This window comes from Numenius arquata, chromosome 1, assembly GCF_964106895.1.
Source record: "Numenius arquata chromosome 1, bNumArq3.hap1.1, whole genome shotgun sequence".
Taxonomy (NCBI): Eukaryota; Metazoa; Chordata; class Aves; order Charadriiformes; family Scolopacidae; genus Numenius; species Numenius arquata.
In genome coordinates this window covers 67,382,755-67,526,933 of record NC_133576.1, presented here as the reverse complement: position 1 = coordinate 67,526,933, position 144,179 = coordinate 67,382,755, and the positions used below count along the sequence as shown (strand labels likewise).

General features: G+C 41.1%; 5 protein-coding genes across 10 annotated transcripts in view; 3 read left to right on the top strand and 2 right to left on the bottom strand.

Annotated features, from left to right (window-relative positions):
• Positions 1 to 3,525: 3,525 nt before the first annotated feature.
• On the top strand, positions 3,526 to 17,781 carry NIPA1 (NIPA magnesium transporter 1). Its single transcript, XM_074155740.1, has 5 exons — positions 3,526 to 3,772; positions 6,927 to 6,974; positions 10,823 to 10,913; positions 12,183 to 12,343; positions 13,661 to 17,781. Exons 1-5 carry the CDS (start codon positions 3,613 to 3,615, stop codon positions 14,170 to 14,172), a joined length of 972 nt encoding a protein of 323 aa, XP_074011841.1. The 5' UTR covers positions 3,526 to 3,612; the 3' UTR covers positions 14,173 to 17,781.
• Positions 17,782 to 23,149: 5,368 nt separating this feature from the next.
• Positions 23,150 to 38,208, top strand: NIPA2 (NIPA magnesium transporter 2). 3 transcript variants are annotated; one of them, XM_074144681.1, is made up of 8 exons: positions 23,150 to 23,417; positions 26,100 to 26,156; positions 32,225 to 32,285; positions 32,644 to 32,866; positions 34,585 to 34,641; positions 35,430 to 35,520; positions 36,154 to 36,314; positions 37,206 to 38,208. In XM_074144681.1, the coding sequence occupies exons 4-8, from the start codon at positions 32,728 to 32,730 to the stop codon at positions 37,841 to 37,843; spliced, it is 1,086 nt and encodes a 361-aa protein (XP_074000782.1). In that variant the 5' UTR covers positions 23,150 to 23,417; positions 26,100 to 26,156; positions 32,225 to 32,285; positions 32,644 to 32,727; the 3' UTR covers positions 37,844 to 38,208. The 3 variants fall into 3 exon arrangements, with proteins under 3 accessions (XP_074000782.1, XP_074000791.1, XP_074000796.1); XM_074144690.1 differs by lacking the exon at positions 32,225 to 32,285; XM_074144695.1 differs by lacking the exons at positions 23,150 to 23,417; positions 26,100 to 26,156; positions 32,225 to 32,285; positions 34,585 to 34,641 and having other exon boundaries at positions 32,728 to 32,866; positions 37,206 to 38,195.
• A 2,431-nt stretch (positions 38,209 to 40,639) lies between these two features.
• Positions 40,640 to 127,300, bottom strand: CYFIP1 (cytoplasmic FMR1 interacting protein 1). Of its 4 annotated transcripts, XM_074159553.1 has the most exons (31): positions 127,096 to 127,300; positions 103,969 to 104,092; positions 103,721 to 103,810; positions 102,232 to 102,309; positions 101,315 to 101,416; positions 99,887 to 100,068; positions 98,457 to 98,553; positions 98,189 to 98,317; positions 96,785 to 96,889; positions 96,519 to 96,610; positions 95,159 to 95,276; positions 94,377 to 94,499; positions 91,164 to 91,289; positions 90,703 to 90,869; positions 89,173 to 89,320; positions 87,147 to 87,300; positions 85,744 to 85,900; positions 85,087 to 85,183; positions 84,664 to 84,740; positions 84,464 to 84,572; positions 83,767 to 83,886; positions 80,857 to 81,056; positions 72,232 to 72,319; positions 59,229 to 59,372; positions 57,573 to 57,663; positions 49,143 to 49,273; positions 46,513 to 46,585; positions 45,237 to 45,331; positions 43,661 to 43,899; positions 42,594 to 42,741; positions 40,640 to 41,756 (listed from the first exon to the last, which is right to left on the bottom strand). In XM_074159553.1, exons 2-31 carry the CDS (start codon positions 104,083 to 104,085, stop codon positions 41,592 to 41,594), a joined length of 3,762 nt encoding a protein of 1,253 aa, XP_074015654.1. In that variant the 5' UTR covers positions 104,086 to 104,092; positions 127,096 to 127,300; the 3' UTR covers positions 40,640 to 41,591. The 4 variants fall into 4 exon arrangements, with proteins under 4 accessions (XP_074015654.1, XP_074015680.1, XP_074015663.1 ...); XM_074159579.1 differs by lacking the exons at positions 101,315 to 101,416; positions 127,096 to 127,300 and having other exon boundaries at positions 103,969 to 104,085; XM_074159562.1 differs by lacking the exons at positions 102,232 to 102,309; positions 127,096 to 127,300 and having other exon boundaries at positions 103,969 to 104,085.
• LOC141471787 (fibronectin type III domain-containing protein 9-like) lies at positions 65,758 to 66,417 on the top strand. Its single transcript, XM_074158482.1, has one exon. It carries the CDS (start codon positions 65,758 to 65,760, stop codon positions 66,415 to 66,417), a length of 660 nt encoding a protein of 219 aa, XP_074014583.1.
• An 8,220-nt stretch (positions 127,301 to 135,520) lies between the features above and the next one.
• TUBGCP5 (tubulin gamma complex component 5) overlaps positions 135,521 to 144,179 on the bottom strand; it is a 23,524-nt gene continuing 14,865 nt past the window's right edge. The window contains exons 15-23 of the mRNA XM_074168899.1: positions 143,641 to 143,829; positions 142,516 to 142,698; positions 142,146 to 142,230; positions 141,923 to 142,043; positions 140,744 to 140,922; positions 139,836 to 139,961; positions 139,163 to 139,251; positions 137,532 to 137,632; positions 135,521 to 136,554 (exon numbers count right to left, since the gene is read on the bottom strand). Of these exons, the coding sequence (XP_074025000.1) occupies positions 136,508 to 136,554; positions 137,532 to 137,632; positions 139,163 to 139,251; positions 139,836 to 139,961; positions 140,744 to 140,922; positions 141,923 to 142,043; positions 142,146 to 142,230; positions 142,516 to 142,698; positions 143,641 to 143,829 (1,120 nt within the window). The 3' untranslated portion in view covers positions 135,521 to 136,507. The remainder of the gene's footprint in view (positions 136,555 to 137,531; positions 137,633 to 139,162; positions 139,252 to 139,835; positions 139,962 to 140,743; positions 140,923 to 141,922; positions 142,044 to 142,145; positions 142,231 to 142,515; positions 142,699 to 143,640; positions 143,830 to 144,179) is intronic.

The following is a 144,179-nucleotide window of genomic DNA, read 5'->3' as shown; positions in this document are numbered from 1 at the left end:
CTATGCAATTTGCGTGTTCATGAGACATCACACCGCTGTGACATCAGTAACACTGCAGTATTGCAACGTAAAAGCCAAAATAACCCAAAGCATGTTGTTTTACAGTACTACAAACATCATGACACAACTTTGGCAGAAGGTATGACGCTATCACAATGAAACAGTCTCAGAAGACTAGATGGACCTTAGCAGTTTTTATGCTGGATATATGTAGTGGTTTAAGGAAGGTCATCTAATTTCCATTCAAGTAATGATAACAGCTGTTATCTTTAAGGTACCTTTATGTTTTGGTCCAAAATGTTTGTAAACTAGGTAATGCAGATTTTTGTGCATCGAGTGATCTTTTAAGACATTAGTGAAGTCAGGCTCTGCTTTTTAAGGTATTTGCAAATTTAATATTTATCAGCACTATGCTTATTATTTTAGTCTATGATTAATCCTTAAGAACACTACAACTATTATATGGCAAGTGTAATAGTAACTAACGGAATAAGGCGTATTAAGTGTATTTAGAATTACCTATCCAAATATGTACTTTAGAAAGCCATATGTAAGTTTTACAATTAGGAGATTAAAATGACATGGCAAGAGAGAAAGAAACTGTTTTCCTGAGATCTCTGGTACCTGTTTTTTTTGTCATGGTTCAACCACACCAGAGAGAGATTTTGAGTATAAAAATTGGTCAGGTTTGAGCTTTGTTTAGAAACTTGCCTGATAATTAGATGCAAAGGCTGTTAAATATATATCATTTTTCCACTGTGCCAGCATAAATTATTTCCTGTAATAAATTTCACTGTACATGTTACTAGGCTGTATATAGATTAGAAATGGGTATTTATAATTAGCCTGTATTTGTCTTCACCTCTATCTTTGTTTCCAAGGGTTGCTATGGATAACAGTTCTTCCACCTCCTGTGTTCTCATTTTGCAGGTCTTGTGAGTCTCACAAGGATGAATCCTCTATTCCATAGCATTAAATATTTATACAATGACCTGATGAAGCAACCTAGGTGAAAATAGGGGCAATACTGCAGTAAGTATTACCTCTTCTTGTTGTTAAACCTAAACAAAAGCAAATTGCAGCCTTCCTGTGCCTTCCTAGGACATTTGCCTCAAGCAGTGTAGGCAAACTGAGAAATATGCTAACAGGAGAAACATTTTCACAGAATCACAGAATCACAGAATGATAGAGGTTGGAAGGGACCTCTGGAGATCATCTAGTCCAACCTCCTTGCCAGAGCAGGTCCACCTAGAGCAGGTTGCACAGGAATGCATCCAGGCGCATTTTGTATGTCTCCAGAGATGGAGACTCCACCACCTCCCTGGGCAGCCTGTTCCAGTGCTCTGCCACCCTCAAAGTAAAGAAGTTCCTCCTCCTGTTTAGATGGAACTTCCTGTGTTCAACTTTGTGCCTGTTACTTCTTGTCCTGTCACTGGGCACCACTGAAAAAAGACCGGCCCCATCCTCTTGACACCCACCCTTTGAGTATTTATAGGCATTGATCAGATCCCCCCTCAGTCTTCTCTTCTCCAGACTAAAAAGACCCAAGTCCCTCAGCCTTTCCTCATAAGAGAGATGTTCTAGGCCCCTAATCATCTTTGTAGCCCTTTGTTATACCCTCTCCAGCAGTTGCCTGTCCTCCTTGAACTGGGAAGCCCAGAACTGGACACAGTACTCCAGATGGGGCCTCACCAGAGCAGAGTAGAGGGGGAGGATAACCTCTCTCGACCTGCTGGCCACACTCTTCCTGATGCACCCCAGGATGCCATTGGCCTTCTTGGCCACAAGGGCACTTTGCTGGCTCATGGTCATTCTGTTGTCCACCAGGACTCCCCCGTCTTTTTCCACAGAGCTGCTCCTCTCCAGCAGGTCAGCCCCCAACCTGTACTGGTGCATGGGGTTATTCCTCTACAGGTGCAGCACCCTACACTTGTCCTCCTTGAATTTCATCAGGTTGCTCTTTGCCCAAGAAGTTTGCCTCTGCTCTAAACTCATATCTCCTGGGAATGCTAAAAATTATGCTAAGTAGTATGCCAAATATTTACGAATGACAAAAAACATCCACTTCCATTTACACCAAACAAAGATACCATATCCCATTTCCTTCAATGGATATTGCCACACTAATCCATTTATGGATTGATTTATTTCAACACGTAGCTGGGAATGGTAAGAACTGCAATGAAATACGTGCTACAGAATATTTCTGCCTAGCAAGGAAGATTGCTTCCAGCTCAGCACTTCATGCTTTGAGAGATTAAGTTCTCTCTCAAAGACACCCATGGTTGCCCGGGGTATCGCTACCAGAGGTATTGCTACCTTCTCTGTCCTCACAGAATCTGGAAGTTGCTGAACGATAGCTGAGAGGGGCTGGAAGACTCAGGATTTTGAGCAGATGACCTTGCCCTGGGCCATTAGGAGAGAGTGAACTTTTTCCTGGAAATAAATGCAGATTCTGGGATTTACTGCTGGATGAAGCTGGATTATGAACCCCACAGTTTTCAGGCAATCTGCATGACCTCTGGCAGTGGCCGAGCTTTCCCAGTCTGTAGGCACACGCTCACTTGCTGATTCTCCAACTTTGCCCAGCACATGGACCCAGCAAGTGACAGGGTGGATCGAGCTGCAGCTCCAGGTCACAGGTGGGGCTTCAACAGTGGCCTTGGAGCCACCACCTGGCCTTCAGCTCACTTCTGCCCTGCCACTGCAACACACCGTGCTCTTGGCCAGACCTGGGAGCAGACGCAAATTTTAAAAACCCCAAGGGAAAGTGAGAGTGCTGGAAAGCAGCGCTGCTCCTACACCAGAAACCCTGGCCAGGCTCCCTCTGACCTCCTGCAAAACACGTCCTTCTGCACATTCTTCTTGCATCCCTCCGTCCTGCTGCATCCCTTTGTTCTCCCACATCCCCCTGTCCTACTGCATCCCTCTGCAGATCCTACCACAGCCCCCTGTCCTCCTGCATCCCTCTGCACATCCTCATGCATCCCTCTGTCCTCCCACATCCTTTTGGACACCCTTCCGCATCCCCCTGTCCTTCCGCATCCCCGTCGTCCTGCATCCCTCTGCCCATCTTCCCACATCCCCTTGTCCTCCCGCATCCCCCCTGCCCGTCCTCCCGCACTCCCCTGCCCACGGACGCTCGCAGCTCCCTCCAGCGGGGCCCGCAGCTTCCGCTCCGTGTTTCCCCACGCCGGGGACCCCCTTGCCCGCGCCCCAAAACGCCGCCAGCCGCGGCAGTGGGGCCGGCACGGCAGCTTGCTGCCGCCTCGACCCCTCTCCGCCCCCCTCTCCCTCCCTCCCCCCCCCCCCCCCCCGGCAGCAGAAAAGTAGTGACGTCAGAGTGGCGGTTAGGGTAGCGTGGAGAGGGGGGAAGGAGAGAAATGCCATTCTTATGACGTCATCCTGCTGCCATCCCCGCGCGGGACGGGCGCCAAGGAGCCGCGGCTGCCGCCGCCGCTGCCCGCCCCGGAGCCGCCCCCGGCGGGGCGGGTCGCGTCGCGCAGCGCGGCGCAGCGCGGCGCAGGGCGGGTCCCGGGGCCAGAAGCCGCTGCCGGGTGCGCCGGGCCCGGGCAGCAGCCGCCGTGGTGCCAGCAGCTGTCGGCGGGGGCGATGCGGATGGCGGTGGGTGCGGCAGCGGGCGAGGGGGCAGCGCAGAGCCCCGGCCCCGCCGCCGTGTCGCTGGGCTTGAGCGTGGCCGTGGTCTCCAGCCTGGTGAACGGCTCCACCTTCGTCCTGCAGAAGAAGGGGATCGTGCGGGCCCGCGGGCGAGGTAGGGGCCACCGGCGCTGCGGTGGTGGCGGCGGCGGGCGGGAGCGCTTCGCCCCCCCGATCCCGGGCCTTCCCTTGTCCCCTCCGGTAACACCTTCACGGTCACCGGAACATCGCTCCCGGCACCGTGCGGGACGGGTCCCGCCGCCCCGGGGGCAGCCCGGCCTCCCCCGGGACCACACCGCCCCTCGCGGACCCCGCGCTGCGGCAGCGGCCGGCCCGGGGATGGGGGGAGGTATGGGGTGCCGTGGGGAGGACTGGCACCCCCGGGTCTTGGCAGACCCTCTCAGACCTGGGGCAGGGGACACCTTCTAGGCGGCTGGACGGGGGGGAGGCGGCCTTAGTTTGTCACCTGAAGCGTGTTTGACATCGGAGGTCGATGACTGGAGCGCGGCGTGAGGGAGGTGATAAATTAGCGAAGAGGGCAGGTGGGGAGCAATGGGGCTATGCTGAGCGTAATCATCAGCAACAGCTTCCCCAGCTATGGCCTGCACGCTGGTCTGCTGTCACACTGTAATACAGCATTGGGGACTCGTGTGCATCCATACATCGGTTTTCTCTTGCGGTATTTTCATGTACTTGTGGGACTTTTCTACCCGTTCCTTTGGACCAGAGAGTTTCTTGCCTTGGGCAGCATCGGCGCATCTTATCGCTTGTTTATTCTAGCTCTTCCACAGACGGACACGACAAGTTACATCAGTCACGTGGCAGTTTCCTTCTGTAGAGAAGAAAGGCACACCAGGAACATGAAATCATTTCATCCTTTTATTTTTCCTGTTGAAATCCCATACCTCTTTTGTTTTCTGAGATGAGCGTATTCAGGAACTGACTGTGCTGTCTAGACAGTTTAGCTGAAACAAAGCTGTAAATTCACGGAGTATGAAGATTTTCTGTGTTTTATTCTGAAATTGGAGCTCCCCAAAGCATGCAGCCTCTGAACAGCATTTGGTAGTTGCATCTTGATGCTTTGAATATAGGAAAATGTGGTATTTTAATATCATGCTTTTATGTGAGGGGAAAGTTGTAAATGTGGGTTGCATGAGTCCTTTTAATTGTATTTCTGTGGTCAATAGCCGTTTGTTTTGCAGATGATGGTGTCTGTGTGTGTAAGCATGTGTCCATAGGTTCTGGGAACTCTTACTTATAGGAAACCCTGTTGAGTGACCAGGACATGCTAGGTGTTTTCTCTATATCAGTGTGTGTATGTAAATACAGGTATACATATAGATGTATTTGAGATGATTAGTGTTAGAGCAGCAGTGCCGTTCCACTGCCTGCTGCATCTAGCATGTTCAGGGTGGATGCAGTGGAGCAGACCAAGCTTGCAACGGTGTTACTACCAGCCAGCAGCCTGATCCAACAAGTTTATTTTGCCTTTTCTGCAATGACCTTACGGTTAAGGGCCTCAGACAAACCACTGTTTTGTAAGCATCGTCTCCCTTTCCTTCCAAGATGGCTGTAATCCATTTTTATTGTCCACAGAGACATCACATTTGCATCATAAATACATTTTTTTAAATTTTTTCTTTTGTAAGGGAAACAATGAGAAAACACGAGAGAAAGGAATGACTTCCCATCCCGAGGCAGTTGGAGAAGTTTCCATTTTGCAGTATAGCTGGGTCCAATTACTCCTGAAGAGCTTTCAGTGGAGCACTAGGTTAAAGAGGTGCTGGGTGTGTGCTTGCCTTCTCAGCGCTGGCAGCTCTAAAACATCCTGTTTTGAAGATATTACTGATGTTTATGTATCTTGCCGGGCGATTCGTAGTATTTCCTATTGCCGTGCTCAGTGTGGAGACACCCAGGTAGATACCTGGGGTTTCTCTCGATGTAACGTTGGGAAGCAGTGTGGTTCTGCCTTGAATCTAGCAGTGGGAGCTGCAAGCCAGAGATCGTCAGTGTCAGATGATGTCTTTTTTCCATTGGCTTCAGTAGGTGTTGTATAATTAACAAGGAGGCTCTTCAAGTCTTTTCTGTCTTCTCTTTTGAATCAATAATATAGTATTGATGCAATTAGTAATCCTTGCTTAGTTAGAAACAGCAGCGGGTGACAAATATTTTGCAAAGTTATCTGACTTGAGTCAATATTTTCTATAATTTGTGCCCCCAACAGTGTTTATATTTTATATGCAATAACAAAAGCCTAAGAAAACGATTACACCCACTCTAAAGCTGGCCATTTTCATTAGTCATTTTCCATCTCATTTCAACTATATAGTGTGATTTCCAAGCGCTTAATATTTTATATGCCTCCAGAGTTATAGATTACTGTTTTTCTTTCACTTGGGATTTCAGAGTAGGTACGATATTGCCTATTGCTCCAGCAGGTCTTCAGAGAGCATCTTCCCAAATAAAGGCAGAGCTGAATTGCTAGAAGGAGGAGCAGAACGTAAGAGCAGAACGTGATACCAAGGTCATGCTCGGTGGAGGCCAGGCTTTAGTTTAGTAAGCAGTCATTGGCCTTGATGTACAGAAGCAGAGCGGATAAAATGTGGTGCACAGGCTCCCCCAGTGCATCACAAGGCAAAAGCCTATAATCTCACAATGAAAATTATAATCCTTGAGTTCAGGAGACACTAAAGGACAATCCAGAGTTTTTACTCCTCTCTTTGAAACATGGCAGTATTTCAGGAATTCAGAGGCTTTGGTCATAGCACTTTTCAATGCTCAAAGGCAGGAGGATCGGTCAACACTATGGTACTGCCAAAACTGCATGCCAAAAGAATTTCTCTGCTACAGTTTCTCCGATACAATTTCATTGAGGCTTTATTATCAAACTAATTCATCCAAATTATGTCCAAATTACGTTTTGTTTCCGTTCTCCTAATAGTGGTTCCAATGTGTATGTTTCAATGCCACCCTCAGAAGCATTTGGTGACATTTTGGATGCTCTTCTAAGTAATACACTGCTAGCATCCCATAGGTGCTTCACTGGAAAGCGGAACTTCTGACAAATATGTTGTCTTAAGGTCCAACTTGGACACTTAGGCCAAATCTGAGCACCTTCTCTCTTGTTTTCCTCCTACTCAGTTGCCTTGAAGAACAGGGTTAAGATGAAGGTCCTCAATAGCTGAGACTGTTGAAATTGTTCTATTTCATAGTTCCAATATTGCAATTTCATATTTTTCTAATACATCTTCCTGTACTTCCTCTTTCAGGTACTTCGTACTTAACAGATATAGTATGGTGGTCTGGCACTATTGCAAGTAAGTATCTTAAAAGGTTTGATTTATTTTTTTTTGAAGGGAGAAGTTGCGGTTAGATGGTGAAATGAGACATCACGAAATCTGGGTTCTCATCTTGAATTTCACACTGAACTCATCACGAACTCCCCATCCCTCAGAAGTATCCCACCTTTAGTAAATTCTCTGTGTCTGATGGTGTTTGAGAAGGCGAAGACCTGGGACAATCCCAAGTCAGACATCTTCCCAAACTGGTTGGTACTTGCAGCCCTTGGCAGCCACATGCTGCTCTGACTCTGGGTTCCTGAAGGGTTTGTGTCTCTGGATTGTGCTGGTCCGCTCAGTTTTTAATAAAAGTCAAAGCTGCTGAATAAGAAATTGTCGCTCTGCACAAAAGGGCTCATTGAGCACATGTTATTTTTTAGATCAGAAAGCACTTAGCCAGCCTCAATTAAATAAAAAAGAAATCCTTTTTGATTTCCAGTTTGACAGATACAGTTTCAGTTTTACTTTTATCTACAAGATTAATGTGAAGCCTTGTGTGGTGCTGATAGGAGATCAGTGTAATTTCACTCTTGGTATCTTTGTAAACTCTGCTAAGTTCGCTCTCTGATGTGAATCCAGAGCATGGGGAGCAGTTAGCTTTCTCCTCTTGCAGTTCAGCCCTAGTTCTACCCACGAGTTTAAAATCACACCCCACTCTTAGACTCTAATCCAGCCTTTTGTGAATTATTTGGAAATGTTCTGGTGCTGTTTCTGAGAACTATACGAGTCCAGTTGTGCCCCTTGTTTCACAGCAGCAAGGTAAGTCTCTGTTGTCTTCAAGCTGTGCAAAATGAATGGAAACTGATAGATCTGTTGGTGGACAAAGTTCACAGCAAGTGTAGAAGCCAACAGAGCTTCAGAGGAAAGTCCTCAGATAATTTAACCTGAGTTTAAGTAGTTCTTTGTCAGCTCCCTCCTCTGCCAGGATCACTATTGCCTAAGTAGCAATAAATCTGTGCATCTGTGTTTATCGCACACGAGGCTACCGTCTTGAATCTCCAAGCAGAAGGAGTTAAAATGAGAGAGGTTTTATTACAGGAGTTTATCTTGGTGAATCAGAGAAAACGATTTCATGCTTAAAAGAGCTAACTGAATTGAATGAAGGCAAAATAGCTGAAGGGAATGGTATCAGTTGGCTTTTGTCCAGTAGCTCGGTGCAGGTATTTCAAAACAAAGCTTCAGTAGGTTTACAAAGGCACCAAGGGAAGAATTGCTAAAGCATATTATGGATTCAGAATTGCAACAGAGTCAGAAAGAGCAATAGTGAGGGCCAGGTAGGCACCTATGGGATGCAGAAAAAGGGGACGTTTGGGGAATAAGCAGTATCCCCAGTTATCTGGGCGAAATGATAACAGCTGACATCATTTTCTCAAGCAGGGGATTTGGAGTTTGGATGGCTAACAAAACCCACATAAACTCTATCAACTTGTTTCCACAATATTTGTTCCGATGGTGAACAGGGATTTCTGTGTTGGCATGCTGACTCAGCATAGTGGTGCCTAACCATTGGGGGGCCATGGGATCCACTGGAGGACCGAAGACTTCCAAGCAAGGGCCACAGATTCTGCTAAGGGATTTCTTACACAGTAGTCAAAAGAGGGATTGCAGCATATGCACAAGTATTTCAATGAGCATTAAACTAATTAATTGCCTAATTAATTAGTTCCAGTGCAGGTTTTGATAGCAGCATGGATGTGGCTGGTTTTTACAGCGGATACATCTATGTTAGTGTTTTATTGCAGATGGGGAATGCACTTGTGAAGTGAATCTCCTGTTTGTGTCCACAGATTGGGCTTTATTTCATGTTGTGGAGCAGTGTTGGAGCTCCTGGACTGGACTTTAAGATGAAACTAGGCTGGAAGATGCACTCTAGGAACGTGCCTAATGCACACCAGCTGCAAATGGACTTCCAGTCCGTGGGAGCAGGCTGAAGGTAGTCTGAAATAAAACCCCTGACATGCATAGAGCAGACATCTTTTGCTGTGTGGATCTACTCCTGGTCCTCTTTCTAATACAGACATGTCAGTGTGCATCAGATATTGTGTTGCAGTAGCTTTGTGGATATTGGTACTCCTTTAGCAAGTTTAGAGCTTGGTGTGCCTTCAAGAGCTGAAGGCTCTTGACTTACTGAAGCCATGTCTTGGCTTACAGCAGTGATATATCTGGAGAGGAATTTCTATCCAGAGGGGACCCGATAGTTTGGCAGCAAAGGTCTTCAACATCAGATAGATGGTAGTTATGGAGATTATTTTTTAATTGGTCTTAATTAGTCCTGGTTTGTTGTTAGTGGTAGTAAGAGACTGCTACTATTACTCCATGGTGATACTGAAAAGTACTTACTCTGGTAAGTTCGGTTGCCTTACGATATGTGCAGTTTGACTAAAGCTTCAGAGACCTAATTTACAGATCAGTGTTGATGCCATCTGCTAGGGCTCCTCCAACAGAAAGGCACCTGACCTCCAAAAAAAGCAACCTTTTGTCAGAGTCACTTGGAAATGTGTGTAATCAGCAGAAACATGGCATGCCAGCTGTGCCCCATCCTCTGTGCAAGATCTGTCCCAGTGCTTTCGGATGCCTTGAAGACAATGCCAAAGTTGCCACATACATCTGCTGGAAAGCAAGCCCGAGGTGGATCGCTGAGTTACTCGGTTCCCAGGGGCAGGGAGACCATCACTGACTCTTGGGCTCTAGAAATGCTGCTCATTAAGTTCTCTGGCTCATTCCTGCACGTAGAGAAAGCCTCAGTGAATTGAATGAGTATATTTTTGCCACGCTCCGCAGTTTCTGTAAGTTTGTTTGTCTCTTTCGTGTTTCCTGTAGGTTACACAGGTCTTCAGCTCTACTGATAATGTGAGCTAATTTGGTAAATTAATTAATGTTTGCACAGTCCTTTGCAGATGTAAAGAATTGGATGATGGTAATGATATTTGATAGTCAGAGGCAACGCCAGCCTGAGCATAAAGACAGCGTGGATTCTTGAAACGTTTTTAAATGCTGATAATAGCTCTTAAAATCAACTGGAAATTTGAGCTGTATGTAATTTGTTCAATCTCAAGGTTCTTGCCAGTTGCCACAGACCCTGTAACTATGCAAGCATCATGCTGACCTATTATAAACTTGCCAGCACTTGCAAAACCATCCAACCTTTCTTTTTTAACTGAAAACTTGAACGCATGAATTGTTTATCGCAGCTGTGATGTGCAATAGTGTGGCACATCTTGGAATTTGCTTTTCTTGGGGAAAGAAAAAAAACAAGATTGTGAGGCTGTTATTGTGATTTGTCAGGGATCTGTTCTTTTTATAGCAGTCAGGAATTACTTTTGATGTTATATAGGGTTGTGAAAATCTGATGTGCTCTACTATATATTGAAGAGCCTTTATGCATGTGCTTAGTATTTCATTATTAGATTTCTTTCCTCAGTACTGTCCTTATTCCCCCCCCAAAGTAACACTGCTGTTACGAACTATAACCAAGTACATTTGTATTAGATGTATGCACATTTTAAAGCCAAAGCAATGGGATATATATACTTTTAGCCCTCCCCATATGAATATTTAAGTGTAATCCACGAGTGTTTCTAATTCATAGTCTTATTTATATTCAACTAAGAGAAGTTGTAAATGAGATTATTTACTGTGCATTCTTGAATCTTCTTGTGTGGCAAATATAAATCCTATATTAAAAAATAATTTAAAAGTACAAAATTAACAGAGCTAAGCAAATCTGTAACATCTGTTTTCCAGTCTTTCCCAAACAGTATTGGGTAAGTTTGCATTACTTCTTTTTACAAAGGCATTTAATAGCTTATTTCTGGTTCTCTTGACAGTGGCTCTGGGTCAAATAGGGAATTTCTTGGCCTACACTGCAGTCCCAACTGTGCTAGTGACGCCCTTGGGAGCTCTCGGCGTTCCATTTGGGTAAGAGTTTGCTTTTCTTGTTCTTATCTGAATGTTGTTACTACTTCATAAAATGCCACATAGACTTAGTGGTCACTGAAGGTCCACTGAGAAGATGTCAGGCTTATGGGTGTTAATGATGTGTTACAGTATCACCTATTCCTGGTTTCACCAGCAAAGTTGGGGGGGGGCGGGGAGAAGGGAGGGGGGCCAATGGCGAAAAAAGGGTTCCTGAGTATCTTCTGCTTTAACTGTCACTATGGTCTGGAACAGATAAACATATGTCTTTTTTTTTTTTTTTTTTTTCCCTTTTCTTTCCTTTCCCCTTCACTGTGATTATTCCAGACTCTTCTGTCTATTCTCTTATTCACAGTTCCCTTACTATGTAGATCTTTCCTATTGTCTCACATTCTTTCTCTCCCCTGCTATCAGCCCACACGTGTTTTTTGATGCTGATTTTCATGTAATTGGATTTGGCCCCATTTCTGGAAGCGAGGGAGTCCCTTGCATATGTATGCCCACAGCTTCTTGAATGCTATGTTCACATGAGGAGGGGGGGGGAACAAAAAGGCAGTGAGTGTTCCTAGAAGAAGTTTAATATGTGACTGAACATTTTGTGAATAGTTAAAACTACGATTGTGAAACTGCTGCAGCGAAAAAGTACAATTATTTAAAAACAAAGCTGTGTGTTGCCTCAAGATTTTTTTGTTGCCTGCTGTTGTCTGCTGAATTGTGTATCTGACTGCACTGGTCATCTGCTTCAGAGTGAAAATTGCTTCGTTTGGGCTTCTGGTCTGTCTTTAGTTTTATACACAATGAAGCACACCTATTATTTTATCCTAGGCCACATAATTTTGTGTGTTTTGGTCTGAGCTGAGCCCTGTGATCTTTGTAACCAAAGGCCGCTTATATCATATGACTGCACGGTACCTATAAAATGGGGCTTCGTGACAGTTCCCCAAATTGTTAACAGGAGACACCTACCTCAGGTGCCTGTTTAGAGGGTTTGGGGATTTTTTTGGAGGTGATGATGTGGTGGTGGTTTTGGAGGTGTTGTCGTCGGGGTTTTTGTTGTTTGTTTTGGGCTTTTTTTTCCTGAGTTGAAACATCAAGGATTGAGTAAGACTGAGACTGGATGAATCTTTCCTAAGATTAGTCAGAAATGCGTTTTGAGGATCCACCAACATTTGCTACTATTCCTTTAAGAGGGAAATTCATGTGGCACATCACTGCTGGAGCATTATTAACAGGATGTAGTCAAACTTTTAATTTTCTTCCTCTTTGTGAAAGGTCCATTCTAGCTTCTTACTTACTGAAAGAAAAACTGAACATTCTTGGCAAGCTGGGCTGTTTGCTGAGTTGCGCTGGGTCTGTTGTTCTCATCATCCATTCCCCGAAGTCCGAGAGTGTAACGACTCAGGCTGAGCTTGAAGAGAAGCTTACAAATCCAGGTACTTTGTTCTTTTATTAACTCATAATGATTTTGTGGGATTGATCAAGAACATGCAGGAGGAAGAGGCTTACCACTTCCATCAGGTAGGAAAATTGACTTCTGAGGAAACCGTGACGTGACAGAAGCAAACCAGTACAGCTTTTGTGTGGTAAAACTGTGCCTTGCTGTACTGGAACTTGTCAGATTTGTTGATACATGTGCACAAAAAGGAAAATGTGGATACTTTTGAAAGCATTATCCTGCACAGCAAACTCAGAATGATGGCTGTTTGAACTTGTAATTTGCTAAAAAGTATATCTTGCCACTTAAGAGATGAAAGGTATGAGCCTAGGATCTCAACTTAAATTGTTTTATGCCAAACAGAAAAATGCTGATTGTCTTTTGTTACTTTCTATTAAAATTTTATTAAATATTTTATTTATTAAAATGTTATTTGGGTTTTTTTTAATTAAAAGTTTATATTTGATACCAGTTATGTTCTAAGCAGATTTCTTTGCACAATAAAAGTGTGTAGAAATACACTGTTGAGACGTATGCTGAAATGCCTGTTCTTTTGCACAGAGAATGTCCTGGAGGACACATATTAGTGGTAATAAATGCCAGAGTCACTTCTGTTTTTCTTGCATAAGAGCTAAACTGCCAACTATTGTTATTTCCTTTAATTGCTTTAAGTGAGAGAAACTCAAACCTAATAACATCAGCTATCCAAAAAATTTGCAGACAAAGAACAAAAAACAAATACCCCGGTTTAAATTTACCATTTCAGTCTGACTAAAATGAATTGGAAATATATTTCTTTAAAACTGTAAAGCATGAAATGTCTTTCACCACTCTAATCTGTGTATCGATGCTGTAATGTAAATGATACAGCCTCCCAGTTCTTCCAGCTCTCCCTACTCACCTTAATGGGATCTAACTTCATGTTGAAGCTCTTTGCTGGATCCACACACGTGCTTTATTGAGCTGGTTATGAATGAGGTGTTATCTCTGCTGTCTGTCATAGTGGGCTTTAAGGAGTATAATCCTGATGGAAGAGAGAATGAGGAAAAAAAAAAGCCATCTTAAATCCAGTTCAAATGTGCAACAGTGTGTATCTTACTACATGATGATTTGTTTTACACAAAGAACATGACAACATAATCAGTTGCAGGAGCCCCCATCATCTCTAAAAGCTTAGTGATTTGGATCTATATTCAATAGCAAATCTTTATCATGGTGTGTACATGAAGTTCACTGGTATGACATGATTTGTCTGCTAAGATCTTTAGAAGACCAGGAGTTCTCACCTTGCTATTGTTTTCTTTTTGTTTTCCAGTTTTCGTGGGTTATCTCTGCGTAGTGCTGCTAATGCTTCTCCTGCTTATCTTCTGGATAGCGCCAGCTCATGGACCTACTAATATCATGGTTTACATCAGTATTTGCTCTCTGCTGGGCAGTTTCACTGTTCCCAGCACAAAAGGCATTGGGCTGGCTGCTCAAGATATCTTTCACAATAACCCCTCGAGTCAAAGGGCTCTGTACCTCTGTCTGGTACTTCTGGCAGTATTAGGATGTAGCATTATCATTCAGTTCAGATACATCAATAAGGCACTGGAATGTTTCGACTCCTCTGTGTTTGGTGCCATCTACTATGTTGTGTTTACCACCCTAGTCCTGCTGGCTTCAGCCATCCTTTTCAGGGAATGGAGTAATGTAGGAGTGGTAGATTTCTTGGGAATGGCTTGTGGATTCACCACAGTATCTATTGGAATTGTTCTTATACAAGTCTTCAAGGAATTCAACTTCAATATTGGGGATTTAAATAAACCTAACATGAAAACAGATTAAAGTATTTTTTGAGGGGAAACTGGATGGCTCAGGGAGGGATGCAGAGCCTTTCATTTCTGGGTCACTGATTCAAATATGATTCAGGTTGGTAATCACCTTCTGACGATTTGGTGGCCTATGTGAAATGAATTGGAGGCCTCCATCCAGTTTCAAAGGAACAGTTGTCCATGTACCCCAGTCAACACAATAAATGACCTTAATTGGAACCACTGATTGAGTGAGCATAGAGACCGATGTATTTCCTTACTGTAAAAGGTAATCCATCAGAAAAGGTGGAGGGATATTCTGACAGACCTGTGTGTGAAAGCTTGTTTTGTGGCTTCTGAGGTACTGTTTCTGTGGGCAGAGAACATCAGTTTCTAATGCACTCAATCTGACACCTTTCATGAGTGATGTATACCTTAAAATATGGGGGGGGAAAAAGTGAGTGGAACAATTTGTTAATCTTTATATAGCAACGTGTTCACCGTCAAGGCTGTGAATTCTGAGACAAATGTTGGTTGACGCACAGACTGCAGATTTGTCCTTTTTAGTGACTGTCTCGGCAACTTGGTCTGCCATGCGGTGAAGACACTGGGCAGTTTTAAATTGAATTCTTTATACAGAGCAGTGGACCCTTAAAAATCTTTCACTAATTACTTATCAGCTGATGGTAGTGTCCAGATATGCATTTCTCTTTGTAACTTACATGCATTAAGACATACCGCATTCATCTGAGAGTTTTTATTTGGGAGCAGACAGAAAGACTGAAGGATGTGGAAATGATGCACAGACTCATTGCCTATATGGTGGCTTATTTGTAAGCAGCTCAGAACTATTTCAGTGCCTTTGTAATCCAAAAATACTGCATAAATGTGAATGTATCTGTTTCAGATGGCCTGTACCGGCTTAATATTTCAATTTCACTGTCTATAATATTGGACTGTATTCAAATTCTAAACAGGCAAAGCATCCAGGAGCCACGTGTTTTTGGAAGAATTTACAAACCTTAACTGAAACTCTTAGATGCCTTGACAGCTTCTGAAAAACCCATAGTCCTAGTGGGAAGAGGTAGTCTTCGATAGTTCTGTTTAAAGCAGTCCAGCATACCTTTATTCTAGTTAAGTGACTAAATACAGGATACCATTTTGTGAAGTAGCTAATAAGCAGAGACCACGAAAAAAGACATTTAAGAGGGAGAAGAGCACGAGATTTCTCATAGCTAAAAAAGAGATGGTCTGATGCTCTTGTAACATGGGAAAATGAGGTTCAAGACTGAAAAAGCACAGGCGTTCAGAGCGCCAAGTTTCAGATAACCAACAGGGGTATACATTCAGATCCAGTAATTTACAGACCTATGCGAACAGTTCAGCAATAATATTTTGACAAGTAGTACAAATAGCTTAAGCTAAGATTGAAACGATTCTGAACTGTTCAGTTTAAACCATTTAGAAAATGTCCAAGAAAGAAATAGTTGATTTTCATATTGTACTTATATTTGGTAGTTAAAACATCACGAGTCAAAAACTTGTAAGGAAAGCTTGAAAATTAATGAATGTTGGTTTCCATTTAAGTACAAAAATGGAAGGGTACAGTGGGACTCAACATCTCTAGTTCAGAGTGTCTCTTGAAACAAATGCAAATACCCAATGTGATTACGAGACAGCATTTGAAAAAGTTCCTGATGCTTTATCAAGAAATCATGAATGTAGCTTAGGGGCTGGCTGACAGGAATGCGGATGTTGATTAACACGGAGTAATACTGTCCAGTCTCGTGACGTATTTTGTTGATCTGAATTAATGTTACCTTAAAACTCAGCCTCCATTTGCATTTAAAAGGAATGTTATAAGCCCTTCTGATAGCAGCAATAATAATGAACAGTGAATCCTAAAGATTTAGTATTCTGAAGGGACTATTCTGAGGGAGTAGGAGCCCCACTATGTTATTTGGAAGTTTTATAACCCTAAACTCGGAGGGGGGGAGAGGGGAATGACTCTTTAGTTGGCAGAAATGCAGGTTGTTATAGGCCAGCACAGAAACTGCTTATCTTGGTGAAATAAAATAGCGCTAGCAGAGAAAAGGCCATCTTCGTGGATTTTCAAATATTGTGTATGGTTTCTAGAAAGTTTGAGAATTGTAGATGAGGGGAATTGGACTACGAAAGCTGGTTGAGTCTAACCTCTGTCCATTGCTGATTGAAAGATGGTATCTTGGGTGTCAGCAAACATTAATTCCCTTTTTCTGATTGAAACTGGAATTGCATGTAGGTTATGAGACCTGTAGTGGCCTACTTTTTAAAACAATGTTAGCTGTTTTCTGAAGCAGTCAAGTTGTCTTTTCAAAATTCAAATTCAGAGTTTGTGAGTTGCATGTTGGTTTTGTACTAGCTTTTAATCTCTGAAGACTTCTGTGGAAATCTTGAGGTTAAAATGGAAATGACTGGGGTCTCATCTTAGTCGTCCTTCAGCCATATTTGTTTGTCTTGTTTTGTTTTAAAATTCATTCATATTTATTTAGAAAGTGCCTATCCTAGTACATTAGGTGCATATGCAAATTATTAGGAAACATTAGATCCAGAATAATTTGACTGCCCTGTCTAAACTTCACCATTTCCTGCACCACACACAAGTTGACTTGATAAGCACTCACTATGCAGAGTAAGAATAAAGTAGCAGCTGTGTTCTGTGGTCTTCTTACCATCCTCACAGCTGGTAAATGTCTGCATAGATCTCGTCTCCCCAGCTGCTCCTCATCTGTGATGAGCTTTCTAGAGATGCCTAGTTAACCTTGTTGTTTAAAACAGAGGTAACAGAGATGTCAAAAGCCAGCACATAAGGTGAAAGAAATTCTTGTGGCCTTGCACATCATTTATATCTGCAGCCTTTTACATCAGGAATGCTAAATAATGGAAACCTTTATTTTTGCTACTTTGTTCAGTATGCAGCAGTGTTCTTTTAGAGTTCTGCTGTACCTGGATCTGTTTCAGTTCTAACTTTAGAAATGTATTAACATTTTACAGTTGTCACTGTTATGGTTCTTCCCCCCTCCATCCTGCGCCTTCCTCACTCTAGGTGTCCTACCTTTTTCAGTCCCGTTGCTTTTCCAATTTAAAAGGAGGCACTGTTGAAGTTGAATTTTAGCCATTCCCTCTTTTTTTTTTTTTTTTTTTTAACCCACCCCTTTGACAAGTAAGCACTTTGAATAAGACAGATATCTGAATTCCATCATCTCAGGGAGCAAATGTGCATAGTTGTCTCCTGAGCTTTGGTGTCCCTCAAGGGTCTGCCCATCTCATGTTCTATTTGCATTATGTCTATCGATAGCTACAAGCCAGAATACTTCAGTTTTGATTCCAAAGTAGAATTGGGAGAGGCTACGCATACAAAAAGTGGACTCATTACAGTGGTGGGATGCATTTGAATGAAATTCAAATCCATCTGAATGGTGTTCACACTTCTAGTATATTTGTCAAACACATTTACTTGGTACTCACTTGAAGATAGCTTTTTGATCATTATCCCTTCAGTGTATGGAGGATTTACATGTGTCAGTCACGATCTTTATTAGGTGTCAAACACAAAAATCCCTCAAATATTCAGTAGGAGAATAGAAACCTTTTTGATACAACCAAAAAAAAATATTTGTTACACCTTAAATAATTATGTAAAAAAAAAATATCTAAGCAAGTGATCTGCTGTATTGAGTTTCCAGGACTCTGTATGTGTAAATAGAGCCTATTTATTAGTGAGCTGCAACTAACATTAATAAAAACCTGTCATATCACAGTTTCACAAGTGAGGCTTCCTATTAATAATCTCAGTTTATATTGAATTTATGTATTTTTCTGAAGTAACTAGCACTGAAAAATGAACACACTGGATTTTATTTGTTGAAATACTAGAATCTGAGGTTTAGCTTTCCTTTTTATTTAAAAATAGAGGATTTGTATTTGAAGAAAGATTTGGGGTTGTTAAATACGGGGTGCTTAAAATAGGCCGTTGTTTGCATGTTCTACCCCTATCACCTTCTTGTTTCATAAATATAAACCATCAAGGATTCTACAGATCTTCATCAGTTGTCTTGAGATAGTGTAACTGCTGAAGTTTTGCTGTTAAATCAAATGTTATCAAATGTTTATCTATTACCTGTTATCTTTTCTTTATGGAGATTAGTTTTTGTAATAATTCTTTGGTGCTACTGAATATGGGTTTAAGTGATGCAGAAGTTTAATGTGCACCATGTTAGGCACCAGCGATGTCAACAGTTATTATTACTAGTGCCCAAGTGTTTCAGACAGCAGTGTTGAAATATTATGGATTAAGAAATCTTTTTTTAAAATCTGCAAATATTTTTTATTGTTTTTTTGTTGTGTTCCACCCTCCTCTCCCGCCCTCCCCCAACAGTTGCTCTACAGAGTGGAAAATATTACACTAAAGGGATATTTTTAAGTTAGATCCTTTTTCAACTGTGGAACTTTTATTTTACTGACTACTTTTTCTTTTTTTTTTTTTCCTGGAATGTAAAAATTAGTTCTAATGGCATATGGGGAAAAGGTGGATGGCAACAAATATAACAGTGTCAGGTTTGGTTGCTTCAATGCTATTGCAATATAGTTACTACAGATTACATAAAAATGGTTTATTTTATTAGCTTCCAAATAATGTATATATAGATTTGTTAATGGCTTACAAGTCAAGCTTACTCTCTTTGCTTTTTAAGAAATAGTTATAGGCATGTTGTATTTGCCTTGTGTAAATTATAAAAGGCTATTTATTAAGTTTTCTGATAACTAATCTATTTATTAACCTGTATTGTTTTAAAATAAATGATTTATTTCTAGCTCAATGCTTGTTTTGTGACTCCTCTTTATCACATCGGGGGGGAAAAAGTCAGTTTCCCACACATCTAGCTGCTGTACAGCCTAATCTCAATTTCTAAGCTCAAACTATTTCCATTACCCTTTAATAAAATAGCAGCCTTGCTTGTACAGGGAGTAGTAGATTCATTTGTGTGTACAGATCAGTTGCCACACAAAGGGCTCGTGGTATTGAGGTGTCTACCAGCAAGCTGTAGTTTTAATGTCTTCATTGTGCTGAAGTTGGCTCACGGGTAAAACGACCGCTTCTCTGGCAGAAATGTTTGTTGGGGCCTGAGCCGCTTTAAACTCTGGTTTTAAGGGTCACCATGTGCTCTGTTCATGCGCTGCTGTACGTTGGCTGCTTGCTAGGGCTTTTATTTCAAGATACGCTATTCCACAGTTGGGTGTGCATCGAGTGGCAACAGCTGTAAGGAAATCTGTGTCACCAGTCTAATTTACAAGAGCTTCCTGCAGAATCACTTGGAAAATCTCAGTGGCTGCCCATCTAATGCTTCATCTGAAATTCCTAGCTCCTCCTATCAGGTACCGGCAAATACATGACTTTCGGGCATGTTCTGGGGTTTGGGAGTTTCTTTGGGTTTGTTTTGCAGTGGTTTTTTTAAATTGTATTTATGATTAAGAACTCTTTCAGTCTTTGTGCTTCTGTTTTAGAGGATGCATCAGTAGTACTACTGGTCAAAATTTAAAGTTAATTTTTGAAGAAGGAAGTCAGCTTCTCTGCAATATAAAATGTTGCATGCAGTGGGAAAGATTGGCATGGATTTTTTACAGGGTACATCACTGCAATTTTATTTTTAAAGCTGTTGATGATATTAATGCAACACACAAGATAGACCAGAAAACTAGACAGGCTTTCCTTTCTACGTGCAGCATCTCTCATCTTTAAGTAAATAGGATAACGAGTATGTATTTTCAGAATATGTTTTTAGCAGGAAAATTCAACTCTCTTTTCTTCTTGTGCGTCTCTGGCAGCATTGTGGTAAAGGCGAGTATGCCATTTATGCCACCATTATTGTTGAAAGTCTGGGATATAACCAATCCTGAGCATATGTATCTCACCCACACAGTTCATATGGGAAGAATGTTGAAGACCAAAATCTGATAGTGAAAAAAAAAATTCCATTGATTTTTTTCTGATGTTTATTTTAAGACCTGAAGTCTTAAGCAGAGTCCCTTAAGTCCCTTGTAAGGGACAGTGTAACTGTTGTATGAGTATACTTGTAGACATGGCTGCTTTGTTCTGCTCAGCTGTCTGCATTGAATCATAGAATCATCTAGGTTGGAAAGGACCTTTCAGCTCATCGAGTCCAACCATTAACCTAACACTGCCAAAACGACCATTAAACCAAATGCAACAGGGATGTGGCCACCACAGACCTTGTTACAGCTGCCTGATTCCCTGATCAGTTTTCTGCCAGGTACAGACCTCGCTGGATTCATCACCCTGGTGGGATGCTTTAAAACTAAGCTGGCACCATTCCACCCAGGGACCGTTCACCAGAGAACGGCTCTGGGCAGCTGGTGTGTGGTGGCTTTCATCACAACCCCTTCACTGCCTGTACACGGTTGGAAATCTCTGCACGAGGGTCTATTGGTATGCAACACAAGCTAGACTACCTGCTAGCCCAGTAATGTTTCCTGGGGCTGTGTGGATGGCATTTTTTGGTCTTTGTCCTTTATAAACCTTATGAGATGTTTATACACGTAGTAGATACTGTGCCCTGAAAAATTGCATCCATAGCCTTGCGAAAGTACCTACACTAGCTGACCTCTCTTGTGAAATTCTTTGAGCACTAAGATGGCTTGTGCTGCTGAGTTACCCTACAAGAATGTGTTAGGTTAGGCAGGTTACCACCGTTCTGATATTTGGAGTTTTTTCCAAATACTCTGCAAACATGCCTGAAATACCACGCCATTGTAAATTACAGACAGATGCTTTGAGTATTGTCTGTTACTGAGCATAATTCCTGGCTTTAAAGTAAAGATTTAATCACAGAATCATAGAATGGTTTGGGTTGGAAGGGACCTTAAAGTCATTGAGTTCCAAACCCCTGCCATGGGCAGGAACACCTCCCACCAGACAAGGTTGCTCAGGGCCCCATCCAACCTGGCCTTGACCACTTCCAGGGACGGGGCCTCAACAACCTCTCTGGACAACCTGTTCCAGTGTCTCACCACGTTCAAAGTAAAGAATTTCTTCCTAATATCTAACCTAGTTCTACCCTCTTCCAGTTTGAAGCCATTACCCCTCATCCTATCGCTAGGACTTGTAAAAAGTCCCTCTCCAGCTTTCCTGTAGGCCCCCTTCAGAAGGTCTCCCCAGAGCCTCCTCTTTTCCAGGCTGAACAACCGCAGCTCTCTCAGCCTTAGGAGAGGACAAATCTCTTTGTCTTCTTGTTAAGAACAAATCCTTAATGATTGTTGCTGAATTGAGAGCACTTTAAAAAAATCTGTATTTTGTGTGAACAGATGACGGTATGTTGAATGGAACTAGCAGTTGCAGAAACATGAAGAAGAGGACTAACAGATAATCACTGAAGTTCTACAAAGAGTCTGTAATGCTTAAAAGAGTCAATATTTTCAGGTGTTTGTTCTCTTCAGTATTATTTTAGGTTGGTTGACATGTGGTTTTGAAGGGAGGAGAGTAGAGTGGAAGGAGAAGACTAAGTGCTCCTTTTCTTCAGACGTTGTCACTGTTTAATTCAGGAATATATACATCTATGTTTCCAAAATTCAGCATGAACACAAGCTCATTAATTTCTTTAGCTCCTTTAAACTGTCTTGGATATTGGTACTTACATGCTCCCATTTATACTGCGCTGTTTTAGGTGGTACAGTTGTTAATTTTTTTTTTGATACATTTTAAGGAATTGTTTTCATCAGCTGTTGAACTTTTTCAAAGACTTCACCATTTTGGTATCTGTGTAATTACACAGGTAATAACTGCATATTGATTAGTGTTATATATATATATACACACACTCCTATATATATATAAAACTCATACGTCATAAGTGCAAAGTTATGTCATGAATACTAGACTAGTTTTAAATTGGGGAATGGAACGTTGCCTTAGGGAATAAAATAGACCTAAAATTTACCCACTTGATTTGAGTGGCCTGGAAATGGTAGGGATTATGTGGCAGAGCGGGGGAGCAGTTGGTTCAGTTGATGAGAAAAAACCCAACAGGTAATGTGTTGAGGAATAGCTTTGTTATGGATATCCCGGGAGGGAAAGCCAGTTCTTGTTTCCAAGCTTAATGAAAATGAAGCAGCTGCTTGTGCAGACTGTGATAGAGTCAACACAAATCCTGAGGAAGGAAGGACAAAGAAGTAGGAGCTGTTGTCATTAAGGGACGTGACAAAACAGTCCTGTCCTATTTGAAAAGGCAGAGTCGTATCTTTGGTGTGGAGCTATCACATGTATTTTGGCAGAGTTGGTTATTTAGGCCTAATGTTACAAGGCAACTTTGTAAAGCTTCTTTCAATAGTTCTGAGGAAAACTGAAGAGTCTGAAGCTTCTTATGATTGTTTCAAAGAGTCTTCACTATAAGTGGAGAAGAAATATTTGTCTAACCATACATATTAATTATACTGCCTAGGGGAAGGAAGGTCGCAAAAGATGCAGTCAGAGCACAGGCCCTTAATTAAATAAACAAACCATGCCATTTACCCAACCCTGTAAAATGTGTCTCTCCCTTATTGCATCTGGTTTGCAAGTTTAAATCTTTCTTTTCTCTAAGAGTGTAAAAACTGGGTGAGTTTTGCCGGGTGTACCTGGGGTACGCCGCGGGAGCGAGGGAGGCCGGCTGCCGGGAAGCAGGTCGCCGTGTGGCGCCGCCCGCCCTCCGGGGCAGCGCACCGTGAAGGCTGAAGCCGACGCCGAGGTAAGACGGAGCCGTTTCCACGATGAGCGTTCACCTCTTCCCCGGAGCCCTGCGCCGCTGCCGCCCGGAGGCTCCAACTGTGACTGCCGCGGCCTGAACGGGCCGCTGGGGGGCGCCGTGAGGAGACGGTTGCCGACCGTTAACGGCGGCGGAGAGGGAGGGGCACGTCATCCGAGGTGGGTGGGTCGCCCGCCCCCGCCTCGCTCTAGGTCGGGCCGCGCCCCTTCCGGTGGGCGCTGCCGGAACCAGTGGGGAGGGGGCGGTCGGGCCCGGGACGCAGTCTGCTCTCTCGCCGCCGTTGTTCGTCGCGTCCCGCTGCCGGTCCCCGGTCCCACGTCCCCTTTCTTCCCTTCCCCCCTCATGGCGGTGGAGCGCGCGGGCACCGGTCCCTCCCACCGCCCGCTCCGGCCTCCCCCTCCCCCCTCTCCTCCTCTTTGTCCGCGCGCGGCGGCGGCGGCAGGGCCCCTCCCGGCGGGGATGTGAGGGGCGCTGAGCGCAGGTAACTGGGAAGGGGAGGGGGCTCGAGCGGTGGCTGGCTGAGGGGCGGGGGCGGTGGCGGGCCCAGCCGGCCCTTCGGAAGGCGGGGTGAGGAGGGGAGGCGGCGGCTGGGGGCGATCGGGCCGTTGAGGGGGGATGAAGGCAGTGCCTACGGCAACCTGGCCGGAGCGAGGGCCCGGCCGCCGGGAGGAGACCTCGGGGCCGGCCCCGCCGCTTGCGGACCCTGGCTGTTCCCGGCTGGCGTCTGCCTGCTGATGCCGCCTCGGGAGAGCCGGTGCCGGCGTGCCTCCTTTCCTCCTTCCCCGCCTCGTCTCCTTCTCCCTGAGCCGCTCAAGGTGCGGGGCGTTGGGGTGCCGCGGGTGAGGAGCGAGCAGGCCGGGGCGAGCCGTGCCGCCTCCGGGCGGGTGGCGGGGGTTGCGTGGCTGTCAAGGCTCATGGTTGCAGGAGGCCACGGAGAGCTTGGCCGTGTTGGTTTCTCCGTAGTGGTGAAGCTTGCTGTGCCTTGGGCTCAGAAGGCCAAGATAAAAAATGAAAACCTGGATGTCTGTTAGGCGCTCTAGCTGGGCAGAACTGGAGGTTACAGCGTGAGAGTTCTGCCAGAGCTGTTGTGCTTCTTCACGGAACGAGTGTGGTGTTAATCGGGGAGCTAAACCAGTTTGTCTTCCGTTTGGCTCGGGATTGAGTTTAGCTGAGGTTGAGGGTAGTGCAGCTTAGTTCCAGATCAACTTCAGGAGAACTTCGGAATCCTGGCAGGGCTTTAGTTTGAGGTGGAAAAAAAAATGTTAGCTTTGCGTTGTAGTTCAGAATGATGACTTGTGTTCGTTCTTATACTGTGAGTATACAGGCTGAGTCTCGCTAATAATAATGTCCCTGATTATTATTTCCCTGTTTTGTTTTTTTTTTTTTTTTCTTTTTCAACCAGTCAGCTTTCTTCATCTCCTGCAATATCTTTAATGTTATTTTAACGAAAACGTAATAAACATAAGTCATCATGGTTCTTCGTGTTTTTGATGTGCCTCATTGTACACAGGGGTTTTTTTTTTCCCCTCAAAGTTAACAAAGTAGTTGATGGGAAATTATTGCGTAACTTTTAATCACTATGATTATATTTGGAATTCAGCGTCACACCAGTCATGCTTATGTTAAAGTTACTAATTCTCAGGATAAAATCTTGGCAAATGGAAAGCAGGTTGTAACAGATTATCAGTCAAGTCAAAGGAAAAACTGACTAATGTCTAGATTCGACTTTAACTTACTGGGTTATCTTAAATTTGAAACCGGCCATCTTAAATAATAAAGGTAGAACTTCAGTCAACCTGTGCTGGTGACTCATCCCACTGAGAGGGGAGGTAGCAACGTACTGGTACAGCACGGATGAAGCAAGTCATGTCATCCGCTCTTATCTTGAGTCTATTTTGATAGACTTCTAGGAAACACAGTCAATACAGTATTAGCTACAAAGCTGTAGTTTGCATTTAGTTAATGAATGATGCTGTTTTAGTGAAGTTGCTTTTTAGTTTTATGTGAAAATGCTTTAATTGAAGAGCATTTTTTTTATAGAAGAGAATAACTAATGAATACAAAGAAAAAGATGTACAAAAATGTTAAGTGTGGCATTTTTCTTGTTTTCTCCCAGTTTCTTAAAATGGAATGCTTGTTGCTTTTACTTTATTAATAGAAATCTGCTCTAAAGGATAAATTTAAAACTTTTTAAATAGGCAACTTTAGAACTGTTAACTTATGTTTTGCTTTCTGATTAATTGTGCTAGTGCCTCTAGCATATTATATATACATATATATAACGTCTTTATAAACAGGTTTTTTTTAACTTGCCTGTGTAATATGTAAATAATTATGTGTGTAAGTTTGCACACTCATTTAACTTTGACAGAGCTGAAAAACTATATCTGTATTGGGGCAGACTTACAGTGCAAAACTGAAGGCAGTCTTTCCTAAATAATGTATACAGAATCTTTGGGTACTGTATGTATGCATCTTGGTGTTTTGAAGATGGACATGACTAAGTTTTGCCCCAGCAGCTCTTTTATCTTAATGCTGTGTTGCATCTGTCCCTTCAGTGTTCTCTCTATACTTGTGTTTAAAAGGTATGTTCATGACTGGACAGAACAGAACTGAGGAAGACTTGGATTAAAGAGTTAGCTATATTTTGGGAATTTTAATGATCTTACTGATAATATTTCTGTGTTGATACTTCCCACCACCTAGAGTTCTGTATATAAACATCCTCTGAAAACTCACCATACCGAAGCCTATAATTAAAACTTTATATTAGTTTGTGTAATAAATTGCATTAGCACTTAAGTTACAGAACAAAACTGAAAGGACTAGGATAGTATTTCAGTTAAACTTTAGCATGTTACATTCTAAAAAATAGCTTAGATTGCAGGCTAATTTTTTTTATTAGTAAAGTGAAAAACAAAGGGCTAAAATAACCATAACGCTTCAGGTGAGACGTACCTAAGGAAAATCAAGTTTAAAACTACACTACTTCGTTATTCAAGTTTTTTTAAAATACAGTTCCGGTCCCTTTTTAAAGTACAGACGAGACATTGTACAGTCTTTTGTCATGCATGAAAATGAACTTAATTTGAAATGATGGACATAATTGTTTTAGCTGAAATCTTAAAATGCCAATTAATCTTATTTTTAACTTATATTTTAGAAACCTAATATTGAAATACTTAAGAAGTGAATGCCTCTGGATTTCGGAACAAAATTGGTATGTATAACGAGCTTTCAAAAGTCTCATCTCCAAACATTTGCATGTTTGTTGCTAGGGTGTGTTTCTGTTCCCTCTGGTTTTATGCCTGTGGAGAGGAAGAAAGGAACACATGTCAATGTGACATGCAATAGTCAATATGTATTTGTTAAAAGCAACTTGCTGATTCAGCCTCCTTTTCTTCCATTAAAAGTTTTATGGCTAGGAGAGCATTAAGTAAATGCTCTATTTGAATGTTAGAAACAAAACTTCTCATGAAGCAGCTGTAAATAAGAAGAATTGAAAATAAAATACCACAGAATAGTTCAAAAGATACTGAATGGCTGTACCTGGAGTAACTATTACTAATGTCTTTAACAGTAACTTTACTAATGTCTAAACAGATCTTTGTTTAAAAATCCTTCCGTGTGAGTCATGTCAGAATCTTGTGCTGTTTAATATTAAAGTGAGCTGGCTGAAAGGACAAACAAATAATTAATGACACTGAGCAGGGAAGGGTTGGTAGTGTGTAAATTCAGCTGAATATTTTCAGGAAACATCTGAAAAAAAGAGATTTTTTTTTTTTTTTTTTTTTGTAGGAGGAAATGAAAGTTATTACACCTAGGCAGGAATAATTTGCTATACAAATACACTTTAGAGAACCGTAGTTCTGTGTATATATAGAAAAGAATTTGGAGGTTATACTAATAAAGAAGTTGAGTCAACAGTAGATGGCTGCTCAGGGAGGACTAAGAGACTAAGAAAACCACCCGTTTTGGGTTGTATGAAAAGAAGTATAGTCTTCCACTGTGTTGCAGAAGTAATAATAACTCAGCTAAAATACTGTGTTGCACTTTGGGAGTTGCACTTTTAAAAAAACCTGCGGGCTATTGGGAAAGGACCCAGAGGGTGGCACAGCAGGAGGTGCCAAGCATCTAACTTGCAGAGTGACAAGCGTAACAGGCTTTGGTAGTCAAAGTGAAGATCTAGGTGAAGATCATTAGGTAATGAGAGTTCCTAACAGCATCAAAGCAAGGCTGTTGTGAAATTTCCTTCCTAAGTATTTCCTGAGAGATGCTTGGCTGAATTACCTGTAATGAAGAGCAGCAGTGAATGATGCTCTACATGGTGAAGGTTGAAGTAAATGACCCTTGAAGGTCCTTTTTAGCTTAGTGACATCATCCTGGTCACAGTTAAGAACATTGGTTTTTAGACAAGAAAATTGTGAATTCTAGCATTTAAATATTTTAGCATATATTTAGATTACTTCTCTTGAGGGCTGGTGGCCAAGTAGGCAAAATTGGAACAATCCCCCATGTTTACTTTTACCAACTATAATTATTGCTTCTATACAATGTACAACTTGTGGAAGTGATACTAATTTTCTTTGCCTGATAACTTCCCCATGCTTATCTGCTTCTAAATGTAAAATATTATTTCATCTCATGACACCACTTTTAGTGTTTCTGAATATTTAGCTAGTTTATTTCTTACAATAAATATATAACATCTTTTAAGCACTTTGTGTGTGCAGTTTTGGGGAGAAAAGGACTTTTGAGCAAAGAGACAGAGAAGAATTTCCTTGTGTTTTAGACCAGAGAGTGTGTATCTTCTCAGAGTTTGTGATACTTCTGGGTTACATTTTAAAAATAAGCAAACAAACTTTGTGGCTAATCTGGACTTGCTTATGTCCTGCAGTTTTTTCAGAAAGCTTTTCTTCCATCTCTCCCTATTTGATAACCTTCAAGCTCAGTAGACGTTCACTGCATTGTCTGTCATTGTACTGATGCGCGCTGAGAGTTATGATTCATGATATTAGATGATTCCCAGGCAGTTCATAAATGAGTAGTTCCTTGAGGCATTGTAAATGTTGTTGCCTCTGTGGATCGCTAAGTCTTATCTCCTCATTACAACTCTGAAATCAGAGCAGCAAACTAGTATTCCTCCAGGAACCTGCTAGTCTTGGATAGATTAAATACTCTCTATATTACAATCAGCTCTGAACTTGGTTAAAGAGCCTTTGCAGAACTACACCAAACACAGCTAAAACCACTGCCAGCTTTGTTTAACTTGTACATTTTCTGGCTTCTCTCCTGTTTATAACTTAGTAGTGGCTAAGGCTGGAATGGGACATGGGCATGTCCCAAAGCTGAAATGAGAGAGGAGTATTTATTCCAGAAACTACTCATTTCATGGCATTTTCTTGTCTTATTTCCAAAGATGATAATTTTTCTTAGTGATCTTTACAAGGATGCATTAGTTCCTCTTCTTTTACTAAGTCTTAGGGTTAGAATTAAACTACTGATTTCCTGAAGTATAAAACTTACTGTGCTTGCTATGGCATTGACTTTGCAATTAGATGTGCCAGTTCTACCCATGCGAATTACCTCTGCGCTGCATGCAAAGTGAACCAAATGTCCTCCAAGAGAAGTTGGGTTCACCATGACTGTGCTGCAGAAATGGTCAGCAGATGTAAAAATCTGTATAAACCTTACACGGAAGTATGGCAGTCCAGCCCGAGCAGAAATGGAACTGGCTATGTCTGTGTGGACAAATAAACTTAGACAGAAGACCTAGCAGTAATTTCTGTGAAGAAGTGGTTAAGATTTGAGTTGTTTACAATCTTAACAAAGTGGGTGACAGGGAATCAAGAACTCTTTAATGTATTTGGGACTTGAGGGAGAGTAGAACTACTAGTTTTGAAGTGTAGCATCCTTAAGTCTAAATTCAGAAAATTACCTGTTAGGTTGCAAGTTTTTCTCATTTTTCTGCAATCACATTCTTTCTCTATTCCAAAGCAAAGCATCCAGTGCTTCTCCTTTGCCTCTGAAATGCAGTGGGGAGAAGATGTCAGGATGGGACTAAGTGATGCTCTTTACCTCTGTCAGAAACGTGTTGATGTAGATGAAGCTATGCAAGCCAGGGAGAGAAAGAAAAAAAAAAAAGTGGGTCTGCTAGTATGGTGAGTTCTATTTTAGTAAAATGCTACACTAGTAAAAATACTCCCATTAATAATATAACTAGAGTAGCAACTGTTGAAAACACTGGTAGAGGAGAAAACCTCAGCAAAAGAAGTCCCCCTCCCCCAGGTGATGCTATACCAGTATCACATTTTACACCAGCTGGAGCTAGAAGAATACTCTTAGCTTTATTACCTGAACAGTGTTACTTAGGACCGCTAGAAAAGATGGTAGAGAGAATAGCCAGAGAAGTCTCTTGATGACTTTTCTTTGCATTAAAAAAATGCATTTATCCTTCAGGGGACTGAAAGTCTTGCTTTGAATTCAAAACCTGAGAAATATTTGATGCAATTAGTGAGGTGGCTTGTTCTGGTCTGACTCCCTCACTAAAGATTTGTCTTTTTTGGTTTTGTTTGATAGGTGATTTTGTATCATGCAAGAATCTACTTAGGTTTATTTTTAAAAGTTACTAGAAAATGTAAGCAGACCCTTGCAGTTCATTGACTTATTTTTTTTCCTACAAAATAAGATGTTAAAAATTACTATGCAAGGATTAAGGGAGGAGGATTTGAGAATCTTGACCTGTGGATCTTGCAGCACTTTGAATAGTGCCATGTTGAGTGCTTATTAGATGGGACTGTTTTTCTATGCTTTTTCACAGCCTAACTGGGTGCAAGGTAAAAGGATCCGTGTTCACTTTTAACATTAACCTACCTGTAGTTCTCTGCTACATTTTTCCTAGCAAATTAATCATAGTTGGAAACAAGAATGTACAGGGAAAGGTAGTATTGGAAGAAAACAGATTTTGAAGAAAAAAGTGCAGGAATTGAAACTGTATAGTGTCATGGCAGACCAGGATATGATTTTATCTAGTCCTGAGCTCCCAGTGGATGTGTCTGTCTCTGCTGGAGCCTGGGCAAGAAGGTGCTTGATATTACAGTGTCTTCGCACTAGCATTGTACTCCTGCTTGGGGAACCTGTTGCTATATCTCAGCGTTCAGATTCTAATAAGCACTAAAGTAGGAATATTTTATTCCCTCCTTTTCTTTGCCCCCTTTTCCTTTTAGATCAGAAGCTCGTTAATGCAACTTACGTCATATACCTTGCTTCTGAGTATCTGGAAAATAATTGCTTAGGGAACTAAATTGTTTTATCTATAGATGTTTTCTTCCTTTAGAACAGTTCTCTATACTGTCATAATTATCAGTTGTGTTGAAATCAAAGCCTAAAAATAGTTTCCATTTCCCTTCATACTATAGAGAGGTTAATCACCTCGAAAGTACTTTGAGCTTTTTTTTCTTCAGTTTAGAAGTTATTTACAGAGATACCTTAAATTCAAAATCTTGTGTGTTAGATGGAATCCAGGATTTCCTCATTGCAGCGTGTAACAGGAGAAAAGATGCACTGAAACAAATTTTCTTGTTAAGTTGGAGGCTGAATATGTAAAATCTTGATTTCTAGCCTAAAACTTGCTATCTTCTGCTAAGCTGTTGTTGAAAGTTTTACCTAATTAAACTTGGAGTCTTAGCAGGGTAGGTGAAAGATTGTAGACTGTAAACTCTCAATAGTTACTGTAGCTGAGCTGAAAAGATGCTTCATACAGGTACGGGAAATTCTTTGTAAAATATATCGACAAGCAGATGCCTTATTTCTAGTTCCAGATTTCCTGTTCATTAGAGGATAAGTGCATGTGTGTACATCACAGAATCACGGAATATTTTTGGTTGGATGGGACCTTTGAGATCATCGAGTCCAACCAACAAAAACCAAACCAAAACAAAACAAAAAACAACCACCAAAACCAAAAAAAAAACCCCAAAAAATCCCAGAACACCAAACACCAAAACCAAAACAAACACCCACAACCACACCACACCCCACCCCACCCACAAACAGACATAAACCAACAATCTCGGGCACTAGAGCATGCCCTGAAGTGCCATGTCTACACGTTTCTTAAATACCTCCAGGGATGGCAACTCCACCACCTCCCTGGGCAGGCTGTTCCAGTGCCTGACCACTCTCTCAGTAAAGTAATTCTTCCTAATATCTAATCTAAACCTCCCCTGCCGCAACTTCAGACCATTTCCTCTGGTCCTGTCATTATTCCCTTGGGAGAAGAGTCCAACACCCACCTCTCTACAACCTCCTTTTAGGTAGCTGTAGAGGGCAATGAGGTCCCCCCTCAGCCTCCTCTTCTCCAAACTAAACATGCCCAGTTCCCTCAGCCTCTCCTCATATGACTTGTTCTCTAGACCCCTCACCAGCTTGGTGTCTCTCCTCTGGACACGCTCCAGCAGCTCAATGTCCTTCCTGTAGTGAGAGGCCCAGAACTGAACACAGTACTCGAGGTGAGGCCTCACCAGGGCTGAGTACAGAGGCACCATCACTTCCCTACTCTTGCTGGCCACGCTATTCCTGATACAGGCCAGGATGCTGTTGGCCTTCTTGGCCCCCTGGGCACACTGCTGGCTCATGTTAAGCCGGCTGTCCACCAACACCCCCAGGTCCTTTTCTGCCGGACAGCTTTCCAGCCACTCTTCCCCAAGCCTGTAGCGTTGCCTGGGGTTGTTGTGACCGAAATGCAGGAGCCGGCACTTGGCCTTATTAAACCTCATCCCATTGGCCTTGGCCCATTGATCCAAGCTGTCCGGGTCCCTCTGTAGAGCCTGCCGACCCTCAAGGAGATCAACACTCCCACCTAGCTTGGTGTCATCTGCAAACTTACTGAGGGTGCACTCAATCCCCTTATCCAGATCATCAAGAGAGATATTAAACAAGACTGGCCCCAAAACTGAGCCCTGAGGGACACCACTTGTGACCGGCCACCAACTGGATTTCACCCCATTAATTACAACTCTCTGGGCACAGCCATCCAGCCAGTTTTTTTACCCAGTGAAGAGTACACTTGTCTACGCCATGATTCGCCAGCTTCTCCAGGAGAACGCTGTGGGGGATGGTGTCAAAGGCCTTACCAAAGTCCAGGTAGACAACGTCCACAGCCTTCCGTGCATCGAGAAGGCGGGTCACATGGTCATAGAAGTACATGGTACATCTCAAGCTTGTTTGTCTTAGGGAAATTACTATATGATTAAACACCCATTCTGATCTTCCCTTTCATTTTTCTAGTGAATTTATGTGGAAGAAATGCGTTGGCTGTTCTCAAACTCTCTTACAAACTGATTTCAATGTAAGTAATTGTTTGATCAGCGTCGCCAGTTACATGGTGTGCCAGACATAGATCTGTGTACTTAATGAAAAGAAAAATAAATCACACATCTTTAAGTTTTTCCTTAACTTTTTTCAAAGAACTTTGATTTGTTTTGGTTTTTATATGCCAGGTCAGAGGTCCTTCTTTCTGTGTGTTCAGACTTATTAGTCACTCAGCCACGGTTCAAGCTTACACATGCTTCGAAGATTGCCTTTTTTGATTGTTTAAACACTCATAGCAGACCATTCACCGGAGAACCAGTCCCATAAGCTGTTGAGATTTTCCTCTACAGTATGTATTTCTAGCAGTTTAATTCTGATGTGTTTATTTTGCTCAGGTTTCAGTGTTGCATCATCTTGTGTTGAGTAACAGAAGTTCTACTGTTCGTTGATCAATGTGACAGTCTTTAGTAGTGTACGAGATGAGCCAAACTCGTGGGAAATATGACTTCTGTATTGGTCTGGTGTTGGCTATGAGTTCCAGCATTTTCATCGGAGGAAGTTTCATCCTGAAAAAGAAAGGCCTTCTCCGCTTAGCTAGGAAAGGCTCCATGAGAGCAGGTAAATACATGTTTAAGAAATTTGCTGACATTGAAGTTTTGCTGTTCAAGGGAATATTAATAAACTTATGATCTTGTTTAAATTTTTTGTTTGTTACAAGCATATGAAATCTAAAACATAGAGCTGATGTGTTTGTTTTTTTTTTTTCTCTGGTGTCAGATGCACCTAACTCTGTTATACACACTATTTAATTTGCATGTAATGCCCTCTAGGGACACTTGTTGAAGGATTCCTTCGCAAGTCAGTTAAGTCTGAATTGTACTTAGAAATTGAAGTTGGAACAAGCATTCTTAACTAAATCTGTGCTCCTGAATGAGTGAATTTAGGAGAATGTTAACTGCGTTTGAGCATCAGGAGATTCTTTTAGAAAACTAAGAATCGCACATAATAATTGCATGTAACAAGTAGTGTCCCTCAAGGGTTCATGCTGGAACCAATACTGTTTAGTGCCTTCATCAATGATATAGACAGTGGCATCGAGTACACCCTCTGCAAGTCTGCAGACAACACCAAGCTGAGTGGTGTGGTCGTCGTCCCTGAGGGACAGGTTGCCATCCAGAGGGACCTGGACAGGCTTGTGGAGTGGACCCGTATGAACCTCGTGAGGTTCAACAAGGCCAAGTTGCAAGGTCCTACACCTAGGCTGGGGCAACCCCCAGTATCAGTACAGGCTGGGGGATGGAGGGATTGAGAGCAGCCCTGCTGAGAAGGACTTGGGGGTACTGGTGGATGAAAAACTGGACATGAGCTGGCAATGTGCGCTTGCAGCCCAGCAGGCCAACAGCATCCTGGGCTGCATCAGAAGCAGCGTGGCCAGCGAGTCAGAGGAGGTGACTCTGCCCCTCTACTCCGTTCTCATGAGATCCCACCTGGAGTACTGTGTCCAGCTCTTGGGCTCCCAAGATAAGAAGGACATGGACCTGTTGGAACGAGTCTGGAGGAGGGCCATGCAAATGATCAGAGGACTGGAGCATCTCTCCTGTGAGGACAGGCTAAGAGAGCTGGAGTTTTTCAGCCTGGAGAAGAGGAGGCTCTGGGGAGACCTTACTGTAGCCTTTCAAAATGTAAAGGGGGCTTAAAAGAAAGATGGAGAGAGACTTTTTACCAGGGTCTGTAGTGACGGGACAAGGGGCAATGGTTTTAAATGGAAAAAGGATAGATTTAGATAGGATGGTTGCAGCGTTCTCAGATGACTCAGAAGGGTGAATCTGAGTATTTTTATTCGGTACCTGTCACCTCTGCTTCTAAAAGATGGTTGATCTTGAGATAATCATGAGTAATTTGTGCTCCCTGTTTTGGAACGGGAAAGTGACTACATTTCACACATTTGTACACATAATCAACCACGTAAGCCACACACGATTTCCACAAAGTGGCATTCTTATAAGCGGTACATAACTTGCCTTTTCATGTCTTTACAATGAGTTGAAAGAATTGTTTTTCAGGGTAATGCAGATACGGTCATCAGTGCCATTTCTAATACAAAAGAAATAAAATAACTCATTTTTAAAGTAGGCTGTAGAAGGCATAAGCACATCAGAAATTTGAAGATTTTATTTCAACCCCTCTAACTATAAAGCCGAAGTATGAAAAGGTTGCCCATATTTTAAGTGCATGGGCTGCAAAAATGATTTTATTTTATGGCAATGTTATCGGTGACGGGGCTTCCTGTTTGTCAATGTATGTTTTTAATGGAGCAGCAAACATTTCAATTTTAGGTCAAGGTGGTCATGCATACCTTAAGGAATGGCTGTGGTGGGCAGGACTTCTTTCAAGTAAGTGTAAAAAATATATTTAAGTTAGTATAAAATGCAATCTGCGTTATATAATTTCAGTAAATAACGATGCCACAGATGGCAGTAGTGGTTACAAAAAAGGAGTGAGATGGGGATTCTACAATGTATGGAAATGCTGTCTGGTGATTTGATGTGGGTGCAGCTCTAACGATTTTAATGTCACTTCTCTCGCACCAGAAGTTCTTTCATTAATTTAACTGCCCTCTTGTGGGCAGTGGACCTAGGCAGATGTTGGTCTTCCTGTATCTCTTCGCTAGCGTATGCATTCTGGTTTTTGTCTTAGCAGAGAAGTGTTTAGATATACAGGATTCTTTAGAGAGAAGCGTATTTTGGGATAGTATGTATTTTCTGAACTTCTTTTTTTTTTAATTGCTTAAACTCTCCACTTACTGGCTGTGTTCAGGTAACTATGGCTGAATGTATGCATTGCCCTGTATCCTGCGATTGTGGATTTCTCCATGCAGAAGTTCATGACTCGAGCTGGCAGGCTGGGGAGCTGCAATATAGACACCAAAATAAAACACCTTCTAATTTGGCTGAATTAATTTTAATACCTGTTGTAGTCCCCCAGCCTGTTTTTAAAATATAATAGCAGGGGAGGGGGTGTGGGGTGCTCTGCTAGTACTGTTAGCTGAATGCTATAATTAGAATTTTCCATTGTTCCCTTACTGCATGTTTGTGTCTGCAAGAACACTTGCACTGATTCACAAGTCTGTTGCATAAGACAGCCTAACTCCTTTGTTTTAATTATTATCATTACTCTGCAGTGGGAGCTGGTGAAGTAGCTAACTTTGCTGCCTATGCTTTTGCACCAGCTACGTTAGTGACTCCTTTAGGAGCTCTCAGTGTTCTTGTAAGGTAAGAAACACTAACAAACAGCAGTGTGGTTTCGGAGAGAGAAGTAAAATACTTATTTAGAAATGTGTCACTGAATTATGCTGTGATAAATGCGGTTTGTTCTTAACTATACGTAAAGTCTGCTTATAAACATCAGGAGTAACTTTCAAGTTTCTCCAAATGCGAAGTGACTGTGCTTCAGAAGGGTTGTGGGAACGCATCTACACCTCAATCTGTGAAAAGTTGTCACCTTCTGCATTTCAAAAAAATGTTGTATACCACAGAGTATATTTTAATTCCTAATTAGAGTTAAGATTTTTGTCTTTTAAAAAATATTTTTACAAGTGCTTAGGCACAGAGTTTTTGGGGAGGCAGCATAAAAAGGGGTTCTGAGTAAAGATGCCAAATATTACAGATAGTTCTGTCCATAGCAAGTATCTTGAGATAGAAAATCAACTATGTAGCTATTTTAAGTAAATGCTCAATTAGTAGATTTACCACAACTTACTTACGGACATTAATAGTGTTCCTGCTCACCAAAAGCTGCACACTGTGTATGCTAGCGACCTGCATAGAACCTGTAAGTTGATAAGCAAATTAATGAGATAGTAATTACTAATTCCGTTTTTGCTGGTGCATTTTTTTTCTTCCTAGTGCCATTCTGTCATCCTTCTTTTTAAATGAAAAACTTAATCTACATGGAAAAATAGGGTGTTTGCTAAGTATACTGGGATCAACTGTGATGGTAATTCACGCTCCACAAGAGGAGGAAGTGGAAACTTTGAATGAAATGTCCCACAAACTAGGTGATCCAGGTAAGAAAAAAGCTGACTTGATATGTAGGCAGCCCATCATTTCTTTATTGCAGTTTCATTACTGCTGCTTTCAGGTTCCAGGCAGATCATCCGTGTCTGCTTTGTGTTGGCAAAATGAAGTAGATATTTGAATTCTGTGACATAATTCCATAGGGAGCTTTGCGTGATACCAGTGAACTTGTCTGGCCTTGAGCAAAGTCTCTTGATGTGAACCACTGAGATGACAGTTTAAACTAAACGTGGTTGGATAAACACAGCTTCTATGAATTTTAATGGAAGCGTGTCAGTCTCTAAGCCCATCTTTGAGCTATCCTTAAAATGAAATAGTAGGTGCTGTGGTGGGTGTCTGCTGAGAAGTGCAATCTTGGAGATTAGCTCCTATGCTTGTGTGGAAGATGAGGCACTCAGGAGTACACATCTGCAAAATACCATATATGCAAAGACAATTCCCACTTTAAACACAAGGAAATAGCCAGTACAGAGATTAAAAAGCTGATCTTAAGGAATTACCTGATTATTGGAAATCTGCCGCTGAATGTAGCAGTCTCCCAAAACATATCTCCCTAGAAAGCATTCAAACACAAATCAGCATCCAGTGGCATCTACACCTCAGTGAGTCTGTGCGTGAGGCAATCTGGCAATCTAATCCTGTAGTCATCTTGCCGGTAGAATGGCAAAGGTAATACAACATGCCTGAGTCTCACACTTTGTTTTAGCAAGCTCACTCTAAAATCGTTTTAACTTTGATGTTGGAGGAGTAACGAGAGACATCCTGAACTCTTCTGTTTAAGCTCAGCATTGTTGATGTGCGTTTTCTTGGTACCTCTAAGATTCATTTGCTAGTGTACATAAATAACAAGTTGTTTTGGTTTTTTTTCCCCCCAACCACAGGTTTTGTGGTCTTCGCAACTCTTGTTGTCATTGTGTCTTTAATTCTAATATTTGTGGTGGGACCTCGCCACGGACAGACCAACATTCTCGTGTACATAACAATTTGCTCTGTCATTGGAGCATTATCGGTCTCCTGCGTAAAAGGTTTGGGCATTGCTATAAAGGAACTTTTTGCAGGAAAACCAGTGCTGAAACATCCCTTGTCTTGGATTCTGCTGCTAAGCCTTATTGTCTGTGTGAGCACGCAGATCAACTATTTAAACAGGGCTCTGGATATATTCAACACGTCGATAGTGACTCCAATATACTATGTAATCTTCACAACATCCGTTTTAACTTGTTCTGCCATCCTTTTCAAGGAGTGGCAGCACATGGCGGCCGATGACATTATCGGCACCTTCAGTGGCTTCCTGACGATTATTGTGGGGATCTTTTTGTTGCATGCCTTCAAAGATGTGAATTTCACCCTCGCGAATCTGCCCCTCTCTTTGCGGAAGGATGACAGAGCAGCAAACGGGGCTTTGCTGAGCACCTACGACTGCTTTAATCACGATGAAGAAAGCACTGCCTGTCTCGGTGAAATGCAATCCACTGAGAGTCTCTCAGCCAGGAGGAATGGAAGTCTGTCAGCCTTCTGAAAATATTTACGTGTTACTTAAGAAAAGAAGATTCTGTAACTCTGGAAATTTTTTTTTTTTTTTCTGCTGTGAAACGTCTGAGCTTGTCTGGAAACTCATGTACTTTTTAACAGTATGTGTAGACAATCGTTAATTTTTATGTTCGATTAAGTTTGGATAAAGAACACTTGAAGGGGTTTTTATTTGCCTTATTTTTACTTTAAAAAATACTAAAATGACCTCAGACCACAGTTGGTTTTTTTGTTGCTTAAGTTATGTGTAAATACTTTCATTTCATTCTTCTGTTTTAAGATGTATTGCACTAATGACAATTTTATCAAAAATAAATCGCTTTATTTCTGCATTGGTGGTAAAAAGATTGCAGCAAACCTGGATCCTTTGTGCTTGTTGTGCCCTGCCCTGGCTGAACACCAAGTGACTGCTAACGTACTAAAAGAGGAGCTGCAGTAAGTGCTCTTGCCCAGTCTGTAAAAGAAGAAAGGGAAAGCTACAGCCAAGCACGACTAATCCTTTTAAAATACTGTTTAACTATAGCTGTATGTTAAACTTGCAGGATTTAAATCAAAAAAAACCATCCCAACCTTACCAAATGACAGTAACTGGTTGGCAGCAACAAGGCAGGAGGCTCCTGCTCTGCTTGGGTAGGTGAGGCCAGAGCTCCTGCTGTGCCAGTTCATGCAGGAGGAAGGATTTGAGTCATTAACAGCAGCCAAAAAAAGCTACTCCCTCTTCTGTGAGAGAGACCAGGTTCTGTGTTTGCTGCACCGCCCTGCCCTGGCTCTGTAGAGCTGTTTGGTCTTGTGATGTTACAGCCCCAACACACAGAATTGCAGTTTTGTTTGCAGGAACGTGGTTACTGGCTGCGACACTAAGCTTTTAAAAAAGGGCCAAAAAATTAGAACATAATGTTGTTGCTTAAAAAAGGGGTGAGGGAGGTAGGTGGTAATTTAAGTTCACAAAGACAAAACATACAATTTAGTGATACAGTTTTTATAAGAACATTTCTACCATAGAATTGAGAATTTCTACCATTTAGGATTTCTACCATGGAAATTATTTGGGACAGAAACAACTAGTTACTGCTGTTAGTTGTCATTTTTAGCGCTTGCTGTTTAAGAGTACAATTTAAGAGTAGTACTAGGACAAAACAGTTCCCTCCTGTGAAATTAACTCCCCTGCCTCCCTTTGGTACCTGCCACAAGTGCAGGAGGGGCCACGGTGTCAAGCAAGAAACAGCTTCTGCAAATTCCAGTTGAAGAATGGGGTTTGAACTTCTACCTGATTTTAAGGAACATCACCTCAGTAGCTCAGTCACGGAAATACGTCCCTCTCACGCTTACGCAACAAAGAGGACAGTCACAGGGAGCAGCAGGGAAGAAGTCAAGCGATTGATGAGTCACCGAACTCCCGGTTGTCACTGCTGGTACCAAAGCACCAGCCGAGCCGAAGAGCAGGTTGCAATTTCACACAGTGGAGCCTGTTACTTTATGTTGTAATAGGTACTTTGACCTCCAGACACAATGTTTTTTGATGACAAATAATTAAAAATGAAAAAGTTAGGCTTTTTGTGCACCTGGCTGCATTTTTCCTTAGAAGTAGGAGAAGCGGTAACACCAGGTGAAGAGGTTTTAGCTCCCATCAAGTCTAATAACCCTGATGAAAACATAGTAACCTACCTTTCAAAAACGTGCAGCAAACATCTCATGGGCCTAATGCCTGAATTGTCTTAAAACTCATACTAAAGGGAAAAAAGTGGTCATAAAATACGTAGTAATTCTAGTAGTTTAAAGGTGTTAAGACTCTGCTTGCTGCGGTCAGTTGACTTGTAAGAATTGGAACTTAACTTCACTCACACCATGATTAGTTATTTTTATATGGCTCTTAAACAAAAAAATCAGTCTTTATTAATTAGCCATTTCTGCACCACAGTGCCAAGGCAAAGCCTCAGGTGTGTGAGACGTATCCCTAAACCAATGATTATCTCAACAAATTAAGAAAGTTGTTCATTTCCTTAATTGAGGCCTGCAGCACAGGCAATAACACTCGGTTGACTAAAAATCTTCTTTGCACAGTGCTGCGAAGGACAAAAAAAAAGAAACGTTTCTTAAAGAAAACTGTCTGTTCAGCATCGTGTAAAAGAAATCCTGGAGCGAGGTGGGGTGGCAAAGCACAAGCGTTTCCTGCTCCTGTCTCCCACAGGGGGCAGCCTCACCTGCGCTCTCACCACAACAGGCAGCTCTGGAGCACGGACATCCTGGGAAAACCCGTGGTGGTGGGAATTTGCTCATAGATTGGCCGGCAAATCTCTCTCCTCTGTTTTGCTGAGGAATTTCGCAGGTAATTTTTTTTCTTTCCTCAAAACCCAGTTCCCTGCCACCCCAGCACCTACACATTCCTCATCTGCAGATCTCCTCTGTCAGACGCTCGCTTCTCCCCTTTGCTGGATTCGATTCCGTTGCTGTGAAACATCTGAAAAGAGCGGAGCAAGAGAAAAGCTGGGCTGTAACCTCAGACTGGCAAGAAGGAAGGGAGAAAAACGGGTTCCCGAAGGGATGCGTTCTCGGTGTCTCACGGTGGGTTAGAAACATTAACCAAGTAACACCTCCAGAAATCCATATCCTGGGTAGAACCTGTAATTATCCATCTGGGTCTCTTCCAGCCGTCTTAACTCAGGTTTGTTTTGGGTTGATCCTAACAGCCAACCGAAAATCTCCGTTAGGATTCTGCAGTAAAGCAAGGAGGAGTTACTACTTTAGGCTGAACAGGCTGCTTTATAATTCAACTTTGACAGCTGCAAAGTTTTACAAACAATTTTACTGATGCCGTGTTTGCATAATACAGTTAGTGTAATTCAACAAAGAACTTTCCGTAAGTAAATCATGATTAACATCATTAGAGCTCGTTTACTGGGATAGATTACACCTGATCACCGTAGTCAAGATTCTTGTAAACAAGAATTCCTTTATCGCTTGTAAACATGTATTTTTGGTACACGGGTATCGCCAACCAAAATAGAAATTGTGTTAGAAGCTCTCATTAGGAAAAAGTAAACAGTCCCCTTTCTAATCAAACTACTGCCTTTTAAAAAGATTGGAATACTGTCAGACACCTCCATGTAAATAGCTTTGAAATAATCACCTTAATTAGCCTTCATTTCCATAATTACTGATCTCAGAGAATAGTTTTTGCAAAGAGGGAAAACAATCAACTGCCTAGAAAAATTATTCACGAAGCACCAGCAGAGTTTGTTGTTTGTTTTTTGTTGTTTTTTTTTAATAAAGGCTAATTAAGCAATTAATGCTCTAATACAAACAATTAGGAATTGATTTCTAGAATTTTGTTTCTACAGAACCCAGTTTCCTCTCCTCCACAGCTATTATTTCCATAGCTTTGGGGGGGGGGGGGGGGGGGGGAAATTACGCCAGTCCAGTCTAAAACGGCCACCTCCGTACAGGAATGCAAAGAGATTTCCAAAAAATCTTTTACAGTTGCAGGTTTTTAATCAAAGTGTATAAAATTTTAGTCTAGAAAAATAAGTATAGATTGTATACAGTTACTGTGCTTGGAGACTGGAGAGGACAGCGCACCACGGGAATGGCACAGGCACACTGGAAAATGCAGACGAGAGAACTCCTTAAAACTCTTGGTGTGGTTTGCGTTTGGGTTGGTGGTTTGTGGGGTTTTTTTTTTCCTTTCTCATACTTTTTAGCCTAAATAGGTGCAAAAAGTATCGTTAGGGTGGGAAGCCTTAGTTGCTGGCGAGGGACTGATGAATAGGCGGCTGGAAGCAGCGCACGTGTTCCACGGGTGTGCTCTCGCCGTCGCCGGACTTCAAATACTTGTCCAAAATGGCAATTATTTCATCATTCAGAATCTGGAACTTGCGAATTCTCTCAACCATTTTCTTCAAAGGCTGCAAACATTAAAAAAAAACAAAAAAAAAAACCGTGGGAATGAGCTTTGGAAATAAAAAGCTTTAGACACTAAAGCAGTAAATGCTGTTACCTCACCTCTCCCAGCAACGTTAGGAATGTTTCCCTTACACGGCTAATCTGGTGAAAATCCAAGGTGCGTTTTTGGGTTTTGACAGTCCTGCTTTTTGTACGAACAAGGGCAACTGACAGCAGCCTTGTCATAGCCTGACTGCACGTATAAGAGATGGAGAGGGGATCTCAGCAGTGCTTATCAATATCTGAAGGGCAGGTGTCAAAAGGATGGGGTCAGGCTCTTCTCAGTGGTGCCCAGCGAGAGGACCAGCGAGGGGCAACGGGCACAAACTGGAACACGGGAAATTCCATCTCACCATGAGGAAAAACTTCTTTACTTTAAGGGTGACAGAGCACTGGAACAGGCTGCCCAGAGGGGTGGTGGAGTCTCATTCTGTGGAGACATTCAAAACCTGCCTGGACACGTTCTGTGCAACCTGCTCTAGGTGGACCTGCTTTGGCAGGGGCGTTGGACTAGATAATCTCTGAAGGTCCTTTCCAACCCCATAACATGCTGTGATTCTGTGAAAGCGTTAAGAAAATCCCAAATATTCAGGAAATCAGAATTCTCACAGACCAGTCTTCGAACTCCAGTACTAATGCCTTCCTTAATCTTCTGTTCCTAAAAACCCTTGTGCCTTCATTTCCAGCATTTTAGCCTAAAAAGCAATTGCTACATCTACACCGCATCCCAGTACAAACAGCTCTGATTTTCTCTTGTCTTTATTACTGCAGTGAAGGCAGAACAGATGTTTTCAACTCACCACATTCTTTATAACCTCGTCTTTGCCATCATGCTTTTGGACTTTCAAGAGGTGGTAGCAGAAATCCAAGACATCAAAGCGCCGCTGCTGTCCCAGAAGCACGATGATCATGCAGCCAGCCCAGTGCAAGCCGTCTCCAAAGCACTGCCTGAAACGGGGAACACACCACATCAAAGCACGTTTCACCTCAATCTTCAGAAAAGTAACCACAATAAATTCTTGGGAATCAGCCCTTATACTAAACTACATATATATCTCACTCTAGAGTATTTTAGACATTAAGCTAGAAAATACTGCAAAATCCCTAGTAAATTAAGTTCTCTTTCCAGAGATGCAAATGGATGCTTAACAAAAAAACAGAAGCCAAAGTAGAGTTCCTCCAAAAAGACAGAGTTCCTCCAAAAATATTTACGCCCCGTCAGACCCCAGCAGGATTACATGTCATTTTCAAAGGAAACGACTCTTTCAAAGCAACCAAGGTGGGAATTCAGCCCCGCTCTGCTCCTTTGGGCTGCAGGCATGAAAGGAGACAAAGCCTATGCTGTTGCCTCCACAACCGCTCAGTGAAAAGCACGTCACAGCTCAACGTTTTATCAAAATAAGGATATTATCAAAACTAACACAACCAAGGACAACAGTTCCTGGTTAACTCACGTTAATCATGTTAACTTCCACGTGCTCATTCTTGCTCTTAATTCAGAGAAGAAAATACTTGTTGGAAATACACGCACCTACGTTCAGTTATTTTCTTTAAGTTCAGTGCCCATAGGGGTCTGACTGCTATTGAAAGAGGCGTGCCAGGGCCTGCTTGTCATGGGGTCATTCGTTACACGCTGGCAATACTTAAAATAGAGGGTTATTTTTGTTAAAGAGACAATAATATCTGTGTTCGTGGACGATGAGCCCCTCCCAGCGACAGCAGCGCTTTCCCTTGTTTTCGCTCTAAGCTCTTGCAGAGGGGGAAACAAACGCCCCCATTCTAGCCCCCACCCCGGCCCCACCAGTGACAGGGAGGACAAGCGATGTCCTGTTGCCAGCAGGTGGAAGCGGGAGCTGGCAGTACGTACTCCACAGTGAACTCGTGCGTTCCCACGGGGATGCAGTAGACGAACTGCATGGCGCTCCAGAGGCGATGGAATTCCACACACTCGTCCACATGCATCACCCCGTTGCTGGGCAGGGGCCCACGCCAGATGGGATCGTCCAGGAAGGAGCGGATCCTCGTCAGGATAACCTCAAACATGGAGAGGCCACAGCAGAGGCGCTCTTTGGTCAGCAAGTCCCCTTCCCTTGCGATTGCTATTTGCTAAGGTGGGGAGAAAGAAAGTGCAAAATCCTGGTAAAAGCCACTTGACTACAAGACTTTATTTTAAAAATAAATAAATAAATAAAACAACACATTTTTCAGTTTCACTTGGTTTATTCCAGGAGAAGTATCTCCTGACTTTAGGTGAGGTCAGAAGCCACTAACCTGGGGTTTAGTTCAGTGGAAAAAACAGAAAAAATCCTAAAAGCCTTTTCAAGCAGACAGGCTTGAAAGTAAGTAATACTAACTGTGGGAACGATACTCCTGGACTAGTCCCAGGAAAGTTTAAAGAATTCTTTGCCTGAATGGAGGCAGAAAGGAAAACCAAAGAGTTCAGCGCTCAGCTGTCAGTACAGGCTGCAGCTCCTGCCTGTGCTCTCCTGCATATCATGGAATCATAGAATGGTTTGGGTTGGAAGGGACCTTGAAGATCATCGAGTTCTAACCCCCTGCCATGGGCAGGGACACCTCCCACTAGAGTAGGTTGCTCAAAGCCCCATCCAGCCTGGTCTTGAACACTTCCAGAGATGGGGCGTCCACAACTGCCCTGGGCCCTCAGCTGCGGCTGCTAGAGGTTGGAAAGCTTCACGGACAGCACAAACAGGCTCAGACAAAACCCAGAGGTGGCAATGCCCATTAGGGCTTGTCCCAGCTTGTGCCATCACATGGAGAGCGCTCTCCTACAGGGCAACAGCACCTGCTGAGCTGCAGCACGTACGATGGTAAAAGCAGCCTGAAGTCTGCCCCAGAGCACCGAGCTCTTTGTTTCTACTATTCATGTCTGGATCACTTGTAAACTGCTAAGGTTAGCGGGGAATTAACGTACCCCTCACACTGAGAGGAAGAAGAACAGAACTGAAGCTGCAAAGGCAGTTCAAGAATGTTCTCTTTGGTCACTGTGTTTCCAGGAAAGCTCAACTCGGCTCATTTTCCAAGAGGTTTTCTAGTCATTTGGCTGAGAGCAATAATTTGTGGTTGTTTTTTTTTAAAAATCATATATATGCATGCACAAGAAAACTGATTGCTTTTGGCGGAATTTGCACTAGGACCTCCCAGGCTGGCCTTTATAATACTGAGAGGGTATCACACAGCAACATATGTGCAAATTAGCACTTTCCCCAAAACGTGTCCATTCCACCCCACTCTCAAATGTTTTAAACCGAGCTTTAACAGCTTTACCAAATCCATGGATCTGAAAAAGAAAATAAGTCCTGTTGTGTGAACAAGGTGGATGCGGAGGTTGAAGTTCTGGCACAGCTGTCAGCACGTGTGAAAAGACAGGCTTCTAGTGCTCAGAAATTTCTTTAATTGCCTCTGATACAAGTGAGAGCAATTACCTGGGGTGTTCCCAGTCTTTCAATGAGAGGAACCAAATGTAGCGGAGCGTATTTTGATTCTAATCTCTTCATTTTAGCATCGAGTCTTTCACCCTCTGAAAGAAGAAAAAAAAAAAAAAAAAAGAGAGCACTGATTCATTGAACTGGTAGCTGCTTTAATTTTATAAATTGAAATTAAGCAAGAAAATTCTTATTTTTACACAATCTTTATTTGGTGCAGTAGAAAACCGGGTAAGTCATTTTCATGGGTCTAAATAGTTAATCTTCAATGTGCTTTCAGAAAAATATGTATTTGTATTTTAAAATGTTGCATTGTACATGCAAACAAAAAGAAACCAAGGATTTGTAGTAGAATACATTTAACTAACTAAATTGAATACCAAACATAAGGCTCTATTATGCTGCTGCTGCTGCTGTATTTGACTCCCACTCAAACTAAGCCAAATAAATTGTCCTTATCATACATAAAATGCTTGATTCTAGAAGGTGGGGTAAAATGAGGGTGAAATTCTGTGTATAACAAGCCTTAAAAAAGCAGTTGGCAGCCTGTCGTCACTGGCAAGTAGGAAATGTTTTCCGACAAATGGGTAAATACTGTTTACAATGGTCTGGTTAGTTTTAGGCAGAGATGCGAGTAGCTACGGTGAGCCTGGAAATATTCTCAAAGATTTTTAGCTGACAGGATTTCTCTGAGCAGAACAAATCAGCTGCTCTGGCAGCGAGAAATGGAAAGGAAAAGAGGCAGAGGAGCAATACAGAAAGAAGCATGAGGGGAAAAAGAAAAGCTCATTTTCTGATGATGAAGGATGAGGAAAGCAGTTACCAGGGGAAGCAATCCTGCAAACATTCCCCACTGAATGCCCAGTTTAGTAAAAAGGCATGTGGAAAGTCTACTGGGACCAGGGACCATTTGTATTTACTTACTCTGCTGACAGACTTCCTCTACCCTGTACCATCAAGCCTACCCCATTTAATCAACAATCATATAAGCTGAACAGCACCTTCGGAAAAGCCTCGCACCACATCCAGGCAGAGGGGCAATACTGCCCTGGGTATCCGTCCCACTTCTCCCTGGCACGGTATTCCTCCTCTTCCTCTTGTAATTTGCACTGAGCCTCACCAAGAAGGCAGGCAAACAGTCCTGAATCTGTTACCTCTGTCCCATAATTAACAGCAGTGTTGTGAAGGACGAGTGGGAATGGTCACCAAAACCACAGCAGCAGGCAAGACAAGTGGAAAGCATTACCCAAGGAAGGTGTTTTCACTTAGCCGATACCTTTGACGTGAACTCTGGGCAGGATATTTTGGAACGGCGCCGCATGCAACAGGTCACACACCTCCTCCAGGGACTGGAAGGAAAAGGAAATGAGAAGCATTTAGGACCAAAGAATCCCCAAACCACTCCAGATCCCCAAAATGAGCTTCCAAAAGCACGCCGTCGTAGAAACACCAGAGGGCAGCCAGTCTCTGTTGCTGGAGCCACTCCAAGCCCTTGCTCTCCTCATGGGATCGCCCCCAAAGACGATTTAATCTTACCAGGTTCTCTTAGCTTCCCAAATAAACCCCAGCAGCTCTCCTCCCACCCTCAGCTGGCAGTTTGTAAAGGACAGGGTATTTATTAAAAAGACTAATGCAGAATGAGTAATTTTCGTGTGAAAGCGGCAGACGGCTCCTGCGCAGACAAACAGAGGGGTGAAGAAGATGACTCACTGCTTGGTTATTTTTACCAAAGCTATTCTATTCCCACAATCCGTTACCGTGGTGGGAGCATCTTCCCGCCGGGTGGGCTGAGACATACGACAGCAGCAGTGAACCACCTCTTGGGAAGTATTTTACATCTTTAAGGACAAGAGGAGGAGACATGTCTCTTGGTTCTTGGCCGCCGTATGTGCAAAGAAAACACAGAGATGACCAGAAGCAGATGCATGACTTTTCTATGCCCCGCTCCTCATTTTTGGAGCAGAGGCCCTGCTTGTTTGTAATCCCTCAGCGCAAGTATTAGAGGAGATGTTCCCCAGTCATACCCTCAGCAAGGCCAAGGCACTGGGGCTTGTTGTGCCCTTCCTAGGTCTAATTCCTTGATGGCAATACCACAAAAATGCATGTGGTAGGCAGTCAAGATTAACAAGACCCACTGACTAGTAGAGACACACTACAGACATATATTTTGCACTGGGGTAAAGTCTAGTTAAGTTATGATGACGAACACAATAGAAAAATACTGAAGCACCTGACAGGACACTGGAGCATCATCGAGGGCAAAAACAAGAGGAGAGGCAGTGAGCAGGGGACTATTATTAGAAAGTCACCAAAGCGGCTTCCCAAAGAAGGTACCTCCAGCACTGGTGTCATTTTGGTACACTCTCAACCAATCCTCCCAGGAAGCAGTGAGGACACTTCACCTGCCTGGCTTTTCACCAGGTACCCTGTTAGCCTGAATCCAAAGTAATCAGGTTTTGTTTCAGCTGTTCCATTACTGAATTACAGGTTCGCTGCTTGTCACCTGCCCTTCCAATTACTCTCCACCACTAGGGAGGGATCCTCTAACACGATGAACAGGATTCTGAGGAACAGCATGTCTTCATTACCTTATCTAACATCAACAGCTTTAATACACCCTAGAGAAGGATTCTTACGTGAGGATTTATTTTTGTGCAGCAGCAGGCCCCCAGCCAGCTTCCTGAGGAAATAGTGTAGTGAGTACAAGGGGTTATGTTTTTAAAACGAAAGAAGGGAGATTTAAATTAGATATCAGGAAGAAATTCTTTACTGTGAGGGTCGTGAGACACTGGAAAAGGTTGTCCAGAGAAGTTGTGGATGCCCCATCCCTGGAAGTGTTCAAGGCCAGGCTGGATGGGGCTTTGAGCAACCTGGTCTAGTGGGAGGTGTCCCTGCCCATGGCAGGGGGGTTGGAACTCGATGATCTTTAAGGTCCCTTCCAACCCAGACCATTCTATGATTCTATGAAAGGACGTAGCTGTTTCGCAGTCAGCAAAGATCTTTACATGAGGGGCAGCCAGCCTCAGTGGCAGTGTGTGCTCGCACAGTGTGGGCAGGGTGCCCCGTACACACAGGCAGGGGAGAGAGTCCCCACCCAAGTCACGAAGGGGCAACCCAGATAAAGAAAGGGAAGACTGCACACTTGTTGCTTTTCTGGTCCATAAGCAGTGCCCACCTTCCCCTCTGTAAGCACCCAAAAGCATGAAGACAAAGAAATTACACGTCTGGCTGTTTTGTTTGAACAGCAAGTAGTAATAACGTGGAAGAAGAGTGGGAAAAGAAAACGAGGTAAGGATAAAGAGGAATTGTACCACTGTGCCCTCAAGCAGCAGGCAGCTTTGCATGCTGTAAGGTACAGGCTAGGCATATAGGAAGCAGCCGAAAGACTGCATGTTTCACAGCTTCATTCAAGCTAAGACAGATTAATTAGTGTCTGGCAGAGCGGGCGCCACTGTCAGCCATCCAAGCAGCAAGAAGGATGTCCAAAAAGTCCACGTTAACTTTGCAATGTCTCAGACGACACCAGGAATGACAAGCAGGAAAGGAAAATAAGAGTACCAGACGCCCAACTCATTGACATCAAGAGAGCAGCCACCCTGTGACTGACTGCACAAATAATGTATTTGATCATAATTTATGATCAAGGTCGTAATATTTGATCCTCAGGGACTGCACACAAGGCAATGTCTCTCAGCCAGGAAAGTCAGGCATCCCCGCTATCTTGCAGATATACAAGCCCCTGCATGACTGTAAGAGATCAGAGCAGGAAACTGTTTCTACCCATCTGCCCATCAGCGACAGCAAACTTGCAGATTTCAACCTTGTCATTTGTGACGTCAGTAACAAAAATTAGAGAGCACATTTTGAGAGACAGATGGATTTTAAACTAGCACAGCAGGCACCTACCAGACTCTGTTCAATGAGGAGGCAAAACAGGACGGCATTTCCCACTTCCCGCAAATTCTGGAAGCAGACAGTCTTCAGTTCTGCGTATTCAACGATGTCCTTCAACTGATGGTGAAAAAACTCCAAGATCCCTGAAATCCAAAGAGAACAAAAAAAATTAAATCTCGGGAGCCAGAATGAAATCTAGCGATGATCACACAGGCACACCTGCTACCTTGGGAAAGCAGACACAAGACTCTGGTCATGTGGATAAGAGTCATACAGATCAGAACTCATTTTTATTTCTGCCTCAAAAGCACACCGATTTTCTAACCAGTTTGCCTATTCAAAGGTTGCACTGAACGTGCACTGTATCAGAGAACAACTAACCGAGGGTGCAGGTTTAGAGTTCTCTCTCCATGTATCAGCACACAAGATTTATCATCTCCGGACGTGCAGTCCAGAGGAAACTGAAAGGAGCAGTGTTTAAGTACATTAAAAATCAGAGGTTATGAAGTGTTAAGCCATTGAGCGTGCTGACCTTTTTTACTGGATAAATCATGCACAATGTTTCGCCTGGCTTCTCGCTGCTGGAAAAGGGAGCCAGTGTAAGAGGTAAGAAAAAAATTTCCAGGAGCAGGAAGATAGACTAGGGCTCTCGTCTGCTATCAGTCCTGTTCCAGCCTCTGTCCCCCAACCTGCTACACCACCCCCAACATGTTCAATTCGCAGCTGATATTTTCCAGGATGACAGAGCCAGCAAGGAGCAGAGCGCTAAACATACAGAGAATGGGTGCTGTCAGGCTATGACTCTGACAGTGCCACAGACAGCCAGAGGTTATCTGTCACCTCACAAAACAATTAAACACAGAAATCACAAGTCACACTCTGCTGGCAAGGGTACATCAGACAAGTGCAGTCAGAACACTGTTTCTGTCAAAGTTTTGCCAAAAACTGTTAAAAAACAGCTAAAATTATGACTTTCAAACCACGTAATTTACATAAACATATGTCTTTCCCACCAAACCTCTCCCAAACAACGGTGATGCATAACATGCTGGTGGATTTCCAGCTCCTTCCCCCCCAGCTCCAGAAAGGTTGTGTAGTCCCTTGGTTAGAGACAAGCCCAGGAAACCCAGGGCTCAGGAGCTTCTGCGGGGACCCTAGCTGGTCAGCACCGTGGAGTTTAAAGTGATGTGAAGGATGAGAGAGGAAGGGTAGAGAATTGTAGTAGGTCAGACAGCTCTCTAGTTTTTTTACAAGTTAATTTTTATTAGCATTTTTTTCATCTGTCTGCACAAGCCTGGCCCTTTTAAAAAGCCACCAAAAACCTTGACTGATGACAGAAGAAAATACACTGTGAAAAGCTTTCAAATTGCATGCTGCATACAGCAATTAATTTCCATTACACTGAATTAAGTCAGACAGTTAAACCTCCACCCAATCACATCTAAATCCATTAAAAGGAGACAAGGAAAGAGAGCACAGATGCCACCCACCACCTTCCCATGTGCTCCTTGGGCGCAGCTGACCAACACTTTCCATGCAGGAGATTAGACTTCAGTATTTACCCAGCAAGAGGGGAGCACGCAAACATAAAATACAGCCCGGAGCGTATCTATGCCAAGGAAATCCCTCAAATTTAGCAGAGGAACTTGAAAACGTAGAGTGAAGGAAGGGCTTTACAACTAACCCACACACTTCTACAGAAAGCCTCATGTCATTAAAATTAGTAACATGAAACATCAACAAAGTGCATGGCGAGGGGATGCAGGGCCGGCTCTGCCACATCTCAAAGAACTGTTTGTCAATAGAAAATTTGCAGTAAATGACTGTTCCCACACACGTTCAGTGGAGATAAATTTCAGACCTAGCTTGAGTAGTTTAGTGACTCAATAGAAAAGCAGCACTGAAAAACTAATGGAGACAGGTCAGATGTAATGAGTGCCTGCAGAGGTTGATTTATACAAAGGAAAATGCATTCAAATCCAGCTAAAAAGCAAAGAAGTCATGCCAGCACATCACCAACTTTCCCCTTCCCATAACACAGGGACAACGTAATGAAAAAGCTCTGCAAAAGACTGTCCGTGTCCGTTCAATGCTGTGGTATAAAGGCCAGTTGCGATTCCCAGGTGGTTGAGCAGCACCGAGCACTTGCCTTTGCTGCTTAAACACACCTGCCCACCATGGCAATGAGATGCTGCAGGGCTGAATATTGGGATGCCTATTTTAAAGATGGGGTTGAAAAGGAACATTGGTATGGCAGAAAAATTTTCACAAAAAATTTTTGATGCTAGGAAAAAAAAAATGCAGAATGAGGGAACGGAAGAAAGCTTTACCACATGTCTACGGCGTTTTTTAGTTACACACCCTAGTATTTCCTTTGTGGTTTTCTCTGTCAATGGAAGGGATTCCGCATCTAGCAAGAAAGGTCTTCTAAGGATCAACTGCCAGAAGCCAAGTCAAATAGTTTCCTCATATCAGGACTGGATTCTGGAAGCAAAAGTCCATGGCGTTATCCTGGACTTAGGTCTGTGCCATAGAGGAAATCAAACTAGAATATCTACCAATGTTTTTGGTCTTAGTACCCATGGCATGCACAGCGATTGATGGTGAACCACCAAAAGGGCTGGAAGATGCCCTGATACACAGTGAGTAACCATAGACTTCACATAGTTACCATGGTGAGAAAGCACTATCTGAGCAAGTAGGATACTGGCTCCAAGGATAGACACGGGCATGTTCTTCCCTTTATCTTGTATGGTGAGTTGAGAGCAATTTGGTGAGAAATAGAAGCTGAGCAGAGCAGCAATGACGATTCTGCTACGACAACATGGAAACGACCATTGGACATGAAGGAGATGAAAAGGAGGGAGGCCTGTCACACTCTCTCAATCCCCTGCCCAGCCTGCGGATTTTGTGGGGAATTTCAGAAAAGAGATTGATCAGGAAAAACAATGAGAAAATTTTACCAATGTTATACGGGCCCCTCTGAAGTGAAATCCTGAGAATAACCCAAGTTGCCTACAGCAAATATAAAAAAATTGCATACTGTTTTTTACACTCACTCCAGGTGATGGAGTTCCTATCAAAGTCCTTAATAATGATCCTTCTTTCTTCACCAAAAGCCCTAGTCTACATACACAGATATATAAATACACACACCCATACATATGCATTCATGAATGAACTGTGTCATTATTTTGAAGATCTGACACCCAGTATTTAGCATGCAGTTGTTCCAAATGCTGCTATCAATGGTGCACTGCTTCCCCTTAGAGGGCCTGATTGATGAAGGGCAACGAAGCTGGTGAGGGGTCTAGAGCACAAGTCCTATGAGGAGCGGCTGAGAGAACTGGAGCTGTTTAGCCTGGAGAAAAGGAGGCTGAGGGGAGACCTTACCGCTCTCTGCAACTACCTGAAAGGAGGTTGTAGAGAGGTGGGGATCGGTCTCTTCTCCCAAGTAACAGGTGACAGGATGAGAGGAAACAGCCTCAAGTTGTGCCAGGGAAGGTTTAGATTGGATATTAGGAAAAATTTCTTCACTGAAAGGGTTATCAAGCATTGGAACAGGCTGCCCAGGGAAGTGGTTGAATCACCATCCCTGGAGGTATTTAAAAGACGTGTAAATGTAGCACTTAGGGACATGGTTTAGTAGTAACCTGGCAGTGCTAGGTTAGCGGTTGGACTTAATGATCTTAAAGGTCTCCTCCAACCATTAACAATTCTATGACTCTATGATTTACTAGCGAAACAGACAAAAGTTTACAGAGCTACACAGGCTATTTTTGATAGAAAAGAACTGACACTGAAAGCACGATCTGCTTCCCAGTGGAGTCCTGTGGCAGAAATACATCTTCATGTTTTCATTAATGTTTGAGGCATTAATGCAAAGGCATTCCCAATTACATCTCCGTATGCTGGACAGTACACAGAACTGTATTTTTATGAAAGACTATGCATGCATACTGAAGCCCTGGAAAAAGAATAAATGTCTTAGGAAAGTTAATTTCACTTAACCGTATGCAAGCTTCCTCTTTCTCCTGATTTCACTTGTAGGTGCAATTTCTAAGTTACTGAATTAGTATATATATGTAGCATTTTGCAAGGCAAATGAGTCAAGGTTTTTTGCTCCTTCTCTCTAAGAAACCAAGTTTAATTAAATCCCTCTATTATTGCAGATGGGATGACATTAGGTGTCATAATAATTGATTTTATAATCCTAGTTTCTGATTTACACAGATCTCAACAGAAGCAAAGGCTGTTGATACAAAATAGATCCAGTAAAGTATAGAAGATTACTTAGTAAAGGATTAGGTTCCATCTCTGCTTCCAAAATCCTATCTCAACAGACTCAAACAGCAGATGCCAAGTTTCAGCTGTGCAGTCTGTACACTAATTAATTTAGGAAGTCGGAACAAATCAACACATGCAACGCAAAGCTGCTTGCGCTTCTTCACTTTGGTTACCTTTTCTATAAAATGATCTCAATTCACACCTACAGACTCAAATCAAACATGTTCCAGAGCTTGTAACAATTTTAGCACCTAAAAGATTAGGACAAAAATTGGCTATTAATTCCAAAACTGAATTGCTGACTAACGACAGAGTAGGTCTTGAATATAATTCTTGGTCTAGTTGTGCTATTTTCTGCAGAGTACTGATTTGACTATTGTCAAGTAAAATCTAAAATCTAATCTGCAAGAGCAAAACAATTCCCAAGAAGCTGGGTGCTATAGTGACCTTTAGTTTATATTCACTTTCAAACAGACCTTCAAATGCTAGTTACAAATACTTCTTTGGCTCACAAAAGAAATCATTAACTCTGCGTATCAGCAGTCATGTCACTCCTTTCAACCGAAATGTTCGTAAGGCATAAGCATATACATGTGTCTGGGAATTATGATCATGGAGCCTGTGCACTGTGTTTATTTTTCTATAAATCAATATCCTATTGTTCTGCATATCTCATCAGTCCTTACTGTCCTTTCACAATCGTCTAGGTCATTGGGGTTGTCCCCAAATTTTTTCAAATACTCTGTGATTCCCTCCCAAATCTTTCTCCAATGGACAGGTTCCAGAAAAACCTATGAATAGGTTACTTTCATAATATTCTTCCCTACCAAGACTCAAGCCATCACATTCCCACCAAGAAATTAACTTATTCTCCTACTCATCCAAATTTGATCAAAAACCTGGGATAATGGGAAGCATTTTGAGCCCTTCTACTGTGCCCCAGGCGATGCTTCCCCAGTAGCCACTACTGCCCTCCACCATGCCTCCCGGCCCAGGCCAGCTCTAGTTTCTATTAGACCATGACCCGAAATATTCCAGAAAATGGAGGGGTGGAAGACTGTTTTTTGTCAGGTTGCTGTGCTGAAGCAGCTCAGCGGGTGTTGCCAGTAGCACAATCATCCCAGGGGGAGACAAGAACACAGCAGCCGTCAGCGTGGGGTGCTGGGAGGCTCCCCCAAACTGCCGTGTGAACACATGGGATTTCAAGAGATCATGGCCTGGTGTTATGGGTATTTTGCCCTGCACCACCTTTGAGTGTTTTGGTTCTTTGATTTTTTATTTTTTTTTAAAGAAGAAATGTGGAAATGTTATTCTCAGGAAAAAAATACACAATTAGGCTACCTTCTAACCAAGTTTATATCTTGCTAAGCCCTTGGAATATTTAAAAAAAACATTCTTTTGGAGGGGTCATATACCAGTTACAAAAATCTAAGCCTCGTCTCACAGCAGAGCTGACAAATTACTTTCCTCATCATGTCCAGTGACATTTGAGAGTGGCAGGACATGAAATACTCATTTTTCAAAAGCAGGAATGCCATATTCAAATACTAGAAAAATGAGAGAAGATAATGTTGCCTCCAAGAAGAAATTTCAAGTTTAAACTCTTATAGGCCAATATTCCTTTAAGAGCTTCAGTGACTTTAAAAGGTCCCTTTAAAAATCCTTATGCTTAATGTATTTTTAGACAAATATTTTTATGACTACAAGATGAGCAAGTTCCCCACTGCTTTAGACTGTTCCTATGGAAACAAACCCATTGGCGAACAGGAGTCCTGAACAACTCTGATGACACTGTCTGTACCCTGCTCCTCTTAGCAGGAATAAATCACTGGTTAGAAATCCACAAGTCTAGAGGGCTGATTAGCTAGGGCTCAAGTAATTGCAATCAACAGAGCCCAGAGAAAGCTCTCCAAATGAAAAGTTTGAAGTACACGAAATAGCTAGAGACTTACTTACTGAGCATACTTAAATCGCTTTGCACATGGAGAATGGACTCAGGAGATTAATTCTGAATTGGTAAATGCATGTTACATCAAGACAGGTGAGAGTCTACATATTTAATCTGTAGATCAGAATCCCAGTTTTGGTCTGTATGTGTAGGCAGTGCCAGTTATAAAGAAATGATTAAATGATTTGTTATGGAAGAACAAAAGCAGCCTACAGACATGCTCCGTAACGCTCATGCTTACTACTACAACCACTAACTTCTGCAGAAAGCCTTCAGAGGCAGAGGAGGGAACAGACAACAGTTGGTGAGCATTAGCTTGCATTTTCTGTGGCGAACCAATTAAACAAGGTGTGGCAAAGACTGCTCAGAGGAGAATTTAGCATAGAAAGGAGAAGACAGGGATTCAAATGAAGCACAGTGTGAGCATGCCCTTCTACAATCTGGAAGCTCCTCTCAAGATGCCAGATGAGGGCTACAATCTACAACATGTCCCCATCAGAGAGAACATTTTCCTTTATCAGTCAGAGCTCCTCCAAGGGTAGACAGCTCCTTGATGGAGAGGCATCAGAGAGCACAATGTGATTCTTTAGTGATGTGAGAGTGGGGATGGAAGTGCCCTGAACTTTCACAGGCATTTTCTGCCTAGTGTCTTCAAAAGGAAAGAGAGAGGCAGCGTGACTGTGCTGCCATTTCTTGGAAGAGACTCTCCGGGAAGTTATTGTGTCCACTGCTAGAAATAGTTCAGAACAGGAAAAATACATGTGTCAAGACAAAACCTGTCAGGAACAGGGGCAGTGAAGGAGCATAGAAGCAGGCTGGTTTTTGAGATCCAGTCCAAATCTAGTTGCTATGATCTCCCACGGTAACACCAAGAGTTACTCTGATCTCTCAGTACAGTAGGCATCTAAACATATGGGATTTCTTTTGCAAGAGTAAATATAAGGTCAAAGCGGTTTGTGATCTCTACAAAACAGGAAAGTAATGAAGGATTTTAAAATATTTTTATCAATCTTGTGAAGGCTACCATCGCACAAGTAATGTTTTGCCTTTCCTATGGGATAGATTGCTTTTAACCTCAAGAGAAAGTTTCTGCTTGAGTCCCTGGGCACCTCCTGCCAAATACTTACTCCTTACAGGTGAGGGTTTCTGGCAAGAGACTATGAGCTTCCTAATGTCACCTGCAGCATCGCAGACCCTGGTGATGCATAATCTATATTTGAGAATACCTACTGCTTGTGCGGTCAGACCTTAATGAGTAGCTAAAAACCTCAGATAGATTATTTTTATACTGCTAACCACCATGATTCATCCATTTCTACGCTCCAGGGAGAAAAACAGGAAGGAAACACTTAGTAAGTCCTCGATTTCATTTAACATTGGTAATGAGCGTCAAGCAAGCTGTGGGAAGCAGAAAAAAAACCAACCTCATTCCAGTTGGAGTGGCATTTAATAAACCTAAGCGACTCTGGAAAAATAAAGATATACTCAGGAGGTGGGTGGCACATGGAAGGATTAATTTGTGTTAATTAGGAGTTGCGGTGGAGGAATATTTTGAAGGGGAGGGGGGCAGTTTCAGAATTTCAGTGAACAATGTGATAAATACTAATTAGCCAATTATTTCTCCATAGTGGCAAGCAGCTTTCAAAGTCATTTCTTCTTCTGCAACTGTCACACCTCCTGTTAAGTGGCTAAAATGCGCCCCACACAAGCTCCAGCCATAACTATTTTGGCAGCACCAGTTTGCCTCTCAGCAGTAGCAATCCTTTTATCTTACATTTGATAAGGGCAAAGGAAGAAGGGATAGAGGCTTTTCCAGAGAATCAGGGTTATCTAAATTAGACATTAAACAGAACAAGTGTGAGAGTCTAACTTGCAGAGGGAAAAGCTCAAAACGCTTATGAGAAAGACTAGAAACAGAAACTACCACGAATGTCCCAGCTCAAGATTAATTATGTCATAAGGCTGCCTATATACAGACTGTCATCCTTTTATTTGCCCTAAACATAAAAGTCTTAAAACTTTATTAAGTACTTTCAGAAAGCCCAGCATTCAATGATTCCTGTTATTAAAAAACAAAAACAAAAAACAACTAAGTGCTAATTATTAGGAGGGAAAAGAGAGGTAGGGAAAGAGAGAGGTACGCATGGAAGACAGTGGTTAGTATCATCTTATTAGGGCTACTATGATAACACCAAACATGAACTAACCTGGAGAACCATACTCATGTCTTGGTAACCTACAGATCTTAGGCATCACTTCCATTAGGGTCTTGACATACTGAAGAATTGTCCCTTGTAACTAAGAGAAAACAGATGGGTGTAAACATGTCAGTGTTACTGAACTAAGAAACTTTACAACAAATGGCATGCAAACTACACATGAATTGAACAAGCTCTAAAAATCTTGCATTTAATTCTGTCAGTCATCATCTTCAAAAAGGCAACTTTCTCAAATGAGTACAGTTGCACTTTCCTTCATATGGCATTAGCCACCTTTTGCTACAGGAAGAGTGGCACAACAGCTGAGGCCAGGAAGGTAAAAAAGATGAAATCATGTTCTTCTCTTGCCGACTTTCTCTATTGTCTAACCAACTTACAGATTTTTGGTAAAAACATCACATTTGAATGCTTTCAAAAGCAACAACAGAAAAATCCTTAGCATTAGGTATGTCTGTAAGAGCTCAGACTGGCTACTCCACACACACCAGTTAAGACACAGTCCCAGCCTATAGTCCATACCAGTTAAGACACAGTCCATACTAGCCTGCAGTCAGTCTGCCTTCCTTCCGCTAGACACCTATGTCATACCTGTCTCCCTACATCTGAGCATCTGCATCAGGCATCAGCAGGTTACCTCCCTCCAGGCTTTTTAACCCCCTTAATAAATGCCCAAGTGTTCAATGAGACCTTCAATGAATTGAGATAATTTACCACTTAAATAAATAATAAAATCGCCCCCTCCAAAAAAACCCCACAAACCAACACTTGCCCCCAAAGCATGAAAATTATCTGTGTTTTCCCTGAAGATTAGACGACAACACATCTTCAAGCGGGCTCCAGCCTTTTTAGAACTTCAAAAATGTACCTAGAACATTGTGGGAATTACTGTAAACAAACTGCTGAATGCGTCAAGTGTCTGAAGTGAGATTATGAATACTACAGCTATCCCCCTGTACAGTTGGATTATTTTGGCAGCATGCTCCTTACAGGCAACAGGGACCGGGAGGAAAAGACCATTTCTTTAAACTTTACTGCAATGCATTATGCCTGCATACATAGATAGTAACAATAAACAAACAGGCAGCCCCTCAACCTCCTCCTAGTTACAGAAAAGGCCCTTCCCAGGCTATATGGATAACTTCTTCAACATCTGGTCTGAGCACTCTTCTAAATAGGCTTGATGCTATCCATTGCTAGATCAAGCACAGAGATTAAGCCTTCCTTGTTATTAAGGCATCATCTGTCAATGATGTTATTAATGAAAGCCCTGAAGTTAGGCAAGGCAGAAAGCACACTCCAGCTGCCCTCAAAAAAATATTGAGAAAGTGAATTTACAGTACAATCTTTAACTTGAAATCAACTAATCTGAAACATTCATACTTTTCCAGAGTTTACCCAGTGCCTAACAGCATAGGTCTCCACAAATTAAATTCATGCAGAATCCAAGGTTTTCAAACCACTGCTCAGGCTACCAAGGCACATCTTCTACTCTTCACAGGACACTGCGTACTCTCAAACACAGCTTACGTTGAACTTCAAAGGAAGTAACATTTTAATTAGTTTTATCTGAGGTCTTACTTTCACTTTTTCTTGAGACATTTTCTATCAGAAGAATAGCAGAAAAATGAAAGACAATTGGCATACCAGGCTCTTGACAACTTTCAGCAACTCCTCCATCACAACAGCAATACCCTGATAGCCAAGTAGTCTACAGATGACTTTAAAGTGAGGGGGACCAACAAAATTCCTGTAGTTGCTGTAGATGCTGGAATATGCCAGATTCAATGCCTAAAATGAGATAAAAGATATGATTAATGACAATTTCAGCTGACTGCACCTTTATAATAATCTCATTTAAAAGCATTTTAAAGCATATTAAAAATAAAATAACAACTTTGTATATCTCTCTCCCCAGGAAATTAAAATACAAATCTTCCCCTTTTTTGAGGCAGGAATTCCAACCAAAATCTCTGTATGAGCAAGAAAAACTTGTAAACACTTTTGTTTTCACCAGACATCTTCCGCTTACCATTTATAAAGCCATGAACATTTCCAGTTCCGTATTTTTCTATTTACACAGGTATAAAGGGATAAGAATAGTCAACGCCAATGTTCAGATCCCTGAATTTAAAGCACAGGTTCTATTCCTATAATGTCCATTTATATACAAAACATCCTGAAAGAAGTTACTTCAATTTTCAGTTCATAATAGGTGTTTTAAGACTACAAAAAAACTACAAATAGCCAGCCTTCTGCAGTTACTGCTCTCTGCAACTAATTAACGAGGATCTCTCTTTTTCAAACCCATTAGCTGTACGCAAGATCAAAGCAAATCAAAGCCTGAGATGTAACCTCATGGAAATTCTTCCAGAGTTGTATAAATAGGATCAGGTGCTTTGCCATATTAACGACCATTTCTTCCGAACACAACGGTACAGACTGATGCTGTGTAGGGATTTAGGAACTATTTGCCTAAGCTAAGGATCAAAGAGGGATTAGCTAACTTAACATCCTGCATTCCTGTATGTTCTCCTGATATCCTGAAATTTAATTTTAAGAGGGAACCCTTGCAAACCTTTCTTGCAGAAGGTTCTGTTGTGTTTCTTTTTCTGCAGTTTTCATTCTCTCTAATACACACGTGAGAGCCATACTGTTGAAATACATACACATGAAATACTGTTAGACTTTCAGTGTCACACACATCAGCTGTAACAGAAAATTTTCCTTCACCAGTATCCAGGAAGAACATTGAGCTTCCCTCCAGTGCAGACCCTGCCCCAATTATCCATGGAAATCAATACCAGATACATGGTGTTGCACAAAGAAACTACTAGGAATTCAAGTTATGAAACTGTATTAAGCTCTTGGAAGATTTTAGCCTCATAAAAGAAAAGGATTTACAAATCATCTTTAGGAGAGATCAGGATAGGAGATACACATCCACTTTCCAACATGTTTTGAACTGTGGTCTTAGAAATCTAAAAATTTGATTCTAGACTGATATATAGCAAATGCAAATTTGGAAACAGGTTAGCACTTCTTGGCCACCTTTTGCAGATGCCTTAGGTGTAGTTCACAAACCTTCACGGGTGAAAAATTGTTGAACTATGAAAGAAATACATGAAAGCACAGGCTCAGAAGAGACCATCTAGGTCATAACAAGAGAAAACTAGAGATCCAAACCCAATTTTCCAAACCAGGCAACTCCTGACCTAAGTGAGAAACTTTGCATATGCTATTAAAGCACACACACAGAAAATTACATAAATTTTATCATGCTTCAACAACCACAGAAAGTTATAACTGGCAATTTATTTCTGCAATGTGAAAATTCAAGAAGTTGCCAGTACTGAAATTTACTTGAAAGTTCAGTTATATTTCTTACGTGCCTGAGCTGCGTGAAGAAACTATCCAGCAAGACAGACTGACCTGCAGAAGGTGGGGTTTTGGGGACAGGGGTGTTTTTCTTATCTTGGAGGATTTTGGTGAACAAGAAGCTGACCACGAGCCACCAGCCTGTCCTTGGAGCAAAGGTGACCAACAGCTAGTGGGGCTGCATCAACACAGCACAGCCAGCAGCTTGAGGGAGGTGATCTGTCCCCTCTGCTCAGCACTGGTGAGACACACCTGGAGTACTGGGGTCCAGTAATGGGCTCCACGGTACAGGAGAGACATGGAAAGATGTATGGGAGAGTCCAGCAGCGGGCCTCAAAGATGATTAAGGGACTGGAGCGTCTTTCCTATGAGGAAAGGCTGAGAGAGCTGGGACTCTTCATTCAGCCTGGAGAAGAGAAGGTTCAGGGGGATCACATCCATGTGTGTAAGTAACTGATAGAGGGAGTAAAGATGATGGAGCCAACTCTGCTCAGCAGCACCCAGTGACAGGACAAGGGGCAATGGGCAGAAACAGGAAATCCCATTTAAACATCAGAAAAATCTTCACCACTGTGAGGGTGGTCAAATGGAGAGGCTGTGGAGTCTCTGTCCTCAGAGAGTTTCAAGACCCAACCGGACCCGACCCTGAGAAACCTGCTGCAAGTCACCCTGCTCTGGAGCATTCCCTGGCCTCAGCCGTCCATCTGTCTGGGAAGTTCTGTTCTAAGGACCGTGGGCTTGTGTTGATTTTGTGGAGGAGTGATGGTTCCAAATTCTCAGCCATCTTTTCTGTGAACACAAACTAACATAGACACTTGGCTAATTATTAGACTCCTAATAGGCAGCACAGCTCTGCTATTAGGTTGGAACTGGCTACAGGGCTAAACTCCAAACACACTCCACCGCGCGGACAGCCTGAAGCTGCACCCCTCCAGTACGTGTGCGTAGCTCTCTGCTTACAGAAAGGGGGTCCGGGGCATGGACAGGGGAAAGAACTGGTAAAACCTTATGAAAACATGTGCAGAGAAATGTCCCTATACACGAAACATATATACAGTTATCCCTAGAAGGTGAGATTTCATCTTTCACTTTTGGTGTTTTCAGTCACGTATGTCTCAACGATAAATGTGTCCAAACTATCTATTTCAGCAATAGTGCAAGGAGAATCTTACTTCAGCAGGTTAAAGCATTTTACTGCTGTGAGGTTAATGGGAGGGAACTCCTCTTCACAAAGCAGAAATTTATCATCGAAAAGCAAGCCCTAAAAACATGAGGATAAAAACCTCACCAGTACATAACAATAAGAAGTCAGCCAATCTAAAAATACATTTTTCTTTAATGTAACCCTCATGGGGAAGTACCTAAAGTGGTCCACCTGTAAATGCTGGATTAGGGGAGCTTTATAAACTGTGACAAGGGATTTAGAAAACACCATCACACGCCACCGCCGCTTCCCCCCCATGATGCACAAAAGCATAAAAATCCTTCAGGAAGAAGCCACTAACAAAGTCAGGGAGGGGGGGAGGAAGGGAAGGAAAGAGAGAGGGAGTTGGTTTGTTTTTTTTTTTTACACTATGCTTGCTCCCTCCCCTACTTAAATAAAAAAAAGGGGAGAGAGAGAGAGTTGCTAGTTGCTGATGTCATCAAAGTGCTAACATTAATCACTCACAGCATCACTGGTACAGCCACCAGAGCATATAACAGGGATGTTCAGGCAGTACACTGTCCAAAGGGAGGCAAGCAAGAGAAGGGGGAAAAAGACATTATTTTTTCTCCTGTATGTTCTTTGAAGAGCAAGGCAATAGCACCTTTAGACGAGATGTACTCTTGCATTAATTTAAGTGGAAGAGACAAAGAAACCATGCCACCAGCAGCATCGGAGTTAAAAACCGAAAGCACCGAGCCATGAGAATTCAGTCCAGGGAATCTGAGGGAAAGAAAAAGCAAACTGGCAAGGAGAGATCAGGTAGCAAATAACTCATGTGAAAAAGGATGCAGAAAATTTAGTGTTTATGTCATTTTCGCAGCAGCATCGCCATATGAACATTCTGTTCTGAAATTTCCATCAGGAAGTGACGGTAAGTACTGACTTTATGATCTATGAAACATCAAATGGGTTTTCCAAACATTTACATGTCAGTAATTATGTCTTCTAATAACTGATGTTTTGTAACAACAGAAATGTATTATTGTTATTCAATTAAAATCTGAACATTCTACTTACAAAATGCTTTGAGGATGAAACTATTGTTTCTAGACTGTTAGGAAGTGCTCTATAAAAAATAAATTATAATTTTAAGTAATTAGGATGTACTAGCTAAAGAGAAGACAACTGAGGAAGTAAAATCTCTGATTTTACTAATGTGCCCAATTTAGTATCTGCAGAAGTTGGTTAGATGCCAAAATGTGTCTGTCTAATAAGTTTATTTCACAGCAAACTCGATTCCTTTATACTGTTGCTGTATCAAAAAGGGTGCACTTAACACACAATCAGAATGGCAGCATCTACCCAGATCAGTCAAATCTAAGGTTTTACAGTGTAACGAAAATAAACATTTTTTTCTTCCCACTTCCCAGTAAATATAACCCAAAAGCCTTGAGCAACAATTTTCACACATAAACAGACATAGAATTCTTACTATTAATGTAATGTAACTACCAAAATCACACTAAAAATAATATATATTTTGCCAGCCTCCTATCTAGTGGGAAGTACAATAAAAGTATTACAGAATAATTTCAGAATATGTTATGAGCAAATCTTCTAAGCTTTCTTCATCAGGAGAATTTTCAATAGTCAATTTTTATTTAGCCAGGAGACTTAACATATAAAACCTGATCATAAAAAAAGTTATAATGAAGTCATAAACAATGAAATACAATGTTACTGTCATGTGCATTTATGTTCATTAAAAAATTAAGAAGTGGGAAAAACTTTCACAGGAGTGCCAATAGAAACTGACTACTAAACTGGTGAGGGAGGTTCTTTTTCAAAAGTTACCCTCACAACGGTAAAAGCAAAAATACCTGCCAAACAAAATAAAACGTACACTGTCTGTTATTAAGGCTTGTTTTGTTATAAAATAATTATTTTAATTAAAAGTCTACCAAGACAGAAGCCAACTTCTTGTCCTGAAAGGAAGAGATTATTTAGCAGAAGCATTTAGAAAAATGCAGAAAATAGATGTTTTCTTTATGCTATTTACATAATATGTAAACATAAACTTAGAATCTCAAAATATTGGCAGGTTTTCTAATCTTATTATGAGAAGGAGTATCAGTTCAGGGCAGACAGACTATGGAATTACATACAATCAGCGCAGAAAAGAATATTAGTCATTTTTTTACAAAAACACTATCTATCCAAAGGGTATGCGATAGTGAAAGCTGTATTTCACCAACAAAGCCCATCTCGAGAAAGCATCTCCAAGAGGCTGGCTATCATCAAGGCTATATATATTGTGTACAATCATCACGGCCGCTGCTCTAGCAGTGGCTACAGGTGTAGCTAACTCACCAGTAAAAAAATGGACTGTATCTAACAAGTAAGAAACTAATGTAAAATGATATTGGAGACAAAATAATACCTGGTGATGTTTCCACATACTGTTTTGTTTTTCAATTGACTGTGATAGGCAAAAATCAAGACTTGTGGATGGCCAGAGGAATTTATCCCTCAAGATCCACTCCTGCCACCCCTCACTTGCCATTTAACATATGAAAATTCACTGCTCACAAAAGCAAACTTTGAGATTATGGAAGTAAATAATGAAAAATAAATAAATAAAATAAAATGCAAGATACTCAGACTAGAGAGAAAAGCAAATGCTGCATTTCTTTCCCTTAAAAAACAAAAAAATAAATCCAAACCCCATTTACAAACAAACTCATTAGGCAAGTACTTTGTGTGACAGATTATTAGTTGGATAGTCAGCCTGTCAGTCTTTAGTTTAATGCCAAAGCAGACAGCAGTTCAATTCAGTTTAGATTTCAATGACGGTTTTTTATGGGAGTTTGACTCATAACATAAAATTATGTTAAATATTAGGGTTTTTTTTTCCTATTAGAAAAGTTTGTCCTATTAAAAAGAATACTCCAGCATTGCTCCAAAGAACAGAGGCATTTATTAATGCATCTGTTTAAACTTCTGATCATTTAAACTCCTGTGGAGCGGTACATATTTTAGAAGTACAAAGCATATTCACCACTCCTCTTTATGATCTTGAAGAGGTTTTGTTTCCCCTAATGTTAGCTAACCACAAATTCCTTAAGACAAAAATATCCAGTGACCTTATTCTAGGGGCTGTCCCAAACATGTAGGTAGTGTTTATACTGAAGCTGACATAAAGGCTAATTTTGAACATGATGCTGAGGGCCAGCATCCCCTCATTCCCTGCTGCAAGTGCACAGTCATCTGAAAAAAAACCTATGAATGGAAGTGGTTCCTCAATCGCAAATTCTGCAAAATACACCATCTTATGGAGACAAGATCCAACTGATCACCTGGACAGGCAGCAGCTCCGGTTGAATTTCTATAAGCATATATCTAGCCTTTCACTTGGGGAAAAAAGTACACAGTTTAAAACACTCCAAACTTTATGAACTGCCAACTCTGACTTTGACGGAGCAGTACAAACAATAAAAGCATAGTTTCCTAATAAAAATCCTTTCCTAAATTACAGAGCACTACGATTAAGATCCACACGACATCTCCAGTGCTGCAACTTCTCAGTTACCTCCCCTTTCCACAGTGAGATCAGCATCGAGAGAGAAAAAAACCTACCTAAGCAACATCCCGATGGGAATAACCGTTCAAAACATCACCGGAAGCACGGCAATGGTAATTTGGCCCAAAATGGCCAGTTGTGTCGACAGCTTTTACAGCGTCATGTACCACCCTAACTGGAACAGCATGCTATCCAGCTACTCCAGAAAGAGCTTTCAGAAGGAAGAGAGGGTGCCCACCACTCAATCCTCCTTTGTTGTTGAAAACCTGGCTCCGCTGACAACGTACATCGTGTGCGTGACCTGCCAGTCTGCCAACCCCTCCAGTGACCAGTGCAGAGTCTTCAACACGCTGGAACAAGACCCGGCATCTGCGAGCAACACCAAGAAAGACCTCGCCCTGGGCATCTGGCTCACCAGCAGCGTCCTGCTCCTCATCATCGCCGCCATCCTCCTCTATGGCTGCCTGCACCTCCTGTGCCGTAGAAGACGTGAGCGTTTGCAAGGGCAAAACGGGACCTCCGAACAAGACCATGGGATGGCGTGGACCAAAAGCGTGGCATGCACCTCGGAAGAGCTCGGCAGGCAGAGCCAACTGATGCAGGACACCGAGGAAAAGCATCCAGGTGGCATCCAGCTGGCCACAATCATAGAGAATCCCTCAGTGTGCAAGGAGCCTGTCATGACAAAAGTCAGGAACGAGTGCCAACGACAGGACAGTGCTCTGCTATAAATTAGAAACCTTTTGTCAAGGAGGACTTTTTTACTACATACGACATCCCAACTGCTCCAACTGCATTGCGTGCACTGTCGGAGCTCACCACAGCACTCCCAGCTGTACCTCCAGTGTCACGTCCCTTCCAACAGCCCGTACACAGCCAGAGGTACTCAGAGGCAAAGGTTCGCATTCCCAAGTGAGAATTTCAACCACACTCCATTATTTAAATATGAAGCATGTAGCAAATAATCCAGTTACATTTAGAGGGGATTTTTTTTGGTTACTTCTCTCTAGCCTAATACAGCAAACAAATATAAAAATGCATAAAAAATTACCAAGACATTTTTTTTTTTTTACTAGCATAAATCAAAACTGAGTAGAAGTTTTCAGAGGTAAGCCAGACTGCTACACTACAGGCAACTGGAACACACCCCCCAAGTGCAGTGGTTTGCCAGTGTGAGTTTTGCCCCCAAAATCCCAATCGCTTCTCAAACGACACACTACAAACTCCTACACTCAGACTACACACTTCACTAACCACGGTACTCACCAAAGCTCCCATCGAAATGAGTCTCAGTACTTAGCTAAACTCACCAGGATTTTTCCTTTCACCCAACTTTGAAATTCCCTCTCGGTCTAAAAACACATGCAAGACAGCAACTCTGTAAGGATGTTTATAATAAAACTAAGGAAATATCCTGGGTTATCATATTTTGCACTCTCCTCGACCCACCACAAGCCACCTTCTGCTTCCACCACAAGCCACTGGGCGAGTGGTTCCCTGTAGAGGAAACAGAAATTCAGAGAAGCAACTGCTGGCCCTTCCTTCTCTCTTTCCCTTTCAGTTTTAATAATAAAACTCATTCACCAGCTGCAAATTTCTATCCAACTGCAGAGCACGTTTTGTGTAATGAAGGGGGCAAAGAAGTAAAAACATGTCAAAACACATTTTATTTTTGTAATGATCGAATCTGCCGATCACCTCACTCTGCCTTGAGCTTCATGGCAAAGTGCCAAGAAAGGCCCTTTGGACAGAAATCTGTTCGCCCTCACAACACGACATGTCTCATCTGGCTTCCTTGTATAAGTCACCCTGTTTTAAATCTCTTAAGTGCATTTGTGTTCCATAAAAACACAATAAATGTTAGTATCGCTGTATGGTATGGTATGTCTGAAAAAACAAAGATACACTGTGACTACAGGTATTTTAAACTGCTATTGATAGGAATGCATGTGTAAAGTGAGCTCTTGCTGACACAGCTTGGTTGTACCAGTAAAGGCTGGAGAATTGCTGGCTGGGCAGCTGCTATCCCTTTCCACCGTACCCTGGAAGCCAAGGGGGTTTACAATTCTGGCAAGAGAGCCCCTGCCGAATATTTCACAGCAGGCTGTGGGTCTTTTCAGCTACTATATTTTGACAACATTTCCCACAACGTGTGAAAGACGTCAACTCATATTGCTGGGAAGACAGGAATTGGCATAAGTTTGATGCGTCGTCTTTACTTTTTTCCTGCTAGGATAGGTACGACACACAGAAACACGTGCTGAGCGGGGGCGAGTATTACTTTTAGAAGACACTTCAAAAGGCGTCTTTATTGTGTTAAGTTAGGAATAACGTGTCCTCCACCCCCTATACAGCACTTCCTCCAGCTGGCACAGGTTTTTCTTTGTCTTACACACCAGTCCAAAATAAACTGTGAAGATGACAACAGATTACTGCTGTTTCAAATGAAGGTGTTTCATGAAACAGACACTGGAAAACTCGCTTCAGAGCATGGTGCCAACACTACAGGTTTACTGCCAAAAAAAGGGTGGCTAGGTAGTGGGGACAGAAAAAAAGTGCTTTAAAATGATCTTGTAATCAAACCAACAGCAACACTTCCCTGACTAGGATTTCATCAAAGAGAGAAAAGATTATTTTAATGTTAAAGGGATCGAGCCAAGAGACTTATATTCTTATCTCTGCCAACATCTTGAGCCTTTGAATACCTGTTCACTTCTCTGCATCTCTGTTTCCTTACGTGGGTTTTAAGGCAGTCCAATACATATATTTACAGGCATTTATATGTTATACACACATGTATATGCCATAGTGAGAACAAGGAGTAGTTCAGCCTTAAAGCAGTTTTGTGGCAATTCATCTACTGCATTTTGTTATTTACACACAAACGCATATATACAAAAAGACACATGTATACATCAGATTGAGAAGGCAAGAAGCTACCATGTAAGTGCTCTCAGGAATGGGTTTTACAAAAATGGGATTTATAAAACCATTCCACCGAAGGGGTTTAGTCTGCACTACTTAAATAAACATTTACATCACCTCATGAGCAACGGACCATCTCGCATCCGCTGCAAATGAGTAATGCATAAGGAGTGTCACCTGAAGTTGTCACTAGTTGTGAAGGACTCATGTCATCACACATCCACAGAGCTGCACGATTCCTTGTCTCTTGCTCAGACAGTTTTATTACAGATTCATTCAGGTTCACCCTGGCAATTCTGTGTCCTGGTAGTTCACTGTCCAGTTTTAAGAGAGCTCTAGTTAGGAGCAAATATTCTAAGTGATTACTAAACTGATAGAAAGGTGCAACATAGTGCAAACTGATGTTAATTTGTGCACCAGCAGGAGGTAAAAACCATTATATTCACATTGAGAAGTATTTTCCTTAGCATCTCCAAAATGCAGAAGACATACAAACACGAAAATCTTTGGAAAACGTTGTACAAGTCAGAAAGGAAGCCCTTAAATTCTGGTCTACACAGCCTCTATAAAACCAGGTGCTTCATTAATATGCAAAGTTAGTTTAAAATCCCCAGAAGAGACTCTTTCTATTATGTACATTATTAAGTATTTTATGCACCCAGCCCATGTTGCCAAATTTAAATCTACTAACATTCATCTTACTAATTCTATGCACATTCCACCTGAGTAAAGAGATTTCAATGACCATGCTCAATGAGCTTTTAAAATACTCCAGCTCACTTAAAAGGCTGATGAGCTTTTGCAGGTTGGCTCCTTCCCTCCTGACAGCTCTGCCCCCATGTCAGCCAGGAGAAGCAAGTTGTATCTGTGGGTTTCTGTTTTGCTAACTGGATGAAGACACCACTCAGAAAACTTCAGATGCAACAGAGAATGTGAACACAACTGTCTATGCCAAGCATCAATGCACATTAATACAGACCAAATGCTTTGATCCATTTAGAAATATCTGAGAATATGTGAACACTTTGAGATCAAAACTAAAAATTTCTTTAATTATTCTTAAGCAAGCACACTGCTTGTGCAAAGCTACTGCACAGAAAGTGTTTAGTCATTACAGTCCAATACATACATGTATGAGTGTACATATGCACAAGACACCACAATGCTCTTGTCTTGACCTAAATAAACATCATGGATTGCTAAAAAAAAACAAAAAAAAACAAAACAAAACAAACAAACCCACCCACCACCCAAAAAACCCAAACCCAACCAACAACAAAAAAGACCAATAAGGAAAACAAAAAGTCATATTGCTTGGCTATATGATTAATATGAAGCGCTCACCTGAATATCTTGAATAGTTCAAGAACTCAAAAAAACCAATAAAATAAAAAATGCATAGCTACTCCATAGCCCACTATTATCCAGTCAGGAGGCAATTCAACAATATAACCATTAAAGGATCCAAAGAAGGATTTGCTCTATGACAAGCCTGGCTATATAGTACACAGAATAATATCATGCAAATATATCACATACTAGAATGTGTAACCTCTACCATATAAAAATTACTATCTGTTACTTGATACGTACAGTAGAAATGTCCTCCTAAAATTCCATTCAGATATCCTCAATTCCAAAATACATTAGATTCAAGAATAAAAATATAGTCTTGTAAAAATTTAAAACTACAGAGAGCCAAGAATATCTGCTAATATAGGCATATCTAGTCATGAAACTTGCTTCAGAAATGCATCTAAGAACCCCCTTGATTGTTTCTGCTCATATAGAAAAATAAACAGATTTCTGAAATGTATAGCTCTCAGAGTAAAGGTTATTAAACTCATTTTAATAATGTAACCTGACTGATAAAAAAAGGGTTCCTCAGTTAATCCCCACTGCATCATCACTTAGATAAATTAAGTTAGCAATCTCGACTAAATTCATTGGGGTTTTTGCTCTTTACACTGCATCTGGTGAATTCCTAAAATAGTAAGGAACACAATAACTCTAATGTAAGAAAATCCCACTTCCTATAATTTACTGTTCCCTGTTGGAGAGCAATTATATAAAACACTATTCACAGTACCAGACAATCAGCTGCTACATTGCCCATTAAAGACATGTGAATTCTTTTCTGTCTCCTTTACATTTTAAAAGCATGAAAGTTTTACAAATACAGCAGATATATTAGGAATGAAATTTGTAATTTCTGAGCTATCTCTTCAGCTCTCAAAAACTAGCTTGCTAGGCAAATCACTTCACAGAGATTGCACCGTATAGCTAGGGTACGATGTGCAGAAAATAACAGTAAGACAAGGACTAATTACGTGGGAGCCCATTTAAGTGGGAGCTAGATAATAAAAGTATCTAGACATGAAAAAGACATTTACAGCGCACTTGTACAAATTACAAGGATAATTGAGTACATCATTTTAAAACTCTTTTTTCAGTCAACAATCCTCTAACTTGATCCTTATATTCTTATTGATCTTTTCCATACTTTCATTTTCCCTTCTGGATAACTCAAGAAAACAATGCAAAATTAAGAGTGACATCTTGTTAAATACTCTCAAATTATTTTTACTGCTGTTGGAAGTAGATCAATATTTCTGACTGGATATTAAAAAAACAGATATATGTAATGTTCATGTTATGCCTTTAACTGTTGTGAAGACTCAGTAATAATTCTGAAGTGTAAGAAAATAAATCTGCAGTGATCAGGGGGAATAAATTTATCCTTCCCACATACAATACTGCACACATGAGCGTAGCATTGGTCCTGTGTATACAGGCTAACTCCTCACTCAGATACCTCCATGAAAGCCCACGACTACTGTCTTGTGCCAAGTACTCTCTCAACTTGTCACCTACGTAAGCTCATTTCCAACCTCTGTATTGGGCACTGCTGCCTTAAGGCACAGAGTACGTGACTGTATAACATGTACACTTCTAGTGAAAAGTTGCATAAATCTTCTAGGCAATCCTAATCTGCAAAGCAAGAAATATTATGCTAACACAGGAGATGAGATGGCCAGAAGGTCAAGTTCATCACAACAACTTCGAGGTCCTTGGGTTGAAGATGCCAAAGAAATGCTACTTTTTTTTTTGGAAAAATTAATTTAAGCAGTTTGCTATCTGATGATGTAGGATGGTCAGAATCTATATTCCTTTTAACATCTGAAGATAACATCTGAAGCAGTTTTTCCTATCTGCTTCCTTTCCTCCTGCCATCACAGTCTTCATCCCTGTAACAAGTGAGCAGCTGCACCCAAGACGGGCTCTTGTTCTCACTTCACCAGATGACTAATTAATCTTTTCTTTGAGTCTGCTCTGCCACTATAAGCAACTGTGCAATGCAAGGTAGCTGAGAGAAGGACTTATTTTTAGCTATGTCAGATAAGACTAACCATCAGACTAATCATCTGCACTTTGGCTGAAAAATATGGTGAGCTTCACAGCAAAGTCAGAAAACAACCCAACCATATGTTGAATTTAAAATACCCACAAAGTGTATTTGAGTCCATTTTTAATAACTTTCATTTTCAGTAGTTTCTATAATTAAAAAAGATACCTTTAAACATTAGCAAACCATAAATATAAAGGGAATTAGATCCAACCTTTGATCCATAGAGATACTGTGGCTGTGCATTAGGCTGCTTATCTCTCTGAAACTCCTGAGAAAACGGTAGCACGGTCCGAACAAATCTATAAAAACAAAATAAAGAATTCATTAATTATACTTAGGATAGTAGGTGTGTGCCTAGTGCACCTTACCTGGTATAATACTACTTTTGTCTACATATGAAATCAAAGCCAGACCAGTAGCTTTTCAGCCCAAGTTGCAACTGGGGAAGCACATAGCCTGCATTGCCCAAAAGCCTGGACACAAATCATAATGCACTTCTCCATCACTTACTGGTCTTCCAGTGGTGTGCAGTGGTCCCAAATTATTTCTCACCTCTACTCTCACCCAGCCCAGCACAAAGAGAAGCAACTAACAAACTAGAAATAGCCTCTCACAAAGAGTACGGAAGTTCCTTGTGCTACCAAAATTAAGTCCTTGAGAATGAACTACACCTTCAAAGAAGAACATTACATTTCTATTTAATGTTTTGGAGCTTTTTCCCCCCAAAGAAATGCACAGCAGGAGAAATACTTTAGGCTAATACCTTAAAAATAAAAAAAGTCAGGAGGAAGGGTATAATCCCTGTAACAAAATGAATGTTTCAAAAGTTTGATCATACTTTAGCGTGAGCGTGTACCGATATAAATCACGTTTAGTTTTTACCTTTTGTATACTGTTAAGAGGATGGCAAGAGAAGTACAAAGATAAGTACAAAGATATGGAATACTGCAAAAATAAGATCACAGAATCATAGAATGGTTTAGGTTGGAAGGGACCTTAAAGGTTACCTAGTTCCAAACCCCCTGCCATGGGCGGGGACACCTCCCACTAGACCAGGTTGCTCAAAGCCCCATCCAGCCTGGCCTTAAACACTTCCAGGGATGGGGCATCCACAGCTTCTCTGGACAACCTGTTCCAGTGTCTCACCACCCTCACAGGAAAGAATTTCTTCCTAATATCTAGTCTAAATCTACCTTCTTTCAGTTTAAAACCATTATCCCTCATCCTATCACTACACTCCCTCATAAAGAGTCCCTCCCCAAACAGCCCACTCCAAACTGAGGGCACCAGAGCCTGAAGAACGGTGCTTGGGCCAATCTCTTGTCTCCTGAACAAGCAGCACAGACCTACTCCCCTGATGTTGCCTGCTAACTGTGCAATGCACATTTTGTGGCACTACAGTTTTAGTGCAGAAATAAGTTAATCAACATCTACTACAATTCTGATTCTACTTAACCTTACTAAACCAAGCAAAACTATCAGTGCGTGTGTTTACAGTTTGGATGGCTACTTTATTTTTTAACTTGATAAAAAGGATTTCTTGGTAAATGCTGCAAAGCTGTATATGCACAGGGAAGAGGAAAAACAGCTATTTAAGAAGTGCACATTAAATTTTGTATCAGATCAGGCTGTTCTGAATGATAGCTGAGTAAAATAAATGCATATAGGAAAAGGTTTCAGGAACAGTAGTTTGCAGTGCATTATAATATCATAAGATGTAATTACATCTTGATTTGGTTTTGATTAAAATACATTTTAATTCAATCAACACACAAAATAAATGATTCATTAGTAATTTTTCCTAGAAAATATGTAGAAACTCTATTTTTAATATACCCATTTCCTATCTGAAAACAAAAACATCCACGCTAATAAAAAATTGTTTCACCCAGACATGTATAAATTGCACCATGTTGCTTACAATTATTTGCACTGTGTTTTATTTCTGAGTAATCTAAATCATTCTTGTGAGAATCCCTAACTTCAGGACAAGGTTTTCTGTATTTTTTTAACATGTTCAAAAATAGGTATACCCACAGAGCTTTTGAGGAAAAAGAAGATCATTTATGTGTATTATTTTTGATACTGTATATCTAATTTAAGTCTCCTTACGTTTACATTTCCGCTGTTTACAAGTTTCCCCCCTTCTCTTTCACTTACACGCCAAATGAAAACTTCCTCTTGAGATTACTTGAATCTGCTTTCTGCACAGATACTTCATTAATGAGTTTACCAGAGATGCTGTAAACATTTGATGGAATTTAAAGTCATCTGCAACGTATGACAGTCTCAGAGATTACTCTATTTCCCCTTCTTTCTCTCCAAATCCTGTTCCTTTTTAAACCGACATCAATTTCCAAGCCCTAAGAAAATCTCTAAAATGAAAGAAATCAAAAGAGATACCATGTCATTTGAGATAAGACTGGGTTTCAGCATGCAGATGTATCGGACGAGCTGATGTGTTATCACTCAATTAAAACCCTCAGAAGGAAAAGAGTGTTTCAGAATATAAATGTGGGAGCATCCCATGACTTGGGAAGCTGTAAATGTTATTCTTTTTTTTATCAAAAAGGTATTATGAATATATTTGAACTACAGTGTCATTAGTGTCTGGGAGCTAACCAGATAGACTGTATTTGGATTGAGAAGAAATCACAGCCCCAGAAATCAAATACCTGAGAAATACTTCCAAGACACCGTCTCTTAAGTTTCATTAGCTCTGTACAAACACAAGTAACTCTTGTGTGTTCCCCAGTCCTCCTCTACATTCTTGGGGGTTTCTCCAACTCTAATCTTTTAGAATAGTTGCAAAGTAACCTTAGAGGCTTCTTAAAGACTTGAAGCAAGCACCCATTTTATACTTTCTTGAGGGACGTGGGTGAAAGATTACGAGAGGAAGAAAGAGGTTAAGAAAAGGAAGCAGGAGCAAGAGGTACAGTCACTTGGTATCTTCTTAGCTATGGCTAAGTACAACAGGCAAAAGAGTGTGCATCATTCTAGGAGGTATGTGACTAATGGAAATATATCATTCAGGTAAATATTAGAGATTTCTTATCTCAAAACTAAGGGCTATATAGAAACCATTACAGTCCACCATAATCTGCTATTCTTCAAACTTTTTCAGTGTGTGTGCATGTGTTTTCTTTTTGACATCCTGCTGGTTGGCTTCCTCCTGCTCTTCCTCCAAGAAACAGAAACTTCTCTTTGAAGGGCTGAAGCTCTTTGAATATCAGTGCTAAAGCTAGGCAAATTTTTACTTTCCCTCAGATACTGCTGGATGCAGGTTTTTGGCATACTCAAAGATAATCAGTTCTTTTCATTTTTAATCAGTGTTGATGATCTCACAGCAATTTATCCATTTTAATCAATGCAGGTTGTAAGCAAAGTAGATTAAGCAGATGAAAAGCCTGCTGGCTTACCAAGGCTTTGCAATAGTGATTGCTAAAGGACAACATGAGCTCCAAAGCAAGTATTCTAGGGATCAAATCATTTTATATCGGCATTTCTGTGATACCTGCCAAGAAGGAGTTCATATCGAGTACTTTACAAACTAACCTAAATTCTTCTGTGATTCTAATTACCATAATCTATTTAAGAAAATAAGGAGAAATCTGAAATAGAGCACTTCGGTCAATGAGTCTGCTTCCTTGCTACTGCAGGCACCAGATCAGACAGACAATCTCATTCATAAACTTCATAGGGCTACAAAGATGATTAGGGGCCTGGAACATCTCTCTTAATGAGGAAAGGCTGAAGGACTTGGGTCTTTTTAGTCTGGAGAAGACTGAGGGGGGATCCGGTCAATGCCTATAAATACTCAAAGGGTGGGTGTCAAGAGGATGGGGCCAGTCTTTTTTCAGTGGTGCCCAGTGACAGGACAAGAGATAACGGGCACAAACTTGAACATAAGAAGTTCCATCTAAACAGGAGGAGGAACTTCTTTACTTTGAGGGTGGCAGGACACTGGAACAGGCTGTCCAGAGAGGTGGTGGAGTCTCCATCTCTGGAGACATTCAAAACCTGCCTAGACACGTTCCTGTGCAACCTGCTCTAGGTGGACCTGCTCTGGCAGGGGGGTTGAACTAGATGATCTCCAGAGGTCCCTTCCAACCCCATATCATTCTGCGATTCCTGAGCTTCATCTCAGAGCTAATAAGATACCACAATCCTCCCTTCCTGCTCAGAAAGAAAGTGTCCATCTGCACTTCCCTGCCTAACTGGTATAGAATCATAGAATCATCTAGGTTGGAAGGGACCTTCAAGATCATCTAGTCCAACCATCAACCTAACTCTGACAAAAAAAAACCATCACTAAACCATGTCCCCCAGCACCATGTCAACCCATCTTTTGAACACCTCCAGGGATGGTGCCTCAACCACTTCCCTGGGCAGCCCATTCCAATGCCTGATAACCCTTTCAGTGTAAAAATTCTTCCTAATATCCAACCTGAACCTCCCCTGGCACAACTTGAGGCCATTTCCTTTAGTCCTGTCACCTGTGACCTGGGAGAAGAGACTGACCCCCACCTCTCTACAACCTCCTTTCAGGTAGTTGTAGAGAGCGATAAGGTCCCCCCTCAGACTCCTTTTCTCCAGGCTGAACAACCCCAGCTCCCTCAGCCGCTCCTCATAAGACTTGTACTCCAGACCCCTCACCAGCTTCGTTGCCCTTCTCTGGACCTGCTCCAGCACCTCAATGTCTTTTTTTGTGGTAAGGGGCCCAAAACTGGACACAGTACTCGAGATGGGGCCTCACCAGTGCCGAGTACAGGGGATAATCACCTCCCAAGTCCTACTCATCATGCTGTTCCTGATACAGGCCAAGATACTGTTGGCCTTCTTGGCCACCTGGGCACACTGCTGGCTCATGTTCAGCCGATAGTCGACCAGCACCCCCAGGTCCTTTTCTGCCAGGCAGCTCTCCAGCCACTCTGCCCCAAGCCTGTAGTGCTACATGGGGTTGTTGTGACCCAAGTGTAGGACCCAGCACTTGGCCTTATTGAACCTCATCCCGTTGGTCTCAGCCCATTGATCCAGCCTGTATGAACACTTCTAACTTCCAGCCTTCTCAAATTAGCTTAGATCTGTCTACCAGATCTAAGGGTAGCCCCCACACCTTCTCTCTTAGCGAATGCTAGATCTAACTCACCCTTCTTGAACATGAATGTCAAGACAGACAGAACAGGAGGCTACAAACTGAAGTGTGAAGAAACAGTAGATGAAACAGAGCATGACAGAGTAACAGGTATCTGCCACTCCATTGCTATCACCATTCCTTTTGGAAGAAAGACTTTATTTTATTTTATTTTTTTGTTCCTTGGGGGAAGATAAGGTGCTTGTTGTGAAATTCGACGGAGCATTTGACTACAGTCACCCCTACTTTGCATCAGCCCTATATAACCACACCATTTGGCTCTTTGTAGCAGAAACTAGGTAGTTTTCACTGCCAGGCTGCTTTTCAGGTTTGCTCCAGCAGTGTCTGAAAGGGCTGAAAATTATTCTGAAGAGTGACTGTCACAGAGTATATGCAAGACAAGAGGACACAGCTGTTCTCTTGTGAAAACTAGTCTCAAAAGCAGTATGAGAGAGAGAGAGCTCACGAAAGGAAGGGGGAGGCAGGCAGGCAGAAAGACTGAAAAATAAAAAGCTGGTCTTTTTGTTCACTCACTTAGAAGAAACATGTCATGCTGCATTTGGAAGAGTGCTACACACATAAATTTTTAGCAGAGAAAACAGATTTGGATAATGTGTTGAGAGGAAATGGTGCTACAAGTCTGATTGCTGTCTCCGGAAGCTTGTATCATTTCTGTCAAGAAAGCACAGAAAATCCTCAATTCAAATAAATGTCTAGACTGTCTCACAACTTGCTCCTCTGTTAGCCCTGAAAACAAAACACAGTATCACAAAAGGAAAAGACCAGCTTTGAATTAGTAAAGAAAATAAGGCAGAAAAAGGAACACTATAGATAGTGGAAAAGGAGCAAAGAACAAGAATCTGGATGTTGTCCTTCTGTCATTTGAACCCTCTGGACAGCCCTAGTCCTTCTAACTTCACAGACAGAGAGAGGGATGGAAAAAGTACCAATGCGGACATAAGCATGAAAAAGATTCCTGGTGTGGAAAGGCCTTTGTCTTGGAAAAACATGCAACTGAGGGCCAATATGAGAGAGGGCTCTTAAAAAGAATCCCAAGCAGCACAGAAAAGGCAGCAAGTGGGAAATGGCCGCTCATGGTCACTTTCGGTATAAGAACTGGCAATAGCTTGAGACCAAACTAAAAGGGATAAGCTTTTTGTGCAGCACACAGCTTCACTGCAGACTCCTCACTACAGCACATCATGAATGCCAAACATCACATAGCTTTACAAAAGATCTGGACAAAGCAATGGGGAAAAACCCCAAACTGTAAAGAGGCAGAAATGCACTAACATCCCACCATTTTTGTTTTACAGAAACACCTGATAGGTGCTAGAGGCCAGCACGTTTCCTAGGAGAAAAATCACCACAAGCCTCCCTTGTTTTCATACTCGGCCTCTGCATGGCTGCTGCCAGCATCAGGACACCGGACTAGAGAGGGCTTTGACCTCACCTGCAGTTCATATGCTCGTGCCATTATCCAAAAGTTTGTTCTCTTTCTTTCCTGATCGACAACAGGTGGATTAAAAACACCCTTGGATTTCACCACTAATGCCCATCCACAGAAGTCCCCTTACTCATCTCCCCATTCCTTCTCCACAAACCGTTGCGTAGTCTGGACACGGCTGCGCAGCTGGGCAGCACCAACAAGGCTAAATTTCAGAAAACTGGCAACTGCAATTATTAAATTGCTAAATCTTTTAATAGCAGCCTTACTGTTTAATCTCAGCACATTACAGGATATAAAAAAATTCCTAAGTCCCTAATAATTAAACATGCAGCATGTTTCAATACTTCTATGTGAATAGCCTTGGCCTTTGAATCAAACCCGCAGGGTTCCTAAACACTCTTACAAATATTTGAAATCATCACGTTCAAGCATTCTTGGGAGCAGAGCTTCAAAAAGTACTGGATACAAGTTAATCTGACCAATACACTAACTTTAAAAGAAAGATCCTTAACATTTAGGCTGTGGTCAAATTAATGAGAGGCAAGTCATAGGTATTACACTTTTCCCGGGAGCTCCACCTCCAATTCCTCATCAACCAACCTCTCTGCTTTTCATCATACTTATTTCTCTTTCTTCCAGTCTTTCATTGTTACTTTTCTTCCGTTGTTTACACATAGCTTTCGTGCAAGACATTAACCTATAAAGAGTCAGGAGTTAAACTAGCAGTTCTCACAGAGCTCCTCACTGTGTATTCCTGTATTTGCACACACTAACCTGTACAGTTGAACACAGAGAGAGCTCATCAATTTAAAGGTCATGCTAACAGCAAGGCAGCAGTAGATGTAATGAATGTGCTTAAGAACTATAAAAGGGCTAGAAACTCCCTGTTCCTTCTAGCAAAAATATCAATGGGCACCGCATAGCGTATGCAGCACACATTAATTTGCTCCACGCTGCTATTTTTGACTGAAACCACAGCAATTCTGTGATGAAATTGGACACATGGTATGCACACTGCCTAAGATCTGGCTCCCTTTATCATCGCTTAAATTAATTATCCTGAATTAATTACTAAACATGCTTGAGGCTCAGCCTAACTCAATTTGTGCGTAGTTTTTAAACAGACAAGCAACGGTCCTACAGGATCCTGCTAGCTTCCTTTGGCATTCCATGCTTACTTCCCAAGCACGGTGGTCTGCAGTAGGGCAGTCCTTATAGCCAAGATGAACACAGACTGAACTGTTATAGGAGCTAGTGAATGTGCTTCATTAAAGCTGACAGGTGAAGAATCAGCATTTCATCAAAATTTTCTTTTAATATTATGCTTGTATGATTCTTAATACATCACATTGAATATTCCAATTTGATCTCTAGATATATCAACTGAACAGGAGCTTCCTCAGAAATCCATTCAACTCTCCTATGTAGACAGATTCACTTAACAGAAGTTTCTTGGCTAAAACTTAACCACAAAAACACTCCTTTTTTTTTCACAGACAGAATCTTGGATCTAAAATGCAACATAACCATCACAGAAGATGTCAGACAGGGAAAGCTTTCCAAGGAGACAGTGAAAGATGAGAACAGGCTTCCTCCGCTTCCTACAGCTCAATATTCAGTATCACTTTACTGTCACTTCACAGTGCTTTAACCAAAACCTGAGTAAAGGCTAAAAGCAACACAAATCTTAAAAACAGCACACAAGCAGGAAGCCCAGAAATGCAAAGTCCCAAGCACTGCATCTTCCACTCATTCAAACTTTAGATCCTACTTTCCTCTTTCCGTTTCCATTACTCGCTGTCCTTAAAGGCTGCAACTGTATTTGCAGTAAACACTGAACTCTTCGCTTCTCCAGTAAACAATCCTTTTTGTCACATTAACACAGAATTAGGAATATAATTTTATTTCCATCACCTCACAGCTGAGGATCCTGTTTACAAAAATACCTTCCTGATACGCACTTTGCAGTATTTTTGCACACACTTCATTTCTCAGCATATCATAGCTAAGTCATTAAAATGTCAAAATTTGGATGCTGCAGTTACATCTGACTTCTACCATGGACAAATAACAGGATTTCATACATTTGACAGCACTTAATAAAATGACTCATGCAGCTTCACTTCAAGTAAAACATTAGAAGTGGAAAACACACTAAATGAACGGAGATGGAGTTGTCAGCATTTGCTAGGAAAGAAGTTGCAGGAGGTTGGGTAGAAGAACTGTTGCAAACAAAAGGCTGCCGTGCTAACCTGTTAGTGGATCCATTGTAGCAGTAGTTTGGAAGGAAATCATAATTGAGTTCCCAAAAGACATGAAGAGTGATTCTTCCATAAGGGGCTGAGACATTGTGATTGGCTTCTCTGAACATGGCATCAAAACTGTCCAAGGTCATGTATCTACTCAGAAGCTTGTGAGTCATTTTGTTTATTTCTATCAAGCCATCCAGCTCCTACAAAAAAAACAAGAGGAAAGAAAGTGAGCAGTACATTTAATAAAGTGGAGAAACTCGACAGAATACATAAACAATCTTGACGGAATAGAAGACTAGAAAGAAGTCAAAATGAACAACTGAATTTCCCCCAGCCTCTTACTTTAAAGATAAGAGCTGGAAAGAATCAGTGCTCTTGGGATTGTTTTGTAACTATCTCCCACCAAAACCTTCTGAGACTTTAAGGGTATTCATTAAAATCAGTCCATGCTGCAGATGGGTCTCAAACATAGATCTGTGCGAACTCTTCTTCCACTGAGCAAAAGTTAAAACTCCAACATTTAAATGAGGTCAGAGATAGGCCAAGAAGCACCCCCTGCATTTCCTTCTTTACAAGCTATCACAAAGTAATTTCTGCTCAGTAGGGCAACCGGTGAACTAACTTTTACAGTAGCACTGGTAGGGATAACATCACATTTACCATAAATCCTTCTCAAGGTTTACTCCAGTGAAGAAGGTACTAAGATGCAACGAAAGCCCAGACCAGACATTTACAAATGTTGTGAAGGTATCCACAAAATCACTAGCTGCAGACTACACAACTATATATGAGCACTGCCTTTCATAATATTTCTCCTCTTGATGAGAAAATCCTAGTATGGTTTCTGGCGCTTTCAATAAAATAACATACCATAAAATAAAATTAAATAAATCCATCTCTGACCCTGAGAACACCAAACACAAAGAACACAACCTCTCACTCCAAAAAAAACTAGGCATTGCTTTTAAAGATTGTTGCGCATGAAGGAATGTCCAGTGGGTTTGTTTGGCTGTGCATCAAAGTACTAGTCATCTTCCCATACAGTGCTGTCAGATTTAATTGCTCTGTGTTTCACAGGATTTTCTAACCTGTGAGTAACAGTTACTTTAAGGAAAAAGAAAACCAACCACTATGACTGTTATTACAGTACTGAGTCCAATCTGAGGGAAAAAAAATAGCTCAGCCTTTTAACTACCTTCATTTAATTTATTTAGCCTGAAAAGCAGCAGAAAATACTAATTATTTAAGCTACTAGTATCAGTTTCTCACTGAGGAAAACCAAGCAGTTTTCAGCTGAAATTATTTTGCATAAAACAAAAAAAAAGGAGAAAAAGAAAAGGAGCATGGTGTGGGGATACCTTAGCCCTGCCACTTTCTACCTCAAGAAACAGTGAGAACCTGTGACCTAAGAAACACAACATCAATAGTTTCTGTTCACCTGTTTCTATTCTAGCCACTAACAAAATCATGCACGTAACAAAGAAAAACTACATGTCAATATTTCAAAGGTTTTAACACCAAGCGCTGAAAAGTCAAGAGGTTCTATGGCCTCAGTATTTGAATTATCTTCAGTAAAGAATGAAATTAAATCAAGTTAGTAAACTTCATGATAAACTCTCACTGGTAAAAACCTACTATGGAAAAACCAATGGTAAACTTTCTTACAAAAATTCTAATTTTTTTTTTCATGCCAGCAGAACTGAATGTGTCTGATATTTTTCTTGTTGACTGTATATTTACCTGTCAAATTCATGCCGTCTGGAAATAATTAATCTTTTTTTAGCTTTTTAATCAGGAAACTAATTCAAAAAGACACCTCAATATTGCACAGATGCTCTTCTTCCACAGGCACAAGTCAGATCTCGTACTTCCACAAAAAAAATATTTCTGTCATGCTACAAAACCAAGCTGCCTGGGTAAATAAACTCATTTTGCATCTACCAGGCACAAGGCTGTTTTGTTTTGGTCTCCAATTTATCTATAAGCATGGACAGCATTGGGCATTTACAAAATTTTAAATCACAAGAATGCTCTTTTTCCTTGTTTCATCATGGCTCCTAGTATATGCTTTCTCTACAGGTGATGTTTTCACCTTACTCCCAAGGCCCTCAGTTGCAGCAGGCTGATTTTTTTTTCTGGGCAAGGAAAGAATAAGATTCTCAGTCTCAACAGTACTGGGACTCGCACAGTCCCATGTACTTCAGCATACTCCCAGAGCACTACGTCAGGTCAGGCCAGAGCACTGTTTGAATGGAGATGCAGGTTAAGGCATGGGGAGAAAAAAAAAGTCATAGCTCATCCAAATTAATAAAGCCCGCAATATAGTATAATGGCAACAGATGATTTGCCAGTATAATTTCTGACGTAGCTGGAGGTGACTAAAAGAATGCCTTTTGCAAGACTAAGCTGCTTCTGTGGTAAGAGATTTTGTCAACCTAGACTTCGTAAACCAGACAAACTTCAACCATAGCATTGTATGATTTCACACTTACAGAAAAATTAAAAGAAAACATCAGAGGGAAAAGTTCTGTTATTTTTCTATTTTTCACTGGTTTTCTATACACTGCTTAAATTATTTCCCATTTATATATATTTAACTAAAGCTTAGGATAAAATAAGCTTCCCTGTCAGTCACTGAGCCCCTTCTCCTTTCAGGAGTGACTGTACAACTACTTGCTGAAAGAATACTTAGATGACTTCTAGCAAAGCTGGAGAAACCTTTTTTGCTTCTGCTGTTAAAAAACAAATACAGATTTATAATGGAGGGAAAAAAAAGGGCTAGATGTCTATCATTGCAAATAAAAGAAATAAAAATTACATTAAAATAAAAATAAATTAAAACAAAGCAAAACAAAAATAGCATCTAACTGCAGTGTTAGTGCTCTGGAAGAACTGCAACACAACACTCACCACAATGGAAGTCAAGTCCTCACTTTCAAAGCGACCAATTGCCAGTTCCATTGACTTGTACATGGCTGCTGAAATTCGCTGAGTGATGAGTCGGTTCAGGTCTATTGACCTACCAAGAAGCTAAAGAAAAAAAATGCTATGAAGTTTCGAGCTGAAAGTCAAATTACAAGACAAACTGTACAAGGATATGAGACTCCACAGATTTACAGACTCTCACGTGGTGAACTTGCATGCCAAACACACAGAAACAAAGTAGATGGACAAAAATCATAAATTCATGAACAAATGAGGTACTACAATTTACATCCCGGTTCTCACAAAAAGAAGTAAAATCACAAGTTGCATTTACATCTAAGTATTTATGCAAAGAATTTTATGCTTCCATGACATTGTGCCGACAACATATTGAAAACTGGTGAAAGACATTACTAGGAAGGCAACGCAACCAAATGTGACATTCTTATTTGGCTTGTGTTTGCTTAACTGCAACAGGCATTTGCATTAAAACACGGTCTTTTAAGTTTTTTTTTTTTTTAATTTATCCTTCATACGACAAAAAAAACTGATCCCAAATGTCAGTTACGCCACTTAGATGACAGAACATATAGCACAGAAAGAGTTTTATATACCTACATAAATGAACACTATTGGAAAATTGCCAAGCAACTCAAATACAACAGAGTATGAGTTAACTCACTTGGACATGTCTCTGTTTCAGCAGTGTCTCGTAGCGGTTGGACTGTAGCAACTGAATGGTTGCTCCCTGATTCTTGCATTCTGAACGTAATCGTTTATCCAGAAGCAGGCTATTAGGAAGGGAAGAAAAGACTTAAAGTATATTAGCCAGGAAAGCAGAGCAGAAATGCATGAATAAAAGTTCTCTACTGGAATAGCTACCTGCCAGCCATTGCCTTGTAGTACGCAAATATTTGGTCTGCCAGCTTGTAGACAAATTGGTCAAAACACAGGTTTACCTTGGGGAAAAAAAACAATAATGTGCGTTTAGAGATACTTAAAATTAAAAGACGGGAGTTTATCCAAGACCTCCCACTGTTTATCAAATATAATTAAGAAAGTCAATGCATCCAAATTTCTCAGTACAAGAGAAGCTGATGTTCAGTTTTCAGCATTAATGTGAGGTGTTTTGCACAGGTTTCCTCACAACCTATCACCCAACCAGTTACCCATCTTCTGGTCTTTCTTCTCAGTTTGTTTATTACCTCCAATTCCTCTGAGTGTCTTATAATAGGTCTTGACCTTTATCATCATTTTCACATTTAGGTACAGACCATTTTTCTCCAGTAGCTAAGGTTACTTTACCTCTGCCTCAATTTCATCATAGAGGAACTGCTTCTTAAATTTAGTAAGTGCATAATGAGCACTGTCATTATAAAGGTCCAAAGAATACAGAACATACCTGAATGAAAAAGAAAAAAAAAAGTTACATGTCTATAGAAATTATGATTCTTTAGGATGGTAGAGTCAAGATGTTGTAAGCCAGTCGATATTGCAATCTACTTGTAGTTCATGCAAAGACGATCATTTTTTTTTCCTTTATATATAAAGTATCACAAGTTCTACTTTAAGAAAGTCTTCTGTTAGTTCAAGAAATTGTATAGATAAGTTTGTAGTCTGAAACTTGTTTTCTAGATGTAGCTTTCCATCAAAATGGAAGTATGTTGTTACCACTATGCATTATATTTGACATCTTTGAGAAGTAGGAGAACTCACTCAGAGAACAACATATTTGGCTGGTGCAATGATACTTATATGAAAGGTTTTGTATTTCAGTTATTCACTTCAAAAAGAAAACTTTGAGAATCTGGGAACTGGTGAATGTAAGAGAAAAATTTTATAAAGGTTTAGAATACCTTCTCAGTGACTGCTCGTTAAAACCAATTAAAACAGTAACATAATAATAAGGAATGGCAATCATTAAGAATAATCATCCAGTGGAAGAGAACAAGTATGTCTTACTCCATCATTGATGCCTCTTTGGTCTCCAAAATATGGTCCGTCAGAATCCAAGGCATGGACATCTCAATGGGAAACTGGATTCTTCTGCCCATGGTCAGCTCTAAGAAGAACTCCCTGAACCACAGCTGGGACAGATCACAGCATTGCTGCAGGGTCTCTTTTAAAATAAATGAGGAAGAATTACACATCTTATAGAAATACATCAAGAACAATACAACTGTGATTCTGATGATGCAATGTGAAACAAAAAAAGCAGGCGTGAGTCACTAGCGCTATACATAGGCCAAATATGTAAACCAAATTCAAAACGTAAAGCCCATGACATTTGTCAAAGAGTTTTAAACTCCACGTTGGCCCCCAAAGTGATGCCTTATTACAGAAAAAAACAAAAAAAAGTGGAAGTGGACCAGATTACCAGTTAAACAGAAAGACTATGAACACCAGTAAAGGGGGATTTCTAGTTTAATTTCTCAGTTGGGAGCTGAGAAAGTGGTACACTGAACTTGGGAAGCAGCAGGCACAGGAGACAAAATTGTACCAGATGCACCAGTACCATCTCGCCCCCTCTGGGGGACCAAATTGCTCCACATGTTCCTGTCGATTAGATGGGCAGGAAATGACAGACAGACACATGAAGGAGGGATTAAAACAAAAAGTTTCTAAGGCTACTGGCAAGGGCGCGGAGGTGTGCTTCCCACCTCTCCAGAAAACACTCAGCACAAGCCTTCTTTTGCAGAAGACTTGAATTCCAAGAAAGCTCTTGGAATTAATTTTTTACATTAAGATCTTCTGAAGACCTTTTGAAGTGCTGTTCCCCAGTAGCATTATGACGGACATTAACAGGCTCCCCCTTCTCTGAGGGTAAAGGAGTCCGCAGCAAAACAAAAACGAAAGACAACACAGCATGGTGATGACAAAGACTAGATACATTCAATGTCAGTAGGTGAATTCTTTAGGACAGCATGTTTCCGATTACAATTAACTGAATAGTAAGAATAGTGAAATGACATCAAATTTACCACAACAGAGAATTTGCTTCCTCTGTACTTAAAACAAAAACAAAATGTACCCAAAAACCCAAAACACAAAAACTACTTCCTTTTTAAAATTTCAATGTGTATAGGCTTATCTGTCCCTTGTTTATATAAATACGTACATTAAAAAAAATAGAAAAGGGAGGTAACAATATGAAATTTGACGCATTATAAACAAATGTATAACAAGTCAAAATAAAAATCCCACCACAATACTGAATATCAAGTCTCAGAAAAAGTTTGGACAGACCGAGGCTTTTGATAAATAAAACAAAGGTAAGTTGACTTAGGCAATCGGAAACATTTTCCAGGTCGTGTTAGAGGTGTTAGGACATGCTAAGCTGGACACTGATCATCTACATATCTTACCACTGAAATTTATCAAATGAGTGTAGAAGAAAGACTCGCGATGGAATTTTTCTATGTCCAATATGGTGGGCCCCTCAAGGCTACTTCTCAAGGTTTTCTTGGAACCACTTTTGTCAGCAATGAGGGACTCTAACATAGTTCTCACCATGTAAAGCTGTATCATTAAAGGAAACAATTGTGGTGGAAAGGGGGGGAAAAAAGGAAAATACACATGGTACATTAGTTGAGCAACACTGAGAATTACTATCAGTAAGCGACTGCTCCACTTCAAATCGAAAACTGGCACTGTGTGGGCAAAAGCCTTTGAGGCAAGAGGAAGAGATGCAACGCTAGCCTACGCACCAGCACAAACGCCTACCCATGCCAAGGGGACCTCCACTGACACTTAGCAGCAGACCATTTGCAGTGGAACAGTTCACATCACCACAAAAAAGTAAAAGTAATAAGTAATGTCTTACCACCAAAGTTTAAAAGAGGCGGATAGATGTAGGACTGCCTCAGAAACTTGTGTGTCACATGCAATAGCTTTTCCAGTCCCAGAGACTTGAGCTGCTTCAACAGCTCAGCAGAGTTTAAGGACTCTGTCATAGTGCGAATCATGTAGAGCTAAAAACCAACAGACAGGGGCAGGCAGGGGAGAGAGAATCCGTTAATAAAAACACATGGGTGAATAAGGAAGGGGAAACAGAAGCAGAGAAAACGTGTTAGTTTGTTAAAAATGAAAAGCAGCACAGTAAGCATGCAAAGGAGGACATACAGAAAGGTTTCTTTGTTCAGAATAAACACCGCAATCGGGTGCTCCCTCAAGCGAAGGGAAAAGTTCCCGTTCATTTCAGAGGATGCTCAGAGACCCAATAGCTTCTCAAATGATTTTGCAAAGATTTCCAAGTATTACCAATTCATTCATTACCAGCCATTTTAGAATTGCATGAAGCTGAGAAAAACCTATCTAAAATCAATATATTTGACCTCCCTTCCTCCTGTCAGCCGAGACAGACAAGTGTGCCAGCCCAAGAGCAGAAAAAGCAGACAGAACCGTGTACTCTAAACAGCCTGTTGCAGCCAGTGAAATGAAGACCTTAAACATACCAAACACAGGAGAAGCACACTGGTGGTGATATTTAATTTTTCCCCCCAGAAAATTAGAAATCAAACCATTTTTTTCCAATTCCCGAAACAAAATCTTCATTAAACCCATCTTAGCACAATTTAAGCAACTTTTTATTACCCAGGGTTATTATCCATACATGCTCTCTTCACCACAGATTTTAGGCATTAAAAGATTGTCTTTACAAACGACAGTTGCCTTCAATTTTTCACCCAAAGTGCTCAGTACCTCATTTTCTCAGATGAGCTATGAGTACCAGACCATACATTCTCCAAACAAATCCACAGAGAAAATAAAAAAGATAATTATATGGAGGTAACAAGAACGAGCATCTAGGTATGGGATTTCAACGACTACCAGAGAAAACATACTTGAAATACCTTGTTTTAGCAGCAGCAGCAGCAGCCTAAATAGATTTTAGGGAGCAGTTTTATCATTCATTACTGAACAGTAAGAGGGATCTTGTCAGAAGTCAAATACTCTCCCATATTTTACAGGCAATCATTTATATTTTAAACATATTTTAAAACTACATAGACATCTATTGAATAATAGGATTTGAGAAAAAAAAATCCACCAGCAATACCAGAGACGGGAGTCAGTCAATAAATAATTCAAATAATTCAAAAATATTATTTAAAAAACATTAGGAGCTCAATGAGAAAATGTTTATTCCCAGGAAGTCAAATTAAAGAGACAGAACATGTGGAAAAATTATGCATCAGAGTAGCAAGTGACAGCAATCCAGAGGATTTTGGTTAAGTTTATATAATTTTGTAAATATAAATCTAATCAGAGTAGACTTTTAGCTTTAAAAAAATAACCCAAACTTCAATTTTTAAATAGCTCAGGCCAGACAGAAAATATTTCATGCAATAAAATGCTGACAGATATCACAACCACCAGACAGGAAAATACCTGAGTGCTGGAGGGTCCCACTGCACGCCTGGGGACTTTGATGTCAAAACCACTTTTGGGGTCCTTCTCTCCCCTTAGAGCTGGGTCATTGAAGGGTTCGTGACCCGCTTCCCAGTCACAGACTGTCTTTCTGATGGCCTGCAAAACACTGAACACAATTCACGCTACTTCAGACCAGTACGCATCCAAGTGCACTGATGAGAACATCTTACTTTTTTTTTTAAGCACTCTTCCAAAAGCACAGAAACATTGCAACAGCATTTGGGAGCTCAGGATAACTCACAGCAACTACATGATTTTGTGAACAACTTCAAGAATGCCACATCCATGAAACAACCACTCGGCACTGTTTATCAAAAAGGACAGTCCAGAGCCCTTCTGTCAGAAGAAAGCTGACCTCTGAAACTGGTTCACCAGAGACACTTGTCAAGAATTTTCCTCTGGGATCCTTAGCAAGTGCATCAAGACATTTTGTTCTCCTAAACCCCAAAAAGCAGAGTATTCAGTGAAACCAAAGCACATTATTAACCAAACTAAAGACAGACAATTCTGGCTTGAAATGAAAAGAAGCAGCAGAATTCCCGTTCCCAGCAGAACTCCAGAATTCAGCTGGAACTTGTACAAACAGCTTCATACTTCTGACTCCAAATACCAAGCTGGACTTTACATACTTGTCAGAAACACAGCCAGCCATATCCTGTGGCATGCTGCATGATCAAGCAAATGTCTCCTCCCAGATCTGAGCAGGTAGAACGTAATACTTCCCTATTTCATGAAAGTCCCTGGCACAAAAAGACTCACCCTGCAAACTTGATAATTTGGAGTAATTTGCTTTTGTAATTTGTTTGGAGTAATTTTTAGCTTATGACTGGATTTTTGTGGCAGTCAGAGCATTTAGCAATAGCTTAATTAGCCAAAGACTTTCACCTCTAAGAGCTTTGCAATGAAACGTGGGAGTAAAAAAACGCTAAACAAGTCAAGATTACAAGCAAACAATTAGAGGCAAAAAGATAAGGTCAGGAAAGGCCACCTATCAGCGTGGGCAGATGGAGCACTTGGAAAAGAAGTTAAAGCTTATAAGCCAAAAGAAGCAGAAGCTGAGAAAGAAAGCAGGATGCTAAGAGCACAGAGATAGGACTATGGGGTGGGATGTTAACATGAGACATAAGGAAGCTGGACAGTAACATCTGTCTTCAAAATAAAAATAGTAATCTTGCTTTCAATATTACAGTACTTATCTTTCCTTAAAATAAAAATAAACTACAGGGAACATAAAACTTCCTGCAGTAGTCCTAAGGGGCTAAAACCAGCTTGGACTCTTATCATAGCCATGCTGGCAACCATTCATTTTTGACTTCAGATTCCTTCACCTTCAAATACATACTCACGCAAGTTAATTTTGGGTACCAGACAGACTAGTAGGGGACCACAGACTTTAAGAGGCTAAATTTAACAGCTGTGCAATTCTGCAACAAATTTAGTAAGATTTTGGGGAAAGCATATAGGAGAAGATGAAAACAAGAATGCTACCTCTGAATGACATTCTTCTTCTTTTTAATGGCTTGTCTTAACGGCTCTCTAAGCGTGACCTGGGCAAAGTCCTGAAGAGCTGCATAAATGGTATGGCGAATGGCATGATTAAAAACACTTTCCATCCTTCCCATTAGCACCTGAAGACCTTTGATCATGGCAATCACCTGCAAAAAAAAATTGTGTTTTTCTTATTTTGTTTGCATAATTGTTTAAAAAGCCCCTTTTTAAATACAGAAAATGAGAAAAGAGGAATTAACAAGTTTCAAAAGATAAAGGATAGTTTTCCTGTGCTCCTCCTACATACTGAATGGAGGAAAACATGCTCTTTCAGAGTCAACACAAGGGCATGATGTCTTTTTGCACTGGATATAGAAAATGCTTATAGAGAATGTTATCCTTTGTATAGAATTATCTTTGGAAAATCCCCAGGAAAAAAGAAAAAAAAAGATGTATCTTACCTCAACCAAAGCAAACTTCTCCTCACTAGTATAATTGTATCTTGTTGCTCTTTCATATTCTTCTGCATTGTCAGGACAGTCTTTATTAGAATACTTGTCAGTTGGGTGTACCAGCTTCCATGAATACTGCAGTTCACACAGCAGAATAGGGAGAAGAAAGATGGGGGTAAAATAAAAGGACTGTAAAACACAAAACATAGCTGGACACAAGTAACATACTTTAAGAAATACTTTAGCATTTTCAAGAATATCTGAAAAATAATATTTTGTACTATTCTCAAAACTTGCAGGAATTCTGAAACTACTGTCTAGTGGAAATGCCAAACAATAATTTGCCTAACAAAATTTCTTGAAAGCTAGCGAGCCTGTGCAAGCTCAAAAAATGCAATACACACTCAGCAGGTAATGCACTTCAGAGTATCTTTTACTGAGCAAACGCTAGCATAGGCAAAAGTTTCTTCTCCACTTCAAGCACCAGAAACACAGAGACCCCTCAGAGCATAACAAAAAAAAAAAAATCCATCACAACCACACACAAAAAGACAAGATTCCAACTTGGCCAAATATTCACATATAGAATTCAAAGGACAACTGGAAAACTACGCAGTTTGGGGGTGTGTGGGGTGGGGTGGGGGGTGTTAAATGTTTACTAGGCTTAAAGATGTGGAAATAGTTGTATTATCTGGAAAAGCTGGACATGAGCAGGCAATGTGCTCTCGCAGCCCAAAAGGCCAATCACATCCTGGGCTGCATCAAAAGAAGTGTTGCCAGCAGATCCAGAGAGGTGATTCTGCCACTTTACACTGCTCTGGTGAGACCTCACCTGGAGCACTGTGTGCAGGTCTGGAGCCCTCAATATAGAAAGGACATGGACCTGATGGAGCGGGTCCAGAGGAGGGCCACCAAAATGATCAGGGGGCTGGAGCACCTCTGCTATGAGGACAGACTGAGGGAGCTGGGGTTGTTTAGCTTGGAGAAAAGGAGGCTCCGGGGAGACCTCATAGCGGCCTTCCAGTACCTGAGGGGGGCCTACAGGAAGGCTGGGGAGGGTCTGTTTACAAAGGCCTGCAGTGACAGGACGAGGGGCAATGGTTTTAAGCTGGAGAAGGGGAGATTTAGATTGGATATTAGGAAAAAATTCTTTACCATGAGGGTGGTGGAACACTGGAACAGGTTGCCCAGGGAGGTGGTTGAGGCCCCTTCCCTTGAGATATTCAAGGTGAAGCTCGACGAGGCCCTGGGCAACCTGGTCTAGTTGGGGGTGTCCCTGCTGACTGCGGGGAGGTCAGACCAGATGACCTTTGGAGGTCCCTTCCGGCCTGGACCAATCTATGAATCTATGAATCTGTGACAATACTGTCTGCACAGAGTGCATTTCTCTTAAATACTGCCTTTTCGGTCACTGCAAACACAGCTCAAAATGTTCCTGAGCAGTATCAGGCTGATCTAATATCCATCAGGGTACTTCTAGTGAAAAATCCTAGTGATGTTCAAATACAATTTTCTCACAGTTTGAGTTCAGCAAATACTATCTTTGATACTATCTTTGCAGTGTTAGATTACAGAGCAATATAAATTTGCTTACTATAATGGGTTAATATTTGCACCAATTTATCTACAGCAAAAAGCATCACACCCTAAAACCCGAGTGCAACAAAGAGGATACTGGGGAAATGATTAAACAAAGATGATGTTCTTTGGGGTCATTAAATTGACAGGGTTAAGTTGGACATCAAATGTATCCTAAAACTTTTTATCTGAACACGATGCATGTAAGAAGGTTCATGGATTCTGAGTAAATGCAGAAGACAGGAAAGCAAGTAGGATACTCTAGATCAGAATATATCCTCAGTAGGAGGACAGAGAGAAGATGAACATGAACTTACATGAGAAGTACTTAAGAAAATCCATATAAATCAGAAAGACAAAGAAAAGAAGTGATAATAGGCAAAAAAACCCTGCTGAGGTCCTCAGAGAAAGTATGTTCTGGACCTTGGAGGATCAAAACAGAGCTAAGAAGAAGAGACTTTCTACAAAGACATAACAAAATATAATTTCTACAGAGATATAATAAAATAGGAAGATTGTCACTGTGAAGAGAGTCTGAATGCAGCAATTTGCAATGACAGAAATAAAGGGAGCAAGTCTGGGAGTTGCAGAGGCCAGAAAAAGATGACAGCAACCTCTCTTAAGAAGGAGAAAAGGAGAAGAAGATTTTCACCATAGAATACACTGTTGATTTAAATAGGAATAGGTTAATACAGGAAAAAGCATGACTCATCAACTGGCTTTTAAAAGAGGCAGTTAAAAATACAGGAGAGAAAGAAAACTGGGTCTCTAGCTATGCCCACTGTGACCGCACTGGATTCACACAGGACAAATGGTTTGATGCTCCCTTAGACATCAGAGGCAGAGGAGGAGCAAGTCTGGCTCCTCTCATACAATACATCATCTGTTTCAGCCCTTCCTAGAACATGCTTTGGTGCAGGTAAGACATGCAGCTTTTATCTAAGTGTCTGCAGCATAAAAAGGACTCCTGCATCCTCCTCTTCAATTTCTGCCTTAAGCAGTTTCTCATTGGAAAAAACAAAGTCACTGTTCTGACTGGCATCTGTTTTTAAAATAAATTATTAAAATATAGAGAAACAACTCTGCAGGTTCTTTATTTCCCCTCCCTCATCTCCTCTCAAATTTTCCTTTCCCCACATTTACTTTCCTTTTGACTAAAAGCCTAATCTAAAGCCAATGGGAGCCTTTCAGTTCATTTTTTGTCTTTGGTTAAGACCTTACATGCTTCATTTTACTTAGCGAAGATCTCTAAACATAACCAGGTGAAGCTGTTCTATCACCTCCTGTATGACTGCATGTTGGTACAGATATTTCTAACAGAATATAAGAGCAACATAAAAACATCCGGTCAAGGCTCACAGGTGATCACCTATCCATTAAATACAAGAAGTTGAATGTACTATATGAGATAGTACATGGTACTGAAGCTTCAAAGCAGCAACATTGCTCCTAGGCTCTGAGAACTTCATGTGCCTTCCTCTGAGAATGCAATTCGGAGCAGGAGGAGAAAAGGAGTGAAGGAAGAGGGGAATTAAGAGAACAAAACATAACACACATTTTTCATTCCATTGAAGCAAAGCCTGTCCAACCTCACCAAGCCACCTCTTTTTCATCTGCTTTTATTACCCAGATAACGTAACATACCACTTCCATTACGTGTGCGCTCCACTGGGAGAGAAGCTGCAGGCCTTGGAGAGAGAGATCAAAGAGCTTCCGATACTCAGCATCTGTTTTTTGAGCTTCTTGTCGACCAGACCCAGTCACCACCTAGAACATTATTAAACAAAAAAAAAAAAAAAACCACAAACAAAGCCACATCAGAACATGCTGTGTCCCTCAAATTTCTACATAGATGTCTTTTAAGCATTAAAAGATGCAGGTAGCAACAACACCTGCATTAATATCAGCTTTTTCTTCCAGAGACTTACATAGTTAAACTTTACAGATTTTGGTCAAGTGATGGAAACCATTGGTATCCCTAATCACCAAAATATTGTTGCAGATGAACTCAAGATACTAATTATTTATAGTAAAAATATGTTATAGGTCCAATATATGTATACATATGCATTTATTTATTTATTAGCTAATCTCTTAACTTTTAGTTTCATTTAAACTGCTATGAGCATCCAAGAGACACGTCAAAAGTTCTAGGACATATATCCTAGATAGACAGATCGATAAATAAGCAGAAGAATACTGCAGTTTGTATGAAGTATCATTATTATTTTAAATTGATAGTGATGATACATAATAGTGTAAATGTCATCCAGAGACTGGGTACTAGCCCCACAGCCAGCCCTTCTTGATTCAGGTGATCAAGCTTTGTCATTTACCTAGCCTGAGGTTTACCTGCTCTTCAGATAGTTAACAAAACTGTTAATCAGTGACGTGAAATTTGCATGTATAGCTCTAATCCCACACACCTCACTGTTGCTGTAACGAGCCAGTTCTGATATGAAACGCATATGGTCTTCTCTGATTTGGATCATCTGCTCACATATATTGTATTGGGGACTGCTGCTGGAAGACGTGCACGTCCATCTGTTTCAGACAACAAAAAAAACCCCATCTAAATCAGTTTTGGCAATAAACAGTACAACTGATACTGCAAAGAAAGAACCACAATTCATTACTTTTTTAAAAAAAATCTTCCTTCCCTTCTATTTGAGGCCTTTCCTCTTCTCACACCTCTACCTCTGACCCTGCACAATGCATTAGTGATGGACTGCCCTTCTGAGTTCAAACAGTACTTCTTTCAAGTCTTAAAAAGAAACTTTCTACTCTTCTTTTCTGTATTTTTTTAAAGGCTGCTGCTATGTAATACAAATTGGCACCTCTGTTCAGGAGCATACACTTAGGGACAGGGCCAAAAAGTATTGAAAAGCAGGGCAGAAGCACAGGTACAGGCTGCAAGATACATCTAGCTACCTTCAGATTGTGTTTTCCATTATTCCTATTTAACTATGAAGAGCCTACAGTATGCTCTCAACTATAAAAAAAAAAAAAAGGCATTATTAAATACTATCAACATGTTACCAAGAGGGACACAAAAGACATGCTACCAAGAATGTCATGTTAAGCAGCCTCATCTTTTTAGTAGCTCAGTAGGCCCACTGCTGTTGATTTTCTCTTAGCGATTACATGCAGGTTATGTGGGTTTTTTCTGCAGGAATTAAAATGCAAAGCACTACATTCTAAATTCATGTAACTGCAAGGAGGGAAGGTCTTGGAAGAGCATAGAAACGTTCACTAAAACAATGCAATAACCATAAACCATGGAACCATTTATATAAAACCTGGCTGCAATTTCCAGCCGTTTTGCTGTGCTGCACGCCTAGCCAAACAAAAAAGAAGGGGGAGACAAGCTAAGTTGCTGCTCCATATACAATGTACACATGCCTATTTACCCATGCATTACTACTGCTCACCTTGCTTAGTAAAATCCTTCATTTCTTTTAAAGAAAGTTTCGTATTTAAAAGAAAAAATAAAAACGAAATTAGTGTAAGATAAAATTCATTTCCTCCAACCCAGGTGATAAGAAATGTCATAGATGCAAGAATGAGCTCAGCAGCATAGAAAGGTCTTCAAACAATTTGTTTCTTTCGTTGTATCTATTACACAAAGTACATTAAAAGGGAAATACCCGCACCAAAAAGTAGACCAAAGTGAAAATCCTATTAAAGTAATTACCACAGACCCACAGATGATTATGAGAATATACTCCAAGGGTCTGATTCTCCCCAGCCCAGATGCTCCCCTCTCTGTTTCGTTCTCCCCCTTACCTGGATTTATTTTCCTCGTAATGGGCACTGGTCTTAATGTATCTTGCAAGTTCAATCTGCATGTCACCAAACAGCGGGACAACCTGCAACTGCTGTACACAGGGAATAAATCAAATTAGATAAATTATTGAACACAAACCTTAGTGAAAGGAAAACATTATTTATCCATATTATAGTCCAAAGTGATCATTATTCTATTTAATTGTATTTAAAATGTAAGGGGAATTATCTTTAAAATCACATATTAAGATCAAATCTTAACCAACCTTAAAGAACTTGTCTATCTTGGCTAAATTTATCCTTTTCTTTGCATCCAGCTTATAGATGTTACTGACGCTTCCATCCATCAAGTACAATCCAAAGCCCATAACCTGAAAAAGAAAAAAACAAACTTCTCTGCAAAAGGACCTCAGAGGTAAAAACCTGCTGCAGTAAGACCGTTCTTCACATCATTAAAAAAAAAAGTAATATTTGAAAAAACAAAGTCCTGAAACACCCACCCTCCTTTAAACAGAATATATTTGGAAATACATACATTTCTGTAGTATTCTTTTATTATATGTATATTAGAAGTTTTTACATTAATATTAGCCTGAACAGTTATCCTTAAAAGGTGCTACTTGTTTATACAAAGGTTTAGCATACAAAAAAATCTCACTGAAACTAGAGTCTGGGTATCTTTAGACAGGGGTTTTTTTTCCACTTCCATGTTATTAAAATTCTGTATGTGCAAACTGATCTGTAACAGAATTTTAGATCTACCATCTCTGAGCTATTGCTTTATGGCTTTCAGCATATTTCTGAATTATGCACACAACAGCTCAGAAGCATCCAAAAAAAATCTAATTACATTTTGTCCAAGTTATTCATTAACATAAAGTTACAATTCAGTATTTACAATACCAGGAGCTGACCATTAGCCACTTAATGTGTTCTAAGCACACATTTACCAAACAAAAGGCTAAATTGAAAGACATGTTAGACATCGCTACAGACAGAACACAAATATTCTGGAATTCATGTATTGTTTCAGAATGCTTCAATTTGGCCCTAATAAACAGAGCTCTTCAGAAGTTAAATGCTGAAGTGCCTCAAAATATTTGTCATGAGGCAAATTTCCAATTCTTACTCTATACGTTTTCTTCCACTGCAAGACGTGCAGCTGATAAGATCAACCACACTTCATATTGCCCAACACTCTCTTATTACATGTATATATTCCAGCTAACTAAACTTATCTACTTACTAACCCTAATTTTAAGCTACTCGCTCCCTGAAATCTTTGCTACACAGCCTCACCTCCAAAAGCTTTTTTTACAAACTTGCCACATATATAAAAATAAAATGCAGTAGTTCCTTTCTGTTGTCAATACTTCATAGAAACACAATTCCATAGAACTGGTTTCCTAGCAAGGCTGCAGTTCAATTGGAACAACTTCAATTTATGGTAAACAAAAATGGATTAGAAACTTTCTAAATAGTTTTAGCGTGCAATACAATAAAAACAATGGAGAGGAAAAAAGAGAAAGGAGTAATTTGAGTTATTTGGTTTATCTGGTTTGGTTCTTTTCAAAAAAAAAAAAAAAACACTCCAGAAAAAACACCACAGGAATTCAGACATCTGTGTTCTGCCTGAACAATTCTTTTTAAATTTTAGAAAGAAAACTTACTTTCAAAAGCATATGTTTCTCACTGGGCGTTAGATACATTTTGTTCTCATAGTAGTCCACACACAAATTTACAATATCTGCAAGCAGTTCTTCATAGCCAGTGATCACCTCCAACTGCTGCTGTAAGGACTAGAAAAAAAGAAGAAAAGGATATTAGTCAACTAGTTATACCCCCTGGGGAAAAACAGTTACTACCAAACTGGAAGAGTTTTATTTTAATAGTTTTGCAAAGCATTAGATATTTTGCAAAAAGACAATTAAAGCTTACTTGTGTTATCTTGTTGTGGTTGGCAAGGAACATGGAGAGGTTCTGGGATTCTTGAATGGACTGAGGATCTGCCATTTTCCGCAGGAACTGAGCAGCTCTTTGCAAACAGAAGAAAAAACAGTATTTCCCTTCAGCAGGACTGCTTCTAACCAAATCTGTCCCCTCTCAAACAGTAACACACTTTGTCCCCAAATCTACCAGGGGAACTGTAAGTTGTCAGGACATCTCTAACTGCCAGTACAATGGCAATTCACTGCTTGCGCAGGATTGTCAACCTCAGGGCATCTCCCACCTCCAAATTCCCAGATCAAGCAGAACGAGAACTTGGTAGACACAGCCAGTACTTTTTTGCCACAGCTTTATAAAAGTGAGTTATCCAAACACAGGCTATGGACTTGAAAAATCTGTATCAAGAGCGTGTTTCATAAAACATAGAGGGAAGATTTAGGAAAATAGCTGAAAAGAAAGGTGAAAGTTCACTAGAAGAGAGATATTGATTTAATTAATCAAATTCCCCACTGCACCCTAGTTAAAAGACCCAATCCAACGCAAGGCAAAAACCATTGCGTATATCCCTCAACTGATGGGGGTAACAGTGGCTCTGTAGACCCAAGCTATGCAACAAACCAGGGAGAGTCAGCCTTCCAGAAAACAAAGTTTGTCCTCCAGAAGCATACCTCCAAAGAAAGAAAAAACACACACAAACCAAGTAAGTTTAAGAGGTCTCCAGGCACGACAACAACTACAAAAGGCAACTATTGGTAGAGGTAGAAATTAAATCTCCTGTAAACAGCACAGATAAAACTGGCTAGCTATTGGTTTCTTTATGAAAGACCACAGATGATACAGCTGGCAGAAAGACTCTCTTCCCCTGCTGCTCCAACCACTGTGTTCAACAAAAGATACCCAATACCATCTGGTAGCTCGAGCACAAAACTTGGCCACTGATATCCTCCCCTCCTCCTCTCTCTGCTATATCTGTGGTCACAACAACCTGGAATGGCAAAACTGAAATGTCTTAAGAACAGGTGTAAAAACTTGCAGCTACAAATGTCAAAAGTGGATGCCTAGGATAGAAGAGAAGTGGCACAAGCGACCAGAAAGCCAGTTTCCTTTCAAACTTAAAAAGAAAATCTTTATTAACCAAAGTACATTCATTATATTTAGCATACACCGAGACAGAAGTATTTGACTGCATGGCATTAAAAGGCAGAAGAACCTTTTGCTGCTGGAAGAACAGCATAAAGAAAATAGGTTTACTCAACTGCCTAACTGCAGTCAATGCATCCTTAGTTTCAAGGTAATCTGTCCCACAGTAAAGGGACTACTTTTCAAAAGAAAGCTGTCAGAAAAGGAGCAATTGCTGCCATCTCGTGGGAGGCTTGTATCCTGACAGCAGAAACACGGTCCTGTTGCTCCTTGCCACTTACCGCTTGTAGGCTGAATGGTCGTTCTTCACACTGCACTTCATATTTTTCAACTCATCCAATACCGCAAACATGTTGATGAATTTTCCCAGCGTGATCAGATATGCTTCCGATACAAAGTCCTTCCTCCTCTCCGCATGGCACAAGCGTCTCACCTCCCCACAAAATCGTTCAATTGCATTTCTCTAATAGGGGAAAAAAAAAAAAAAAAAAGAGAAGAAACAAGAGAGTAAAAGCCATGATGTTTCCAGGAAAAAAGTTTCATCGTGTAACTGGAGCTGGTCCAATGAAAAGTGCCACTGAAGCAGAAAAATGTTTAAAGCATGCAAGGCTAACAAGGCATCAGCACAGACTTTCCAGCTCCACCTCTGTGTACTTGCTGTGTGCTACAAGTGTCACCAGTGATTTTTTGCCACAGAGCATACCTGGCACAAGGGGCAAAGCTTTTCTTTGCACATTAAAATCATAAAAGTTTAAAATCCCTTTGAAACAAATTATTTGTTCTTTAGTGAGAAAGTATGTATGCATGAAAAGGCAGATTATAAGTATATTCTCTTAAAACAAAATACCCCACAGCACACTGATTAATAACAGTACATGCGAACTCGCAAACTCATCCTGCCACATGTTTATTTGAGGGCTTATTTCCAAGTGCACATCAAGGCCATTTGAGATAAAGATTACAAGTACAAAAACCACAGCAACTTCGAATGTAAAGAGGAATTTGTTCTGAGCTTAGAGCACTAATCTTGAACAAAAGGTGATTGTTGGTAGTGAGTAAGATCCGCCAGTCGGGGAAGACGACAGGAAATATTACATTTCATTCAGTCTCCTCTTCCTGTGTGCTCTGGGGCTCGGGGGCTCTAGCTGCTCTGGCTCCCACCAAATAATGCCTGGAAACATCCTCAGTGCATTGAACCAAATGGCAAGCTGCCCAGCACGGGAGGAGAAAGCAAGACAGGCTGCTATTCTCCTGCACCCGTAGCTCGGGCGGCTGGTGGGTCACAACAACTGGGTGAGCTTGCCTCAATTATGAATTTCCATGGCAAAGTTGCACCTGCTGCTCTGGCGTCCAGACTTGTGGGTCCCTCAATCCCCAACAAATGGTTTTTGCACCGAGACATTTTTATGTATACATGTGAAACATATTATATTTCTATTTCCTTTCTCCCTAAAATGCCAGAACTGTCCCCATGTGCTAGATAGGGACCATATGCAATTACCTTCGATTTTATGCTGAAAGTCTTAATGGAGATCGCCTGAAGTTTTCAAGATAGACATTAGAAATTCTGCCCTTCTGTGAGACAATATGCATTGGGGTTTTTTAAGTATAATGACTAGGTTCAGGATCTGAGCACACAATATCAAGCATACAAAATAGAAATATAAAAATACAAGCCTACTGACAAATTTTGTTTCCACTCCATTTACCTGAAAATACATAAAATTCATCAGTTTTGTGACTTCTGGCTCCAGAACCTCCACGGTTTTCTCATAAATTTCTACTCTGTTAGGCTGCTCGTTGCACTTGACCTGAGGACAATTAAAGAGATTGTTATACTTGGAACTTTTCCTGATAAAGCCTCAGAAACTAAGATCCCCAATGACAACTTGAGAAAACGTATTATCATCCTAAAGAGACAAATTTAAGGCACAAACTGCCTGTTTTGGTAATTTTATGCTAATCTTCTAAGACTAATTATGTGTGCTAAAAAAAATTCTAAGATTTTTCTATTACCTCACAGCAAATAATTTAGTTTTCAAACACCTCTATAAGGTTAGGACAATATTCTTTCCACCTTATTAAGTCACTTGCTGAAAGTCATACACTAAAATACAGACAAAACCATAAATTGAAACAGATTAGCTGATTTTCACTCTAAATATTTAAACCACAGGATAAGCCCTCCTTGCATTTCAGTACAAAAATAATTGCATTACAAACTCCTTATAAATCAGCCAGGTGTCAGCTCATGGTTATAATTTTGTTCAGTTTTCTGATGCATCTTAATATTCTTCCCACCCCACCCCTATACAACCGTTCCCAGATACTTGAGGCTGCCTATAGATTTCTCAACTATTCACAGGGTTTTCATTTACATACAGATCAATAAAACACTGCGTAGATCTGACATTCAGAAAATTACTACCTAGGATACTTAACTTTAAAAAAAGAGACCAACTAGTCCCCGCATGGTAAAAGACATTATGGCGTTCCCAGCTTGCCTATTCAGGAGTCAAAGTAGACATTATTTCACAGCTCCTTGATATAAGCTAGATCTATGCAACTCCACCAAAACAAGACAGAAGTTCACATGATGCATGACAGTTTAATTTTCATCCTTTACCTGAGGAATAGCTCTTGAGCAGCTTCTCCATGTGTATAACATGACTGCATATTCCTGACCCTCTTCTAGCATTTCATTCTGTAGGAAAAACACTCAGAATAATTAGGCATTGTAATACCAAAGAGTTATACCCACTTGTCTTCCATGATTCCAAAATCTTCAAACAAACCTATTTCTCTTATCAGAATCTATATGTACAAACACAAATATATTGCAAGCTGAATGATACATCATACTGTATGTATGTAAAGTGATATTACCATAATGCATAGGCTCAGCTGGTATATTACACACATTAGAGCTGACCAGCTACTGAGGTCCAGCTTGGCTACAACCCAAACACTAAAATAAACTTCATTTATTCTCAGTCGCTTGTTTTAGCACCCAACCTAATTCTGAGAGAATTCACATAATCATCTTCATACCACATCAGCCAACAAACACCTACCAGATCACTAATCATCAACTGCAGTAATTATGCCTACCTAATGACAAAAATTATTATCTCCCTGGATCAGATAGCTTTTTGTGTTGTTCTTTCTTCCCAAAACTAAAGATATCGTGAACTAGAGATAAAAATACTAATCTGAAAGGGGGATAGGAGGATGTTTGTTTTTCTTTTTAAACTCAGGTACTGCAGGTGGAACGATCAAGGATGAAAGAGTCAGCAGGCTTTTACATGTCAAAGGAAAGGGCCTACATATCTAAACAATCAAAACAGGTTAAGGAGTCGCCAGATAATTTTAAGAGTAGATTGGTAGCAATTTACATAACTTTCAGTAGCACGTAATCAGGTGCTTAACCTTCTCATCCAACTGCTTCTGAACTGGCTTCTAGAATTACAAGACATTATTCCTTATTTTCCAAGCATGCCGTGAAACGATGACAAGTTCAGTACAGACCAGCGTTTGCAGCCTACAAGTTCCTGCTGCAACATCATCAGAGATGGATGGAGTTACTAGTATGAAGTCTTATCTTATACTGTGGAACTGTTAAAAACCACAGAATGCCTTACACAAAAGCACGCCAGTAAATGACTAACATACACACTCCACAGTGAGGAAGCCAACAAAAACCCTTCAACACCACTAAACTGACAGAGAAGTGTGGAAATTTGGGAGGATGGAAGGTAATTTTTCACTGAAGTTACAGCAGCTACCTGTCAGTGCAACCAACTCACCTCAGAATAATGGAAAAATGTACAATGAAAGCAAGAAATTTATGAGCAAGTTGATCAAGAAGTCATGAGCAAGAAACTTGTAAGCATTGGTTGATCAAGAAGAAAGACCATTTAAAAATTATCAAGAAGTACACGTATGAAAAAAATAAAAACCACACACTTTTTCATCTCACTGCCTCCTGAAGTGTTGTAGGTAACTGGGTTTCTGGTTTTCTGTGACCACAAATCTTATAACGAAATGCAAGAAGACGTGTTCCTCTCCTTTTATTCCAAGTTAACACAAAAGTATATATCTGAACATCTACTTACCATGCTAGAATGGACTGTAGCTTGCTCAATGTATCTTGCAATGCCAGTGACAAATGCATTTCTGTCTTCAAAATTAGTGTTGAAGTTTGGCTGCAGAGAAAGCAAAATGTAGAATTTAATCCTTGGTAGGGAAAAAAAAAAAATATATATATTACAAATACAAACCCGTTTTAGTTTTTTTTTAAAAAGCACGTACTCTTTTTCTTAACAGCAATGGGAAATGGAAAAACTCTGCAACGACAACACACCTGGTAAAGCAGAGATGATGGCGGGGGTTCAATACATGGTTGCTGATCTGGCAATGGTAATTCTTCCAAGAGATCCACATTGGACAAGGCATCCTCCAGTGTTACTTGAGCAGTCATTTTGCACCTGGTTAAAAAAAATACATGCATATATATAGATATGTATACACACATACATATAGCTTTTTATATGTTATTATATACACAGAAAACAAATGAGTAATATGCAGAGTAAGGAACAACTTATGTTGTGGGAAATGTGCAGTTTCCAAAACAGTCAAACTGAAACCCAGTTGGTTTTAGTATACAATTTTTTAAAAGACTTTTAGGACTAACATCCTCCTCCTTACTTATACGAGTTGAGAAATGTTTCTCTTCCCCCATGGCTGCACACCAGAAATACACAAAAAATAGAGGAAAGGATGACCCCTAATGACCAGTAAAGAAAGGAAGACTAATATGTAACCTTCTCTGGTTAAACTAGAAGGAAAGTTATTCTGTGGTCTGCTTCAGTTACAATAAACAGAAAAATCCTGTAACAAGCACAGGTGTAAAACTTTCCTGTAAGGATTCAGTTTTGAGCCGACGAATCTTCAAACCCTTATCCACAGATAAGGATACTACCAGCCCATCTTCAGGAGACCTGGCTGTCAAAAGGTGCCAGCAGTCTCCACTGTTTCATGTTCTAGGACATCCAGATCTGCTTTGAGTAGAAAGTGACGGCAGGCACAAAACCCCTCAGGGTTATGGAGAAGGTCAAAGAAAGGCCACCCCCCCTTGATAAGCAAGACAAATCGGTAACAACGGATAAGGAGAAGGCTGAGGTACTCAACAACTTTTTTGCCTCAGTCTTCACTGGCAGCCTCTCTCCCCACAGCTCTTGGGTGGATGGACTGCAAGGCAGGGACTGGGGAAGCAAAGTCCCTCCCACGGTAAGAGAGTATCAGGTTCGTGACCACCTGAGGAACCTGAACATACAAAAGTCTATGGGACCTGATGGGATGCATCCCAGAGTCCTGAGGAAATTGGCCAAGCCACTCTCCATGATATTTGAAAAGTCCTGGAAGACAGGTGAGGTCCCCGGTGACTGGAAAAAGGGGAACAATGCACCCATTTTTAAAAAGGGTAGAAAGGAGGACCCTAGGAACTACCAACCTGTCAGCCTCACCCCTGTGCCTGGGAATATCATGGAACAGATCCTCCTAGAAGCTATGCTGAGGCACATGTAGGATAGGGAGGTGACTGAAGACAGCCAGCATGGCTTCACCAGGGGCAAGTCCTGCCTGACCAACCCAGAGGCCTTCTATGATGGAGTCACTACATCAGTGGACAAGGGAAGAGCGGATGTTGTCTATATGGACTTCTGTAAGGCCTTTGACACAATACCCCCCAACATCCTTCTCTCTAAATTGGAGAGATATGGATTTGATGAGTAGACTGTTCAGAGGAATTGGTTGGGTGGTTGCATCCAGAGGGTAGTGGTCAACAGTCCAGATGGAGATTGGTGACAAGTGGTGTCCCTGAGGGATCCATACTGGGACCGGTACTGTACAATATCTTCATCAATGACATAGTGAGATTGAGTGCACCCTCAGCAAGTCTGCAGACACCACCAACCTGAGTGGTGCAATTGTAACACCTGAGGAAAGGGACGTCATCCAGAGGGACCTAGACAAGCTTGAGAAGTGTACCCATATGAACCTCACGAGGTTCAAAAAGGCTAAATGCAGGGTCCTGCACCTGCATCAGGGTAGCCCCCAGTACCAATACAGGCTGGGGGATCAAGAGATTAAAAGCAGCCCTGCTAAGAGCAACTTGGGGGTACTGGTGGATAAAAAGCTGGACATGAGCCAACAATGTGTGCTTGCAGCCCATCAAAAGCAGCACAGTCCTGTGAGGTGATTCTGCCCCTCGACTCTGCTCTCACGAGACCCCACCTGAAGTACTGCATCCAGCTCTGGGGTCCTCAGTACAGGAAAGACATGGACCTGTTGGAGCAGGTCCAGAGGAGGGCCACAAAAATGATCAGAGGGCTGGAACACCTATCCTATGAAAACAGGCTCAGAGAGCTGGGGTTTTTCAGCCTGAAGAAGAGAAAGCTCCGCGAAGACCATATAGTGGCCTTTCAGTACTAAAAAGGGGCCTACAGGAGAGATGGGGACAAACTTTTTAGCTTTAACCTTCTACGATAGGACAAAAGGTAATGGCTTTAGACAAAAAGAGGGTAAATTTAGACTAGATAGAGAAGGAAGTCATTTTTTACAAAAACTGGATGGTGAAACACTGGAACAGGTTGCCCAGAGAGGTGCTAGATGTCACGGTCAGTCTGGATGGGGCTCTGAGCAACCTGATCTAGTTGAAGATGTCCCTGCTCATTGCAGGGGAGTTTGGACTAGATGATCTTTAAAGGTCCCTTTCAACCCAAACTATTCTATGATCTCCATACATCTCTAATTTCTGCCACTGCCTGGGGGGTTTGAACCAAGAACAGGAACAAGAAGAAATTTTGGGAAGAAAGTGTGGGATGGAACAACTCAATCATCCACTTTTGTATAATGATCTACTCATCTTCCTTGGTGGAGTAAAAAAATTCTCATTTTTAAGGTAACACCTCTAATCAAACTGTCTCTTTTTTTCTGTAGAGGTTTGCAAGTTATTTTCCCCCCACTTACCAGAGGAACACCATGCACCTACTGTGAAAGGAGGAGCAGAGCGCTGCCCTCAGCTCTAACCAGGAGGGCAAGAACACAGAGCACCCGCACCCTGGAGGAGCAGGGCCCTGCCTGGCACATGTCACCCCCATGGAGGCAGCCATGCCATCCCCATGGAGGCAGCCATGCCATCCCCAAGTGCAGAGAGGCAATGAGCAGGTCTTGTCATGGTTTTGCGAAAAGGTCACTGTGAGAGAGCCAGGACAGGCTGGCAATCCCACCACTCACTGCACTTTTAATGGCCTGGTAGAAAAACCTCCTTACTTTCTTTTAGCTAACTATGGTTTCCTGGGGAAAGCCCCACAAACAACAGCTTTACCACCAAGCAGAGGCTCAGCTGACAAAAAAAAAACCAAAACCCAAAGCAAAGGGAAGGAAGCAGCCAGAAGATTACCTATCTACCTTCAGAGATAACCCTGCAGCACAAGGTATCACCACAAAGCTAACATAGCACACACAGAGAGAGCTCGCCAACAACTTTAAACAACCACCACCAGAATGGTCCAGGGACTTTTTGCTTCTTGAAACCCCAGCCTGAACCTTGCTTCAAGCCTGAACATATGAGTTTTTGTTAAAATAAATAAATAAATACAGGTCCGTATTGTGCAATTTGCAATCCCTGCCAAAAACCGAGGAAGGACTGGACTGACAGGAGTGCTGGCTGGCAGACCTGCGCCAGGACGCTTGCCCAACACCGGCTTACACCCATCTCAAACTCCTTCACAAGAACCACAGTTATTCTCAAATTAGAGACCAGCAAAAACCACAGTGTCCTCCATTCAATAAATAAACAAATGCCAAAAAAATTCTACATCTGAGCAAAAGTCCTGTGATGAGGTCAGACTCTCAACAGCTTTACCCTAGAGGAAACGGAAGAGAGCTGCCAAGAAGTCAGAGTGTTTCAAATAAACAATACTTTAATTTTTGGTCTGAGTATCTATAGATCAAGCTTTAGCTAAAAAGAAAATAACACATTAGAGAATCATAGAATGGTTTGGATTGGAAGGGACCTTAAAGATCATCAAGTTCTAACCCCCCTGCCATGGGCAGGGACACCTCCCACTAGAGCAGGTTGCTAAAAGCCCCATCCAGCCTGGCCTTGAACACCCCCAGGAATGGGGCATCCACAGCTTCTCTGGGCAACCCGTTCCAGTGCCTCACCACCCTCAAAGTAAAGAATTTCTTCCTGATATCTAATCTAAATCTCCCTTCTTTCAGTTTAAAACCATTACCCCTCATCCTATTGCTACACTCCCTGATAAAGAGTCCTTCCCCATCTCTCCTGTAGGCCCCCTTCAGGGACTGGAAGGCTGCTATAAGGTCTCCCCAGAGCCTTCTCTTTCCCCTTTTCCATTCAGCGGGAACTTCACCAGATTGCCACAACTTTTTGAATATAACGGAAAGTGGCTTGGCAGCTTCATCCACCAGCTTCCTCAGGACCCGTGGATGGATTTCATCAGGTCCCATGGACTTATGTACCTTCAGGTTCCTTAGAAGGTCTCAAACCTGGTTTCCTCCTACAGTGGGCAGTTTTTCGTTCTCATAGCCCCCATTTTTGCCTGGTCCTTCAACTTGGGAGGTGTGAGGAGAGGAACTGGCAGTGAAGACTGAGGCAAAAAAGTTGTTGAGAACCTCAGCCTTCTCCTTGTCTGTTGTTACTTGTTTGCCATTCTTGCTCATCGGGGGGGTACGCTTTCATTAACCTTCCTTTTCTGGTTGACATACCTGTAGAAGCCCTTCTTGTTGTTCTTAGCATCCCTTGCCAGGTTCATCTCCAGGTGCACCTTGGCCTTCCTGACCTCGTCCCTACATAACTGGGCAGTGTCCCTATACTCTTCCCAGGATACCTGAGCCTGCCTGAACTGCCTGTGCAGTTCCTTCTTGGCTTTTAGTTTGACCAGCAGGTCCCAACTCAGCCATGCTGGTCTCTTCCCTTTCTTGCTCAATTTCTTACACCTGGGGATCGAGAGCTCTTGTGCTCTATGGAAAGCATCCTTAAAGATCTGCCAGATCTGTTCTTTCCCCTCATCCCTGAGGACCGTTTCCCAGGGGGTCATTTTGACTAACTCCTTGAAGAGCTGGAGGTTTGCTTTCCTAAAATTTAGGGTCCTGACTACGCTCCTTGTCTCTCGCATACCCCTTAGGACTGTGAACTCCACCAGGGCATGATCACTGCAGCTCAGGCTGCCTCCAATCTTGACTCCCCCGATGAGCCTCATTTGCTTTGGTAACTATCAGGTCCAGTAAAGAGGCTCCTTCCAACTTGAAACTTTTCCTCCTCCTAACCTCTCTATCAAAGCAGAAACACCTGGCTGTGCGGCTGCTGCAGGACGTTCTGGCGGTGGGACCAATGGGCCCACAGCCCTCTCCCCCACTGCACCACAGGACAGGCAAACAGCCACAAAGCACCAGCTCCAAGCAAGCTCAACAGGGACATGCTACAAAAAACTGCTCCACTCGTGCTCCAAAAACCATAGCGAAAAATGGCTGCCCATTCTGCAGCAAAAAAATTACTGCACCTATCCACATAAAGAAGAGTGGTCATTAAGTGCAAGGGAAGTGTCAATACCCTCTCCCCAATCAACACATCTTCATTCTCTTCCAAAAACACGGTCCATCGATGACTCAGGTCCCTGATGAAGGAGAGAGCCAGCCATTCACAAAAGCCAGGCTCCTGACTTGTGTCTCCTCAGCACTACAAATATTCTGAAGATGTGGCCCTTAATGCCTGTATGTGCTATTTCAGAAAGCACACCTGCACACTTTTGGCCTCAATATAGAATCATAGAATGGTTTGGGTTGGAAGGGACCTTAAAGATCATCAAGTTCCAACCCCCCTGCCATGGGCAAGGACACCTCCTACCAGATCAGATTGCTCGAAGCCCCAACCAGCCCCATCCATATTTACAATTGCACAGGAGTGCAATCCTCCAGCATCAGCTTTTTATGTTCAGACTATCAGACATTAGACTATCTGTGGATTTTTTTTTTAATACTTGGAAAATAATTTAAAAATAGAAACCACAGCATAAGCAAAACCAAAATCCCATTTCACTTGCACTGCCGTCAATTTAATAGCACAAGTCTGGGAAACCCTCGTTACCAGGCCAGAGGCACAAGCTAAGAAACAAAAGCTCCCTGCTGCCCTCTGGGTTGTGAAAGGAAACATGGGAAGATGCATTTCTCCAAGCCTTTCGGCATGATTTCCCAAAGACAGATCAGCATTTTTCGAACTGGGAAAACATAAGCAATTGGGCACAGACTGTTACAAAAGCCTTCTTGTTTTAAGGTCTCTCGCCAACAGCTCCACTTTGTAATTTTGCCAAAGGGGGATCCACACGCCTGGTGTTTCGTTGTCCAAATTCAATGCTCCTGTTCTCCAGCTTTTTCACTCTTGTACCTCGCAAGACGTGAAAGAGGAAGCAGATCCTTCCTGCCCAGCTTTGACACATTTGCAAACATTGCGAGGGCATGATTCACCCTTCCCCTCTGCCCCCCGAGAAGCGAGCAGCGGAGGTTTGACAAAGGTGGTGGCAGAGGGACATCCGGAGTTCGGCCATGCTCAAGCCATGTTAGCCAGGAGACAACATCCCACAGATGCGTGACACCACTGCACGGTCCTTGCTACATCCTCGCCTGATGTGGAAGCCCGGCAACGAGGACAGAAGAGATTTCCTTGAAGTTTGGGGTATTTTTCCTCTTTCTTTTCTGCTGTTGTTAATAAAACCAGCTCCAAAAGACAATGGCTGTTTCTAATGCACAATGATGGAGGGCTGGCAAAACTAGATTTTTTTCCCCTAAGTCTCAGAAAAATTAATTTAAGAAAACTAAAATTCCCAAGACACAAAATTAGATAGTTTTGCCTCCTTAAAAGTCATTCACTATGCGTTCTTACAGGTGAAATTACTGGGCAGGAGAGCTAATACCTTAACAGACTCCTTCTTGGCAGAGAACATAAGAAACTTCAAAGATTCAAAGACCCACTTAAAAAATTCAGAAGCTGCAGCCTGATTAGGAGCTTAGCTAAATGAGAACAGATTAAAACGCTGCAGTCATACTGATAATTATAGCTGTACTAGTAAATTTACCCAAGATGTGAGATTACTTTCTTACTAAATTCCTACAATGTCGTATTTTCAGCTTTGTACCTACCTGAGATTTTCCAGGATAGATTCTCTCAGATAGAAGATGTGTAAGAATTATTTCAGAAAATAATCCAGGACCCATCATTACAGCAGTAAAGTCAAAATGCACTCCAAGAAAACATTTTCCTGGACGTACACAACTTAATTAAAAACCATTCATTATCTGACATCCTCTCTCCAGCACAGAGAATCACATATGCCAGCAAGCTGTTTTGCTAAATTTTGGTGTTTGATGAGCACACCCAGCTTTCTAAGCAGGAGACAGCAGCATCTGTGCTGATTCTCAGCTCCTTTCTCTGGATTTCAAATCAAGAAAATCCCTGTCTCCCGCACAGACATGCTTCAGCTTTGCAGTGCCAGGTCCCACCATATCCAAGAATCAGAGGTATCAATCACAGAGTTTTTAGGGAAACTTTTGAGTATATTAGTTAGTGCAAGGCCACTGACTAGCTCTAAATTAAGGTATTCTTTTTCTTCAGTTCCAAAGGAGATGAGCACTGGCTGGGCCTGACCTGCTCAGAAGAGTTTATGCTACAGAAGCTCACTGAGCTGCCTCCATTGCATTTTGTCCACAAGAAAAACAAAACAAAAAAAGGCACCAGACTTCAAAGTCCCTTTAGCGTTGTTTACATTTTGATGTAACTTCAGAGCTGGCCTATTATTGAAATATACTCAGACAAAAGATTTGCCAGTCTTTTTAAATGTCATAATTCCATACTGTTGCTTACAGCCGTGCAACTGCATGGTATGCAGTTCTCTGCTCACAACATTGCTCTGGTATTTAGAGAGGAGAGTCAATCTTAATAAAGACAGTGTTTTCATGTCTCCATTCTTACAGAATAGTGTTTAAGTCTTTGCAAAAAATCTGTAGTCTTAATTCCAAGCATATCAGAAAACTTCCAGTATGCACCTCTAAGCCTTGCTCTTTTAAGCCTCCTGAGGCTTCGGACTATTTGTAAAAAAAATATGAACAGGGGCAAAGTCTTTTGGACAAATAAAAATAGAAAACCAACCAGAAGAAATAATAAAAAAACCCAGAAGGTAAGGACTGAGAAAGCAGAGAGGAGGGAAAAGAGCATTAACTTCAAAATCACTGTGAGAGAGAGGATTACTGTAACACTACTCAGTCTAAAGCTCAAAGTTAAAAAAATTCCCCCAAATTCTAGGGAATTAAGTAGTTATAAAAACCTTTGAGTTTTTAAGATTTCTTCCAGTGAGAGTTAAGCAGGTCAGATTATTTATCAAAAAGAAGATCAAAAGGCAACTCAGGCACTCAGTCTATAAATAGCTAAAACAGGAAAATGATGCTTGATGATAGGAGATAGCTCTTATATGTGTTTAGCAACAGCACACACAATCCAACTTGTAGCTAGCAACCAAGTTGAAAAAAAAATAAATACGGGTAAAGCAAATGAACTTAGGTAACCATAGGCTTCTTGAGACCTTGTTATAAATGCAGAAATTACCAGGCTGTTCCTCTTTAGCCTCTGCCACAATCATTTGGCCAAGACTTCCCCAAGAACAACCTCTAATGGCCTTAAGAATGTATCCAGCTGAACTTTTTAAAAGACATTGATTCCAAACAAAAAAATTTCAACCTCAAATAACTGTGTTGCATAATATCTACTTACAGGTGAAAAATAAAGTCCCTCACCACAAAAATTATCAGATTAAATTCTATGGCTGTGGTAGACAAGATCAGGAGATGAAGATGCTATAATGTTATCACAAAACATTTTATAAAAATTAAAAGGTATACTGAGTATCCTGAAAATACACGGGGAAAGAATGGGAAGTAATTTCTTGGATAGGTACAAGTATGTATGTCGTTTAAATTGCTTGCAAACTGGCATTATTCCCTGGACTAAGATTGTCAAGTGACCTTTCCCACAGAAAACAGATAAATAGTATAATTCAGTCTTTTGGTCAAATAAAAAAAAAAAAAACCACAAAAAAAGTAGAGAGTATAAAAGTAAGGAGAGTTTTTGCTGTAGCAAACCCAACTTTACTTCAGAAGACACTGATTTAGACCATTATACAGCAAGCAAAGGCATTTGCTTTATGGCAATCCTTGCTCTCTGTTTTTGAAAAAGGAGTAACAATTTTAAACTTCCCTCAGATAAACAAAAATAATTAAAACATAAACCCCATAGCTGACAGGTATTTTAGACTTCGCATCACTCAAAGATTTGACAACCTGAGAACACCTAAGCACCCTCACTTTGAAATCTTTAAGGATTTATCCTCACACAACTGTTAGAGCTGTAAGCCAGCAGTCTTCCCATTGAAACATGGGGGGTAATTTCCAGGTGTTTTTTGCTCTCGGCACCTTCCATCACATCTTTTGCCATACTGCTGCACACCAGAAAGACCAGGCAACAGACACAACTAGGTCTATTGCTACCACATGCTCATCTCGTGCCCTGGAAGGTAAACTTCCATGGAAAACAATCAAAGAGTTTAGCTGGTATCATGGCATGGGAAAGATCTGAGGAGTGAGCAGGCAATGCCATGGAGAGGGAACCTCTCCCCAGTACCAGTATCACACATGGAGGCACAGCAGCCAACCTCACCGCCCAGGGCACTCGAGCTGATAAGGTGAGCAAAGGCTCATCTCATTTAGGCAATGGATCAGCTGTTCACGGACAATGATTTCCTTTTATCATTAACCTCTGATTAAAAAAAAAAAAAGTACGAACGAGACAATGACGTAAGGGATCTGCACTTTCTTCAGCTTAACTTCAGCTGAATTACCAGAATGTCCCCAATAGTCTGAGAGTAAAACAAGTGTCTTTGTTCAGCTGGGTTCGTTTGGATCCTCAGGGTACCCTGGCATGAAGTGCTGCAACAAGCCAGCAGTGGTAGATGAAAAAGCGATGGATGAAGTAACTTTCCTCCACTCGTTCAATCCCACTTCTCGGATGGACTCTGAAAATGGGTGCTGAAAAATGAGGCACATTCCATCTGCTCCTGAACAAACCACCAGCTGCCTACGCTGTCCCCACAGCAGAGCAAAATTCTCCTGAGGTCCCATCCCCTTCAGAATAGCCCACCCACCACTGTTTTCTCTTTTGACAGACCCCCTCAATCCCTGCCCCAAACACACACCATCACCTCCAGCTGCGCTTGCCCGGTCAGGTGGGAAGAGCTAAATGGGTAAAGAGTTGAGCCACACTGAATCCCAGGTTGAAAAGAGTTAGAGAAGCAGCAGCACCAGCTAACCTCTCGCTGTAATTAACAAAAATTAACAGGGAGCACAGGGAAACAGCAAGAGCCCAATACAGACAGTGCAAGTGCTTTTCCTGGAACAAAGCATAAAACAAAGTCACCATTCAGATACAAAAGAGAGGGCTGAGCACTGAAATTATCATCAACTCCTCATTTTTACAAACACTGTACAAGTCAGACCACAGGGACTCATTTATTTCACCATTCTTGGACACCAGTATCTAAAATATGCATCTTGAAAAAAAAAAAAAAAACACAAAATTAAGAAATTCTCAAAAGCTTATCTTTTTATTCATTTAACCACAAGCTCCAAGAAAACCTGGACTTTAAAAGAAGCGTGAATCCATTCAAAATGCAGAGAGTTACACTTCAAACAGTCTGAAAACAGTTCAGGAAAAACATATCCTATGGCCACTATAACTACAGAGCAAGTTCCTGCCACTGGAGAGGAGAGGTTGGGGGCCTCCTCCCCTGCCCCGGTCATAAAAGGCTGGGTCAGCAGTTTGGGCATGCAGCTGGCAGCCAGGGGCCGCAGGCCACGCTCCGAGCTGGGATCAGCAAAGCCCGACCCGTTTCTCTTTCTTTCTCCGCTGTGGGAGAAGGTCCAACAATATGTTGAGCAACATGGTAAGTGCAATTGCACAAGTGGGGCAGGAAGAGATGTCGCAGCAGAGCCCGCCTCCTGCCGCACAGAAGGGGCCACAGGTGCACACGCATCCAACACCAGTAAACAAGTGCAAATATAAGCGTGAGAATACAGCCCAAGAAAACAGAGGTGGTTTGGGATGTTCAGGGAATTGGTTTTGCTAAGACCATACTCTACGTAACCCAAAAAGATCTCAAACACTGAAATTTGTAAGCGGAAAAAATTCTTGCATATCCAAAAAAATGGAGAAGGATCATGCCAAAGAGTGAGATAATTAAGGTGGAGTTTAAACAACTAACAAAGAATTGCTGGATTACAGAAATTTTAGAATATTTTACGACTTTGCAGATAAGAACACTGTTTCGTTTGACTGAAAACAGGTGTTGGGAAGGGATGTCCTGTGCCTTTTTGCAGTCCACTGGACACATTTTTTCATTTTGTTTTTAAATAGATGCATTTGATCTCCAAGTGCTAGTATGTGTTCCCAGGCTCAAAATAAGACAAAGAGGAAGTCTGTCTGCACTCTAAACAGCACTTCCTTTGACATTGCAGACTTCTTTCCTAAGTCTGCAAAAGCATCTTTGAATCTTAAATTAAAACAAAATCTCAAGCCTGGCACAGATACTGAAGATTACAATCATTGTGCAATCCATAGACTGAATTATGTATCCACATGAGTTGTTTTGTCTTTTTAAAACAGGCATAAATAAATAAATAAAGCAAAGCTTACCCTACTTTACAGGACAGAACACTATCAGGAATATAAGGAAAATTCTATGTACAACAGTTAAAGAGGGCGAAGAGAAGCATATCCTTCAAAAAGAAGGAGCAAAGGCATTCCGCAGTCCATGCACAGAAGAAAAGAAATTAAAATAGAGATAAATTTAAAAAGATGACTGCATGGCCTGCTGAATCGGGGTCTATAGGACCAATCTCAGTGAACTCCATGGGAACTAATGACAACATTCCCACAGGAACAGGCTTGGTCTGCACAGCAGCAGAAGTTAAGTTTTATCCCTGTAGCAACACAACATCTTTCAGGTTCCATTGTGTCATTCTTCTATGTTACTGGCTTGCAGAAAATCAATTAAATCATTTTTTCTATGAAGAAAATTTGATTCAATATTCTGTGTAATGTTCCTACTCGAGTTAAACCATGAGACTCTGATCACAAAAGGCCCTTGTGAAGGGAAGAGCTAACAAAAGGAATGGATTTTCTCTTCCAAGAATGGCAGAGCAATTACTATAATATTCACTTTTCTTTCAAACCTCCAATATCTCTTTCAAAAATTCCCGTTTAATTCTATTTTAATTAAACTTCAAAAGTCTCAGCTCTTTAACTGCATACCTATCAATTCAAAGTGAGCACAAAACATTTTAACAGACTGATAATTAAAGTGCTTCAGAGCACAGCAGTGCGCTGGATCTTCTCTGTTTGAATGCTCTTTTTCCATGCCCTGGACGGCACAATCTGCCTTTTTGCCAAGGGGATCAGCATAAGATGTTCCTTTCGGGACCAGAGCTCCTCTTCGTTCCTAAGCAACAGATTTGCATAAGCTGAAGGAGCAAAGGAAAATGCTTTTCACATCATTTACTGGCCCTGCCTGATTAAAGTAAAAGACAGGAGAAAGCAAACAGCAGCTGACAGTCCTTTGTGCAACAGATTTGACATACTGTTAAGCTTTCAAAAATACATCTGCGATTGGAATAAAAAAAAAGGCTCAAGAAGAGAAAAAGGGAAAACATGAATTCCAGCACTGAATTATCCCATCCCAGCACCATAGCAAGTCTCAGAAGAATGGCCATATAATGGAAACTATTAATTTAGTATTAGACTCCTACAGGGCCATGTGGCTCACGTTAACTGCTTTGCCCTGCTGTTAGACGGGTGGGGAGTGGGGGGAAGCAGGCTTCCAGAAGCAGATGCAGATTTGGGGGATAATGTAAGGCTAAAGCACAGAATTTTTTTGTTTGGTTGGGGTTTTTTTGTTTTTAAGAAAAACTCGACTTCCCAAACTAAAAGCTCTTTGTGTTTAGTCACGTGTGAATTTTTCATGCAACCTTTTTCATTAAGGCAGTCTACACTGCTACCTGTCCAGCTTCTGTCCTCTGCAGGGAAACATCACAACAAGCAATCTCTGTCTCTTTACATAAGCAATACTTACGCTATAACGGTGCAAGCAAGGCTCAAGCACTCAGTGCTACACCAGTCTTATCACCCTGAAAACCAAATTCTGTGCAGTACTGGGTACTGCAATAAGCAACGGCAGCACCATTAATGCAACCTAAAAGCCATGCTTTCATGAGTCAATACTGTTCCTCCCTCCCTCAAGATAATCAAGGTCAGAAGGACACCACTGCTAACGACGCTGTCATGTAGCTGAAATGGCTCGCTGACACACTGACCACCAGCAACCAGATGACAATCAGTCACGCTTGTCAAGTAACTATAGGCATTTCTTTCCAATATCCTGGATTAATTCAAGCACGTTTCCAATGACAGGATGGCCTGACTCTCTACTGTCATCACAACAGGTTATGAGGGGGAATTCCCAGGCTCTTTGGACAAAGTCTACATCAAGACTGTTGAGCCATGGTAGGACAGAACCACCTTTCTTGATGTCTGCCACCAGATGCAGATCTACTAGCTACTTCCTTTTAAAGCATCAGTAAGAAAACTCTCCCACAATTAGAGAACGTCACATAAGCCTAGCACTCCCATATCATAGCACAAGGCTGGAGTCACTATATTATTGCTAGTGAGTTAGCACAAGAGTGGGTTTATCTTTTCCTGCTGTGTTAGCAGCCAGCAGTAGCACATGGATCAGCACAGGCTAATTCTACAGCAGCACCACTAGCAGTGGAGAATGGAGCAAGTAATCACCAGGTATTTCAATAGGTAGCCTGGCTAATGCTATGCATCTGTAGTATCATTCCGTATCTTGAAGCTTCAGAGGAGAGATGCAACTTCCTGATGATAAAATGTAGGATCAAATTCCACTCCCAGGCAGGAATCTCAAGCACAGCACGACGCATACACTTCAAAAAGGGTAAACTATTTTATTTGAGAATCCATTATGATGATATGGGAGAAGCCTAACCCAGTAAAGTTTGCCCCAAAGGCATCCCATACATGTGAACAAGGAGGGAAGAGCTGTTGCTGCAGCTTGGTTTGCAGCATGCCAAACTCCCCCCTCTGCAACGGCACTTGCACTACGAGAATTCACAGAGGGGTTTTGCTTGGTTTGTTTTATCTGTGTACCTAAGCCCGAAGCCCAAGATACAAGTCTCCCATATAAATAAATAAATAAATCAATCTGCTATTGGTAGGGCTAGATGGCTGATGGGGTTTGTGCTGACTTACTAATTAATTCTTACAGAGCTGAGTTAGTTCTGAGTGAACATGGAAAAAATGTATTAACCGTAAGCTTACATATGTATTAAAAACCCTTCTGCAATATTTGGCCTCTCTTCAGGTGGGAATGAAGTTAAAGATGTAACTGTTGTCTCATTCTAGGTCAGGTGTGCCGAGATCTGTTTTGCTACACTTTTTTACCTCACCCCTTTAATACTCCCTGGTATAACATAGAATCATAGAATCGTCTAGGTTGGAACAGACCCTTTGGATCATCGAGTCCAACCATCTACCCTATTCTACAAAGTTCTTCCCTATACCATATCCCCCAACACCACATCTAAACGACTCTTAAACACATCCGGGGATGGTGACTCAACCACCTCCCTGGGCAGCCTATTCCAATGCCCGACCACTCTTTCTGTGAAAAATTCTTTCCTAATGTTCAGTCTAAACCTACCCTGTTGGAGCTTGAAGCCATTCCCTCTCGTTCTGTCATTAATTACCTGTGCGAAGAGACCAGCACCAACCTCTCTACAGTGTCCTTTCAAGTAGTTGTAGAGAGTGATGAGGTCTCCCCTCAGCCTTCTCTTCCTCATACTAAACAGTCCCAGCTCCTTCAACCGCTCTTCATATGATTTGTTTTCCAGGCCCTTCACCAGCTTCGTTGCCCTCCTCTGCACTCGCTCCAGCACCTCGATATCTCTCTTGTATTGAGGTGCCCAAAACTGGACACAATACTCGAGGTGTGGCCTCACCAGGGCTGAGTACAGGGGCACAATCACCTCCCTACTTCTGCTGGTCACACTATTTCTAATACAAGCCAGGATGCCGTTGGCTTTCTTGGCCACCTGGGCACACTGCCGGCTCATATTCAGCCGCTTGTCAATTAGAACCCTCAGGTCTCTTTCTTCCAGGCAGCTTTCCAGCCACATTTCCCCAAGCCTGTAGCGCTGCTTGGGGTTATTGTGGCCCAAGTGCAGAATCTGGCACTTGCCCTTGTTGAAACTCATGCCATTGATTTTGGCCCAATGGTCCAATCTATCTAGGTCTCTCTGTAGAGCTTCCCTATCCTCCTGGGAATCAACACTCCTGCTTAGCTTGGTGTCATCTGCGAACTTGCTGATGATACACCCTATGTCCTTGTCGAGATCATCAATAAAGACGTTAAACAGAAATGGTCCTAACACTGAGCCCTGAGGCACACCACATCTTTGAGTTGCACCAACTGCAACTTACATTTTGCTTGTTCTTCAGCTTCCAGTTCTTTCTTCTTACTGCCTCTTGACTAACTCCCTCTCCTTCTCTTTTTCGTGTTCTTTTCCTCACACCCAGTCCCCTCTTCCCCTCCATCGTTGTTCAATCTTCTTGTTTTGCTGCTTTGGCTATTTTGCTGTGCTGCTGCTGCTATCTCCTGCAGCTGTCCTCAACACGCATTTCTTCCATACTTCTGTTTCTGCTTCATGGGTGTGTTCAGAAGCAATGCTGCAAGGCACTGCTTTGGGAAAGACTGAAGTTCAGCACTGAAGCAAAGTGCTTATGGCACGTTCAGCAGCTGTGAAAAGTTTTCTCATTTTTTAACAAAGGTAAGATTCCCAGTGTAAGGATTCTGCGGAGAACGAGGAAGGAAGCTGCAAGATGCAGTAACCACCCCAGAAAAAAGAGGAGAAAGCTTGTGCACATGGAGTTAGCCTGGCATCGCTCAGACACAGCACCGTTCATCCTGCAGAAGGACTGCTACCACAGATTGCTCGTGCTCAAACCTATTGAACATGGGTTTGGGTGGTTGCCCTTTGCATTTGGGGCAGATGGCTGTTACTTTAATTAAAAAGGGCACACCTGTGTTCCTATGCTGAAAGGAGCAGTGGATAGTGGGCTAAGCACCAGTCTATCACATTACAGGTGAGGGAGATGAGCCACAAAGACAGAAAGGCAAGAGTCTGGAATCTACAGATTTCAATCTAAGCAATAATGCAACCCCTCAGCCTTAGACAAAACTGTTTATTTAAGCATGTGAGTTCTTGAACTGTACTTTCATTTCTCAAGCCTGCGGAGAAATAAAGAAGAAAAACATTGTTTTCTCAGGGGAGGGGAGGATAGCACTTTCATCCTGAGTGCAGTTCCAGACATGGTTGCTCCGGGGTCAGTCCCCCTGCTTCTTGGTGGAGCCAGGCTGGCAGCAGCCCCTGCCCTGGTAGGCGCAGCCCCCTCAGGTCTCCCTTCTGCAGTGCGTCTGCGTTAGCATCCAGCTCCATCTTACAGCATATGCCCCCAATGCCATGACAGGCATTAAGTTTATCCAGCAATTTTTTTTTCAATGTAAGCCTGCAGGTGAAGCTCTGGCTTTGGCACAGACTTATTTTAAGTGTAAAAAGTGAGTGATAGCTTCAATAAAAATGACTCTTCAAAACAGAGGCTGTGCCAGGGGAGGTTCAGATTGGGTATTAGGAAAAGTTTTTACACTGAAAGGGTTATTAAGCATTGGAATAGGGTACTCAGGGAAGTGGTTGAGGCACCACCCCTGAAGGTATTTAAAAGACAGGTAGACAGAACTTAAAGACATGGTTTAGTGATGTTTTTTTATCAGAGTTGGGTTGACGGTTGGACTAGATGATCTTAAAGGTCCCTTCCAACCTAGACAATTCTGTGATTCTATTCCCACTCCTTCTCTCTACCTGGAAGTATTTACTAAAATCAGCAGCACAACTCCCTCAACTTTCACTGAAGCAAAAAAATGCATACTTCTTTATCTGAAAAATAAGTTGAAGATATTTTAGGCAAATTTGTACTATTCATGCTTAAAAGCAGCTTTTTATTTCTTCTCCAACACAGTTCAAAAATAATGTACAATTTTTTTTTCAAAATTATGGTATTTAAAAAACAAGTCTTCAGAAGCTGTTAAAAAAATGTACCACCACATCCATTTCATAGAGGAGGGGGAGAATAAGACAAGAAGCAAATTATAATTTAATAGTTCTCTTAAAAAAATTAAGGAAACGCTACAGGACAGGGTGGAGGAGAAAAAGGAAATAAGCAAGTAGCTTTTAGTTTCTTAAGCTTTCTTTTTCCTCTAAATGAGCTCATCATCTGTAACATTTTATGCTTTCATTTGTTATACAATATATGAAAATATGCAGTTTCAGTGAAAATTCATCAAAAGCTTTACTTCTGGTATCACCTGATAAGCATCCACATCTATCTTGAGCAATATCATGATAGGTTACCTGAACTTTACATTCAAAATGTATAATTCAGGGCACTGTCCTTGTTGATTTAATATAGGCCAGTGAATCCACTTAAAATAATTAGAGCTACACTGAAAGAAGACTATAAATCAAGTTCAGGTCTACAGTATTTTTATCTCCTGCTAACAAAGTGTCCATATCTCTAACAGAATTAAAGCATTTTAAAATGATATACAGTATTACCATATTTTATCTAGACCCTGCAAACAAATCTCTTGCATATGTGTAGTGCGTACAGGTAAGCATCTCTGAAAGCTCATTGTGGCATTTACACAGATGGAGTCACTACTTAGCACGTCAACTCTTGAGACTCATGTCCTAACATAAAACCACAGCACTCGTTTTGAAATCTGAGTGTTTATTTCTAAAACCAAAAGCACCATTTAATTTTTTTCTTTTACTTTTCTTAATATTGTATTCATTCATAAGAACATTACTGAGACTCAACCCTGCTAATCATTTATAGACTGTCATCTAATAAGCATAAGTCTACATGCTGTCTGAAGTCTTAAGATGCTTTTCAGTGAGGGGAGGGGGAATGGCATTTTTAGCTCCAAATGAGTAATTCTTGGCTTTAAGAAGTCACTTGGTCATTCTACTACCTCCTGACCAACATTCCTGAAAAGCAAACCTACAGAAACCAGCGCTGCAAGAGGCTTGCTAAGAGACACACTGAGGAAATCTCCCAACATCTGGTCCAAGCATGGAAAAATAATGCAATTTCACTCCACGAGTAACTGCTTTGTAAACCAGGAGCACTCACAACCCAGGGAAAGGGGGTGGGGGGCACCACGGCCTACTGGCTGGACATTTACCTCCTAACAAAAGCAAAACCAGAAGCGTCAGTTCCTCATGTGCTACCCAATTATTTGAAATAAGAAAAGCTTTATTAAAGTTAGCAGGTAGAACCTCCTCTTTTGCAGAGGACATTCACCTTAAGCTGTGCCTATGCCAGGGCACCTGTCCCAGCAGCACAGACACAGAACCACAGAGCAACCACCCAACTGAAGGACCACCACATTCACCTTTACTTCTCTCTGGTTAGCGAGAAGAGTTTAACGAGGACCTTGCTGCCTGACTTGCAGGGTTGCAAATCCACAGCTGGGCGAGTCCCACACAGGGAGCGCTCAGCAACCAGCTCATTTAGCTACGAAGGGATTTTCACCCCGAGAGCCCTCCCTGAGCTCAGTGCCTCACTAGGCCACAAGACTGATGCCTCATTTGGGTCTCTGCCAGCAGCAGCAGAGGTCTGACAGGATGAAACAGTTATAAAAGATGTGGAAAGGGATATGGCAGCAGGGCACAGGCTCTGCTCCTAGCCATTCCCAGGAGAGGGACCAACACCTCCCAGCCAGGAAGGCTCGAATAGCTGTGCTCACTCCCCAGCACCCCCAGCCGGATCTGCTCTCAACTCTGCTATCCACAACCTTAAATTACCTCTGCCACAATAGTCTTTCTCTAGAAAGGTCACAGAGCTATAAATTCACTTGCTATCCTGCTGATGGTCAGCCTGAGGGGAGGGGGTTGCTATCGAGGTGGTAAGTGCCTGACAATTATTTGTGCCAATTAAACCCATGTTTACCACCATCCTGCTTTTCCCAGTTAGAAGTCAGACTGACACTTTTGCCCAAAAATACTGAACTCCACAACACACATATTTATGAATGCACATAAATTTACAGATATAATAGAGCAAACAATACATACTGACACAGAGAAAATCTTTTAAGTCCTATGAAAAAAACAAGCTTCAGAGTTTTTTGCTAGTGTGTTTATGAGAGATAAGAAACAGCTACCCAAAAGATTAGTTACTACATTTTTGGTGCCAAGAGATAGAAAGATTTTCTGCTATTTTGCACCCTCTGCCTTCCTGTAGCGAGTCTCATCAATGTATCATATGTTAACTTTACCACTAGAAAGGCAAGTGATGTGAATTAATGGAATTACTTAAAACAAGCAAATCAATACACACTCTCAGTTATCAGTATTACAGAGCAAAGCGTACCCGAAGCCCTACAAATGTCAGCTTCTAAGGGCAGATGTATTTGTAAAGAAGAATCCTAAACTGATGTCCATACCCTAAAATGTTAAGTATCATTACTGAGTTCTTGGTAAGTTTTTGACTATGTCAGATCTGCACAGGTGCACAAAAAAAAAAAAAAAAAAGACGAATACAGGTAGCTTTCATTTGTTATGCATTCAAATAACATTGTAGCCAAAACCTAACAACATGCCCTACAAGACTAAGGTCTGCCAGAGGCCACTGGTAACAAATTACATACTCTAAATATCAATAGTTTCCAAATCTGTTATATTTACTACTCTCCCTCTCTGTATGATCTAATTGAGAGGATGTCCAAATGGAAGCTCAGGACTGTTTAAATGAATCACGTTCCCAAGCGCAGGCATGGATCCACCCCAGCTACTTCACCGGCCATTCACGCTTGGTTTGTGTCAAGCTCCTGCAACATCCCTAGGTAAACAAGTGCTTAATTTGGCTCAAGAATAATTGCTTATTAAGTTGGGGCTTGCCATAGTAGCTACAGCTATTTAAAAATACATAAACAATAAAAATCCAGAAACTTGCAGTGTCACTGTCTCAAGAGAAGTGAAGTCAATCATACAGCTGATTTCTGATCGACTATGATATAAAACGCCGCCCCACATTAAAGTTTACTTTACTTGTTGGTACAGCAAAGGAACCACGTGAAGAACTTGCCCCAAGAACGCAGAGCAACGACTGTAAAATGAGACCGTCTTGATGTGCACATAAAATATGTGTGGAAATTATGCTAAAGTTAATTTTCTCTTGCATAGCACTGTAAGCAATTCTAACAGCTTTTGGCCTAAAGGATGAATAAAACTGAATCCAATAAAAGGAGCTTTGTGAGGATTTCTTGTTCCAGCTTTGCAGCTCAAATCCAACCACCCCGAAGCTTCCACCTCAGCCTGAATATCTTGGAAATCTTTGAGAAACAAAACAAAAAAAATAAAAGTTGGATGATTCCAAGAAGAGAGTTATGACAAGATTGTGAAACCTCCCCTCAGGAACGAGCCACCTTCCAAGGCACCTCTCTCACAGAATGAATAAACAAAGCACTAACCAAAGCTTAAGAAGGAGTAGATCAGACAAACTTCTAACATAAAACATATAGCTGGAACAGATAGCTGTTAATTATTTAATTACACTTTCAAGTCTGTGTAATCAGTCAAGAGAATTTGTGTGTCCAAGCCCGGGGCCAATTTGCACCTAAGGCAAACTGAAGAAACAAGAATTTTGTTAACGAACGCTTTGGATATTGCAAGTACATCACTAAAGAACTGCCAGCTTTTGTAAGTCACACATTCAGGAGTTAAGAACTGCAAAGTCTTGATTGTTTGTGGAACATTGCCTTTCTTATAATGTAGGTATTTTTTTAAACAACTTATGTAATTGAGCTCCTCTTAGGTTTAAATATTGTGATATCTATTAAGTGAGACCTTTTAAGTTAACATTGCTTAAAACACTTCAAACACCACTCTGCTCTCCTCACAGAAATTAATCAAACCCGAGGTTTGTAAGCAAAACACACCAAGTGTTACTCATCTTCAGCAGGGCAGTTTGCAGGGTGCTTTGTTTATTTTTCTCAGATTTTGAGAGGTTTACTCACAAAATAAATATGTAAATAAATTAGGTGTAGCAATCTGAAAACCACAAGGTACAATGGAGACATTCCTTCAATCACATCATCCTTTACAACAACAAAACAAAACACGCAAAAAAACCCCAACCAAAAACCCCCACCAAACAAACAGTAAACTGCTGCAGAGACAGACTACTGTACATTTCTTAGAGGGCACGCCAAGCAAGCTTTGACAATACTGGGACTAAGCCTTCCTGCTGTACCCCAATGCTGTACAGGCTGCTTCCGAATTCCTCCTACGCCTCCTTCCCTGCAGCTACAGAGACACTGGCTGCCTACACCGGCTAGACTTCACAGACCAGTTGTCTGGGAACGCTTAAAAGAGCCTTTTACATTAAATCAGGAGGAGTTCTGTGTTTAAAAAGCCAAAAAGAGTTTTTAAAAAGCTAAAGTAGGACTTAGATAAAGCCAAGAACCAGAGCGCTGAAGTAAGAGCTAACAACGCATTTTCAAGTATATATAGCTCAGAGATACTCAGTCTGAGCACGGAACAGTTTGTGTAAGTGCAATAATTTAAACATAATCCAGAGATCACAGAACTGCATTACAGTATTATTAGAAGTTTCATTTTGAAAAACACACTAACCAGCAACACTGTATGTGTACACTTCAGTAAGTTTATTGTAATATAGTTATGGCAAATAAGTAACTGGAATGCAATAAGGAATGGAGTTGCTCATTAGCCTAAGCTTCCCATTTCCCACAGTTTACAGCAAAGCACGTTATGACCTTCTAATTAAGGAGAAATTCCCTCAGACAGCTTTCCTCCCCCTCCAACGCGAGCACTCCAGCCACCACTTCAGGCAGACTGGCTATATCCCACAAAGACTACTTCCTCTTAACAGCTTCCCCGGCACAAACAATCATTTACATGTCTAAATGCTACTCAAACCTGTCATCAAACGGCACAGGAATAAAAGTCAAGGCAATGGGAATAAAAATCAAGGCAATGAGTGCTGACTGAAAGGCAAAGACGGTTAGTAGAGTTCCTGACGAACTACAGGAATACTCAGAGAGATGATCCGAGGGCTGGAGCACCTCTCCTATGAGAAGAGACTGAGAGAGTTGGGGTTGATCAGCCTGGAGAGGAGAAGGCTCCAAGGAGACCTTAGAGCGGCCTTCCAGTATCTGAAGGGCGCCTACAAGAAAGCCGGAGAGGGACTTTTTGCAAGGGCATGTAGTGATAGGATGAGGGGTAATAGTTTCAAACTAGAAGAGAGCAGATTTAGATTAGATACTAGGAAGAATTTTTTCACTGTGACACACTGGAACAGGTTGCCCAGAGAAGTTGTGGATGCCCCATCCCTGGAAGTGTCCAAGGCCAGGCTGGATGGAGCTTTGAGCAACCTGGTCTAGCGGAAGGTGTCCCTGCCCATGGCAGGGGGTTGGAATTAGATGATCTTTAAGGTTCCTTCCAGTTTAAACCATTCTATGATTCTTTGAGAGCATGTCTGTCTCCATTTCTTTGCTCATCGGAGAGGGATGGGGTAACAGACCATCGACCCGGGGAGTTCCCTGCTTACATCGCTGCTCTCGCTACAGCACAGTTATTTTAACAGGATAAAAGCCAACTTCCTCAAGAGGAAGTTACTCTATATCCTCAGACACTAGATCATCTCCTTTACCTGAAGAGCGAGACCAACGTGCACAAAGCTCTTTACTTTTAATTCCCACACCCCCTCCCCGCAACTAACCTGCTCCCGGGACAGCCATAAGAAGCAGAACTCCTTAGCACCTCCTCTTGTGTTACCGACTAAAAATTAACTTGTAGGTTAATTAACCCCTCAGGCTTTCACCCATCGGTGGGAGGCGGCCTCTCGCCGACAAGCCGCCTCACAAACCACCCTTCCCGCCGCCTCCCAGGAGACCCCCGGCACCGCCACCGGCCCCGTCGAGCCGGCCGGCCCCGGGGAGGCCCCCACAACCCCCGCGGTCGCGGGGGTTGTGGGGCCTCCCCGGGGCCGGCCGGCTCGACGGGGCCGGTGAACCGTCCGGCGCCTCAGAGAAAGCGTCTATAAAGGGGGGGGGGCGGGGGTGTGTGTGAAGCTGCCGCCGCCTCAGGGCCGGGCCCCCACCCCGCGGGCAGGCCGCTCCGGGCCCGGTGAAGCGCTGCTCACCCGCTCGCCGCCGGCTCGGGAGGAATCCCGTCTTGTTTGTCTGCCTGTCTTCTCTGTCTGTCCGTCTGCCCGAGGGCTTCGCTCCGCTCTCCCCGGCTCCCCAGCCCAGCCCAGCCCAGCCCAGCCCGGCCCGTCCGCCGCCGAGGGTCGCGGTGGGCCCGGCAGCTCCGCTCCCTGGGCCGCGCCTGGCGGGGAGTTTCCTGTCTGAGTCACTTCAACCGGGAGCTGCGCAGGGAAACACCCTTCCTGCCCTCCCAGCTCCTCCTCCTCCTCCCGCCTCATCCCAAACCTGCCGCCCCCTTCCCTCCCCGCCAGGCGCCGGCTCCTCCTCCTCCCGGAGAACCCCGAGCCCCACGTTAAGAGTCCTCCCTTCTCTCCCCTCCATGGAAAACCGGCGCCCCGGGGTCGGCATTATTATTTATTTTTTTTTTTCCCCACTGTAGAGGGAAAGAGGCCAGGGAGGCATCTGGAGGCAGCAAAGGGTATCCCGGAGGAAATATACCCTTTTAAACGTCCTCTAGAGGGTGCGCGCGGACCTCCGTTCCGTATCCGAAATGCCACTCTTCGTTGAAACTAAAAAACAGCAAAACCAAGAAGGGCTGTTTCCCACCGCCTGATGACAACCTCCCGCTTTTATTTTCCTGTAGAACGCAACAAACACGTATATTCCGGGGAGATCTTATAGCAGCTTTCCAGTACCTCACGGGCACCTACAAGAATTCAATCCTGCTTCAGCAGGGGAGTTGGGCTAGATGATCTTTATGGTCCCTTCCAACTCTAAAAATTCAGTGAAATTCAGTGAAGAAAGCTGGAGAGGGACTTTTGACAAGGGCATGTAGTAACAGGACGAGGGGTAATGGCTTCAAACTGAAACGGGGTAGGTTTAGATTAGGTATCAGGAAGAAATTTTTCACCATGAAGGTGGTGAGACACTGGAACAGGTTTCCCAGAGAAGTTGTGGATACCCCATCCCTGGAAGTGTTCAAGGCCAGGCTGGATGGGGCTTTGAGCAACCTGGTCTAGTGGGAGGTGTCCCTGCCCATGGCAGGGAGGTTGGAACTCGATGATCTTTAAAGTCCCTTCCAATCCAAACCATTCTATGATTCTATATACTTGCTCATTTTAAACTTGGCTTACCTTGTCTATGGAACGTTGTCCCATTTCAAGTTCCGTTTTTCTTTTATTTCTTCAAGATTTCATCTAATGGACTCGATACTGCACCACAAGATGAAACTGCCAGCTCTTTTTCACTAAAGTTTGTCAAGATTGTTTTTTCCATCCGCTATTTTATGGCAGATGGAATCCACAAACCTACTATGTGTAGGGGTTACAGTCAGTTGAGCGCATGGGAACTTCTAACCAATTTTTCCTCAAAGCCTATTTGCTTGTATTTGACTGCTTTAAGTTGCACCCAATATCTTATTTACTCTTGAAAATCCTTTCTAATCATCAGCAAACTATACAGTATGGCTGTAGCAAGCAATTTTAGGTCTCTGTTTTCAACAGCTGTTAGTGGGACACTGCGCTATTAATGATTTTTGTGCTGAGAACAGAATAATTAGTCCTTTATCTTGGTTTTTTTCAAATAAATTTCCACTGTATTGAATTTCCTTTAATAGCTTTTTTTGTAATAGCATCTACAAGAAAGCCTTTGGAAAGTTGGTGTAAATTGCTAAGCCCCCTAATTCTCATTATTTCAAGTACTCTCTAATCCAATTATTCCACCCATTCTATATCATCAAGAATTCCCACAGCTTGTGGAGAAGTTACGCATCATTGTTATTGTTACCATTTTGTCATATCACAGGCACAGCTTCACAGTCATATTTTTCCCAGTGCTGCAATAGCCCTTTCTATTAAACAATTTCTTTTCTAGGATGCGGCTGTTTACCCTTCTCTGACTGTATATATTTGCGAGTATTTCCAGTGCGTACACCAAATGAACACATTTCCCCCATCACAGCTCCTTATCAGTCTAGCTTCTAAGCCCAGCTCAGCCAAAACTGTCAAACCCAACCAGAGCTGGATGCTTCAGTTTCTAAAGTGACCGCTGGGACTGTTCAGCGCAATCCACTCCATGCCCTTTCCCAGAAACCCTGCTTGGGGCAACGAGCTCACTTAAGTAAAGAATAACTCACCTTCGTAACGCGGGATCAGATTTTGTTTCCTTGCCCTGCGTAGGTGCGAATTCAGAAGAGTCTTGTCTTAATGCGTCCACTTGGCCAACATCAGCAGCGAGATCTCCATTATCAAGCCACAGCAGAGCAGCAAGGACAGGGAACTTGCTCCACGCAAAGCCAAAAGCTTCCAGCGAGATCTGATCAACAGCAGCTTGCCCCCCAGACGGGTGATGCTTCACAGCGCTCCACTGCTCCTGCCACCGCAGCTCCCATCCTTGCCAAAAGCCACCTGGTGCCAGGAGCAGCTGCTTGGAGTGAAATCAAGTCGCTGCCAGCCGGCACCGTGCTGTCCTAGCAATGACAGCTCGTCCTAAGGATTGGCTGGTGCCCCAGGTCTTGCTGGGCTCCTTCTAAAGGAACTGAGTGGGCGAAGGAGCTACTTCCCCACTGCTGGAGAAATCCGCTCTTTATTGGCATTCCCGTACTCAAGTTTATAGTTACCCATAAGGTCAGATAAAAAAAATATTGATGATAATTGATGATGATGTGCAGCTAGTCAAGGTTTGTGCTGCTCTCTGATTATTTGATATTGGAATTACATTTTGATTGGAATTACAATCACAATTTACCATCTGGATGTCTATGTTCTCATGTAACACAAGGTACGCTTATCAAAACTATTTTAAAAGAGCCCACATAACACCATTCCAGCTGCCTGACTTAATTCTGTAATGCCCCCATGACTCCCTGCTCTTTCCCCTTTTGTGCAATTTACATACTGTAATGACAGTACTTGATTACAGGGGTTCAGTGGGTCTCCAGGACCTGCTTCTCCCTCTACCGTACCCACCTTTCTTAATTATCCTTGCCACACTGAACGTGGGCTTTCTGGGCCTAGCTAAAGATGTATGTATTTATATATTCCTGATCAAGCGATTAACTGATCTCTATCCGCAGGAAGACTGGTGCGGTTTTTATGAGGCCAAGAGCTAGACTTAGGATCTCAAACAGCCCTTTCTTTGGCGATATTTACTTAAACCTAATATTTAACCCACGTTGTTGTAAGTAAAATTGATATTAACTAGAAAAATGAAATGTAACATGTAATTGAAGCAACCAAGGGAACTGGCCGCTGCTGCTGAAAGTCCTCTGTACGGCCCCAACCCTATTTGATCATTTATAGAGAAATAGTAACTAGACATATTTATCCAAGAATAAATTAAGGACCTAACTACTAGACAATATAGCTTTGTTGATAAGCAGGATATTCCTGTCAAGAGAGCAATGAACTGTAGGCCTGGTCAGCAAACTGAGAAAACCACCTGGAACTGCCAAGATTAGAAGAGAAGTTGGTAAAGGGTAATTTCGTCAAGGGGAGATTGCAACCACCAACTCATTGACCACCTACCCAAATGATACCACCTACTCGTAAGAGAACAATGGAAGAAGAAAACAGAGTCTGCACAATAATTTACATAGGAAGTGAAGAAATATCGACCAACCATTAAAGAGAATAACAATCAATATACATTAACTGTCAAAATATGTAATAATCAGTGTATAAAAAGGGAAATTTTTGAAACAAAGGTCTGCTCCCATTTTGGGATGAGCCCCCCATTTCTGCGCCATTAACGGAATAAACTTGGAAATACCTCTGCTCTGTGTGTTATTGGCTTGCACAGCGGGTAAAGAACCCAGATTTGGGGTAACAATGTCTGTCAACGATCTTTAACAGGATCTAGAACACTAACGTATCATGCTCCTGGTCATTTATGTACCCTACACCTATACCAGATGAATATCAGATAATATGGTAGTAACAAGCTTAATGCAATTGTCTGAAGATGAGATAAAGCCTTTGTTCAAGACACTGTGCCAGCCACATACACCCACAAGACTACTTCCTGAATTCCAGCCCTTTTAATTTTATGTTTAATTTCTTTCTTTGGGCTTTATAGTATTTATCCAAAGTCAATGAAAGAAAGTCTTCCATAAGAGCCCACAGGAATCCACGGAAGAGGATTGTTCCACAGCAGCCTGAGAGCTTCAACAGCAATCTTGTGGTCATGCCACAAAGTGTCTGCTATGTCCAAGACACTGATGTACTCGCTACTCTTGCACCTTTCCACTCAGGTATTTTAGCAATTAAGCTTAATAGCATGTCTAGCTATTTATTTATTTTTTTACCTGCTGAGCCCAGAGATCTTTTCATCCTCAGAATGGAGGTAAGGCAACACATGAAACTGTCATGACCTAACACAGACAGGTACTGATGAAGCCATGACGGCCAATGGCCGCAATGACCCCAAAAATAGGACATCATGCAAAAACTACAAAGAAAGAAAATAGGTAATTGACTATAAATCAGTTAAAAAATTAAATCCAACCTCTGGCAACATATCAGCCACCGGTCCATACTCTAAAGGACTGCACAAGATTTTTTGCACAAGTTAGCATGGACTTCATTTTGTGTCAGATGTGGCAAATGGTTTAAAGCATAGGAAGGCTACAAAAAAGGTTACAGGCTTCCACACTATATGTAGAAAACCCTTTGTTTTAGCTCTCAGGAGGAGATAGTCACCTACGGAAAGGGCACAGCACTTGGGAGAGTTTAAGTAGAAGACACAGCTGCTGTTTTCTGCTCAGACTCAGAGATCTCAATGAGCAGCCAGCTCAGAAAGTGAGAACCTGCCCACAGCAGGAAGCCTGGCCAGCTATGTAAAGACCTAACTCCCACCATCCCAACAGCCAGGAGCTCCCTGCTTCATAAAACCTTACAGAAACGCAGAGTGATCCGGTCACCCACACCTACCTCTAACTCCAGGGAAAGCCAGATTCCTGCCCCTGGTGCCAAGAGCACAGCTGCCAACAGTGAGCGTGCTGCACATTCATAAATACCCATTAGGACATGATGGGACATGCAGCTCTCTGGTTCCGATTCCCTTCCTAGTGCTGAACGCCACTGTCTCATATGGACCTGAGCAAGCAGGGTTTCCTACTTCTGCTTTCCAGCTCCCCAAAATGCTAGACAAACGTTCTGTTGCTAACTCAAGAGGGATTTAACACTTTACCTGTAAAATGGGCCCATGTCCCCCCACCCTGTTTCCCAAGGATGCTGCACACTGTGCTGCTAACCACACCAGAGCCCACCCACCAACTCCCTGACAGACATGAACAAGCATTAAACCCCTTCTTGATTCTATTATAAATTACATTTATTTTTGCTCATGCGGGACATCAGAACAGAAATTAGGGCACGTATGTCAGGCAATTCATCCCACCCACTCTTCACTCCAGCCCTGCCCCTCTCACGCTGGTAACTTTATTAGCTACCTAGACCCCAAGACCTGTGATCCCCTACTGCCTTCCCAGCAATAAATGCACAGTGCAGCAATGAGCCTCTGCATAATCCAATAAATATGAATTGTATCAAGTGAGAAAAGGTTTTTCTGTAAGTGTGCAAAAAAGTGTAAGAGGAAAGCTGGAAAATTTGTAAATCTCTACAGTTAATAAGATTAAAAAGCATGTCAGAGGGATTTTTTTATATTTTTAATCAGCCTGCAATTGAGAGATGCTATCTTTCATTCATGCTACCATGGAAACCATGTAATCAACAACTGATTATTAAATTTTTTTATATCGGGTCCTGAAGGCCCTAGTGGTTAATTAGGGGTTATTAAAACTAAACAGCAAAGAAAGCATTAGACAATCTGCTAAATCTGTCGTAAAATGTGGTCTGGAGACTATAGAAGCCCACAGGAAGGAAAAGGATAAGGAAGAAAAGTAGTGAGCCACATAGATGAGGGCTTCTATGCTGCAACTTTTATCAAAGTGCATCCCAAAGTTAAAAAGAGAACAAAATAAAGGTGGAAATGAAGTATAGATGAAACTGTGACAGCAACCAATAGTGAAGTGTGCTCTTTTCCATGGGATTTTAGACATCAGACGTAACATCTTACTATGAATATTATAATCTTCTCTAATACTACCTAACCCAGATGCATGCTTGCTGTTCCACCCATATCAGTGCTGCTTTTAAAAGCTATTCTCTTCTCCCTTGTACATCCTTTAAGCACTTATTCTCATGTTTCAAAAAGCCAAGCAGGCCTTTTTTTGTGCCTTAGCATAAAATCAAAGAATTATCGTTGAGACCAGGATCTAAACAGGTTTTTTTCTTTCTAGTTTCAAGTCGGTTGGACTAGATGATCTTAAAGGTCCCTTCCAACCTAGACAATTCTATGATTCTATGATTTTAAGTTCTCTAGGATCAGAATAATCTGGCTATGACTATAAACCAAATTATATTTCTTCTCCTTCAGTAATTCATTAAAACATCTTCTCCATTATCAAGAATTTTTTTTTTAACTATAAAAGAATTATTTCTTATTTTATGCTTTTTAGATCAGATGTATTTAGGGGAAAGCACATGTCTTTTCTCATTTAAATATAGACCAGCCTTTTGATGTTATGAAAGCAATAGGCGTGAGCTTGGAAAGACATCAACTAACAAAAAAAAAATCCCTTGAAATTTTAAAATCTGCCACCTAGTGGGCTTTTTCAAAAATATGGTTTTAAATTAGAAGATACCTCCTTAGAACCTTAAAAAGTTCCATTTCTACATGCTTTGCTGAGTATCTTATGCTTTTCTTTAGGTAGACCTGACAATTTACAAAACAATAGACTATGACAGAACCCCCTTAAATCTATACATACACGCAATAAATCCGGCCTCGTATTTCTAACATCTCTGCTTTTGTTTACTTGAAATTCCAGAAGTGCAAGTAAAGCATATTCAAATGCTAGGTTTCCTCCGTCAAAGAGGAAGAGTGTCTGAAAGTTAAGATTCAAAGCAATTCAGAGATAACTGCTAAAAAGGGGAATTTGGAAAAAGGGTGAAAAAACATCCAGAAGGAACAGACCCAGGACAGAATCCAAGTAACACCACTGCTCTGTAAAGAAATCAGAAAATGTTACAAGGAAACGTGAGCAAATAAATAGCTAAAATACCCCAAACCTCACTAAAAGCCTTCTTTTTTCCAAACAGGTAAATAGCCATTTTAACTACTGCCAGGGGACTGATGAAAAGGTCCTGGTGGCATCACCGGGCGTGCACACTTAATAGAAAGGACTTATTTTTCTGTGGTTCTAATGAAAGAGAAAGGGCTGCCATAAGACAGGCTTATTCAAGGGAATTTGTCAGCTGACTATTACTGACACACAAAAAGCTAAGGATGGAGGATGTCCGTGACTAGAATCAGCCAACATTGCCAGAGCTAGATTTTTCCACTGTGCTTTTGTGACGAGAGAAGAGCAAACAAATACTGGAAGCTGGCTGAAAAATGGCAGGCAGGCATCACCCACCTCCAAAGTGCACAGAACTCTCTCTCAGAATGTAAGGTTAATTCCTAAGCAGGAAATTGGGTGAAACAGCAAATTCTTTCACTTGCATAGGGTCTTTCAAATGAAATAAGTAAAATCTGCAAAGGGATTTACTAGGAATTACTGTTTCAACAACATGAAAGATCTTTTCCCAATATCTAGCTAATATTATCCAAGGGAAGTCTATGAAAAGCAGTAATTTCACTGAAGGTAACCACTGTATAGAAAGGAGAAATAAAGCAACCACATGTTAGATTTTTAAGAGCACAGACTCCAAGATTTACATATACTCAGAAAGTAATGAACCAGAGCATACAAGCACTGAACTTCCTAGTATCGGTATGCCTTTTAAAGCTATTAGTATGCTATTCAGTTTTACTCTGAATGAGCAAGAAACGTTTAATAAAGAACATACACAGTCTCTACGTGCAATAAATAACATGGAATCTCAAATGAGAACCAGTCACGGTAAACTAGAAGCACAAATTACTTTTGTTAATAAGTGTACACCTACCACAAAAAATATCCACTTGGAAAAGCATGTCATGTGGTAGCAGAGGATAATGCAAACACAATGTCCTCTAAGGCAAAACCTCTACTCAGGCAAACAAAAAAGAAGATGCTGCGGGGCAGCAGAAAGTTTCCCAGTGTTACACTTTCCAAAAAAAATTTTTTTTTCCTGAAAACATTTTGTGGCTATAACTTGGAAGAACCTTTTCAGATCTCCTGTCCAAACAAGAGCAGCAATATTCATCGTCGTATGAAGTAATTATTATTTCACAGCTTAAAAAATAGGTTTTTTTAATACCAGCCACACAGTGTCACAGTTGGTAGTAATATACTTCATTTACCTTGCAGAAACAGCTCTCAAATTTTGTTACCGACTGGATTTCAGCAGAAACACACACAATGGTGGAATTCCAATTATTAAACCTTTTATTTATTCAAATAAATAAAGAAGTAAATGGCTAGGATTGATTTTTCCCTTTTTAAATGCAGGTGTACTGATGCCAGAATTACAGAGAAACTTCCATGGGGAGGAGACAGGGCAAGTCATCTTGTGCAGAACACGCTCCACATTTACTTCTCTAGAAATGTACCCTTCCGTATTACAATCTACCACTTTACAAGAGATTAGCTATTAGATTAAGCCTTTTGCAAACAAACCTTAGGAGGAGAACGGTCAAGTCAAATCTGACCACCTCTGAAACACCTCAACAATCCAACAGTTAATATATTACACACTGTGATCTTGATCCTACTTAAACGGACAAGAGCTACCACTAAAATTAATAAGCATCTGATCATTTAACATAAAAAAATACTGGTATTTTATGGTCTGCAATAATCCATTTTCGTAATCTTGTATTTTTTACATCAGTTTATTGCAACAGTCATAACTGTTCCCAAAGAGTGTTACCATTAAGTAAATAAGATGAATGCCTCTTAGCTTTTTTCCAAAGGAAAAAAGGCCAAATATGAACATAACCAACCTTTTGAATAGTAAGAACTGAGTCACACCACTCCACATTGCCCTATGACCTATTCGCAGCTGCAAAATTAATGGAAAAAGTAGATCAGCAATTATTCATAATTAAAAAAAAAAAATCCTTTTTACAGCATGAAGTACATTTTATGTATTTACAAGTCAGATTGTTTACACGGGATGAATTTTACACTGTACATGTTTTTTTATGGTGAAATATATACATACAGAGAAAAATACTGCCACAACCAATACACTTAAATACCTGTACATTATTTACATTTTAAAATATTCTACAGAGCTCCAAACAGTGTCATTTAGCTATTCACATTTCAAACTGGAGTGCAAAATGCTTACAATTTTTTAACAAGAGAATTTCAGCCAAAATGCTGCTTTCAGTTCTTTAGTAATTCAACGGATTCAGCTGTTAACTTTGTTCCATGCCAGCCATCAGTGACAAAGCTAAAGATTCCACTGCAAACCAAACCATAAAAAGTAGTTAGCATTTGCATTTGCAGCAGTCCACAAGTTTTTGTTGCAATATTCAATTCTGTAGTTTAAAAGAAAGTTCTAGTTTATTTTTTTTTAAATTGTAACACTTCAGGATTTAAGATAAGACATTTTATGATCTCTGACAGTGTAGACAGTATTTCACCACTTTCATCATCAGTTATCCATTAGTTATGTCAGGTGGTAAGAACTGGTACGAAATTAGCTCCTTTGTTTGAAATACTAACTGCTGTACACACACACAAAAAAGAATAAACGTTGTGGGGGGTTGTATGCAGTAAGCCAGTTCTTGCAGACAAGCTTTTGTAAACTCAGTAGCAGTGATGTCAGATATTACCTCTTTTAGAAACCCATTAAAACATGCATCTATATCTAGCTAACCCCATTCAGCAGGTGCTCCCCTAACTCAAACAGGCACTGATTAGCAATTTAAGCTAATAACAGGCTGCAAGTAGAAGCCAGACATGTTGTCTTCTGCTGTTTCTGCTACTGAGGAAGTAAATTCCAACAGATGGGCAGAGCCAGGAGTTCAGTGCAGTTGCAGCTGAGGCACTATAATACCAAATGTTTTTTCTGTTCAACATGTATCACAACTGTCAGTCAACAACAACAGAAAGAATGCTTTTCTATGCCCTCCAGAACTTCATTTAGTTCATTTGTTTAGAAAACTTCTTGTCACTTGCTTAGCTACATCAGCATCCCTTCAAGAAAAAAGGTAAACTGAAGATAGCTGTCATAAAAAAGCATGGCACAAATACTTAAAAAAAAAATATGAAGTTAACTTATTAACAAGAAAGGCTTCATGTCCATCTGAATACCTCACAAAATGAGGTTCTTTAAGATGTACTGACAAACATTAAGACAGATTAAAACGTAAATACAATCTTAGTAAAGCTTGTGTCTCAGTAAGTGCAGGTATGTGAAAAGCCTCATGTACTTACAGTGAGGAAAAGAGCCTCGACAGACAGCTTTGTTGAGAACAGTTACTAGAAACATGTGACAGTTTTTAAAATCAGATTCCATCTTCTCTATGGATTCCATCCTACAAAACAGTTTAACAGAGGAATGCTTAACAGACTAGCACTATGTTACCTTCAAAATAGGACCAAAACTTTGCAGTAAATGACAAAGTAATCTTTGCATAGCATTATGGCTTGAACTTAACAATATTTCAGTTATGCCTGTGTACGCTACTTCTAGAAAACTAAGGCAATTTTGACAGGAGCATCTGATCACTATCACGATGGCATTAATAATTTCTTTATCTTAGAAATCTCCGCAGTAACTAGGAGGAACTTTGTACTTCCAAGTGCTTATTATTATTCCCCACATAGCTTTGTATTTCAAGACAGCTATTCCTGGTACCTGTTGCTTCAGAGCTGCTTGGGGTAAATCTCCAGTGCCAATAAAACAGGGACACCCACACTGCTTTACTATCAGCTAATTCTTGAATTCCACTTTGGAGTGCGCTGGCTAACACTCATCAGAGGAGGGAGAAGACGTAGTTCACAAATAGTCACTCCTTTCCTTTTTCCCCTCTCCCAAGAGGATGTGGATGACAACTACATCAGCCATGACTTTTTCCTGCCACAAGAGCAGGCAACCACACGCCCCGAGTTTCAGTCTTTATCAACAACCTTCACAAATCATTTCTGACACTTTGAATCAGAAAAGCACTCCAAAAATAGCAACTTCCTAATACCACAGGAGAGTGGGATCCAAGTTCTAGGTGCCAAAGAGAATTAGTCGTGAAAAATATGGGTGTGAGCCAGTCAGCACCAGCTGGCTTCAGGGCCGTAGATCAAACCCTGAGTGTTAGACACAGCCTTGGAGACCTGCCCACTATCATTCATCCTTCAAGCAGTAGGTTACACAAGCAAAAGTATAAAGTATAAATTGGGAGAGGAGTGGCTGGAGAGCAGCCTTGTAGAAAGCAACCTGGGGGCGCTTGTCGACAGCAGGCTCAATGGGAGTCAGCAGTGTGCCCTGGCAGCTGAGATTCAAACCACATCCTGGGGTGTATTTTTACCACAATTTTTTTACAAAGGTTTTATAATTTGGACAGTCTATATTAGAAAAATAAGGAGGCTTAGAGATTAGATTTAGATAATTTTTTTTAAAGGAAAACTATTGCCTTCTCGAATGAAAGCCAAACTAAATAATCCCACTTTCCATAAATCAATTAATGAATTGTCAGCATCTACCTGCCTACAATTTTAAACCATCGCCAAGAAACATGATCATAAACCAAACCTGTGAGCCTCTCATTTTACTATTACAAACAAATATGAAAGAAAAGAAAATCCTCTTTGTTGACATGCTCTAAAATCTTTTCAAATACTTAGAAGTTATATATTGGCCACTTTTTTAATTAGAAAATACCGAACATAGAACATAACAAGTTTCAGTGTATCTAAAATAAATTTCACTTTTGCTAAGAAATAGCAATTAGCCTCTGGTATTTGCTGTTAAACACTGAGAAGTCCTGTTATTTCACACAAAAAAATATCTAGAAATCATATTCTGAGCTGTGAAATTATGACCATATAGAATTTTAGGTACATATACTTACTTCCAAGCCCCCAGACCAGCCTGCCAACGGTCTGCAAACATCAGTACTAAATTTAACACTTTCATTATAGCTTCTTTCACAAAGCTCACCTAAAATAACAATTAAAAGGAATAACAGTCAGAAATTCATTTTTAAGCATAAGCATTTTCATTATTAAGCCTCAATACAAAGGTATCCCATGCCATTTAATCTGATCTGTAAAAACAATCTCCTAAGTACAATGTGATTCTTCCAAATTTAAGATGTGTTTTGTATTTCCTCTCTAATTCATTTCATGGCTGACTATCTCAATGAGGACTATGCCCAGACATTATGCGGAAAAAAAAGCTACAATGCTATCCATGTACCTCCACTTCCTGCCATCCCAGTATGTATAATCCTCATTACATTACCAAGATTCAGTTTGTTCAAATCCTCCCATCTCTTAAAAAGAAATGTCATGTAAAATCCAATATGAAGAACTTAATTTTATCTTCTCTTTTTGACAGAAATGAGCTGAGACTTGCAAGGGGAACTGGATCTCAATGTTAACTCTGGAAAAGCTACCATTTCCTCAAGAGTACCTATATATTGCTTAGTATGTATGAACTGAGAAACAGAGCATAATTAGTACTAAACTACTTTCTTGTCCTACTAAACTTAATATATCTAATGCACCAACTTTTTTACCCACCTTTTCTCTCAGTAGGCAGCGATCATGGATTGTAGATAGATATCTGTAGTGAATCTTTATCAATTGATCTAAATCTTTGGCTTCTTCTACCTGATGCTGAAACTCCAAGCCTGTACTGTGAAGAATCTTAAGAAGATGACCATAGTTATTAAATTCCATGTTGCACACAAGACTCTTATGCTTATAATACTCTGCATATGACTCTCTTCCGATACTTTTTTTTAAAGAGCCTAAAATTGCCTGATTCATTCACTCTTCTCTCTCAAATTTTACACTCACTCTCCAAATTACCATCAAAATAGCAAAAAAAAAAAACCGACTAAAAATTACATTCCTCATATAAATAGGAATACTGCCATTGCACAAGGGCAAACAGACTGCCCTTGGGGGAGGTGGAGTATATTAATTTTATTAATGGCAAAAAAAAAGGCAATAGTAGAGCACATATGAATCTACAGGCATTGCCTTTATATTTGACAAGTCATGAATACACTATTGGATCTGCCTAGTAGAGATTTTTGAGAAGGATCCGTTTAACTAAAATGTCTGTAGTAACATTTTTATAAGCATAACAACTCTTAAGAGAGTAACAGCTTACAGAGAACTATTTTTATATGACTGGGCTTCAGTCATCTAGCCCTGAGATAAAGAGTCAAAAAGAACTAATAAACATCCAAAGATCAATCATACACATGTAGAACTTCTAAAGCATTTTTAGAATTCCTGATTTAAAACTGCCAAGTTAAAATTGAAACATGTTTAGCTCAAAATTATTTTGCAGAAAGTACATCAGACTAAGATTTTGCTTTTTATTTTGTTTTTTTTTTTTTTATGCTTTAAATGAAAATTAATACTGCATCCTCAGTTACAAGTTCATAATATAAATGTAATTGTGATATAAGACAAACCCTAGTCATGATGTAGTTGTGCAGGCTGTTCACAAAATGCATAAGTTTCACTCGTAAGAGGAACATGCGATGTATTTGTTGTTTTATACTTTCTGTTTGTGGTCCAAATAGAGGAAGCGTTCCTTGTTCTAATACAGTTCCTTCCTTAACCTGTGGGGTTTCTGCAGCACAGACTAGTTCTAAAAAGAAAAGGCAAAAGTATTAAAGTGCTTATGAAGACAAACTGTAGCTAAAATGATACTGGAATTTTTGACTGAAATTTGTTTTTTCTTATTATTCTGCACACAATACTGATGTAGGATTTTTCTTGAAATTCAGATGTGTTATTAGAATATAGCAACAATATACTGAATAGTTTGACAGTATATGTACAACACAATTTGATGAATAGTAGAACAGGAATGCTATTCAAGAGCTAAAGATTATATGAAAGGATTAAAAAAAAAAAAACTACAGTCACAAATAAATATGTATACTATCTCCACAAAGGGGAAAAAGAACTTAAGCACAAAGCCATACTCACAAATTTTAAGCAATAAAAAACCCACATACTTTCAGGGAAAGAATTATTTAAGTGATGTACAAAACACAGATGAATCCATCAACTTTCTAATTTATTTTTCTAGGACATGAAGTGTGTATCCACTTTACATGGGACAGGAAGAGTATAAATATTGACCTGGTGAAGGAGACAGTAAGCGATATCTTTCTACAGTCCCCAAATATTTTAAATTCCATCTTAGAGTATGTAATCCCAACTATCTAGCTTACTGTTTCATTGTCAAATAAGAGTATTTTTTTCATCTCATTTTCTTAACTTGTTCACACGGTATTACTCATAAAAACTTGGACTATACATAAAGCAAAACATTAGGGTGTGGTAGACAGGCCTTTCAACACCAAGGTCTGAAGAATGAAGTAACAAGTTTCCAATATAACTGACTAGACCTGAATCAGAGACAAAAGGAACGCATGAATAGTGTTGTCCCTGAGGCTGAAGTTAAAAACACACCCTGCTTAACATACCTAATTTCTGAAGCTAACAGAGGTTACTATTTTATAGAATGAATCAAAATTCTAACTGGTTTATACTACTTACTGCAGAAAGCAGCAGACTATTTATACCCTTAGAACACAGAACAAGCTTTTAGAGTATCTTTCATTGAAGAAGTTTCTTACCATCAAATCGTAAAACATCTAGACTATACTTGGCCCACTTTATTTGCAGTAAGAGCAGGAAAACTTGATTGTAGATTTTTTGGCACTCTAAGCTTATAACTATATCCACAGGCCAAGGAACCTAAGAAGAGGAAAGAATATCAAGACAGAAAAGATAAGTCACTTCAATACAACATTTCAAATCTGTTCTAGAATAAGACTTACAGCAATATTAAATCACTACCTTGTAACTCAATGTCAAACCATCTAAGGTATGGACGGGGAGTTTCTTCTTGGCTGTATCAACACTTTCAAATGATATAGACAACCTATGCAAGGAAGCAAGTGATATAATTGGTGATAAACTATTTTAAATTAGTGGTTAGTTTGTTTGTTGTTTTTTTTTTTTAATTTCCTATTGCTAAATACCAACTGTCTGATTTAAACTGGGGGATTTGGGTAGAAGAGATGACAACAGCTCAAAACTTCATTAAAGCAGATTCTCTTAATGAGTACGCTAAAATTAGTATTGTGCTATGCAAGTTAACTACCTTAGTATAGGTAAGTGTGAAAGAAACCTAACTAAAACATATTTTGCAAGATTTTGCATTTACCTTGCACTGTCCTCTGGATAGCGTTGCCCAACTGCTTCTTGAAGTTGAACATTTAAGAAAGCAACATTCTGCCAAGTTTCCTTTTCTCTAATTTTGTCAAAAATAGATGTATAGAAGTCATACATGGTATCTCCGGCTTCAAGTAAGAAAAAGTTTCTCATTGCCTGCAAATATTCTACAAGCCTAAAGAGGAACAAAAATATAACATTTCCTCAGTCTTAATCATACAAACGAAATCAAACACAACTGTTACAGAAACAAAAATCTTAAAAGCTCTTCACTATGTTAACTCAGTATTGAACACAAACTGAATGAAGTCCACAGTAAATCCTGTGCTTAACCCTCAGACAGCCTTTCACATACGTTCAAGTAAAACAAAATAATCAAGCCAATTTTTCCAGTAAGCCTGAACAGCCCCACTAGCTTCAACAGAAATGCTCATCATATTGAGCTATCTTATGGGCTAGGCAATTCTCAGAAATAGCTTAGAGTTCGCAAATCCTGTCCCTCCCCCTAAACAGAACTTCAAGAAGGAGATGAAATTTCAAGGAGAGTTCTATCTAAGAAGATGGAACCCCAGAAAATTATGATACGGATGTTCCTCTTATGATAAAGTAGGAAGAACAGTACTGCTACAACTCTCACAAGAACTGTGACTATAAATACAGTAATTCAGACAGATTAAAAGCATCACAACTTATGAACACCTGAAAGGTAAAAGGAATATGCCATTTTACTCTAAGTAATAAAAAAAATCGCATAATATTCTTTTGACTACTATACATTTTATAGTATCATAACTGAATCTCATATTAAGCAAATATATTCTGGAATCCTAAAATTTGTCTTCCAGTTTCAAACGACAACACTATTAAAAGTACTGTTTGAAACAACTTCCCTGTTGAACATCCACTGAAGACAAATCACAACTTTGCTGTGGACTTAAGCTAGACCAAGTCTCCACATAGAATCCCATCATGTAAGATCCCCCTTTCCTCCTTAATGACTTTATTGTTATTATCAAATTGGGAGTAGAAACACAACATAAAATTCCAGCTTTTGGTGTATGGCATACCACTAGAATTAAAAAAAAAAAAAAAAGTAAGCCCAAATCTACTTTCTTACCTATAATCCTTCTTTAAAGTTTGCATTAGGTTACCACAGCACTCCAAGTATTGCTTGTCTATGTGCGGATAAAGGCAAGACCTCAATGTCAGTTCAAAAGTCTGGCAGGTCACTGATTCTGAGGATCTATCCACACAAACATCCCCACCAGTAAACTTCTCATGAAAGTCACTCTGTTCCAAATATAATCTTCAAAATAAAACAAGCTACTTAGGGAAGAAGGCTCATAATTCATACAATATATATTAAAAAAAAAGTCATATCTTCAGAGATTTTAATCAAAAGTAGATAAAATATATGGTGCATAAGTAATAAAAGCTGTTTCATAATTATAATACATATCAAGCCTATTAAGTGATCCTTCATACTGGTTTTGTGCGACCAGGCATAAGAATATCAAAAAGGATGGCATACTGTATTCACATAATTGCTCAAGGAATAATTCTGAAAAAACAACATCAAATTCAAACACTACACAAGTTAATAAACAAAGCCATTATCATAGGAACTTTTAAAACTATAGTGTGCATATACAGCAG

Excerpts from the sequence above, each read along its gene's own strand:
- NIPA1 (XM_074155740.1), top strand. The coding sequence starts at position 3,613 with ATGCGGATGGCGGTGGGTGCGGCAGCGGGCGAGGGGGCAGCGCAGAGC. Across the intron at positions 6,975-10,822 it reads GTGGTCTGGCACTATTGCAA|TGGCTCTGGGTCAAATAGGG; the intron begins GTAAGTATCTTA and ends TTCTCTTGACAG. Across the intron at positions 12,344-13,660 it reads AGAGAAGCTTACAAATCCAG|TTTTCGTGGGTTATCTCTGC; the intron begins GTACTTTGTTCT and ends TTTGTTTTCCAG.
- NIPA2 (XM_074144690.1), top strand. The coding sequence starts at position 32,728 with ATGAGCCAAACTCGTGGGAAATATGACTTCTGTATTGGTCTGGTGTTG. Across the intron at positions 35,521-36,153 it reads GCTCTCAGTGTTCTTGTAAG|TGCCATTCTGTCATCCTTCT; the intron begins GTAAGAAACACT and ends TTTTCTTCCTAG. Across the intron at positions 36,315-37,205 it reads CCACAAACTAGGTGATCCAG|GTTTTGTGGTCTTCGCAACT; the intron begins GTAAGAAAAAAG and ends CCCCAACCACAG.
- LOC141471787 (XM_074158482.1), top strand. The coding sequence starts at position 65,758 with ATGGGAATAACCGTTCAAAACATCACCGGAAGCACGGCAATGGTAATT.
- CYFIP1 (XM_074159553.1), bottom strand. The coding sequence starts at position 104,085 with ATGACTGCTCAAGTAACACTGGAGGATGCCTTGTCCAATGTGGATCTC. Across the intron at positions 98,318-98,456 it reads ACCACAACAAGATAACACAA|TCCTTACAGCAGCAGTTGGA; the intron begins GTAAGCTTTAAT and ends CTTTTTTTCTAG. Across the intron at positions 49,274-57,572 it reads ACATGAGTATGGTTCTCCAG|GGATCTTGGAGTTTTTTCAC; the intron begins GTTAGTTCATGT and ends TTTGGATTTCAG.